The 138673-nt window shown below is 35.5% G+C and overlaps 15 protein-coding genes across 33 annotated transcripts; 10 read left to right on the forward strand and 5 right to left on the reverse strand.

Moving 5' to 3' along the window:
- Positions 1 to 1137: 1137 nt before the first annotated feature.
- Positions 1138 to 5921, forward strand: LOC105157468 (putative late blight resistance protein homolog R1A-3). The gene is made up of 2 exons (XM_020692913.2): positions 1138 to 1692; positions 3569 to 5921. Exons 1-2 carry the CDS (start codon positions 1267 to 1269, stop codon positions 5804 to 5806), a joined length of 2664 nt encoding a protein of 887 aa, XP_020548572.2. The 5' UTR covers positions 1138 to 1266; the 3' UTR covers positions 5807 to 5921.
- A 2253-nt stretch (positions 5922 to 8174) lies between these two features.
- LOC105157295 (putative late blight resistance protein homolog R1A-10) lies at positions 8175 to 11473 on the forward strand. Its single transcript, XM_011073671.3, has 2 exons — positions 8175 to 10966; positions 11232 to 11473. Exon 1 carries the CDS (start codon positions 8316 to 8318, stop codon positions 10932 to 10934), a length of 2619 nt encoding a protein of 872 aa, XP_011071973.2. The 5' UTR covers positions 8175 to 8315; the 3' UTR covers positions 10935 to 10966; positions 11232 to 11473.
- Positions 11474 to 12532: 1059 nt separating this feature from the next.
- On the forward strand, positions 12533 to 46788 carry LOC105157470 (putative late blight resistance protein homolog R1A-10). Of its 8 annotated transcripts, none has more exons than XR_016064514.1 (8): positions 12533 to 13183; positions 28322 to 30561; positions 32326 to 32386; positions 32806 to 34414; positions 35189 to 35529; positions 35755 to 35882; positions 36580 to 36941; positions 46489 to 46788. XR_016064514.1 is itself a non-coding variant. In XM_088878414.1 (3 exons), the coding sequence occupies exons 1-2, from the start codon at positions 12731 to 12733 to the stop codon at positions 30536 to 30538; spliced, it is 2670 nt and encodes an 889-aa protein (XP_088734540.1). In that variant the 5' UTR covers positions 12534 to 12730; the 3' UTR covers positions 30539 to 30561; positions 31510 to 31873. The 8 variants fall into 8 exon arrangements, 1 of the variants encoding a protein (XP_088734540.1); XR_016064513.1 differs by having other exon boundaries at positions 32326 to 32376; XR_016064516.1 differs by lacking the exon at positions 32326 to 32386 and having other exon boundaries at positions 32806 to 34127; positions 34192 to 34414.
- An 823-nt stretch (positions 46789 to 47611) lies between these two features.
- Positions 47612 to 50312, forward strand: LOC148788616 (uncharacterized). Its single transcript, XM_088878058.1, has 2 exons — positions 47612 to 49321; positions 50214 to 50312. Exons 1-2 carry the CDS (start codon positions 47612 to 47614, stop codon positions 50310 to 50312), a joined length of 1809 nt encoding a protein of 602 aa, XP_088734184.1.
- Positions 50313 to 56011: 5699 nt separating this feature from the next.
- LOC148788617 (uncharacterized) lies at positions 56012 to 56452 on the reverse strand. Its single transcript, XM_088878059.1, has one exon. The coding sequence runs from the start codon at positions 56450 to 56452 to the stop codon at positions 56012 to 56014; it is 441 nt and encodes a 146-aa protein (XP_088734185.1).
- A 4643-nt stretch (positions 56453 to 61095) lies between these two features.
- LOC148788618 (uncharacterized) lies at positions 61096 to 63949 on the reverse strand. Its single transcript, XM_088879061.1, has 2 exons — positions 63786 to 63949; positions 61096 to 63665 (listed from the first exon to the last, which is right to left on the reverse strand). Exon 2 carries the CDS (start codon positions 62321 to 62323, stop codon positions 61112 to 61114), a length of 1212 nt encoding a protein of 403 aa, XP_088735187.1. The 5' UTR covers positions 62324 to 63665; positions 63786 to 63949; the 3' UTR covers positions 61096 to 61111.
- Positions 63950 to 85400: 21451 nt separating this feature from the next.
- On the forward strand, positions 85401 to 86273 carry LOC148788619 (putative late blight resistance protein homolog R1A-10). The gene has a single exon (XM_088878060.1). The coding sequence runs from the start codon at positions 85401 to 85403 to the stop codon at positions 86271 to 86273; it is 873 nt and encodes a 290-aa protein (XP_088734186.1).
- A 243-nt stretch (positions 86274 to 86516) lies between these two features.
- Positions 86517 to 87605, forward strand: LOC110011686 (putative late blight resistance protein homolog R1A-3). The gene has a single exon (XM_020692329.2). The coding sequence runs from the start codon at positions 86517 to 86519 to the stop codon at positions 87603 to 87605; it is 1089 nt and encodes a 362-aa protein (XP_020547988.1).
- Positions 87606 to 95573: 7968 nt separating this feature from the next.
- Positions 95574 to 102138, forward strand: LOC105157472 (putative late blight resistance protein homolog R1A-10). 2 transcript variants are annotated; one of them, XM_020692326.2, is made up of 2 exons: positions 95574 to 96149; positions 99755 to 102138. In XM_020692326.2, exons 1-2 carry the CDS (start codon positions 95712 to 95714, stop codon positions 101981 to 101983), a joined length of 2667 nt encoding a protein of 888 aa, XP_020547985.2. In that variant the 5' UTR covers positions 95574 to 95711; the 3' UTR covers positions 101984 to 102138. The 2 variants fall into 2 exon arrangements, with proteins under 2 accessions (XP_020547985.2, XP_020547987.2); XM_020692328.2 differs by having other exon boundaries at positions 95577 to 96149; positions 99767 to 102138.
- A 2086-nt stretch (positions 102139 to 104224) lies between these two features.
- Positions 104225 to 109453, reverse strand: LOC105157296 (manganese-dependent ADP-ribose/CDP-alcohol diphosphatase). 11 transcript variants are annotated; one of them, XM_088878899.1, is made up of 6 exons: positions 109300 to 109453; positions 107023 to 108098; positions 106365 to 106463; positions 106208 to 106269; positions 105213 to 105486; positions 104225 to 104791 (listed from the first exon to the last, which is right to left on the reverse strand). In XM_088878899.1, the coding sequence occupies exons 1-2, from the start codon at positions 109425 to 109427 to the stop codon at positions 107120 to 107122; spliced, it is 1107 nt and encodes a 368-aa protein (XP_088735025.1). In that variant the 5' UTR covers positions 109428 to 109453; the 3' UTR covers positions 104225 to 104791; positions 105213 to 105486; positions 106208 to 106269; positions 106365 to 106463; positions 107023 to 107119. The 11 variants fall into 11 exon arrangements, with proteins under 11 accessions (XP_088735025.1, XP_088735026.1, XP_088735023.1 ...); XM_088878900.1 differs by having other exon boundaries at positions 106208 to 106272; XM_088878897.1 differs by having other exon boundaries at positions 106365 to 106466.
- WR3 (nitrate transmembrane transporter) lies at positions 104628 to 105757 on the forward strand. Its single transcript, XM_020692684.2, has 2 exons — positions 104628 to 104764; positions 105041 to 105757. Exons 1-2 carry the CDS (start codon positions 104638 to 104640, stop codon positions 105523 to 105525), a joined length of 612 nt encoding a protein of 203 aa, XP_020548343.1. The 5' UTR covers positions 104628 to 104637; the 3' UTR covers positions 105526 to 105757.
- Positions 109454 to 110532: 1079 nt separating the features above from the next.
- Positions 110533 to 115219, reverse strand: QS (quinolinate synthase). Its single transcript, XM_011073677.3, has 7 exons — positions 114116 to 115219; positions 112971 to 113255; positions 112485 to 112709; positions 112202 to 112381; positions 111498 to 111995; positions 111024 to 111185; positions 110533 to 110943 (listed from the first exon to the last, which is right to left on the reverse strand). The coding sequence occupies exons 1-7, from the start codon at positions 114905 to 114907 to the stop codon at positions 110884 to 110886; spliced, it is 2202 nt and encodes a 733-aa protein (XP_011071979.1). The 5' UTR covers positions 114908 to 115219; the 3' UTR covers positions 110533 to 110883.
- A 4918-nt stretch (positions 115220 to 120137) lies between these two features.
- Positions 120138 to 120814, reverse strand: LOC105157474 (serine/threonine-protein phosphatase 7 long form homolog). Its single transcript, XM_011073879.1, has 3 exons — positions 120758 to 120814; positions 120470 to 120676; positions 120138 to 120389 (listed from the first exon to the last, which is right to left on the reverse strand). Exons 1-3 carry the CDS (start codon positions 120812 to 120814, stop codon positions 120138 to 120140), a joined length of 516 nt encoding a protein of 171 aa, XP_011072181.1.
- A 5738-nt stretch (positions 120815 to 126552) lies between these two features.
- LOC105157475 (cytochrome P450 71A6) lies at positions 126553 to 129499 on the forward strand. The gene is made up of 2 exons (XM_011073880.3): positions 126553 to 127544; positions 128753 to 129499. The coding sequence occupies exons 1-2, from the start codon at positions 126591 to 126593 to the stop codon at positions 129371 to 129373; spliced, it is 1575 nt and encodes a 524-aa protein (XP_011072182.2). The 5' UTR covers positions 126553 to 126590; the 3' UTR covers positions 129374 to 129499.
- Positions 129500 to 131205: 1706 nt separating this feature from the next.
- On the forward strand, positions 131206 to 133031 carry LOC105157298 (cytochrome P450 71A6). The gene is made up of 2 exons (XM_011073678.3): positions 131206 to 132224; positions 132343 to 133031. The coding sequence occupies exons 1-2, from the start codon at positions 131274 to 131276 to the stop codon at positions 132952 to 132954; spliced, it is 1563 nt and encodes a 520-aa protein (XP_011071980.2). The 5' UTR covers positions 131206 to 131273; the 3' UTR covers positions 132955 to 133031.
- The last annotated feature ends 5642 nt before the right edge of the window (positions 133032 to 138673 follow it).

Consider the following 138673-nt stretch of genomic DNA (forward strand, 5'->3'; position numbering starts at 1 on the left):
AGTACTAGCTAGAGCGGGTAATAATGATATTAAATAGAAAGAATACAATTCTTGCCTCGATTTCTAGTACACAACCTCCTACAAATTCCATATTTCTCCACAACGTATTTTAGATATTTGTTAAATGATATGTCCATTTAAAAGTTTGAATTGTTATAAATATTTTAATTCCTTCTGTTCATTTATTTTCTTAGCTTGAGTTTTTCTACGTTTAGTTTTCGACACAATTTAGTTCTTTTGATAGCAAAAATGTTGTCGAATTTTGACCTTTTAAATGGTGAAATGGTCAATTAAATTGATTTAATTGGGTAACGTCGCCCCAAATCTGAGAGGATTACGTCGCCTGTCGCCTGCCAGATCGGCTAGAGGTAGGGAGGTGCCGGTGGGGTGGCTGGCGCTTGGGAAGGAAGACGACAATTTGTTCTATCTTGTTCTTGTTCTTTATTTTATTTTTATTTTTATTTATTTATTGTATTTTTTATTTTATAAATTTTAATATGATGAGTTAATTTAATTAGGTATCCTTTGTGCCTAAATATATTATATCAAAACAATAAATTTTATTTATTGTGATTTATATAAATAATATAATTACAAAATATATCCAACACAAAACTAAAGTTAAGTAATAATATTTTTAAAAATAAAATCATGTATTTTGATTTTAAAAATTTACAAATAATATTTTATAATCTTAAAATTTTGATATTTTCATATTAAAATATGTGTAGTAATTTAATTTAATGTACTAATATTTTTTATATATGAATATTGATGAATAGTATTTTTTAGGTATTTATCATATTTTTCTCAATAAAATATAAAAGTATAAAGAATTAATCAAAAACAATATTGATTCTATTAAAAAAAAACCAGGGCTGAAAATGGATAAAAAGGTTTATCCTATTCGAATGTTCGATGCGTGTAGAACTCTTCAATTTTTCAGACAAAAAAAGTATTTTTTGCAGGGTTATAATTACACGAATTCTTTTTTAATTATGCAATTAATACATATAAGTATTTAATAATTTTTCTAAAACATAGCGGTAATACGCAATTTTCCCTAAATTATTTTAGAATATGTCTAAGATTAACTACACACATCAATTATTTTCCACTGGGTCAGAGCCTTATGGATCTTCACAGACATGTATATATACATGCGAATGACATGACTGAAAGAGAGAGAGAGAGAGAGAGAGAGAGGGAGGGAGGAAGGAGGAAATCTACAGAGAGAGAGAGAGAGAGAGAGAGAGAGGAGCTTCAATGGCTGACGCAGCCGTGGAATTCCTGCTGGACAACCTCCAGCAGCTACTGCTTTACCACACCCATTTGATCAGCAACGCCAGAAACCAGGTGCAGAAGCTGGAGAGTGATCTCCGCCTCTTCAAAGCCTTCCTCAGTGACACCACCAAGAAGCGGCGGAAGGACGAGAGCCTGCGGGAGCTCGTCCGCCAGATACGCGACGTCGTTTATGAGGCGGAGGACATCATCGACGCCCTCGTCACGCAGGCTGCCGAGAGCAAGTCCAAGAGTTACTTCTCCGAAGCTTTCGACACGCCACTGAAGCTCCACAGCATCGTGAAAGACATGGAGAAAGTTAGCGACCAGGTCAAAGAAATCTACGGCGACAAAACCAGGTTTGACTTTTCCAGCCTCATTGTCGGAGATGGAGGGCCTGACGAATCAGAGGTAACTTTCTCTCCTTCAACGATTGCTTCATGTTCAAATCAGATTTCATACTCGAATTCATAGCAAATGCTATTATGTGATTGATTATTTTTTTAAATTATATATTAATTACATAATAAATATATTATATATATTGTCGAATTTTTTATCTACGGTCCAACTCACTATGGACTCTCATTGGATGGCAGCCCACATTGCTACCGGCCCATGACCCGTTGACCCGACCCACAAACCCGACCCATTATCTATTTAACACAAAACTCCTCTTTTTCTCCCTCTCTCCAATCGATCCGTTTTCTTCCTCTTTCTTCTCCATTTCATTCTTGTTTCTCTCAAATCCTTCTTTGTGAATCCTTTGTGAGATCATCTTCTTTGTGAAAATACTTAGTGTATTGTGTGTATTTCTTAGTGAAGCCTAAGTGATCTTTGTGGGTCTAAGTGTCTTTGTGTCTTGGTGGCTTTGTGGGTTCTTGCAACCGTGAGGGTTGCCGATTGGTAGAGCTTGGGCATTCGATTGCCGGATTTTGGCTCCTGAACCATTTATCTTATTGCTTTCATATTGTATTGTTGATTTGTTTATTGTATAAGGGCTTTACAAACCCATCCTTATTTCTGTAATTGTCGATCCTTTTGGGGCTCATCATTTGGGGATTAATTCCCAACACATATAACTTATTTAATTAATTCAATTTTGATCAAACTCCATTAAATTTTTTGCTGAGGTATGCTAAGGCTGTTGGACTTTTTTATTTTCTTCTTTCTTTTCTTTTTAAATAGATACCTCTATATTGCATTTTTCTTCAACTATTTTTCCATTGAATACGATGAGGTAGAAAAAATTTAGAGCTTAAGAGGAAAATCTAAGTAGATAGATAAATTAACTATCATTTAATTTAAATACAACAATTATATATTGAGAAAATTGAGTACGTAACATTACTAAATAGAAGAAATAAGCATCTATCATCTCATATTAGTATATGAAATTACACGAGTTGGTCATATATTGTGCATTAAATGCATTTATATACTTAGATCATGTTTACTTTGATATATATGTATGTAAAAGAAAATTAATATAAATTAATACAGGTTTACTTTGTTGTATGGGGTTCGGTATAAAATTAAAGTCATATACTAATTATTGTTGTCTATTAATTTTGTAAACAATGGCTCAAATGTAATTTTCCTACCAAAAGCATGTGAATACATCAAAATAAACACTTGATAAAATTTATCTTATTTCGATAATAATATAAGTAAAAACCTGACTAATTATGTAGAGTTTTTTTTTTTATTTTTATTTAGTAAAAGATAATCCAATCTTCATTTAATAGGATTCTCTAAGTAAACAGAAGCTTAATAACATACTTCTTGAGAAAGTTTTTTTCGAGTGTGTCTGTTAAAAAAAATTAAATAAATTGAGTAATAATTCATTTCAATTTTTATGCTTTGGGTCATTGTTTTTCTCTAGTGATTAATCTAATGTGTATTTGGGTTTTTTTTTTTTTTTTTGCTAGTGATTAACTTGATGTGAGAATTAAATTAGGGGGAAAATGCAAACAACCTTTTTGTAATACTGCAAATGAGTAAATTACCCTTTTATAAAAATATAAATAGTGTTGTGCCTCCCTGTAATTTTTAAAATACAACAATTTAACCCTCTGATTTTTAAAATGAAGCAATTTACTTCCTTATACATGAAGGTGAATTGCTTCATTTTAAAAATTATAAAGGATAAATTACTATATTTTTTTTCATAGGGTGGTAATATATTCATTTTCAGTATCAGATGGACATAAATTGTTGTCACCCATTAAATTAGTACTTAATATCTACTAAATCTTTAAAACTTTTCAATTCTACCATTTTACAGTTAATCACACAGCCTCCCTTGCAAAGACGAGGGAAAGTGGTGGGTTTTGAAGATGAAGCAAAAAAATTAGTTGGTTGTCTCTTTGAAGAAACTCAGCAGCTTGATGTCATCTCCATCATCGGTATGCCTGGCCTTGGCAAGACAACATTGGCAGAGAAAATTTTTACTAATTCAGTAATCCAGTATGAATTTCCCAGACGCATATGGGTTTCTGTCTCTCAAGAGTTCACAAGAAAAGATATATTTCTTACAATTCTAAGAGAGTTCACCAGGCTTGATGAGGACATGTATCACAAAAGTGATCAAGAGTTAGCCGAACTAGTTTCGTCTTATCTAGAGAAGGATAAATTCTTTCTTGTCATGGACGATGTGTGGACAGGTAAGGATTGGGAGAAACTCCAAATTGCTTTACCAAAGAGGAATAAGATGGGTAAAGTCTTGATTACTAGTCGGCATGAAGAAGTGGGTTGGTCTGCAAATAGAGATAGACGACCCCACAGGTTGCGTTTCCTGACTGAAGAGGAGAGTTGGTTGTTGCTCCAGATGGAGGTTTTCGGAGAGTTGGAGTGCCCTTCTGAATTGGAAGGTCTAGGAAAACGAACCGCACATCAATGTGCTGGGTTGCCACTTGCAATTGTGGTCGTAGGAGGCATTCTTTCCAAAAAGTTTTGGGTATCAAATGACATGGCTGCAAATAGAAATGCATGGAGAAAGATGTCTGAGAATGTGAGTACGTATCTCAGTGAGGACCCTGGGAGACGCATGGAAAAACTTATAGCATTGAGTTATGATGAATTGCCTTATCACCTAAGAGCATGCTTTCTCTATTTGGGAATATTCCCTGAGGACTTTGAGATCCCAGTTCGGGAATTAATCCGCATGTGGATCGCAGAAGGATTCATACAACAAAAGTCTGGTTTTACCTTGGAAGAAATAGCAGAAAACTACTTGGAGGATCTGGTTAATAGGAATTTAGTAAGGGCTGATAAGAGGACAGTTGATGGTAGAGTTAAAACATGTCGCATTCATGACATGCTACGTGATTTTTGCATAAGAGAAGCTGGAATAGAGAGGGAAAATTTTCTCCAAGAAATGAAAAGCTCTGGTGATGGATTTGAACCTTCGATCGTTGAAGTAAAAAAATTTCGTCGTGTTTGTGCCCACTCCAATTTCCTTAGTTTCATCACGTCCAATCCTTATGGTCCACGAACCCGGTCTTTGTGTTGCTTCTCCAAGGAAGAAATAACCTTGTCGCCTGAAAATGTTTCTTCCATACCTAAAGCTTTCAAGTTGCTCAGGGTTTTAGCTGTCACCCCTGTCGTGTTCACCAGATTTCCTCTTGATTTGACCCAATTGATTCATTTGAAGTATATTGCTCTTTCCAGTACTTTCAAGGTCCTTCCAGAAGTCCTAACCAAGCTCTGGAACTTGCAAACTCTCATCATTCACACCACATCACGTGCTCTCAAAGTCAAAGCAGATATTTGGCAGATGATTCAATTGAGATATCTAAAGACCAATGCGTCCATTACTTTGGCCTTCGAGACAACAGGCAAAGGAGGAGCTGAGAAACTCCAAACATTTTATAATTTATCACCAGAAAGTTGTACGGAAAACTTCTGTAAGAAAGCTCGCTACCTAAAGGAATTGGGCATTAGGGGTAGATTGGCTTTGCTTCTGGATGCCAAGGGAAGTCGATATAGTCCTTTTGACTTTGTGGAGATGATGCAACATCTTGAAAATCTAAAGCTTATCAACGATTTGTCTTTGAGTCCACCTTCAGAATGGCAGCTAAAAATTCCTCCTCCTTTCAAGTTCCCACCTAAGCTAAGATTCCTGACACTATCATTTACTTATTTCGAGTGGAGTAACATGTCTGTTTTGGGGTTGTTGGAGAACCTTGAGGTGCTCAAACTAAAAGATAATGCATTTGTGGGGAAGTCTTGGGAGACAACTGATGGTGGGTTTCGGCGTCTTGAAGTCTTGCAAATAGGATATACAGATCTAGTTTATTGGGTGGCTTCAGCCCATCACTTCCCCAGACTTAGGTGCCTTGAGCTACGCAACTGTGAGGAACTTGAAGAAGTTCCATTTGGGCTGGCCGAGATACCAAGCCTCGAGATAATGCACTTGCACCGTTCCACCAAATCTGCAGTTGATTCTGCTAAGAAAATTCAACAGGCAAAACAACAGAAAAAAGAGGGCTTCTCCCTTTCCATTTTTCCTCCAGATCTTTGATTTCATGAAGCTAAACAGTTGCAGCATGATCATGAATAAGTACTTTTGTACATGCTTGAGATCAGCTATTATTTCACTCGTCATATATATGGTTTCTGCGTCTTGTTTGTCTTAATTCATCACTTGTTTTAGATTATGTCTCATTGTCTGAATAATTTCTTACCCCAATAGAAGAAAATTGTGATATGCATTTATAATAATCACAGCAAAATTACATTTTCTTATGTCCTATAACTTTTGGAGGATGGCTTTTTCAGGACATCCGGATATTGTGCTTGCAAATTAATTAGTCTAACTATTATATTTTCAATTTTTGTGCAATTTTCATCCATTGCCCAACGAAAAAAAAGCTAATTTCTTCAAAACTTGATCATGCAAGGTTCATGTGACCAAAAATTGGAGAATTTTCAATTTTAGAGGGAAGAAATTTCATGTTTTATGACTGATCAATCTACCTCCATGTATTACAGGAATAGGTAAACAACCCTCTTGTGATTTTTTTTTTTTAATTTTCATCCTGTAACTTATTTGGTTCTGATTTTCGTAATTTAATCCTATGATTTTTAAAATTTGACAATTTTAGTTCTTTTTGCCTAAAAAATGCATTTGTCGGGCATTACCTTGACAATTGAGGCTTTCTGTCTAGATGGGATCAAAATTGTCACTCCCATATGTTGAAGCATTCTTCCCTAAATAACTTGTATTCTTTTTTCCTGAAAATTTCATAATCTTTTAATTCTCATAGTTAAAATAAATTAATAACATCAACAATTGGAAATTTGAAGTCTTAAAAATATACTTTTCAAACTTCGAAAATGTTATGCCCCCAACATGGGATTTGGGCAGGATTGTGCTAAATAAGTAGACTATAAAAATATTATTTCTTATTAAACATTCACCTGTTTTTTACTCCATTTAGAGAAATAAATGAATAAAGTTCATATTTTAAAAACATAGATCTATAAAAATATAACTTCAAGCACCACAGCGTGCCCCAGCATAGGGTGTACTCAGAGCAGGCTAAGCAAATAGATCAAAGAAACTTGTATTTTTTTTTTGCTGAAAATTTCATTATTTTTTACTCTTTGTATAAAAAATAAATTAGTAATTTCTTTTAATTAAAAAATTAAAGCCTTAAAAATATATTTTTTAAGCTACTTAAATCAACATGCCCCCAGCAAGGGGTTTGGGGAGAGTAGTGTCCAAAAAGTAAACTATAAAGATATTATTTTTTACTCTCTTTGGGCTCCGTTTATTTTGGATATTCAACTAATGGGTGATAGGATTGACCTTAATTAATTAATTATAAAAAAATTAAGATTAATTATATTAATTATAAAAAAAAATATTTTTTAAGCGGATAAATTTTTTTGTAATTTTTCAAATATTTTCATCCACCTCATCCGATTTTTAATAATTTTTTGATTCTTTAAGAATATTTAAAAATATAGCAAGGAAAAAATTAATAATTCCAAACTTTCATCTAAAAATTATATAATTTTATCAAATACAAAAAAATATTATTGATTTCTCAACAACGAGCAAGTATTTATAATTATGTTAAATATCAAATGAGCTCCGTGAATGTACCGTATATTTGCTTTCATCTCAATCCCTCGGCGCGGTCAATATGTATTTTGTTAGTTCATATTAGAGGGTGGAAGATGCCACTGTTAATATATAAAATTAGCAACTTGCCACTAATTTTTAATTCAATGTCCCATTAAACCAAGTACAAATAAATAACTGCAAGTTGCCTACTACCATATATTTAAACATGGCAGCCCTGTCGTCTGCATTAGCTATCAGATTAAGAAAGCTTAAATGTATTTTTGTCTCATAATTTAAGTTATTTAATTTTTTTTTATTTTTTAGAGTAATATTTTGATCTAAAATCTTTTTAATTTTTGCAATTTCAATCATTTTTTTTGTCGGAATTCACTTTTATCGTAAAAAAAATGTATGTGGAACAATTGTTCCTATTGACTCATTTTTGCTAGCATTCTTGCCCTTTAATTTTTCAAGGTAGTATTTTGGTCTCATAACTTTTAATTTTCATGATTTTAGTTATTTTTTGTCTGAATTTACCTTTCTCAAGGTGAAGTCTAATGAGAAAAAAAAGACTAAAATAATAAAATTTAAAAAAATGTTGAACCAAAACGCTACTCTATAAAATTAAAGAACAAAATTATCAAATAATTTAAATTATGGGACCAAAAATACATTTAATCCAATTCAAAAAACTGCACTGAGTTACCTTTCACACATTTTGACTTGCAATAGTGCTTTTTATCGTGTTTAGTGAACCAAACCCAACCTTTTCTATATATTTTCTGTCTTTTTTTTTTTTTTTGGTCTTTATGAGTCCCATTCTGTTTTAATTACAGCGCTAAAGAGAGGAATGTGCTCATCTAACAAGAGAGGAAACCCTGAGTTTAGACTGTCACTGAGAAAAGAAAACCTTACAAATTAGTGAACCATTTGGTGCAAGTGTGAGGATTGATCAGAGATGGCTTATGCAGCTGTAGTTTCTCTATTGCAGATCCTAGAGCAGGTTCTGATTTCTGATCAGCTTCCAATTCGTTATCCAAAGTCACAAATTGAATTTCTCATACGCAAGATCCATTTCTTTCAAGACATCCTGGAAAGGAACTTTCCTGCCCAAAGCAGCGACCAAAGTGCAGTAAATGATTTGGAAGCGCAAATCAGAGATGTAATACATAAGGCCGAAGACATCATTGAATCCCACATGTCGAAGTTCCTCACATCTGAAAGCGGAAGCTCAAGCTGCGAGATCTTCTCCAGGGACCTGGAGAATTTGTTGCAAGAATTGGATTCTCTTGTGGAGATGGCAGCAAATACGACAGGCCATCTTACTGAAATAAGTGGCTTGACGCCTATTGCTTCATCAAGATCTGCTCCCTCTCTTGGTAGAAAGTTTGTGGGACTCAAGGATGACTTTTTGCAACTGAAGGATCAACTTATTGGAGAATCATCAAGAATCAAGGTTGTCGCGGTGGTGGGGATGGCCGGTATCGGTAAAACTACTCTGGTTAAGCAAGTCTATGACGATCCATCTATTGGACAGATTTTCCATTACCGGGCATGGGCCATAATGGCTCCAAACTACAGTAAACGAGATATCCTTCTTGCCCTTTTAAGGTCTGTGGATCGCGATGATTCAAAGTTTTATGGAGAGGCCACCGATGGCCAATTGACGGAGACGATATATAAGAACTTGAAGGGCAGGAGATATCTCATTGTGTTGGATGACTTATGCGTTTTTAGGGCGTGGGATGATCTAAAAACTTTGTTTCCAGATGATGGCAATGGAAGCCGAGTCATGCTGACAACTAGGCTGCGAAATGTGGCTCTTTACGCAGCTGGAAGCACCAGAAACATTCATTATATCCGCTTCTTGAGCAAAGATGAAAGCTGGGAACTGCTCCGTGATATTGTTTTTGCTGGAAAATCATGCTCTTATGAACTCGAGAAGATTGGAAAGGAAATTGCCGAGAATTGCCAAGGACTTCCCCTGACGATTGTCTTCATTGGTGACATCCTCTCACGTGCTGCCAAGTCGGTGGAGTACTGGAGGAAAGTAGCAGATAGCCAAACTTCATATGCGACTGATGGAGACGATATCGGCCTGTCGTCAGTAATGCAATTTTTGAATGATGAGCACTTGCCTCAACATTTGAAAGCATGCTTTCTATATATGGGAGCATTCCCACTAAGTTATGAGATCCCTGTCTCAAAGCTCATCAAACTATGGGTTTCTGAAGGATTTCTTAAACCGATGAGGTCAAAAACCTTGGAAAAGGTGGCTGAGGAGTGCTTGGAAGAGCTTGTTGACAGAAGTCTCGTGTTGGTTCACGACTCAAGGTCCACAAGTGGAATTAAAACATGTAGTGTCCATTCTGCTGTCTGGCATTTGTGCGTCAGTGCAGCTGAGAAGGACAAGTTTTTCCTTGCTATTAACAGGTATAGAAATGGAAATCCTCCACAAAGCAACGGCCGTCGCCGGCTTTGCATCCGCAAGAACATCCTTTTTGCCATCAAAGATGTATATAATTCTGTGGTCTCTGCTTCAACAGCCCGCTCTCTTCTGTGCATTGGTCCAGACCATTCACATCCATTGCGGGTTTGTATAGGATTCACATTTCTCAGAGTACTCGATGTCCTTACAATTCGTTTCTACAAATTCCCAGATGGAATACTGGAACTGGTTCTATTACGGTATCTTGCTCTCACCTGTAAAGCAGGAGATCTTCCGGCCAAAGTGTCCAAGCTCTGCAACCTCCAGTTCTTGATTGTGCGTCGTCATATGAGTATCAAATCTTCTGGAGATCCATCATATCTACCGTTTGAGATATGGAATATGAAACAATTACGGCATATCCAGTTCATGGGGGGTGACCTGCCAGATCCTTGTGGTGCTTCCCTGCCATATCTTTTAAGTCTTTCAAATGTCAGCGGTCACAGTTGCAGCAAACAAGTTTTTAAAGCAACTCCTAATCTAATGAAGTTAGGAATTCGCATTGAGTTGGCAGAGGACACTGCTACACCCTTATGTCTTCTTGATCATCTTACGCTTCTAAGTCAGCTGGAATCATTCAAATGCGTCATTGTGAATCCTACACGTGAATTTCAGGTTGTTGCTCGGCCTGATTCCGTTTCAATTTTCCCATCTACTCTTAAGAAGATAACCCTGAGCGGGTGTGGATTTCCCTGGGAAGATATGAAAATACTAGCTCAGCTGCCCAATCTTGAAGCGCTAAAATTGGGTTGCTACGCCTTTCAAGGCCCTGAGTGGGAACTGGACGAGGAGGATTTCATCCGCCTCAAATTCCTGCTTCTGGAAGACATGGACATAGCGAACTGGAGAGCCAATGGTCAGATACTACACAGGCTTGAGCGCCTAGTCGTTCGACACTGCTACAATTTGCAGGAGATCCCTTATGGTATTGATTACATCACAACACTGCAATTGGTGGAAGTAGTTGACTGCAGCCCATCAGTTGTAGATTCGGCAATGCGGATAAAAGAGATGCAAGAAGACTTGTCAAATGACGATTTTAAATTCTTGAAGGTATGTTCGTGGGATGAGAAAACCACTAAGAACTGATCGACACCTTGGCTCCAACGACAGACAATCAGGTAATCACTCGGTCCTCATTCATCTTAAACTAGACACGAAGAACTTCAGCATAAGGTGTGTCTTTCGTATGTATGCGATACTTAGCAGGTGACAGACAAATACTTGGAAAACTAAGGTAGCAAGCAAAGTTTAACATAGTACTATAGTGTAATACATATCTACATTAAGAATAAAATTACCTGCACTGGGATTGCAAATTTTATTAGGTTGTTCTATAAATCTGATATTTCGTTCTGGTTTCTGTCCTATTCTTATACGCCGCAGGAACACATAGCTATCCGGAGAGGAGTTCTTCTCAAAAAAATCAAGCTTGTTCCAATAGATCTCTTCAGCATGCGGCACTACCAATCCTGAGTGTTTCACGATGCTTTATTGTCTTTTAACATGTATAGCATTTGCAATGAGTGTCTGTCTTGGGCTAATAGTCTGTCGATAATGGGGTAGAAGATCTAGTGATTGTTGATTTGGTAATAGTTCGTATGATGAATCCGTTATTTATTGATCAATAGTTAATTTATTTATATTATCTTAATATATATTGTATTACTAAAATAAAATAACGTTGAGCGGTGTAGAGTGGTTATGTTGGTGTGCATTATGTGAAGAACAAAAAACAACAAATATTGATGAAAATGAAGTTTTCCGACTAACTTTGCAAATCTTTTAACAGTTTTAGTAAAAAAATCATAAATCATGGATCAAAAATGCAAATTTTCCTCATTTGTGGGACCAAATAAGCAATTTAGCATTGATGGTTAACGTAATTTTACCACTTGCCGTTAAAACTTAGCAGAAAAAGACTTTTAGGATTAACTTTGCAAATATTTTAATAATTTTGGGACTAAAAGAGAAAACTCATAAATTATGGGACCAAAAAAGCAAGCCCTCCTTTTTTATGGACAAAAATAAAATAATTTAGCGATATGTTTTGATTTATTTTAGTAATGTACCACTTAAAATAAAAAATTACTATTGACTTCAATATTAAAGGCTATAACTAAAAATCATATCAAATAACTATCATTAATTATGATTGAATAAAATCGATGCAAAAACTAAATTTTTACATCATAAAAAAATTATTTAGCATGGCTAAAAGCCATGATAAAAATATTTGCTATGACTTCTAACCATAGTAAATATTTTAGACACACTCGCAAAAATTACGACACTGTTTTAAATATACATACAATTGTATATAATATTTATATTCTTATAAAATTAAAATAAAAAATAACAAATATAAAATATATAACACCATGAAGAAAAAATTAAAATTTAACATTGAGATAAAATATAAAATAAGCATATCTTATATTTAAGTTATTAATATATACATACTCGATTTATTTTAGAAAATAAATACCTACCAATCTTCAATTTGAGAGAGTGAGAGAGAGTGGAATGATAAAGAAAACATTTCAATTTGATATGAATCTTGAGAACACATTGTATATTTAACTCATCTTGTGATTGAGACCCAAATACTAATTAATTCTGAGGGTTATTGCCAACCAGTCAGCATCACTATTACTGGAGATGTATGCAAGCTGATGCAGGTTAATATATAAAATTAGCAACTTGCCACTAAGTACAAGCTGAATGATGAGCACACATCGTATACTTAATTCCGTCCCCATCAACTATCTTACAGTTTTCCCCAAAAGCAGCCGTATATATGTATAGTATAAATCACACCCACCAACAATTCACCCCTTTCTTTCTCTCCAGCTTCCAATTATCTGTTCTTCACTCTCACAGACATGGAAGATACTTTTGTGCGCTTGCTGCTGGAAAACCTGAACCGGCTACGTCTCCATCAGGCCGATTTGATCTCCGACGTAAAGGATGAGATCCAAAGGCTTGAGAAGAATCTGCTTTTATTCAAAACATTCCTCAACGAGTCAACAGAAAAGCGCGAGATCCTGAAAGAAGTGATTGAGGAGATCGTAGAAGTGGTTTACAAAGCAGAGGACGCTGTCGATGTATATGTGAGCCAGGCGCTGGAGAAGGAGACTGAAAAGTACTTCAGAAGGTCGCCTCATCCGCCGGCGAAGCTTCTCGACGCCGTCGAAGAGGTTGAGTCAACAGCCCAGAGAGTTCAAGAAAAATACGAGATTGATTTTTCCAGGCTGCTCACTGAAAACGAGTTGCTAATTGGTGGAGATGCATCTGACAGTATGCCTACTCAACCACAAAACCTAGAACGAAATCAGGTAACGAGTCTATCCATCCTCCCAAACGTCGATATTTAAATGGATTATACGTATTTTCTTACTTTAATTTTTTTTAGGTAGTATTTGGATTTTTACATCCTTTTAATTTGGGTTTAATATAATTTACTTTATATTTGATATTACTAATGAGTAAATTATCCTCGTATAAAGAAAAAATTACTTTAGTTAGTTACATTTTCGTGCAATTTCAATTATAAAATATTAGTAATATACAATATATATAATGTATAATATATATTATATTAATTTATCACAAATGAAGTGGGGAAAACACTCTCTATAGTTTAGTAATTAAAATGGATTTCAAATTTTTAATGGAATAAATATAATAATTTGAGAAACTAAAAACATGTGTATACTAATTTAATTTAATTACATATATAGGGAATATATAACTTTTTATTCTTTTCTTTTTATATCAGCTTTATTTCATCGCAAAAAAAAATATATATATATAATTGGTTGGTTGTGGAAGCCGTCAAAATTAATTACTGATTTTAAAATTATAGCATTAGTAGAATCATGTCGAATCCCGAGGGAACTATAAGTTAATTTTTCAGTTCAGTTGCAGTACCAATTGGGGGTTTGAATTGAGATTAACTACTAATTAATAGAAATAAAATAGAAAGTAGAAATAAATTACTAGGAAGAAATTAGTAGAGAAGAATTCCGATCCAAGGGAGTGTATCATCCATTCGTTATGTCAATCATTGATCACAAAAAGATTAATTTCACAACCAAGCGTTCAACTTTGAAATCTATTAGGATAGCCATAAAAATGAAATTCTTGTTTTACTATTGTAATTGACTTGACTCAAACAACTAAATCAAAACTTATTATCTCACCAATTGGGCACGGTAGCATTCTATATCAATTCAACAAGAGCATGTGCATTAGTGAAAGCAGTTGAGCCTAGATCAAACAATTGAAATAATTATAATTATCTAACCTAGTTTTCTTATCCCTTCAAATAGATCATGCGAAGCGCATAATTAATTTGTTTGCTACTCATACCACTCATTCATGATAATTACGAATTATTGAACTCATGGATAGCAGTAGAACAACTAATATTTAATTGAATTGTTAGATTTATCAATAATTTTTATTCCATAAAATATAAATCAAGACAAGAAATATTCGATGAAATCATATTAAAATCAAGATTTTAAAATATAACAATTGAGTTTAACGTTTTTCTTGAATTAGAAAATAAAATTAACTACACATCATGTGTGTAAAAAATCCTAAAAAACATAACCAAAGAGAAGAAGAAATAGAGGAGATGTGGCTTAAACTAAGAGAGTAATAATAAATATGGAATTGAATGCTTGTTCTTCAGCCTTTCACATTTCTTTTATAGCACCAAAAAATATCGCCGCTTACTTTTTAACTTGCAGTCTGTAAAAGGAAACAAATCGCTACAACAAATCTTTCCAAATTATCCACCTTAGTGCAAACTAATTCGAGCACTAAATAGGGCGTGATCACGCCTTATTGAATATTCTTCTATAGGTCACTTTTTTTTAGTTCAATTGCACCATTTTTCCGCTATTTTTATCAAAATTTGTCATAACAACAACGACATTCAAAAGATAGATAATTCACAGATTTATATAATAAAATCCTTTCAAAATACTCAAAATGAACATGCACAAGAGTGTTAAATTGTGTCTTATCAATAATTAATGGAACAAAATTAAAAATATACGTGTTGAGAAAAATTAAAATGTATAAGACAGAAAGGAAAAAACTTATAATCAATGGGACCAAAATTAATTAAAATTAAAGTTATAGGATGGAAACTAGTATATTTTTTTATTTTATATATTTATTATTAAAAGTATGTATGATTTTAAAAGTTTCTTTTATTTTTTTATTTATCTAAATTAATTTTACAATAATATTATTTAGGATAATTATGTAAAATAATTTACTTTTTACTCCATAATAATTACTTTTAATATATATTATTTATTCTTTTTAACTGGTTTTCATATTATTTATATTTACTCATACTATTGTGTAATTTTTAGGTGTAACTATGGCATATATTGTGTAATTTTTTTCATTCATCTATAATATAATAGAATAAAATGTCAGTATACAAGATATAATTTTTTCAAACATATATGATTGAAATCGCTCTTTATAAAAGAAAAAAAAAAGGAAATATCATAAGGTATTTCTAAACAATCACCACATACATCCATTCTTCAAGAAAAAGAACAGAAAAAAAAATGCGGAAAATCATAAATAAACATCGTTTATATTATTATAAAAAGTGTAGTGCAAAAAGATCTTCTACAACTTTGAATTACATATTACATTTATATTAATAGATTAAAAATGTATTATGTATTGTAAAAATAGTTCTTAAGTAGGTATTCAATAAATTTTTAATAAAGATATAAGAATTGTCGATTTGGCACATATTAAAATTTAAATAAATCACAGTTGGCCAATCATTTTCAAAAGCAATAATCCCAATCAAGTAGACTACCACGTAAATTTATACTTTTGAACTTAAGATCATTTTTTAAAAAAATCATTTATAGATAATATATCGGTATTAAATAACTCAAGCAAAAAATATATAATAGATAAATGAAAGTTAAGCAGAAACTTTCTTTTATGATGTATTTTTTCTATGTGAGTTTGAAAAGCTAATGTTTATCAAATATCTAAATTAAATATTAAACGTTTGTTACTTTTGTATGTATATTTACTTTAGAAACTTATATTTTTAAAATAATAAATAAATAATTTTTAAATAAATGTTTGCCATGGTCTGATTTATGGGCAAAATATTTATTATAGTAAGTTATGACTAAAATACTTGCCTTGATTCTTAGCTATGACTAATGTTTTGGTTCGGTTATTGAATCACGGTAAATAGTCATTGTGTAATTGGGTCTAATAATTATTTATCATGATTTTTTAATTTTTGCTATGGTAATTGACCATGACAAAGATTCAAATTTCTTACAGTGGCGTCAAGTAAATCTTTATAGTGATTTATGACATCATATGATGAATTTACTTTCCTTTCTCTTTAGTTTTAGTGAAAAATTATTTATTATATGTTGTATCACCTAGAGTAGCGCAAATTCTAACCATGGTGAATCCAGATTTGGGGGCGACGGGTGGGGGTAGTGGCGAGGGTCCAATGGCTAGGAATTGGGGAGTGGGAGGTTAATTGTGTTTAATTTATTTTTTTTATAATATATTTAAAAGGACTTCAAATAATTTTGGTCCCGTAACTTGAGTGATTTCTCAATTTGGTCCCCTATTTTTTGATTTCTTATTTTAGTCCCGTATCTTTTTAAACTGTCTCATTTTTGTCCTTCAGCCAAATTAGTGACCATTTTGCCCTTGTTAAGAAAAATGAATATAGTCCATACACATGCCCTAGTTTGGCCCATCATGCTTCCAAAATAAAACTAAGCCTCCATAAATTCATACCTTGGTTTGACCGCCTTGCTTTCGGGTATTTCAAGTCCTTGCTTTTACGGACTTCTTCCAACGACACAACCGCAACTGATGGTTCACAGGTACTTGGCTCATTCAGTAACAAAACATCACAACGCTATTTCGTTTCCTACCTTAGGGCGTAAAAGGTATTTCAAAACAGAGACTTAATAATATTTTTGGATAAACAAATGGAACAGAAGCCTTTCTTTTATTGAAAAAATGTAGAAAATATTCAATAGATACTTATTCCTTCGCTGAAGGAGACAACTGTTTAGCCTCTCATAGGATAGAGGACTGGACTCGATGGGGAAACCCCCATGAACTGAAAGAAAAAATACTAGAAAGATTGAAAACACTCAGAATTATAATGTTTTGAAGAGTAGTTTTTCTGATGCCCCCTTCTGCTTCATCGCATCTTTATTTATAGGCGTCCCCAGACTTCAACCTCGGACTCCAACTTGATTTTTTTGATGACATCATTGCTTCCGACATCATCTTGTCTTTTTCGAATGATGTCACTGCGTTGGTCATTATGGTTTGTCGGCCATGTGACTTCCAACTGTCTTTCCTATTTTGCTGACTGTTGGCTTTTGTTGTTTTCTACTGACAGTCTTATTACCTCAATTTTTTACATCGTTTAACTTTTACTTCTCTTGGTAAAAATTTTTCTCTTTTCATTGTCTTTGGTCCAGTTTGGGTTTATTTTTCGTGACCCAAATCTTTGTCCCGAATAGGGGCTTTTCTTGTTTTTCACAGCAAGGGCACAGATGGTTATGCCATTGCCCAACATTCAATATGTTGCACGTCTTCATTCTTGTGGCTTCGGTTGCTGGCAGTTTATTTTCCCAAATTAACATCCTTTTTTTCTCGAATAAACTTTCAGCGAACTCAGTGTTTTTTCCTGTCATTGAATTTAACAGGAACTATCCATTCACTTTGTTTGAGAAGATTTTGAACAGATACTTGACTTTGTCCATCTCCGTGGAACAGACCCATAATCCTCAAGCTCTCCTGGTAGAGATACTGTTTTCACTAATGGCCGATACCAAGGAAGCTTCTCCTGAGGCAACTTTGTTCTTGTTGAAAGCCATTATATCTGACCTCTGCAACTTCATAAAATGGATCGCTGGATGAGACCCATTTCCTGCAGTTTCTAGAGCTACTGAAACGAATTTTATCTCCAGAAAGTTGCCTCTCTTTAAGTGGGGGTTGTTTTGTCATGAATCAAAGACCACCCGACTAATCCACTCCGAAAGTTTTCAGATCTCCGGCAACTCGGTGACATAGTATGAATTGAAACAAGAGCTCCAAAATCATACCATCTTCTGACATCCTTTGGTTTAGACCCCTTTAACATCCAGACTCTGTTATATTTTTCGGACGTTTCGATGATGGTCTTGCCTGGGTTCACTCCTTTGTGGAAAATTAATTTTTCCACATGCGCTGATAATCTTGCCATGTAGAAGAAGATATTAATTCATTAGTATTAGCTTTAGAGATGTCTGTCATTGGCCTAAGACTAATCTCTCCCTCTTTAACCCCATAGGTGCTGGGTTGACTTGAACTTACATGAGTTTGCACTTCCAGTGATTCAATTATTGTCGTTTCACCAGAGTCTGGGGATGGCCTTATGCAATCGGTACTTGAATCTGACACTACAGGTCTAGAGCCCTGTACTCTAAAGGCATATTTTGGGTCATGCTCCCTCAACTCGTGAGTCATTTCCGAAGGTGATGCCTTCTGAATTGGCTCTCGTAAGTCATTCCATAGCGAAGTGGATGCTAATAAGGAACTGCTTATTGCAACCTGGACCATGTCTAGATTAGCTCTTTGAATTTGTCCGGAAACTTGAGCATTAACTGCTAGCTATCCGAACTTTCTGTCAAGTTCCTCGAGGTTTTTCCGGAGGTGCCTGAGTCTCAACATGATGGAGTTTGCTTCAGATGCCTCCATCTCTCGTCAGAAAATCTACAAGAACATTCTCATAAGATTTTATAATGATAATATTATAACAATAATATTGGCATTCTGCTTGCCATATGATAATACGAGCTTTCTCTATTTTTTATTCTAATTTATTTTTTAAGAAAGCCTTGACATTCGTATTATCAACTTTTAAAGTAAATTCTTTAGCAAGTAAAAATAGAGGCCATTTTTTAAAAGCCTTCCAAACAGCAAAGAATTCTTTCTCGTTAATGGGCCAAGCTTTGGTTTGTTGTTCTGAGAACAACCCTCCTATATATCTACAAGGTTCTTCCCCTATAGTTGTCTTCTTCATGAGCACTGTTGCCCATCTGTAATTATTGGCGTCTGTATAGACTACCAATTCATCCTCGTCCTGTTGTATAGCAAGCTTCGGCAGGTTACTGCAAACCTGTTTCAGCTAACAAACCCTTTTTGTATGCATTTCTTCCCATTTTCACTTTGAACTCTCTATTTCTTTCAAGAGTGGTCGAAAATCCTTTCTATATATTGCAAGATCCTTAATAAAGATGCATGCAAAATTAACAACTCCCAAAAAGCTTTGCAAATGCTTCTTGTCCTTGAGTACGTCTGGAAAATTGTGGATTTTTTCCACAATATGATCCTGTAACTCAATCCCTATTTCATCAATAAGAATTCCTAGAAATTCAATTATATTGATAGCCGTAGTGGCTTTCTTTTCAGAAAGTACTAAACCTTCTTTATGGCATGCATCAGAAAATATTTCAAGATGTTTAATATGTTCCTTCATATTTTTTGATGCAATCAATATGTCGTCAATATAGACAAACATTAATTCAAAGTAATTTTTAAAAAGATTATTCATTTTTCTTAGAAATATCTGGGGTGCATTAGCTAAACTCATTGGAAGCACATTCCAGATATATTGTCCCTGTGGTGTGGAGAATGCAGTGAATTTCTTGGATTCACTCTCCATCTTAATCTTATAAAACCCAGATTTGCAATCGAATTTAGAAAATATTTTTGCTCTTTTAATGCAATCAATTAAGTGTTTTCTACTTGGAATGTAATAACCATCCAACTCTATATTTTATTAATGCTCTGATAGTTAATTACCAACCTAGATTTACCTCTATTAATCTCGCCATGGTTTCTTACCAGAAATTCAGGGTTGCTGTAGGTAGAGATTCCAGGCTCGATGAGTCCAAGACTGATATGCTCTTTGATAATCATCTACATATGTTTCTTATCTTCCATGTTCATCTGGATATGTTTGTATCAAACATACTCGTACTTGCATTCTTCCTTGAGCTTTAGAGTAGCTTCTATCTTGTTTTTATCCCACCATGCCTAGGGTTTTCACTGAAGTTCTTCTGGATGAGCCTCTTGACATTCTCAAGAGAAATTCGTTTTCCTCGCTAATATTTAGCGACTTCATTTCCAATAGTGCTTCTTTAAGGTTCATAATTTCCTCTTTGGATTCCTTATAGAAGCTATCGCTGTCTATGAGTTCTTGTTGCCTGAAAGACAAAAGAACTTTACTAAATTTCTTCTTATCCTGCATTTTTGGATGAGGTAATTTGGCATCAAAATCACCACGTTTGCTACGAAAATTTATTGGCATTATCCTGTTAAATGCCTTTTGTCTTCGCAACACATGTATCTCACTACTATAGTTAGTAGTAAAGATTAACAAATTCTTCTGATTATCCTGCATATATCTTGCAAATGTTTGAATGAAATTATTGCCTAGCAAGATATCGGCCCTTGTATCATGAAAGTAAATAGGAGGTGTTTTTACCCTAAACCAGGGCGATCCGAATGATCCTCCGATCATGATCTTGACTTCTCATATTCCCTTATTAAGTATTAGGATTTTTTTCTAAAAATCCTTTCCTGCAATAACGGGTAAGGTTTCCCTTGCTTCTTTAGGAAAAACTCTAGGTTTTACCGTGCAAATTCCTGATCCTGAATCAGTATAAGTTGCGAAATATTCTATCTTATATTGATTATACAACATATCAACAGATATGTATATAGAAAAGGGGCTCGTCATTCAATCCTTATGGTAACACCATCAAGACTGAATTCCATCCCATTATCTTTTCTTCCCCATGGTTTATGATCAAGTCATACTCCCATTTTCTTGTCTTGCAACTAAAATTTCATGGCCTGCTATTTCAAACATGCCTTCATATTTTCCAACAATAGGTTGCTGCAAATGATATAAGTCATCATAATGAAAAAAATTCTCTTTCTTAGTGATGTCAAATATAACTTGTATTTCTTTCCATCATTCAGAGCATCTAAGTTTTATGTTATCTACCCTAATCTCTTGAGGGGTTAAAGTTTTTAATAACTCTTTCTCCTTTCCTTTATAGCCTGTAATCCTATCTTCCGAAAAGGACATTCGATTACTAAACTCATTTCTAGAGCTAAGTGTTCTATCTAAAATTAGGTGATCTTTTATGATGATATCAACACCACTTATTCTAGGTATCCTAATAGGATCTGGTGTTATGACTTTGGCGAATTTCTTGAAATTGTAGGAATCTCAATGTACTCTTTCCTAAGAAATAAATCTGAGTGATGCGTGTGGGAAAGGGCATAAGCTATTGCATAGGTTATAAAATATGGTTTATTACCTTCTTTCATTAGATCTTTTCTTTTGAAATCTTGATGAAGGGTTAAGACTCTACTGAAATCTTGGCCTGCTAGGTTGTATGCAATCCTAGGATGAATGTCAAATATTATTTTTTCTGCAAACAAATTATCTATCATTGTTTCAAGACAACCATCTCTTAAGTTATTGATTCTTCTATCCATTATTGATAAATGTATTTTTGAATTAATTCCTTCCTTAAAAATCGCTTTTATTACTACTTCAATAGTTCCTATGTGGATCTATTTCATATTAACAACTACTTCTTCTCTAAGCTTACTCAATTATTCAAGAATTTCTTCTTTAGGAATTAATTGCATCTCCATCATATTACCAGTAAGTTCCATTAGTATAGCAAACTCACTTGAACTTACTTTGTAAATTATGTGATGCTTTCTTTGGTTCAGTCCTATCTGGTTCAAGATTTTCCCTAATTCCTTCAATCCTAAAACCATCATATGGGCTGAGGTTGGAATCTTGTCGCGTGATTCTTTTCATGGTTTTGTTTGACACCGTCATTCTGGAAAAGAATCCTGATAGGATCTCGAAGGTTTGAAGCCTATCATTCCTCGTTGTAGTTATTCTGATTCGGTTGAAAGATCCTTCCGAATCCGTCTCTATTTCCTCCTCAAAGACGCTTTCGTCTGAAGGAAGATCTTCAAATTGGTAGATGGGTAACAAATCGCCATAGTAAACTGCATCTAGGATGTCATCCGTGGCTTCAAATTTTCTCAATTCACCACATTTCTGCAGGCAGTCGGGAGATATATATCCTTTTGCCCCGCAAGTCCAGCAATTACAGTTTTTGAAACTTTCATTGGTTCGGGTATGGGCCCGTCTGAAAGTTCTTCTTGTAGGGGTTCTTCCTGTGGATCTTGCCTCTGTTTGTCTAGATCCTTGGGATAAAATGCTTGTTGGTCTTGTTCTTTGTCCAGGCTTGTATGTTCTGGCTTTGGACTTGGACCACCATGATTTTCTCTGGGAAAAGGTTCTTTTGGAACTCCTAGGTAGGAATCACTGTTCTGCTTCCTCCTTTTCCTTGGCTCACTTGATTCTCCTATAATAGTTCGAAAATCATTGTTATAACAATAGAGAGGGGTTCGTTTGGTTTTACCTCTCACTATTTTCATATTCTTCTGGATGGATGCTTGATAATACCAATCCTTCAGTTTGTCTTTAAGGAAAGACATTCCTCATGCCACTAAATCTAGCTGTTCTTCAGGTACTTTGTATGACTGGATCAACATTTCCCTCCATGGACTGCATATCTTTGCAAAGAACATTGGAGCTGCTACTTCCGTTGCTACTCCACTCTGGAAGAAATACTTGCGAAACCAATAAATGTATTCATCTACTGCGCAAATACTCCTAAGTTCAAGGCTGAAGAGAGCCTGTGCATTTCTCTAGCCTTTTCTGATCTACTTCCTTCGAAGTATCCATATCCGATAAAGTGTATCTTAATAAACCTTTCTAGCCAGTCTGCTATCACGCCTTTCGAATCTCTAGCAAAGATACTGGCTTTGGTATCTTCTAGGGTATTATCCCATTTGATCTTCACAGATCCCTCGAAGCTCAACTCCACAAGTTTTATGAAATTTTTCTTGTCGAGCTCTAGGGTAGTTGCTGTTATCTTGATTGCTGCAATTCATCCGTCTCTCAATTTCTCGGTATTTCAAAAATCGAGAATATCCAGGTTTCGTATAGCACCATATGGATGTAAGGGCTGGAGCATGGTCCTCGCCCAAGGTGTATTCTCCGGCACTCATTTTGGATTTCTTCCTGGATTTTCATTTAGCCTAGTCCCCACAAACGTTGGAGTAGCATTAGTGTGGAAATCCACATTTTCTTTCATCGGTTGATCATGTGGAGGATCATTAGAACATGTACTTCCTTCCGGCGGTGGTAGTGCTGGAGTGATTTCATTTGTCTGGATATTGACTAAATCCACAATCCTGAGTTAGGAAAAGGATTCTGTCAATTCTTGTAGATATGATAGATCCGCTCTTATTACCTCCATTATTTTATAGATCTGATAGATGCTTATCTTCTCTAGACTTTGGCTTTAGAATCTCCATGGCCTTCCCCTTCTAGTGTAGAAGAGGTACTGTTCCAAGGGCGTCCCTGAAACTCGCTTCTGTCTGGATCTAGATGTCTCAGGGCTCTCCCTTTGGTTTCTCTTCAAATCTGTAATTTCTGCCTTTAGATCTGTAAGACCCTTGTGTAGATCGGAAAGGATCTTAAGGACCTCGTCCAACTTTTGGTTCAAGGATTCTATTTTCATAGGTGTATGGATTAACCTATGTCCATAATCTTGAACCGTCTTTTGGACCTCCCTCAGATTTTGAGAGATCTTTGATGTATCCGGCTTGAGTTCTTTCCAATTACTCATAATTTTTAGAATTGAAATTATGTAGGAATTTATCCGTTCTGCTTCTCCTGGCTGGGATTCTACCATAGACTTCAGTGAAGTGTAGACGTCTCACTGCATTTCCTGGAAGTACTTGTCGAACTTCAAAATTCTTAGCCATTCTTGTTCTTCTTCTTGCGTGAGAAGTTTTGGATCAATCCTCTTGGGACCGTTGTCACACTTGTAAAGAATTTCCATGAGAAATTCTCTCCTTTGTATTTTCAGAATTTGGAAATATTCCCTGTTTTCAGAGTAACTCGAACTTTTGTTCGGTTCCATTTTCACTCAAAATGTCTCCTCAATTAGTGGATAAATAATATTAAAATATAATATAATCATATATTTCTTCAATAAACCTAGGCTCTGATACCATTTTAGGCGAGCATGTGCGAACATATGCAAAGAAATGCAAGAATAGTGAAAATGGACTAAAATTTACACTTGAAAGTAGTTCAGGGCTAAAATGGTCCAGAATTTAGCCCAGATCCGCTTAGATTCTGTCAGAGGACCAAAATTGAGTGGTTTTGAAAAGTTACGGGACTAAAATGAAATCGCAAAACTTAAGGGACAAAAACGAGAAATGGCCAAAGTTAGGGGACTATTTTTGTCTTTAATCCTATTTAAAATTAGTATAATTTGAACCCTTAACTTTTTTTATAAATTTAAGATTCAATTGTTAAAATTGATTAATTAGATATAATAATTCTCGTCTAATCAATACAAATTCAGTGGTTATTCAATAAGAAATATATATAATAAGTGAGAGTATAATAATTATTTATAAAGAAGTTAAATAGATAAAAAAAATTAACGGACTTTTTAAAACACGCCGTGTTTTATGCATTTAATCCCCTTATTTATTCTGTGCAATTTCAATGTGTTGACCTGAGTTTGATCACATGCTGCACATGTGACTAAAAATTTAAGAATTTTGCAATTCTGAAGGAAATTATGAATGCTTCTTGCACACAAGGATTTGAAAGTTCTGCTCATTAAACTTATAGGACTAAAATAGACACAAGGATTTGAAAGTTTTACTAAATATTACTATAAGTATAAAATATTACACAATTTTATTTTTTATATGTATGTTAAATAAGTAAATAATTAATAAGTATTTATTAAAAAACTTAATTATATGTAAACATTAAAAATATGTATTATCAATTTGTAATTATAATCAATTTTGATTTAGAATTGGCCATTTAAGGCCATATGCATATCCCATGGTCTTGTCCCTTTAATGACTACAGTTGCAATGATACCGTATTTATGGACCTTCTTTGAACCATAGCTGCAAGACCAATCCACCAATTAAAATGCAGAGTCGAATATAATTTTCTCTAATACTAATAGAGATAAATGTATATTTATTTTTGAAAGTTAAATTGTGTGGTTTTGGTCCTCTAATTTTTCAAGGTAGCTGTGGACAGTCATTTTTTTGGTCGGAGTTTACTCTTTTCGTTGAAAAAATAAATGTGCATTTCACATGACCTTTTAAAATTAGGGCTACTATTCTTATTTGGATCATTTTTGTTAATATTTTTATCTTTTAACTTTTTAGGATAGCCAGAGTTCACCTTTCTCGATACTGAAAATATTCTACAACGAAAAAAATGATTGAAATTATGTAAAATACAAAGACACAAGACCAAAATGTTATCCTAAAAGTTAAAAAACGAAAACGCCAAATAATCTATTTTACAGGACAAAAAGTTGCATTTAAGCCAATTCCCATATTATCCATAGAGATATTGTTGAGAATATATGATTATTGGAAAGGTCTTGATGCACGATTTCTCTATCCTTAAAGTGAAATTTGTCCCCATTATATGGTTGCTGCCGAATTAAACAAATTTACTTTTATGATACTATAAAACCAACCCAAGCTTGTCGAATAGCAATTTCGGAAGCCTCCTTTCAAGAACAATTCGAAAAGCTAAAATATAAAGTGAAAAAACTTATGAATATGAAGTATATATTCTGGCACTTAATTTTATCTATATATTGATATTTAAATGCGTTTTTAGAAAATATGCATCCATTCAATTCACATTTCTACAATACAAAAGTTGCAACCTTTCAGAAAAAAATACCTTTTTCAATTAGATGCTTTTAAAAAACAACTTTTGGAGTTGCAACTTTAAGTTTTTACATTTTGAGACAAGTCATCTTATTTCAGCAAAGTACTTTTTGTTATTTGCAACTTCTTATAAAAAAATAAAATAATTAAAAAACATAATTTTCAAAAATAAAATAAAATACAATATTATTTTGAAGATAAACGTGCATGTGCCACATGGTCAGTGTTAAGTGAATTTATATATTAAATAATATATATATATAAATTCCCTCATTTCTTAATTATTCTCTTCATTTTTCATTTTAAATTTTTAATTGAAAATAATTTGTCATGTGGAACATGAAATTTATATGTGCAAGCTATCCAACAGATATAATGAACAAATAATTTGTATGTGGATATCAACATCATTAAGCTCATCTATGAAAAGTTTGAACAAAAAAAAGTAAATTATATATATATATATATATATATATATATATTTGGGTTTAATGCGATTTACCTCATGTTATATTGCAAACAAGTAGATTATCCACCTATAAAAAAAATAGCAATTTACCCCCTATCTGGAGTAGGGATGGGCATCGGGTCGGTAATGAAAATTCAGGTACATCAGGCCGGATACCAGAATTTTCGGGTAGCTAAAATAGCTATCCGGTCCCAACACGTTTTTCATCGGGTACTTGATTTCGGGAATCCGAATTTATTAATTTTTTTTAAACAATAATAATTAAAATAAAAGGCTTTGCCTCTAACTGCATTCATTGAGAGGCAATTTACCCCATTTTGTTAAATAAAATGAAGCAATTTAAGTCCCAGTCAAGGGAGGTAAATTGTTTTATTTTAAAAAGGCAAAATATCACTTTTAGTCCCACTAGATAGGACCCTTTTCACTTGCAGTCCCACGCTTTACGTGTTCAACACTTTTAGTCCCAAAATCCTATTCTTTTAACAGAAATGGTCCTATTCCGTTAACACTAACGGAAACGGCACGTGACTTGATATCACTTTTGGTCCCACTAGATAGGGCCCTTCTCACTTGCAATCCCACGCTTTAAGTGTTCAACACCTTTAGTCTCAAAATTCTATTTTGTAATAGAAATGGTCCTATTCCGTTAACAACTAATGAAAAACGGTACGTGACACGTAACGTGCCGTTAGTCAACTAGCAGCTAGCGAAAAAAACAGAAGACCATGCTTGTATTTAGTTTTTGGAGTGAAAAAAAGGCGCCAAAAAAATATTTTTTGCTATTTATATATGTAAATAACCCACAAAAATCACACAATATTTTTATCTTTTTTTCATCACTTAATCTTGAGAGCAATAGGCTAAAAGATATCACAAACATCTCAAAATACTTCCAATATTGTGTTATGTTTTAAAGAATAAAATATTGCAAGGTATTGTAGGACTTTTGAGGGATGTTTTGGCACATTTTGGGTTTCTAAAGTAGTAGTATTTGGCAGATTTTAAGCATGCAAAGTTGCACTTTACAACACATTTCATTAATGATCAAAATCAGTGAATTTCAGTATATTTTTCATTTTTTTGCAATTTAGTGCTTTTGTGCAATTTTAATTTTCGTTTTTATTGCTTTCAAGATTTATGCTTACACATTTAAACACAACATAAACTATAATTACTTGCAAAAAAGGTATATCCCATTAGTCCTTTTACACATAATTCACCATTACTAAAAGGTCATCTAGTAATATATAAGAACATTCTTTTACACATAATTCACCATTACAATAGCATTCAATATTTGAAGTATTTTGAGATGTTTGTGACATCTTTTGGTGTTTGTGGGTTATTTACATATATAAATAACAAAAAATAAAAAAAAAAATTGGCACCTTTTTTTCCCTCCAAAAATTGAACACAAGCCTGGTCTTTGTTTTTTTCGCCAGCTGCCAGTTGACTAACGGCACGTGACAAGTCACATGTCGTTTCCGTTAGTTGTTAATGGAACAGGACTATTTTTGTTAAAAAAATAGGATTTTGGGACTAAAGGTATTGAACATGTAAAGCGTGGGACTACAAGTGAGAAGGACCCGATCTAGTGGGATCAAAAGTGATATTTTGACCCAGTTGACTAGTTACGTGCCGTTTCCGTTAGTTGTTAACGGAATAGGACCATTTTTGTTAAAAAAATAAGGTTATGGAACTAAAAGTGTTGAACACGTAAAGCGTGGGACTGCAAGTGAGAAGGGCCCTATCTAGTGGGACCAAAAGTGATATTTTGCCTTTAAAAAATACAAAGGGGTAAATTTCTGCATTTTAAAAAACATAAAGAGGTAAATTACTAATATTTTTTTTATAAGGAGATAATTTACTCATTTACAACGTCATAGGAGAGTTGTTTGCATTTTTCCCATATATATTTTATGATTACTAGTTGTAACTATATACAGATTAGTAAAATGCTAAGTTCTTTGAAGGGAAAAAGGAAAGGAATCCGTCAGATTTTGGTGTTTTCTCTTAATAACCTCATTGATGTCTATTTGTTCTATTTTTCATAAATCAAATTATGGTTGTTTATCAGGGTTCTTCTGTGAGGAAAGACATTGTGGTGGGTCTTGACGATGTAACTGAACAAATAATAATATATTTAACTGAAGAAACGGAGATATTAGATGCCATCTCGATTGTTGGTCTACCTGGCCTTGGTAAGACAACAGTGGCAAGACAAATTTTCCGTCATCCAAGAATTGAATACGAGTTCCCCATTCGGCTATGGGTCTCCGTTTCTCAAGTGTACAGTGTAAAGGATATATTTCTTGGCATGTTGCGTGACTTGAGTTGGATAACGGAGGACATGTATGATAAGACTGAGGAAGAGATAGCACGAACACTTCATGCACGCCTAGAGAAAGAAAAGTTCTTAATTATCTTAGATGACATGTGGACTACTGAAGCATGGGATGATCTCCGACGTGCCTTTCCAATTAAGAGCAATAAGTCGAATAAAATATTGATAACCAGTCGTTTAAAAGAGGTGGGTCGAGCTATTAACCCTAAAAGGAAATGCCACATGTTGCGTTTCCTAACCCCGAAAGAAAGCTGGTCGCTATTAACATATTTGGTATTTGGATATCGCGATTGCCCTCCAGAATTGGAAGGGATCGGAAGAGCTATTGTTAACATGTGTGATGGCCTGCCGCTTCTAATAATGCTGGTGGGTGGAGTTCTAGCAAAAACAGCTTCAACAGGAGAAACAGAGGTGATGCAAAGTTCATGGAAGAAAGTCCCTAAAAGCTTGAAGACATTCGTCCATAGCGACATAGAAACAAGATTCCGGCAAATTGTTCCATTCAGTTACCATGCACTACCGTCTAACTTGAAGCCCTGCTTTCTGTATCTGGGAATGTTTCCTGAAGACTTTGAAATCCCATTCAAGAGATTGATTCTCCTGTGGATTGCAGAAGGGTATATAGAAAAAAAAACAGAGATAAGCTTGGAGGAAATTGCAAAGCAGTATTTGGAGGATCTCATCAGTAGAAACCTGGTAATGACTGACAAATTGAGCACCACCGGTAACATTAAAACTTGTCGTGTCCATGACCTTATACGTGATTTCTGCCGGGGTGAAGCTAGCAAATACTATTTCCAAGAAATACATGGGTATGGTGGAGAACAAGATGCTTATTCAATTTCTTATCTACAATGGATGCGCCACATTGCCATTGATTTCAATAATGTGATCAATTTAATCTCATCACAACCTTATGGTCCACGTGTTCGCAGTATTTTGTGTTCGTCGAGAGAAGAGATCATTTTGCTACCTACGGACGTTTCAGCCATAGCAGATGCTTTCAAACTTACCAGGGTTCTGGATGTTAGGTCCATCAGATTTACTAGATTCCCATTTTACTTAACTCAACTAGTTCATTTGAGGTACATTGCTTTGACCAGTGATTTCAAGGTCCTTCCTGAAGCCATCTCTAAGTGGTGGAGCATACAAACGATTATAGTTTTTACATCGTCACGTGTCCTAGAAATTAAGGCAGACATATGGAAGATGGTTCATCTAAGGCATTTGGAAACCAATGCATCGATCATCTTATGCAAGGCAGGAGCTGGTGGCAACGGAGAAAAAATCCAAACACTTCTCAACATATCACCTCAAAGTTGCACAGATGACTTATTCGAAAGGGCTATCAACCTGAAGAAATTGGGCATCCGGGGGCAACTAACCATGCTACTCGATGACAAGGGTGGTTCTACTACATTTGATAATTTGGGAAAATTGCAACAACTTGAGAAGTTGAAACTATTGAATGATCTCCATATTTATCCAAAAGAAGCTAAATTGCCTGGTCTTCCTCCACCTCACAGATTCCCACCGAAACTGATTAGCCTGACACTATCATATACATTACTTGGTTGGGAGCAAATGTCTATCCTTGGAATGTTGGAGAATCTCAAAGCACTCAAGTTGAAAAATGATGCATTCACTGGAGAGCGTTGGGAAGCAGCTGATGGAGGTTTTCAACAACTTGAAGTCTTGCAAATTGAGTATGCAAATTTGGTTTTCTGGGAGGCTTCAAGTCATCACTTCCCTAAGCTTCAACACCTTAGTCTTAGGAACTGTGAGGAACTTAAAGCACTTCCATTCGGCCTGGCAAATGTATCAAGCCTCCAAGTAATAGTTTTACACCGTACCACAAAGTTAGCAGCTGTTTCTGCCAAGGAAATTCAGCAGGAGGCCGACAACAAAGGAAGAAGATTGAAGCTCTCTATTTTTCCTTCTTATGAATGATATGTTCTCATTTGCTTTAACAAGTAAGTAAGAACTTTCATTTACTTTGTCTATTTAGTTCCACTTGTATGCTCTATGTGTTAATGTCCATTATACAATTAGGTCCCTATCTTTTTCATTGCCTATTATAAGTAAGTTACAAAGAAGTAGAACCACTAATGTCTAGTATGTTCAAATGCTCTCTTTTCTTCAATTCTTAATTATCCAAACCATTTCATTCATTAATAAAAATGAAACATCAAATTCCAATTCTACTCTTCAAACTATATTTCATCTGAATTTTTAATTGTATCAGAACAAAATTTTACTGAACGGATAATCTAGTGTCTCATATTGTGTAAGAAAGTAGCTTGTCTTAACTGAAGCTGTGAACCATGCATGCAACTGGATATACATACTTCAGTCATAACAATATAATTAATCCTCTCCACAGCACACTAGTTTCTAGTTTAAAAGGAAAATTTTTCCCAAAATATTTGTTCCATTTGTGTGGCAGGCAAAGCTAGCAGAGCATGCCAACAGTTTAGCCTCATCGATGAGCAGTCGTCACATGGAGCTATCTTATCCTAGTTTCTTCACTAGTCAGACTCCAAGTAGATTTCCACCTTATGTATGACTGTGGTTGTCAAAACATCATATTGTTCTTGAGATATTTATTTGTGACATCTTCTATTTTTTGCTTCATGCTTCAATTGTATCCAATGTAATCTTCGTATAGTGCCCAATAAAACCCTCCGTCTTCTGTTTATTCTCGCGTCCCCTTTTTATATCAAAAGCGTTGTGCTGTTGTAAATCTATCCACCCTCAACCACTTGTAACGATCTTTGGTGGAAACAATAGGCGAATCATGAATGGCATAAAGTATCTGTGAACAACAAGTGTGAGCCTCATGCTGCCATCTTTTAATGAAGATTATACCTTTCGTTTTTAGCAAAATTACTCCTAATCACATAGATTTATTGCCTTTTCAGCTCAAGAGATTTGATGAGGAGTAAAGATGGAAAAATTGAGCTAAAAAAGAAAATTGAAGGCATTTAAGAAGGAAAGAATAAATCCTGACAGATTTGCTGATCCGACTAAGCGTGCCCACGCTCAATGCCCTGGTCAATGCCGAAGAACAAAGAAAAGATACGATTTGCGAGGAAGAAAAAGAAATGATTGTCGTATGATTTTGGAAAGAATCTTTTGGATATTTGGCTGATGTAAAAAAGTGATTTATTAACTTTTTAGAATCGATTTTGTACTTAATCACCCCCTATGTCTAGATTCATAGAATGTTTTAAGTATAAATAGGAGAACCTCTCAATTCCATGGCTATTGATGATTTTATCTTCATATTCTCCCATAGTTTTAATACATTACCTAGTTGTTAATGGAATTTCAGTTCTTCTTAGTGTGTTCTTCTATTAAAATGTCAGGTTAAGGTGATTGTTTGATTCCTAAATGTTGTGAGGTCTAATTTATGCTTACTACTCTCGTTAAAATAGGTATTCATATTGTTCTCTGTGCTCTTACAACAAACATCTGATTTATGAATAATGTAGGCAGTTGTTCATTATCAAGAAGGTTGTTTAGCTAATTAAACTTTACAAATCCGTTTAATTGTTCGTTTAGTTCAATACTCAGTAGCAATATAGCATGATTAATTATATCAAAGTAGTTAGTTATCTTATGGGGAATGTATGATCTAATTTAAACGAATTATCCTTGTAGGAATTTGTTAGTTAGAATTAGACCTTTCTAATTCTTAATACTGTTGATGGATTAAATCTTGTGGATGATCTCAGGGTTGTCCATTGATTAGGGATCTACCCGGTCGTAACTTGGCTAATGAAAAGGTAAGCAAAGGTGAGGTCATTAGGTCGTACCAATAATCATAACTAGTTTATTTATTTAAATGAGTGTTATATTTGCATCAATGATCACCAATGGGATCGAGTATGAACCCAACCTTAATCGAAAAAGTCTTCTCCTATATTTACCTCTTCTAATTTTATTAGCTCTTTAGTTTAATTTAATTTTTATTTTTATTCTTCTTCACAATCTAAACCCCCAATTAGTTTTATTTTTGAAGGAATCGATTTAAAGTCCATCCCTGAGGAATCAACCCTACTCCCACTTCTACAAAAGTGTTCGTAGAAATTATTTTTGGTGGTCTCGACACCCATCAAATTTTGGCGCCGTTGTGGGGGATGTGTTTTTAAGTAGATTTGTTTTTCTTTTTACTTGATTCTTATCGTTATTGATGACAAGGTCTTCTCGTGCAGGTAAACAGAATACGACCTTGAGATCAAGAAGACTGCATGAAGACTTTGTTGGGAGACCAAACAACATACTGAAGAGACATCCGTTACCTACAAAGGCAGAAGAGACGTAACATTGGAATTTGCAGAATTCTCTAATGAATCCAAAGAAGAAGTCATGGCTTTAATTCCCGAAAGGACAATCAAGGATATGACTTCACCTGATCAAAACCAACAATCACTATGCATTGAATACCCAAATTTGGAGGTAAATTTTGAATTAAAATCTGAATTAATTCATTTATTTCCTACTTTTCATAGTCTTGCAGGCGAAGATCCACATAAACACTTGAAGAAATTTCATGTGGTCTGCTTTGGAATGAGACCACAAGGGATTACCGAAGAACAAGTTAAACTGAGGGTCTTTCCTTTCTCTCTTACCGATCAAGCTAAGGATTGGCTGTATTTCTTACCTTCAGGATCCATCACGACTTGGAATGATCTCAAGAGATAGTTTTTTAAGAAATATTTCCTTGCTTCATGAGCCACAACAATCAGGAAAGAGACCGGCGAAATTCGCCAATTTGTAGGAGAAAACCTTTGTGAATACTAGGGAAGATTCAATCAATTAGTAGAAAGCTGCCCTCACCATCAGATCCTAGACTACTTGTTGATTCAATATTTCTATGAAGGTTTGTCAAGAATGGACAAGAAATTGATAGACGCAGCCAGTGGAGGCGCACTGTTCAATAAAACCCGAATGAAGCACGTAATCTGATTTCAATCATGACATCCAATACACAACAGTTTGGAGTCAGATAGATGATCTGCCGAGAAGGAGTAACGAGGTAAGTGTGACTACTATTGATGATTGTTTGAATAAACTCACGTCTCTTGTGGAAAAAATTATTGCAGAAAAACATCAACAAGTCAAGGCATGCAGCATATGCACTTTGAAGGAGCATGCCACTGACATGTGCCCAACTATTCAAGAATCACCCACCAAACATGTTGATGCCGTAGGGGGATTCACAGGACAACAATAGAGGAAGTATGACTCTTTCTCCAACACCTATAACCCAGATGGAGGGATAATCCGAATCTGAGTTATGGTACCCAATCTCAACACTTTCAAAGACCCTAATACAAACCATCTATGCCACCTCCTCCACCCAATCCCAAACCAAGTCCGTCTGTTGAAGCTATGATGAAAGCACTTGTTACCAATAGACAGCAATTCCAACAACGAACCTAGCAAATTCGACAACAGACTCAAATGAGCATTCAGAATCTGGAATCTCAAATTAGTCGACTGGCATCATCTGTTAGTAAACTGGAGTCCCAAGGTAAATTACTTTCCTAGTCTGTCATTAATCCTAAACAAAGTGCTAGTGTTATTGTTCTTCGCAGTGGAAAGGAGTTAAAAGAAAAAATGGATGAAAATGGCACTAAACGTGGACACGCTCTGAAGAGAAAGCTAGACAAAGAGATTAAAGTTCCACAAGAGCAAATCGAGTCCAAAGAAGGCCATTCGAAGGTATGGATGACTAGACCTCCCTTCCCGGAAAGATTCACCAAAGCCAAGAAGGAGGAAGAAGAAACAGAGATTTTTGAGACCTTTCGCAATGTGGAAGTAAATATTCCCTTACTTGATGCTATTAAGCAAATACCTCATTACAAAAAATTTCTCAAAGAACTGTACACTAATAATAGAAAACTCAAAGGAAACAAATGGGTAAGTGTGGGGGAAAATATGTCTGCAATCTTCCAACAAAAACTACCGTCAAAGTGTAAGGACCTAGGTACATTTTCCATACCATGTAATATTCGTTTGATTGGCATGAAGAGAGCCATGTGTGATCTTGGAGCTTCAATTAATGTTATGCCCCTCACCATTTTCAAGTCTTTAAATGTTGGCCCATTAAAGGAAACAGAGGTTGTCATTCAACTTGCGGATTGTTCAATAGTTTACCCTAAAGGAGTTTTGGAAAACATTCTAGTGCAGGTAAATGAGTTAGTTTTCCCTACCAATTTTTACATGTTGGATATGAGGGAGGTGAACTCCCCCAATTCCACGTCAATCTTGCTAGGGAGACCATTTCTCATGACAACTGATATTTATGAAATCCATGAGGTACCCAACTGATATACCAACTGCTCTTCTTGTAGATATTTTTGTCCCCCTTTCCATAATTTTGTAGCAACTAACGATGAAGATCATGTGAAATTTGTATTGGAAGAGAGTCTCACGCTAGAAAAAGTAAAAATTCTAGAAGAAAACGTGGTCATAAATCCAAGCATCGGTGAAACCGTATTTGAGCTTGAAGCTCTCCGAATCCTGCCTCGCAGTCTTGCTTTCATTGAATTACCGCACTCTCATGCTGAAATTGTTCGCTCTATATTGCAGGCACCCGCATTGGAATTGAAGGAGTTGCCAAAACACCTAAAATATGTCTTCTAGGAGAGAACAATACATTGATGGTAATCATCTCAAGCAAACTCACCAATCTTGAGGAGGAAAAACTGATTTGAGAGCTTCGCAAATTCCGAGAAGCCATTGGATGGACCATCATGACATTAAGGGATTAAGCCTTCTACTTGCATGCATAGGATACTCCTGGAGGAAGGGACTAAACCTTCAAGAGAAGCTCAACGCCGACTTAACCTTTAATGATGGAAGTGGTAAAAAAGGAGATCTTGAAACTCCTTGATGCATGTATGATCTTTTCAATCTCCAATAGTGAGTGGGTAAGCCTGACTCAAGTGGTACCTAAGAGAACAAGCATAACTGTAGTTGAAAATTCTTTTGAAATTTGGTGCCTACTCGTGTTCAAAATGGTTGGCGAGTCTGTATTGATTATAGAAAACTTAACGCTGCCACGAGAAAAGATCATTTTTCACTTCCCTTCATAGATCAAATGTTAGAAAGGTTCGCTTGTTGTTCTCATTATTGTTGTCTTGATTGATATTCAGGTCTCCATCAAATTCCGTTGGCCCCTGAAGATCAAGAGAAAACCACGCCTGCCTTTTTGGAACTTTTTGCTTACAGAAGAATGTCCTTTGGTTTGTGCAATACGCCCGCTATCTTTCAAAGATGCATGGTTAGTATCTTCTATGACTTTGTTGAACAATTCATTAAAGTTTTCATGGACGATTTCACTGTTTATGGAAATTCATTTAAAGATTATTTGGACAAATTAATCAAAGTCCTTGGAAGATGCATAGAAAAAAAACATCATACTAAACTAGGAAGAATGTCATTTCATGGTAGACCAAGGTTTAATTTTAGAGCACATCGTATCCTCTAGGGGTATAGAAGTAGATAGGTCTAAGATAGACGTCGTAAAATCTTTGCCTTACCCACCAGTGTGCTGGAGATTCGTTCCTTTCTTGGTCATGCAGGATTTTATTATCGATTTATCAAACCCTTCTCAAAGATTGCCCAACCATTGTGTGCATTATTGCAAAAGGAAGCAAATTTTGACTTCAATGATGCTTGTGCAAAAGCCTTCAATAAGTTGAAAGATTCCCTGACTTCAGCACCCTTGATCCGAACCCCTGATTGGAACCATCCATTTGAGATAATGTGTGATACTAGCAATCTACCATTGGGGATGTCCTAGGCCAAAAAGAATGGAAAAGAGCCCCACTTGATATACTATGCTTCACGGATGTTGGATAGGGCTCAAAGCTACTACACGACAACGGAAAAAGAACTTTTGGCTGTCGTTTTTGCTTTAGAAAAATTCCGCCACTATTTACTTGGAACTAAAGTTGTTGTGTATTCTGACCATGCAGCATTGAAATACTTGTTGTCAAAGAAAGATAGAAAGTCCTGACTCATAAGATGGATATTGTTGCTGCAAGAGTTTGACCTAACCATCAGAGACAAAACGGAGCGGAGAACCTCGGAGCTGACCGTCTTAGCCGGTTGGTCACCGACGGAAACCTGCCACTTTTGAATGATGAGTTCCCGTATGCACACCTTAACACCGTTCAAGGAATCACCCCATGGTATGCTGACATAGTCAATTAGTTATCGATATTTTGCCATGGGATTTGTCTAGGGCAAGAAAAGACAAAATCAAAAGTGATGCCAAATACTATGTGCGGGATGAGCTTTACTTGTGGAAGCTTTGCTCGGATTAAATCATATGAAGGTGCGTACCCAAAATTGAGATCCCCTCCATTCTTGAATTTGGTCATTCATATGCATGTGGTGGTCATTTTGGAACAAAAAGGACGGCACGAAAAGTGCTAGAGTGTGACTTGTTTTGGCCAAATATGTTCAAAGGTGCATATTAATTCTGTAAATCATGTGAAAATTGTCAAAAAGTGGGAATTCTTGGTCCTCGCAATCAAATGCCCCTTACCCCAATACTTATGTGTGAGGTGTTTGACGTATGAGGAATATGGGCCCATTCCCACCTTCCTTTGGCAAATCTTATATTATTTTAGGAGTAGATTATGTGTCAAAATGGGTGAAGGCAAAGGCTACTAGAGCTGACGACCCTAAAATTGTTATGGAATTTGTCAAGGCTAATATTTTTGCAACAAGTTGATCGACACATTGTTTAAGAAATACAATATCACCCATCGAATTTCGACTGCCTACCATCCCCAGACGAATAGTCAAGCGGAAGTTTCCAATCGGAAGTTTTCAATCGGGAGATCAAATCCATATTTGGGAAAATAGTGAACCCCAACCTAAAAGATCGGAGTACACGCTTGGATGACGCACTTTAGGCTTATCGTACGATGTACAAGACTCCCATAGGTATGTCTCCATATCGTTTGGTTTATGGTAAATCTTGTCACCTTCCTGTCGAACTTGAGCATAGGGCATATTGGAAAATCAAGCAATTCAACTTGGCAATAGATGAAGCGGGAGGACAAAGAAAGTTGTAACTACAAGAACTTGAGGAGATACAGAATGATGCCTATGAGAATTCAAGTTTATAAGGAAAGGGCCAAAGCATTCCATGAATGTGCCATTTCAAAAGGAATTCATTATTGGGCAAAAAGTTCTACTCTTCCACTCTAAACTCAAGTTGTTCCAAGTAAGTTGCGTTCTCGATGGGTTGGACCTTTTATTGTCACTAATATCTTCCCTCATGGTGCAGTGGAAATCAAAAGTCCAATGACACATAGGGTGTTCAAGGTGAACGGACATCGACTCAAGCCATTCTACGAGGATTTTCAAGCACTAACCATTGTAAAAATTCAACTCATGGAGCCCACCGTCAGCTAAGTACACTCCTCTCAGTCTAGCCAAAGACGTTAAAAGAAAGGCGCTACATGGGAGACAACCCATGAATCTTCTATCCCTTCTCCTCTTTTTCGTTTCATTTCATTTTAGTGTCAGTTTGTTTATTGAGTTTTGCAAAGTGTGCCAACATTTAATGAAACATCCAAATCTATCTGGAATCCCAACCTGAATAGATTTATTGATTTCATTACGCATGCCCACGTCAAAATGATCATCCTAATCTGTCTAGCTCACCCCGCAAGAACAGATTTGTTGTTTCCTTTAAGCGTACTCACGCTTAATGAGACGAAGTAGGCTGTCAAAAACACTTTAACACACCCACTTTTGTTTATTTTTCTTTTTATTTTAATTTATTAATTAATCAAAAAAAAAGGGGAGAAATCAAAAATTCAAAATAAAAAGGGGGAAGTGGGTCAAAATCTTCTCTACCCTAATTTCTTGCTTTGACCAAGACTCCTTGTCCCTTAAAACTGCTCACCCGCCGCGAAGAACCCGCTATTGTCGTCCTATCGTCGTTGCTACTTCCTGTTGCGAAGCCCAATGTCACAGCCATCGTTGCTTCGCCACCTCTAACCACACACGCGACCCGCAACGAGAAACCTCGCTTGCCCACTGTCACTGCCTCCCGTCACGAAGCCAAACCTCGCTGCCTTCGCTGCTCCTCCACCTCTGACAGCACATAAGACCCCTGACGAGAAGCCTCGCCTACCCATCGTCGCTACTCCCCACCTCACATGCCTACCCAACACCGCTATCTCCTCCAGCGGTGCATGACTTCCCTTTTTTCATCTCTATATCTTCTATTTTTTTTATTTCTTTTCTACTATACTTTGTATAGAGGTAATCGGAGATGAGTAGCCACAAAAGAAATCAAGAGGACGGTTCTTCTTCAAGATCAGGACCTGGTTTCCGTAGCACCCATTGCCCGAGCATTCTTCTACCATCCACCTGAGCACTTAGTGGCAACCTTCAATTTACAACACGTGCCGCCAAAAATCGGTATAACCTACTCTGTACCCGAAATATTTCACCTTGCAAAATACTACACATTAACACTTTAAGAAATTTTCATGGTCTCCAGAGTAGTAATTTCATGATTGAAAATATTGGTTGGCGTTGCTTCTTCGATTGTACTGAGCACATTTACATTGAACTCACATGAGATTTTTACAACACTTTCGAATTTATCACTGCACCATCACTCATGTTGGATACTCCGGGAGTAGTTAAATTTTGCTTGTATTTTACAACTGTTGAATTAGTACGCACTCACGAGTACAAAAACTCTTTATGTGATTACCGTGATGACTTTAACCCTGTTAAGGAATGGCATAAACTATCCACAAATGCTCTCACGTACTATCCTAGCAAGTCTAAAAGTCACTATTTGAAAAACCCTATGCTCAAATATGTGCATCGCTTTCTTGCTTTCAATTTTTCAAGTCGAAGAGATACGTCGGGTATTTGCTCCAAGGTTGAATTGTATTTTTTGTGGTGTATGTTGCATGGCATTAAGGTTAACCTTGGATTTTGGCTAGCAACACAGTTTCAATCTTCTATGAACAGAAATCGAGCTTCAATCCTTGGTTCCTACATCACTTTAATTGCAATTAATCTTGGTGTTTTTCATTTTAACAATCATAATCTCCAAATTGCTTGTGAGCTTGAGCCGTTGGACATGGCTAGTTTGTTAGAATGGGCCTGGCACTCGCAACGGTGGGTCTTTTGAGTTTGTTGATGCAGGACACTCGCTTACCAGAGGCACCTCTTCCACCTCACAACCATCTCGCAACAATGAATCTGAAGAGGATGAGGACATCGACGAAGGAGAGGACGATAGCAACGACCAAAGCAATGACGAGGAAGGAGAGAGCGAGGAAGAAGAAAGCAATGAAGAAGAAGAAAGACATGAGGAAGCCAAGATGGAAGGATCTAACTCACCAAACCCACAACAACAAACGACCCTAAACGACATTGCTTGACGCATTGCTCGTATAGAGGCCAAACTTAATAGATTGATTCGAGTAGATCTGGTTGACGCCGAGGCGTCCACCCACGCCATGACCACTTGACGACATGCACTCGGTGACGCTTTCTTAACCCTCTCAATTTTAATTTTCATCCTTGAGTTGCATGTCATTCTCCACATGGAGAGCAATGTGGATTTTGGGTGTGGGGGTATGGTTGTTGTTGGTTGTTGAGCTTATTAAATTCTGATAGATGTGCTTGGTGCATGGTGGAAATTTTTTTGATGTGTTGGATGAATGTGCTTGAAAGTGCTTGTTTTTGTTTTGATGGATGGGCTTGGTGAAAATTTTTCCTTTTCTTTTTCGAGTTTACTTGAGATGATGAGTTTTTTGGAAAATCTCTTAATGATTGATTTTTGTGGAAAATTTTTAGCATGATTGATTCTTTTCAATTTTGGACCACTCTTGGCTTGATGACATTATGTGCAAAAAGAATACATGTTTCATATTTGAGGATAATTCACGGTTGAAAACTTGTTTTTACTACGATAACTTGAATCGAAATCTTTTTATACGAAATTAGTGGACTAAACATACCTTAGTGGACTAAACATACCTTGTGAGATTTTGGGCCTAATATATCATGAAATATTTCATTCTTTTATGAGAGAAAAATACTTCTATGACTTTGTCTTCCTAGAACTTGCCTTGAACCACATCGAGACCACATAAATGTGCAGGTATTTGGATATGATTAAGGCATTAGAATTAAAACCACTTTCGGCCTTTATTGACCACCACATTACATTTTGACTTTAGTGAACCCACTTGAGCCTTTTAGATTTATTTTATTGATATAACCCATCATATATGAACCTATTTCGTCATTTGTTTAACCTCTTGATTTTGACCCTTCCCAAGATTATTAGAGCATCAAGAAAAATGAGTTTATATTCAAAAGAATGGTTCTCAAGGTGAGGGTTTGGCCATTGTGATCTTTGTGCTCAAAAAGATATATCTCGAAATGAGTGTGGTGGTTTTAAAATTGTGGTTTTACACTATGTGGGAGCTAACATCGTTTCCTTGTTCTATGCATATCACAAAGAAAAAAAAAAAAGAGAGAATGAGAGAAGAAAAAAAAGGGTGGGAAGAAAAGACAAAAATGGTGAAGAAAAGAAAACAATGTTCTTGCCACAAAAGAAAAAAGTGTAGAATCTCTCCAAAAGAAATAGCGAGACATAGTTCAAGAAGTCAAAAAATTTGGGGGATTGAATGAATAGATGAGTAACTTTTGAGAGCTTCGATTCATTGTTCACTCAATTTTTTGGTGCTCTAATTGATTTCTTGGAACTTAACCTCATTATCCTTAATATCCTACCCCCAAACAAAAGCCCCATTACAGCCAAAATCAAAGATCTTTTGATCCATGTGTGTGTATATTTCAAAGTGGTGGAGATGTGGTATATAAGCAACCTTATGGTGAAGCATTTATCGTAGTAAATATCGAGAGAAATCCTCAAACCATATACACTTGAGAGAATGGAAAGCGGTGAGAAAGAGACCACTAATTTTGTATGATTGATTTTGATTGGTAATTATGCGAGAACTTGTTTCAAAGCATGTTGAGTTGTCTTTTCCATGAAATAAGTCATTTGCTTTGCACACAGTTACAACTTGCCTTGAGTATGTTTGATTTTGGAGGGATTTTTTAATGCATAACAAAAAAGGAAAGATGCAATTTGTATGGAAGAAAAAGGAATGATTGTCCTACGATTTTGAAAAGAATCTCTTGAATATTTGGTTGATGTAAAAAAAAGTGATTTATTAACTTTTTAGAACCGACTATGTACTTAACCATTCCCTATGTCTAGATTCGTAGGATTTTTTTTGGCATAAATAGGAGGACCTCTCAATTTTATAAGGATTATTGACGATTTTATCTTCATATTCTCCCTTAGTTTTAAAACATCGCCTAGTTGTTAATGGAATTCCACTTCTTCTTAGTGTGTTATTCTATTAACATGTTAGGCTAATTTTCTTATTTTATGATTAAGGTTAGGTGATTGATTGACTCCTAAATGTTGTGAGATCTAATCCATGCTCATCACTCTCATTAAAATAGGTATTCATGTTGTTCTATGCACTTTTATCACAAACATCTTATTTATGAATAATTTGGCCAGTTGTTCATAATCAAGAAGGTTTGCTTAGCTAATTGAACTATAAAAATTCATGTAATTATTTGTTTAGTTCAATACTCAGTAGCAAAATAGCATAATTAATTATGTCAAAGTAGTTAGTTATGTTATGGAGAATGCATGATCTAACTTAAATGAATTATCCTCGTAGAAATTTGTTAGTTAGAATCAGGCCTTTCGAATTCTTAATATTGTTGATGGATTAAATCTTGTGGACGTTCCCAAGGTTGTCCATTGATTAGGGATCTAGCTAACGGTCGTACCTTGGCTAATGGAAATGTAAGAAAATGTGAGGTCGTTAGGTCTTATCAATGACCATAACTGGTTTATTTATTTAAATGAGTGTTATATTTGCATCAATTATCAACAATGGAATCGAGCATGAACCCAACTTTAATTGGAAAAGCCTTCTCCCATATTTACATTTCCTAATTTTATTAACTTTCTAGTTTAATTTAGTTTTTATTTATTCTTATTTACAATCAAAATCTCCCCAATTATTTTTATTTTTGAAGGAATCAACTTAAAACTAATTCTTGAGGAATCGACCCTACTCCCACTTTTACAAAGTGTTTGTAGGAATTATTTTTTGTATTCTCAACACCCATCACTTACTAATACTAAGGCCACTACAACACCTTTATCAGCTGAAATTAAGTTCTCAATAGAAGCAGGAAATCAGATTTCTAACCCAGAAGTGTACGGAAGATTGATAGGAAGATTGCTCTACTTGGGATTCACCAAGCCAGACATTTCACATACCTCTCAACAGCTTAGCCAATTCATTCAGAATCCCTACAAACAACACATGGATGCAACACTGCATTTAGTGAAGTATCTTAAACGGACTCCTTAGGAGCCTTTTCTTCCCAACTGAAGAGGATTTCACTTTGAAGGCTTACAACGATGCGAATTGGGCAGCTTGTATAGATACTAGAAGTTCACTTATAGGATTTGCATATTTCTTGGTTCAGCATTAGTGTCCTGGAAGACTAAGAAACAGTGTACAGTATCTAGATCAACTGCCGGAGCAGAATATAGAAGTATGGGAACAACAACATATGCACTAACTTGGATTCATAACCTTATGCAAAATCTTCATGTGGTTGTTCCTACTCCAATTCCATTCTTTTGTGATAATCAAGCAGCATTTCACATTGTTGCAAATCCAGTATTTCATGAGCGTACAAAGCTTTTAGAAATCGATTGCCACCTTGTTAGAGATAAATACAAGGATGGATTTCTAGCTCCATCTCATCTGTCTTCAAAGGCTCAACTTGCATATGTGTTCACAAATCACTTACAGAACCTGTGTTTCTGGTACATATCTTCAAGTTGGGTTTGATCACCATGTCTCCAAGTCGCACTTGAGGAAGGGGTGAAGAGATTTTAAGCATTCTTGCCTTAGTCCAACTTAGTTGACTTCACAACTACAACAGCTCTCTATTCGTGTCTTATTGAAAAAGGTGACTTAAAGTGCTAAATGCTTCTTACGTTTTTGTTAGTAGTGTTACGTTTTTTTCCTTTGCTTCTTTGGCCCCTTCTCTGTAAACACGTGGTTTACTTAAAATGTTGGCAGCGTTTTATTAGAGTTTTGGCCATGCTTCTTGGACGGTTGACAGGTTGATACTTCAACTTTCTTTGCACAACAATTGTATCCAATTACAGTTAATTAACTGCTTTAAGAGAGATGCTTTATATATATTGGTTTGAGAGTGATTCTTGAATATACAGCAAAACTTTTCTTCAATGGCTTCCCCTTCTTTTCCACCAAAATTGTGTTTCTTTGCAAGCATTACTTCATAATATTTTCTCCTGTAATATAATGTCATCAAGATAATTGTATAGCAACTTTCAAGAAATTCACACGTCTAGAGCTTAAAGAATGAAGAATCTCTCTTTAGTTTGGAAATTCTTGCTTAGATCAAGTTTGACAACCTCAAACCAATGAAATAGCGAGTGTTATTGCACTTTCCATTTGATTGGTATCATTTGATCTTTGTCTATCAGAGCAAACGCAACTTCAATTACTTGATCAACATTGAACGTGTTGTTCTAAAAAGTGGGGAAGACAACATCACAGTGACATGGTCACTCAACAACACCTTCCCAGCCGGAATAGATTTTGACTACAAGACGGTAAAAATCAAGCTTTGCATACATTAGGCTTTATGATATCTGTGTTGTGTAATAGCAAATCATGTGTTTCATTACACGATACTTTATGACAGTTGGATAAGCCAAGCAGCTTCAGACATATAACTTATTAGAAGTAGGTATAGATGGAGGAATAAGAAACACTACTAAACCGCACAAATATATATATATATATATATATATATAGAATTCATAACAACAGATTGTGTTGCATGGATTAAATTGGCAGCAATGAATAACAGTATTCCATTGAAGCGCAATGAAAGTTACAACAAGAACTCTGTTTAAGAAAACTGTTCAAGAAAAGAAAAGAACTTGATGATGAAAGTAAAATACAGCAAACGTATTTATCAAGAAGAGGGATAAATAACTAACTAACTAACTCTAACCAACTAACCGATTATCCAAACGGTTACTTAAAAATGTAAGTCCAGAAACACGACTTAATAAGAGAAAAAAAGCAATTCTGAAGTCAAGCCTTTTCTTCCTCTGGTACACGCCTGAAATGGTCCTGCTTCTGTTCAAGTTTCATCTGCAATATTAGTGTTCTGCAACTTAACACCCCCCCTTGCAAGCTGGACTTGGTGGCAAGGAAACTAAGCCCAACTTGGAACGTAGATGGAGGAATGCAGCACCTTCCAATGGTTTAGTGAAAATATCAGCAATTTGCTGCGTAGACATCACATAATTAGGTTGAATGATTCCTTCTTTGTATTTGTTCCTCACAATGTGGCAGTCGATCTCAAGGTGTTTAGTTCTCTCGTGGAACACAGGATTGGTCATTATGTGTAATGCCGCTTTGTTATCACAAAAGAATGGTACAGGTGCGTTCGCTGAAACTCCAAAGTCATTTAACGGGTACATAATCCAAGTTAATTCACAGACTGATTTGATTTGAAAATTGAATGTGGAAAATTGGTGGACATAACCTACCTAGAGAGGAATTTTGAGCCTATACACTCATGAAAATCTACAATTTTTTCTTTTCTTGAGAGATAATGCTTCATGATTTTGTCTTCCTAGAACTTGCTTTGAACCATATCGAGGCCACATCTTTATGCATACACTTGAAAATGATAAAGGCACTAGGATAAAAACCCCTTTAGCTTAAAAAGACCACCTACATACAAATCCCCTTAGTAAGCCCATTTGAGCCTTATAAGCCTTAATTCCTTGTTATGCAACCCTATGTATAAACAAACTCTACCGTCTTTTTATTATCCTTGTTTGGCCCTTCCAAGGACTAGTAGAGCGTCAAAGAACAAAGATGTATTCTAAGTATATGTTTTGACATTAAGTGGGGGGATATCTCAATTATTGTAAAGGACGTTTATGAGCTAACATGTCACATGACAATCTTGTTCTATGCCTTAATAGACAAAGAAAGAGAGAAAAAAAAAATACTTTCAAAAAAAAAAAAAGGAAAAAAAAAAAGAAAAAAAAAGGAGAAGAAAAAGAAAATTCTCTCTTCGAAAGAAAGGCATAGTTCAAGTCGAGGAAAGTGGGACATGAAAGAGCATGAGATAAATTAATTTTGAAAAGCTTGGATTCCTACATCTATTACTTGGTGCTCTAATTTAGTTCCTTGGATTTTCACCTCATTTTTCCTTATTCTTCCTACCCCCAAACCAAAGCCCCATTATAACCAAAATATAAGACCTCTTGATTCAAGTGTGTGCATATTTATAAGTGGTGGAGATTTTGGTGTATAATCAAGCCTATGGTGAAGCATTTTCATAGCAAGCATTTGAGCGAAACACTCAACCAAAAACGCTTGAGAGATTGGGAGATATGAGAGCATAGTCCACTTGTTTTCCATGCTTAGTTTTCATGAAGATCATCTTGTGAAAACTTGTTTGAAGCTTGTTGAATTGTCTTTATCATATGATGTACTATTCTTTGAACACTTAACTAGATTCTTGCTTGTTACTTTCGTCTGCGATCCATAAAGTTTGGAATGAATTTCTTCAACTATTTTATCTCTATTTCTTTGCATCGAGGACGAGCAAAGGGTTAAGTGGGGGGATATTTGATAGAATCGCATTTTGTACTTATTTCATATAATATTTTAGCCTATTTTGTGATCAAATACTCCTAATTAAATATTATTTTGCAGCATTAGGACAAAAGAATTGGAAAATGAAGAAAAGCACCAAAATGGAAATTCAAACAAGACTCAAACTCAAATTCTGGCAAGAGTTTGGAACTGCTTGGACTACCTCTGATGAAGGAAGAGTTTAACTAGGATTATAATTTTATCTCTATAAGTCTTTTAGTTCAACTAGGAATCTACTTCTAATCCTAGTAGAACTAGGTATCTAGCTATTATAAATAGGTGATGTAATTCACTTTAAGAGACAACTTTTGAACTCTTCTATTTCTCTACGTTTTTATATTATTTTGCTTTTCATGCGTTCTTCCATGAGCATGTCTAGTTAAATCTCTCATTCCGGTCGAAGACTTGGTGAACGCTTAAATCCAACGGGTTGTGAGATCTAATTTATGCTTTCTACTTTTGTTCATATTGGTATTTGTGTTGTTCTCTGTGCTTTTATTACAAATAATCTGATTTATTGTCAAGAATATTTGCCTAGCCAATTGAACTTTCAAATCCGTAATTGTTTGTTTAGTTCGATAACTAGTGGTAACACAACATAATTGATTATGTAGAAGTTTTCGATTATGTTGTGGGGAATGCACAATCTAACTTAAATAAATCCTCGTAGGAATTTATTGGTTAGAATTGGGCCTTTCTAGTTCTTAATGCTGTCGGTAAATTAAATCTTGAGGACGTTCCCAAGGTTGTTTACTGATTAGGGGTTTAGTCAACGGACGTTCCTTGACTATCCACAAGGTAAGGAAAGGTGAGGTCGTTAGGTCGTACCAATTGCCATAACCAATTTATCTATCATGAATAATTGTTATCTTTGCATCTATGATCAACCGTGGAATTAAGTGTGATCCTATCTTTAACTGGAATACTCTTCTCTTATATTTATCTCTTCTAATTTTATTAGCTTTTTAGTTTTATTCTTCTTCACAATCAAAACTCCCCCTAATTATTTTCGTTTTTGAAGGAATTAATTTAAAACCAATCTCTGTGGATTCGACCCTACTCACACATCTACAAAAGTGTTCGTAGGAATTATTTTTGGTGGATTCGACACCCATCAAATTTTGGCGCCGTTGCCGGGGATTGGTGTCTTTAAATTAATTTCTTTTGCTAGTTACTTGGTTTTATGCCACGTTCTTCTCGTACAGCTGAACTTAAATTTGACCCAGAGATCGAGAAAACTACTCGTAGACTCCGAAAAGAAACCAAGCAACACAAGGAAGAGGCTTCTACTTCTTCCAAACCAGCAGCAGACTCTGAGTTAGACGTGTCCACGTCTAACAACTCTAAAGACGAAGTCATGGCCCAAAATCCCGAACGAACGATCAAAGAGATGACTTCGCTTGACTTAAATCAACAACCACTCTGCATTGAATATCCTAATTTAGATGTTGATTTTGAACTTAAATCTGGCCTAATTCATTTACTTCCCATTTTTCGTGGCCTTGCAGGTGAAGACCCACACAAACACCTCAAGGAATTTCATGTGGTGTGTTCCGGCATGAGACCTCAAGGAGTCACCGAAGAACAAGTCAAGTTAAGGGCCTTTCCATTCTCATTGGGAGATAAAGCAAAAGATTGGCTCTACTCCTTACCTTCGGGATCTATTGTTAATTGGAACGAGCTCAAGAAACTATTTCTTGAGAACTACTTCCCCGCTTCAAGGACTACAAACATCCGGAAGGAAATAAGTGGAATACGCCAATTCTCCGGTGAAAGTTTCTATGAGTATTGGGGGAAATTCAAGCAATTGGTGGAGAGTTGCCCTCATCACCAAATTCCTGACCATCTTCTAATTCAATATTTTTATGAAGGGTTGTCCGAGGCAAACAGAAGTTTGGTGGATGCAACTAGTGGAGGTGCTTTGTATGATAAAACTCCTACCGAAGCACGCAGACTAATCACAATCATGGCGGCCAATAATCAACAATTCGGTAGTAGAAACGACAACCCCCCACGAAGGGTGAACGAGGTAAGTACTTCTATTGATGAACGTTTAGATAAACTCACTTCTCTTGTTGAAAAGTTTATAGGGGGAGGCATTCAACAAGTCAAGACTTGTGGGATATGTACATCTTCGGGACATTGCACCGACGCTTGTCCTACACTTCACGAAGATTCAACCGAACATGCTGGCGCCATCGGTGGATTTTTTGAGCAACAACAAAGGAGATATGATCCATTTTTCTATACATATAACCCCGAATGGAGTAAACACCCAAATTTGAGGTATGGCAATCAACCTCAAAACTTTCAAAGGGGTCCACACCAACAACCACCACCACCTCAAACCAATCCCAATAATGGTACGCCCTTGGAGGATATCGTGAAGACACTCGCCTTGAGCACCCAACAATTCCAACAAGAAACTCGCTTGAGCATACAAAATTTGGAATCCCAAATGAGCCAACTGGCCTCCTCCGTTAGCCGTTTGGAGTCTCAAGGTAAGTTTCCCTCCCAAACTATTATTAATCCTAAACAAAATGTTAGTGCTATTACCTTGTGCAGTGAAAAAGAGCTACAACTCGAAAATAGCACTAGGCGTGGGCACGCACAACAGCGCAAAACAGAGGATGCATTGGAAATTCCTCCAAAAGAAATTGAAAAATCCAACCAAGTCAGTGAGGAAAGTCCCAAGGTGTTCATACCCAAACCTCCCTTCCCGGAGAGATTTGCCAAGTCCAAAGAGGAGGAAGAGGAGAAGGATATCCTTGAAACATTACTCAACGTTGAGATAAATATTCCCTTGCTCGATGCAATTAAACAAATACCTCGCTATGCAAAGTTTCTCAAGGAGTTGTGCGCCAACAAATCTAAATTGAGAGATAATGAAAGGGTAAGTATTGGAGAAAATGTATCTGCCATTTTTCAAAAAAAACTACCTCCTAAATGCAATGATCCAGGTACGTTTTCTATCCCTTGTAAAATTGGAAAGATTGGAATAGAAAAAGCAATGTGTGATTTGGGTGCTTCAATCAATATTATGCCTCTTATCATTTATGAATCTTTGAATATTGGCCCATTGAAAAAAACGGGGGTCGTTCTTCAACTCGCGGATCATTCCGTAGTTTACCCCAAAGGAGTTCTTGAGGATGTTCTTGTGCAAGTTAATGAATTGGTTTTTCCTGCTGACTTTTATGTGCTTGATATGAAGGGAGATATTTCTCCCAACTATACATCCATCTTACTAGGAAGACCATTCCTTAAAACCTCAAAAACCAAAATTGATGTTGATGCTGGAATTCTCTCTATGGAATTTGATAATGAGGTTATGAGTTTTAGAATTGGTGGTGCCATGAAATATTCTAATGATGTGGATTCTATTTTTTTCGTTGATTTTATTGATCCTTTGGCGCAAAAAAATGCTGTGTTCGATGGAGGAGGAGCATTTAAGACAACAATTACCAAAAGCCCCACCTCGAGTCCAAGAACTTACAAGAACAAAGTCTTTCATGACAAAATCAGTTCAAGGAAGAAGTCATCCATGGACCGCCAAGTTCTCCTAAATCCACACCATCACCGGGTGCATTACATAGAAGAAGTGGATTTAGAGTGTCCAACTCATTTGAATTGAGGCACAACAACGTCTAGCCAAAGACGCTAAAGAAAGGCACTTCTTGGGAGGCAACCCATGTCCTTTTCTTTTTCTCAATTATTATTATTATTTTTCTTTTCTCTTATCTAACTTCTTGTGAATGTTGTGATACCACTACAATCAATTTTTGTAGGTCAAAAGGTATGAGCATCCACAAGGGACTCTCCCTCTCATTCAAGGTCTCACAATTCTCGAGCTCCCGCAGTTCCACCACCTACTCCCGAATCACTAAGGGACGCTCTCTTTCTCCCTTTCTCTTATTTTATCGTCCTAGATATGCATGCTTACCACATTGGGGACAATGTGGAATTAAGTGGGGGGAAGGTGTTTTGATTGTTTTGATAGAAAATGAGTCTTGGTGGATTAATTATTTTGATTGATGCTTGCTACCCCTTCCATATTTGTTGAAGCAAATATTATTTTATCTTGTTCTCACACTAGCTTTATGATCAAAGACTTAGGCTAATCAAGTAATAATTTGGTAATGTGTGATAAGGATGTGCATCTAATGACTCCTGACAACTTACGGTTAAGAACTTATTTTTGCAAATGGTGATTTGATTTGAAAATTGAATGTGGAAAATTGGTGGACATAACCTACCTAGAGAGGAATTTTGAGCCTATACACTCATGAAAATCTACAATTTTTTCTTTTCTTGAGAGATAATGCTTCATGATTTTGTCTTCCTAGAACTTGCTTTGAACCATATCGAGGCCACATCTTTATGCATACACTTGAAAATGATAAAGGCACTAGGATAAAAACCCCTTTAGCTTAAAAAGACCACCTACATACAAATCCCCTTAGTAAGCCCATTTGAGCCTTATAAGCCTTAATTCCTTGTTATGCAACCCTATGTATAAACAAACTCTACCGTCTTTTTATTATCCTTGTTTGGCCCTTCCAAGGACTAGTAGAGCGTCAAAGAACAAAGATGTATTCTAAGTATATGTTTTGACATTAAGTGGGGGGATATCTCAATTATTGTAAAGGACGTTTATGAGCTAACATGTCACATGACAATCTTGTTCTATGCCTTAATAGACAAAGAAAGAGAGAAAAAAAAAATACTTTCAAAAAAAAAAAAGGAAAAAAAAAAAGAAAAAAAAAGGAGAAGAAAAAGAAAATTCTCTCTTCGAAAGAAAGGCATAGTTCAAGTCGAGGAAAGTGGGACATGAAAGAGCATGAGATAAATTAATTTTGAAAAGCTTGGATTCCTACATCTATTACTTGGTGCTCTAATTTAGTTCCTTGGATTTTCACCTCATTTTTCCTTATTCTTCCTACCCCCAAACCAAAGCCCCATTATAACCAAAATATAAGACCTCTTGATTCAAGTGTGTGCATATTTATAAGTGGTGGAGATTTTGGTGTATAATCAAGCCTATGGTGAAGCATTTTCATAGCAAGCATTTGAGCGAAACACTCAACCAAAAACGCTTGAGAGATTGGGAGATATGAGAGCATAGTCCACTTGTTTTCCATGCTTAGTTTTCATGAAGATCATCTTGTGAAAACTTGTTTGAAGCTTGTTGAATTGTCTTTATCATATGATGTACTATTCTTTGAACACTTAACTAGATTCTTGCTTGTTACTTTCGTCTGCGATCCATAAAGTTTGGAATGAATTTCTTCAACTATTTTATCTCTATTTCTTTGCATCGAGGACGAGCAAAGGGTTAAGTGGGGGGATATTTGATAGAATCGCATTTTGTACTTATTTCATATAATATTTTAGCCTATTTTGTGATCAAATACTCCTAATTAAATATTATTTTGCAGCATTAGGACAAAAGAATTGGAAAATGAAGAAAAGCACCAAAATGGAAATTCAAACAAGACTCAAACTCAAATTCTGGCAAGAGTTTGGAACTGCTTGGACTACCTCTGATGAAGGAAGAGTTTAACTAGGATTATAATTTTATCTCTATAAGTCTTTTAGTTCAACTAGGAATCTACTTCTAATCCTAGTAGAACTAGGTATCTAGCTATTATAAATAGGTGATGTAATTCACTTTAAGAGACAACTTTTGAACTCTTCTATTTCTCTACGTTTTTATATTATTTTGCTTTTCATGCGTTCTTCCATGAGCATGTCTAGTTAAATCTCTCATTCCGGTCGAAGACTTGGTGAACGCTTAAATCCAACGGGTTGTGAGATCTAATTTATGCTTTCTACTTTTGTTCATATTGGTATTTGTGTTGTTCTCTGTGCTTTTATTACAAATAATCTGATTTATTGTCAAGAATATTTGCCTAGCCAATTGAACTTTCAAATCCGTAATTGTTTGTTTAGTTCGATAACTAGTGGTAACACAACATAATTGATTATGTAGAAGTTTTCGATTATGTTGTGGGGAATGCACAATCTAACTTAAATAAATCCTCGTAGGAATTTATTGGTTAGAATTGGGCCTTTCTAGTTCTTAATGCTGTCGGTAAATTAAATCTTGAGGACGTTCCCAAGGTTGTTTACTGATTAGGGGTTTAGTCAACGGACGTTCCTTGACTATCCACAAGGTAAGGAAAGGTGAGGTCGTTAGGTCGTACCAATTGCCATAACCAATTTATCTATCATGAATAATTGTTATCTTTGCATCTATGATCAACCGTGGAATTAAGTGTGATCCTATCTTTAACTGGAATACTCTTCTCTTATATTTATCTCTTCTAATTTTATTAGCTTTTTAGTTTTATTCTTCTTCACAATCAAAACTCCCCCTAATTATTTTCGTTTTTGAAGGAATTAATTTAAAACCAATCTCTGTGGATTCGACCCTACTCACACATCTACAAAAGTGTTCGTAGGAATTATTTTTGGTGGATTCGACACCCATCAGTGCATTGCAGCATCCCAATGTTGCTGGCAAGGATGCTGTACAAATTGGCTAAGTTGTTGTGTGGCATGACAAATTTCAGGTCTTGTGTAGCTTAGATATAGCAACATACCAATTAACCTTCTAAACCTTGAAGGATTATCCAATGCAGCTCCTGCTTCTAATGTAAATTTGCATCCTGCAGGTAATGGTGAAGTAGTGGGCTTTCCCTTCTCCAGTCCCACATCTTTTACAATGTCAAGAGTGTACTTATTCTGATTGACTATAATTCCTTGGTCTGAACGAGCTATTTCAAGCCCCAAAAAATATCTTGCTGCACCTAAATCCTTTATATTAAACAAGTCATTTAAGTATTTTTTAACTTCAGTGATCAGTTTATCATTAGCTGCAGTGACAAGAATGTCATCTACATACACTAACAAGGCTATGAATTTTGAACCTTCACCTTTAGTAAAAAGACAATAGTCGTGGGAAGATTGCTTAAAACCATATTCGGTCATTTTGTGAGAGAATTCCTCATTCCATTGTCTGGAGGCCTGCTTCAGCCCATACAATGATTTGTTCAGTTTACATACCTTTCCTTCTGGGATTTGGTAACCTTCTGGTGCCTCCATATAGATGTCTTCATTTAATCTCCCATGTAAAAAGGCGTTATTCACGTCAAAGTGGTGTAAAGACCAACTCTTACCAGCAGCTATTGCCAGGAATGCTCTTACAGTGACTGCCTTTGCCACAGGGGCAAAGCAATCACTGTAATCTTCCCCCTCTATCTGGCTATAGCCCTTGGCAACGAGCCTTGCTTTACACCTCTCTAATGTTCCATCAGGCTTGAGTTTAGTCTTGTATATCCACCTGCAACCAACTGTGTTCTTTCCATGAGGTAGAGTAGTGAAGGTCCAGGTTCCATTCTTTTCCAGTGCACTGATTTCTTGTTCCATTTCATGTCTCCATTCTGGTTTCTTTTGAGCTTCCAGGTAATTTTTGGGTTCCTGCAAGCAAGACAAACTTTCTACAAAGCATCTATATTCATGATTCATGCAAATGTTAGTGGGAACCTCAGTATTTTCAGAATTATTGCACACATAATCCTTCATCCAGGCAGGTTTAGTGTGAACTCTGCTTGTTCTCCTAGTTTGTGTCTGGGTTTCTGTATTTATATCCTCATTAGCCAGTTCTTCATTAGGTTCATTTTCTTCCTCTTCAACTATATTAGGTAAAGGAAAGGTCAGCTTTGGCTTAGTATCATTAGCAAAGGGAAAAGAATTTTCATGAAAAATGGCATCTCTAGTTACATATACCTTCTCATTCTCTAAGTCCATGACTTTGTAGCCCTTTTGGCCTTGTGTGTATCCTAAGAATACACACTTTGTGGCTCTTGGTTTAAACTTCCCTTTAAAGGGAGTCACATTACTAGCAAAACACATGCATCCAAAAACTTTGATATTGTTGTAATTAGGGACCTTTTTGTATAAAAGCTCATAGGGGGTTTTCCAATTCAAAGTTTGTGTAGGTAACCAGTTAATGATGTAGGTGGCAGCCAATAAAGCTTCCGTCCAAAATTTTAAAGGCATGCTTGCTTGAAACATTAAGGACCTAGCAACTTGAAGCAAATGTTGGTGTTTTCTTTCAACTTTGCCGTTTTGTTGTGGAGTATAACTACAAGTTCTTTGATGTATTATTCCTTTATTATGAAAGAAACTTTGACATTGTTCATTAACAAATTCTGTTCCATTATCCATTCTAATCTGTTTAATCTTCTTATTAAGCTGAGTTAAGACCATGTTGTAGAAAACTTCTAGTTTTTGCTGTGTTTGTGTTTTGTGCATCATCATGTAGTACCAAGTAGCTCTAGTGAAATCATCTACAATGGTAAGCATAAAGGTACAATGAGATATAGAATATTCTCTATGTGGTCCCCAAACATCCACATGAATTAGTTCAAAAGGAGACTTGGTTTTGGAATCACTATGAGGAAAAGGGAGTCTATGTTGTTTGGCCAAGGGACATATTTCACATATCAATTGATTAATCTGTTCATTGTTACAAAGATGTAGACGTTTCATCACATCCATTCCAGCATGTCCTAGCCTGTAGTGCCACAAATTGCTATTTTCTATTTTTTTATCCTTGCATACAAAGCCCTTTTCAGAGTCAAGGTTCTCTCCTGCAGTGTTGGCTAAGTTTGAATCTTTATTCTTGTTCTGAAGTATGTCTCCACTAACTACATATAGTTTCCCTTGTTGTTTACCCCTAGCAATGACTTTGTCAGTCTGATGGTCCTGCACAATGCAACTTTTGTATGTGAAGAACACATTAACACAATTATCTTTACAGAGTTGGTAAACAGATAAGAGATTATACTTGAAGGATGGTACATATAGTACTCCTTTTAAGGTAATGTTTTCAGATATACGAACGTTACCAGCTTGTCTAACCTTTTCCAATGATCCATTTGGAAGTCTTATCAATATGTCATTATCAAGAGGTTTCAAGGAATAAAAAAAAAACAGCTTTAGTGCATATGTGAGCAGAAGCTCCAGATTCAATTATCCAAAGGTAAGTGTATATATCTAATTCAGATGTAGAGGATAAGGCCATACCTGCAAAGTCCTCGATGTCCACAAAGTTGGAGTATTCCAGATCAATATCTGGTTTCTGGAGTGCTTTCCGAATTTCTGTTCTTATTATGCCTGAAGAGTGTTGAGTGAACTGTCATCTCTTTCAACTTCTGCACTCAAGGCCTTCAAGTCAGGGGTTCTGTTACTTCTTTTTTGTTCAGTAAGGTTTTTAAACCATTCTGGGAATCCATTTAGCTCAAAACGGGTGTCCCTTGTATGTCCGTTCTTCTTGCAGTGCTCACAGTGTAAGAATCTTTTATCCATGGTTCCTCCTTTCCTTGGAAGGCCTCTGCCAATCGGATTCCTTTTGATTTCTCTAGTCCGAACATTCATTATTCCTTCTTTGTCAATAGCTGTAATTCCAGAGTGAATTTGTCTCTGTTTTTCAACTCTTTGAACCATTGAATACGCCTTCCCAACAGTGGGAAATGGATCCATCAAAAGAACTTGGTTTCTTACATGGTCGTACACGTCATTAAGACCCATCAAAAATTGCACAGGTGCACGAGGGTAATGGATCTAGGCTGTTCAATTCATCCCATAATTTCTTCAATCTAGTATAATACACAGCAACAGACACATTACCTTGCTGTATGGATGCTATCTCCCTTTGGATTTGGTAGAGCAATGGTTCGTTGCTCTCACCAAATCTTGATTCTAATTCAACCCATAAATCCCTCGCAGACGTAGCATAGAGGAAAGCTTCAGCAATATCTTTCGACATGGAATTGATGATCCAGGAGATCACCATACTGTCGCTTTTCTGCCATTGTTCTATGGCATTAACATCATCAGTAGGCTTCTGGCATGTTCCGTCGACAAATCCAACCTTCTGTTTGGCCCCCAGCGCAAATTTAATAGATCTCACCCATGAAAAATAATTGTCTCCTGTGAGTGATGCTGTGACAAGGCTCATTCCTGGGTGGTCATTGCCTTGTAGTTTAACATTTTCTGAAAGATTTGAATATTTAGTATCGCTCATTCTGTTTGTTGTCAAGAAGAATAATGGGAGTAATTTTCTTGGCAAGATGGTTTGAGTATATAAAGATGGGAACTTGGAAGAGACAGTATTGCAGGATCTACTGCTCTGATGCCATGTAAATTGGCAGCAATGAATAACAGTATTCCATTGAAGCGCAGAAAGTTACAGCAAGAACTCTGTTTAAGAAAACTGTTCAAGAAAAGAACTTGATGATGAAAGTAAAATACAGCAAACGTATTTATCAAGAAGAGGGATAAATAACTAACTAACTAACTCTAACCAACTAACCGACTATCCAAATGGTTATTTAAAAACGTAAGTCCAGAAACACGACTTAATAAGAGAAAAAAAGCAATTCTGAAGTCAAGCCTTTTTTTTCTCTGGTACACGCCTGAAATGGTCCTGCTTCTGTTCAAGTTTCATCTGCAATATTAGTGTTCTGCAACTTAACAATGGAGAAATTTTGCCTTGTTATCCTAGTTTCTTGATCACTTTGTCGGACTCGGAATAGATTTGCACTCTATGAATGACGTCGTGGTTGGCATAAAATCGTACTGTGCTTGAGATTTTTATTGGCGAACAGCTTTTTTTTGCTTCACAATATATCCAACAAATATAAACATTGAAAATTTCTTGTTTATAGCACAAAATTTTTGGCTCAGTGTATTGGTATAATATGATTATCATAATTAATGACATACAATCTTTCATGAGTTTGAATCCATCAAAAATATTTTTTACTAAAATTTGTGAAAATAGTGAGTAAAATCCAATCCACAAAGATTGATTTTAAATTAATTCCTTGAAGAGTAGAACTAGAAATAAAAAAGGGTGGAGTTTATTTAAATCTATGTCTAAAATTAAATAGAATAAAACACTTAAAGTGAGGATAAATATGAGATAACATACCAGTTAAAGACAGGATAATGTTTAATTTTGCAGTTGGTAATAGATGCAAAGATCACAATTATTCATGATAGATAAATTGGTTATGGTTATTGGTACGACCTAACAACCTTATATTTTGTTATCTTATCGATAGACAAGGACCGTACGTTAACTGAATTCCTAATCAGTAAATAACCTTGAAAACGTCCTCAAGATTTAATACCAACAACATTAAGAACTAGAAATGTCCAATTTTAATCAATAAATTCGTACGAGAATTTATTTAAGTTAGATTATGCATTTCCCATAATATAATCGAAAACTACGACATAATCAATTATGATATGTTACCACTAGTTATTGAATTAAAAATATTATGGATTTGCAAATTCTATTGGCTAGGCATTCTCGGCAATGAACAATGGGTACCTATCATTCATAAATCAGACTATTTTTAGTAAAAGCACAAAAAACAACATAAATACCAATATGAATGAGAACAGAAAGCATAAATTAATCTCATAACGCGTAGAAATTAAGTATTCACCAAGTCTTTAATCCGAATTAGAGTAGCTAAACATGCTCATGAATAAGAAGAGAAGAGAAAGTATCACAAAATTGCTGAGAATGTTTAGAGAGAAGAGATCCAAGATCAAAAGTGTCTACATAGTGAATTATATCATATATATATATATATATACTAACTAGATATCTAATTCTATTAGTATTAAAAAAGGTAGTTTCCTAATGAAATGGAAGTCCTAAGAAAATAAAACTATTATCCTAAACAATTTCCTCTTGCAAAAATAGTTTCCAATCATCCAAAAGTATCCCAATTTTTTCCAAATCCTCCTAAAATCGTGACTTGAACCTTCCTTTTGCAGCCATATTACCACAGGTTTAGGCCACATGCTGATTTCGACCCCTTTTAAACTCAAGAGAAAATCATAAAGAAACTTCATTTAATCTTGAAAAGAGGTTAATCTGCAGAAGAAGAAGTTACAGAGCTTACTGCGTATGGATGTGTATGTATACTGCTCCAAATTTGAAATGTAGTTATGATCCTTACCAACTAAAAATCGCATTATCACTGATAGAGGTGTTTTCTATGTACAGAGATAAAACACGCTATTACTAACGCCTACAACTAATAAAAGCGTGAGCACTATTGAATAACTTCCAACTTGCGACTTCTTCCATAAAACAGCACAACTTCGTCTCCTTTAAATAGTGTTCAACATCTTCATCAGCTACCTGCTTTCTTTAGCTGCAGAGCTTTATAGTTTCTTCATCCCCCCTCAAGCTGGACCTAATGTAAGGTCAATCAAGCCAAGCTTGCTCATGATGGAATGAAACAGAGGGCCAGCAATGGCTCGGTGAAAATGTCTGCCAAATGGTCCATAGAAGACACATGAGATGGTACTATAAAACCAGATTTATAATGATCTCTCACCAAATGGTAGTCAATTTCTAAATGTTTTGTACGCTCATGAAAAATCGGATTACTGACCATGTGAAGAGACTCTTTATTATCACATAGGAATGGGATTTGTTGAGGAACAGTGATCTGCAAATCTTGAAGCAATGCATAAATCCAAACTAATTCACAAACTGCTGATCCCATGGCTCGGTATCCCGCTTCTACTGTAGAACGAAATACAGTGCTTTGTTTCTTGGTTTTCTAAGAAATGAAAGAATGATCCAAAAACACACAATATCCAATAAGGGACCTCCTAGAATCTGGACAAGTACCCTAGTTTGAATCACAAAATATTTTGAGCTTGAACTCAGCTGAAGAAGAAAAAAAGAATCCTTTTGTGGGAGTTCCTTTTAGATATTTTACCAAGTGAATGGTTGCATCCCAATGCTGCTTGAAAAGGGCTTCGAGATATTAGCTCAATTGTTATGTAGCGTGTGATATGTCAGGCCTCATAATGTTAAGATATAAAAGCCGGCCAATGAGTCTTCTATAAGCTGCAGGGTGTTGTAATGCATTTTCTGCATTTATCTGAAATTTGATGCATGTTGGAAGAGTGCATTACTCAATCCCACATCTGAAACAATATCTCTTTATGTACTTTTGTTGTGTGAGTGCTAGACCGTGTGAGCTCCTTGCTATCTCAATCTCCAAGAAGTATTTTGCAGGCCCCAAGTTCTTCACTATGAACAGGTTGTCCAATTGCTGCTGTATTTGAGTGATTTGTGCAAGGGATGGTCCTAAAATTAAAATATCATCAACATACAGAAAAAGAGCTAGAAATTCTGTAGAAGATGATCTATTAAAAAGGCACTAATCCTTTTTAGATTGATGGAAACCAAGGGATTCCATTTTAGAGGTGAATTCATGGTTCCATTGTCTAGATGCTTGTTTGAGTCCATAGAGGAACTTTGCAAGCTTGCAAATGTGACCCTCATGCACTGGATATCCTTAATCTGCATCCATGTAAATTTCTTCATCCAATGTTCCATGGAGAAATGCATTATTTACGTCGAGTTGGTGAATATGCCATCCTGCAGAGGCTGCAACAGCAAGTAAAGTTCTAACTGTTACTACCTTTGCTATAGGGGAAAGACTTTCAAAAAAATCTACTCCCTCAATTTGGTTGTATCATTTTGCCACCAATCTCGCCTTGTACCTATCAATGGTACCATCTGGATGCAATTTCAGTTTGTAGATCCACCTGTTTCCAATAGTTCTCTTTCCATCAGGTAATGGTGTAATCTGTATGTTTTGTTTGCTTCTAATGCTGCAATTTCAGATTGCATCGCCTGTATCCAACTTTGGATGTTGTGCTGCTTGTTTGTATGTATAAGGTTCCTACATAGATGAGATAGAAGCAACAAAGACAATAAGTTCTGAACTAACAGCAGTAACAATAGGTCAAACACCTTCAATAGAAACATCACATATAAAATCTTACAGCCGAGAGGGCTTGGTTTTTCTAAGTCCTAGAACAATCTGAGAATGTGTTGTTTCTTGTACTTCATCATTATGATGCTCTAATGCAGAAATAGTACTAGGATCATCATCATCATGTAAAGGTAGAGGGAGAGATACAGTAATGGAGTCTGTTTGGTACATCCTTATAAGGGAATTCATTTTCAAAGAAAACTACATGCCTACTGACTAATGTATGTTGCTTTTCAATGTCAAATAACTGGTATCCTTTCTGTCTTGGTACATATCCTAGGATTACACACTGTGATTCCCTAGGATCAAATTTAGTTTTATGAGGATTTATGTTTGTAGCATAACATAAACACCCAAATACCTTCATGTGCTTATAGGTGACTGGTTTATTGAATAGCATTTCATAAGGCATATTCCAGTTTAAAGTAATGCTAGGTAGTCTATTAATAATATATGTTGCTGTAAGTATAGCTTCAGTTCAAAAGAAAGGTGGAAGATATGATTGGAACATAAGGGCTCTTGCCACTTACAAGAGATGTTTGTGCTTTCTCTCAACTATCCCATTTTGTTGAGGGGTATAAGTGCATGTCTTATGGTTCTAAAAAACTCTTGGCAGTTATTGCTCAAGAACTCACTTCGATTGTCAGTTCTCACCACTCTAAGTCTTTTATGAAACTGTGTTTGGATCATAGTTTGAATGAGCTCAATAGTGACACAGTCTAAAATTTATGCTTCATGAGAAAAGTCCAAGTGCACCCACTGAAATCATCGACAATGGTTAGCATATAAGTGCATTAATATAGAGATTCTTGATTGTAAGGTCTCCATATATCAACGTGGACAAGATCAAACAAATTTTGTGAAACCGTTTCACTAACAGTCAAAGGCATTCTCTGTTGCTTTGCTAATGGACAAACCTTACAATTTTCTATCATATTTTTATTTTCCCTAAGCATTGGAGTGTGATTAAGAACAGTATGAGAAGAGTGGCCTAGCCTTCTATGCCAAGTATCAAGATCAGATAAAGTAGATTTGCAGGCATGATGTATCAGTTGCTCTTCATAATTTCTGAGATTCTCCAATTTGAAGCTATCTTGATCAAGAATATATAACTTGCTTAAAACTTTATCTACAACTTTGACTTCTTTAGTCCTGTGGACCTGCAATACACAACAAGTGTCAGTAAATGTACAAGATATAGAGGATAATTCACAAAGTTTACTGACAGACAAAAGGTTAAATTTCAGTCCAAGCACATAAAACACATTGGTTAGTTTAACCTTATTTGATATTGTAACACTACCTACTTGTTGTACCTGTTGTCTTGAGCCATCTGCTAAGTGAACATATGTTTTACCATTAGTAATCATAAGATTTTCAAGCAGGTTCTGGCTTCTACACATATGTGTAGAAGCTCCACTATCAATGACCCAAGAATTCCAAGCAAGATTGTTCAGAAACTGATATTGAAAAGATTTACCTGAGAAGTTTTCAAACTCAGTATGTCCATTGACTTGTGCTTGTCCCTTTTCTATCAAGAACCGCTGGAATTCGGATCTGATCATCTTTTTGTCCACTGATGTTTCGATCACTGAAGCTGCAGCTTGATTATTTGGTTCTGTAACATTATATACTCTATTTCCTAAGAATTCATCCCTTCTTTTTTTCATCATAGTCTTATACCAGTCTGGATATCCCACTATTTCAAAGCATGAGCTTCTCAAATGGCTAGTTTTTCCACGCTCGTCACATTTCAAATTATGTTTATTTGTCATATATCTCCTTTTCTGTGGAAATCTTGACAGAATTCCTGCATTTTTCTTACTATCTTTTGCCTGCATTGCAAGATTCTGAGTTCCACTCATAATTTCTGAATGAATTTGTCTTTGTTTTTCCACCCTTAAAATCATGGAATAGGCTTTATTTACACTAGGCAACGGTTCCATTAAAAGAACTTGATTTCTAACATGATCAAAAGATTCATGCAATCCCATCAAGAATTGCATGAGTTGATTCGAAATATTAACATTTGAATTTTGTTTTGAAGCTCACATTCACATTGTGGCAAAGGTCTCAAGCATCCAAATTCATCCCAAAGTTTTTTTAGTTTACAATAATATGCAGATACAGAGAGCTCACCTTGAGAGATGGATGTTATTTTCCTTTGAATGTGGTATAATACTGGCCCATTACCCTCCACAAAATGCGCCTCCAGTTCTTCCCATAGTTTTTTGGTTGAATTTGTGTAGAGAAAGCTTTCAACCAAGTCCTTGAATATACAATTTAGAATCCAAGATGTTACCATGCAGTCGTTTCTCATCCATTATCATAATCTTCTGCGTCCTCATCTGGTTTTGGATTCTTCCCATTGATAAATCCTAATCTCATTTTTGCCCCTAGTGCTATCTTTACAGCCCTACTCTATGAGAGGTAATTCTTGCCATTTAGAAGTGAGGACACCAAGCTCATCCCAGGATTCTCTAAAATTTGCAGTCTCAGCATCTCTGTGCCCTCCACCTGTTTCTTGTGTGTGTCTGGTTTTGTTTCCATATTTCAATGTGTTTTGTGTAGTGAGTGTTTATCAAGACAATGCGAAGAACCAGAGGAATCACAAGCTCTGGTACCATGTCAGAACTCAAGAGAAAATCATAAAGAAACTTCATGTAATCTTGAAAAGAGGTTAATCTACTGAAGAAGAAGTTACAGAGCTTGCTGCGTATAGCTGTGTATATATACAGCTCCAAATTTGAAAAGTAGTTATGCTCCTTACCTAACTAAAAATCGCATTATCACTAATAGATGTGCTATTTCTATACACAGAGATAAAACACGCTATTCCTCACATATTCAACAAGCATAGAAGGAATAGTGGGCATCAATATTCTTCAATACAGCAAAAGGAATCCATTCTCTCCAAGACATAAAATTCCAACAAATAATCCAACAATAATCAACATTGTAGCAAAAGCATCAAGACTCCCATCCCCCACTTAAATCCACATTGTCCCTAATGTGACAAGCATGCATCTCTAGGACGATTAGATAAAAGAGAAAGGAAATGAGATGTCCCTGAGTGCATGTAACACGGCGAGCGATCAAAGAGTAGGTGGGTGTCCCGGCGTTAGGCTGATGTGCTGGAAGAGTCCCATGAGGTTGTTCTCGATGCGGGCCACGCGGTAGGCTATGTTGGTCAAAGTGATTGAATCCCTTGGAGTGTGGGGTGGAGCACCCTATCTCCAATATCATCCTCTTCGTCCCTGGAGCCGGATAAGCTTTCCTCGTCATAAGTAGGGTGAGATGAGGAAGTGTTAAGAGTCGGTGGGGGACGTGTCTCTGGTGGCACGATTTCTGAAAGTTAGACTGTCGCTAAGTGAACTGCGGCAGGTGGTAAAATCGAAGCTTGAATGTACAAAATGGTTCAATATACTACACAGTGAAAACATGGATGAAAATTGAATTGAAACATACCGGAATGTTCGCCTTGAGGAGGGGAGTTGATGGGTATACATCTCGGCCGGTGGGTCTTCGGAACGGCGACGATGGAGTCGAAATCAAAGGTGGAGAGAAAATGTTCTTTTTCTGCACGAGAAGTCGTTCTTTTGCAGTGTTCTGTAATTAGTTGCTGAGTTAGAGTGGGCCTGCAAAATAAAGTAAAATAGTCTAAAATTTGGCAGAAAACAGAAAGATAAAGAGAACCAAACATATAAAATTTTTGGCCCATCTCAAAGATGGGCCAAAAACAAAAACAAACATAACCTGAGAGTTCCAGGACCGAGAGGTAGAGGAAGACCCAGTTGTTTTGTTTCTTTTTTGACTGTTCATGAAGACTAAAAGAACCAGCGAAATACAAAAGAAAATATAGAAGTGATGAGCAAAAAGGAAAATAGAGGGAAGAAAGAAAAAACCAAAGAGGTAAGGTGGAGGTAAATGGTGGTTCAGCTGTAACTGCAGTGTCAGAGTGAGTAGGGTCGAATTCATAGGAATTAGTTTTACATTAATTCCTTCAATAGTATAAATACAAAGGATGGAGTTCGTTTAAAATCTATATCTAAAATTAAATAGAAGAAAACACTTGAAGAGATGATAAATATGAGAAAACATTTCAATTAAAGACAGAATAATGTTCAATTCTACGTTGATAATAGATGCAAAGATGACAATCTTTCATGATAGATAAATTCATTATATTTATTGGTACGACTAACAACCTCACATTTCATTACCTTATCATCAAGGAACGTCTGTTGACTAAATCCCTAATCAATAAACAACCTTAGGAACATTCTCAAAATTTAATTTACCTACAGCATTAGGAACTAGAGAGGCCCGATTGTAACCAATAAATTTCTATGATGATTTATTTAAGTTAGATTATGCATTTCTCATAATATAATCGAAAACTACTACATCATCAATTCTGATTTGTTACCACTAGTTATTGGATTAAACAAAGAATTACGGATTTACAAATTCAATTGGCTGGGCAAATATTCTTGATAATGAACAACAATACCTATCATTCATAAATCAGACTATTTGTAATAAAAGCACAGAGAACAACACAAATACCAATATAAACTAGAGTAAAAAGCATAAATTAGATCTGACAACGCATAGGAATTAAGCATCCACCAAGTCTTTAACTGAAATTAGAGAATTTAGCTAAACATGCTCATGAAAAAACACATAAAAAGAGAAGAGAAAGTATCATAAAATTGCAGGGAATATTTAGAGAAAAGAGATCCAAGATCATCCCCCCCACCCCAAATTCAAAAGTGTCTACATATTGAATTATATCAAATATATATACTAACTAGTTACCTAATTGTATCAGTATTAAAAAGATAGTTTCCTAATGAAACGAAAAGTCTTAAGGAAATAATACTATTATCCTAAACATTTTTGTGATAAAAATTTGTAACAATAATCTAAGTTATCATTAATAAAATCTAATTCCAACATTTAGTGACATCCACAAATATTGTCACCACTTATAGCAATGAATTTATTATTATAACTAAAATTTTCGTCATGAAAAATACTTTTTTATTTTTTTTATAAATTACAATGTACCTATCTGTATTATGAAAAATAGATAAAAAAAAAACCTCCTTATAAAAAATAAAATAGCAATTTATACTACTTGTGTATTTTCAAAAATAGCAATTTATCTCTCTATGTTTTTAAAATTGAAGCAATTTATCTCCTTAGGCAGAGAGGTAAATTGCTCCATTTTCTAAATATAAGGAGATAGATTGCTACTTTATTTTTTATAAGAGAATAATTTGCTCATTTTTATTATCACAGAAAAATAAATTGCATTAAATCCCCCTTTTTTTTAGTGGAAGATGCCACTATTCATTCATCTTGTGATTGAGACCCAAATATTAATTACTGTTAGTATTATATGGCCCAAGGACCCAAATTATTTTGGTAGGCCCATTGCTCGATCCACTAAACTCTCGGCCCACCTGGAAGGCCCTCACCCGACCCGGTATTCGACCCATTAACCCGACCCAAGTATTCTTATATTTATACCTACTTGACCTAAACCTAATCAGTCTTACCCTCTCCTTTTCTTTGTGCGCCGCTGTCTGTGTTTCTCTCCCCCTCTCTAAAACTGCCTTCCACGGCAGTACAATGTTTCCTTCTCCACCACCATTAATGATGGTGGCTTTCCTTAGCCAAATCAATGGCTAAAGGAAAGCCACCCCAAACCCTTCATTCCAACGGCTCTTTGTTTTTCATATAAATAAGAGTTGTTTGCTCCTTGTCGAAAAAAATCTTGAAACCGTGAACCATTCTTTGAGATATCTCTACCTATTCCTTGAGAAGTTCTAAGTGAACGGAAGCTAACTGTGTGACGAGTTTCTGGGTTAGATCTTTGTGATCTTGTCTCTCTAAGTGAGGTGCAACCGTGGGCCGAAGTTTCTGTGGGTGCGGTGCCAAGTGACCGTGACCGTGACCCTTCTAACTGAATCTGGCTTGTTCTAAGCCAATCTCAAAACTACGATTTTATTCTTTTCTCTTATTATTTTTGTTATTCTTTCATTACTATAATAACTGATTTGTATTCTTCAAGAGTTTTTACTCCAAATCAAGTGTAATAGTTTGGTTAGGCTTTCTATTGATAAAGGATACCACTTGGGTTTTGTACCCTATAGTGGTATCAGAGCCTCGTTCTGATCCGCTCCGCACCGTGGTGGTGGTAAATCTAAACCCCTCCTCTCTCTTTTAATTTCTGCAATTTTTGTTACTTTTAACCGAGGACTATTTCCCCCTAATTTCCACTTGGGCGGACCCTTGAGGTCGCGGGTATCTAGTTGGAACTTAGGCTGGAAAGGCCTTGGACCGTTGAGTTCATACTGTGATATTTCTTGACTGATATCTCGATCTGTTATGATTTATTCTGAGATCATATTTTTCTGATATTTCTGGGATACTGTGGTTATCTGTGATTACTTATCTTGATCTGTGGTTATTTATCTTGATCTGTGATTATCAAACTTGATTTCTGATTATTAAACTTGATCGGCAATTATCTATCTTGATCTGTGTTTTCCAATCGTAATCTTATAAACTTGATTTTTTGGATATTTACTATGATCTAAGACTATATTGTTCTTTAACTGTGAAATTCGTGATTATCTGATATCCTCTGCTATAATATTAAAACCTATTTTCTGAAATCTGGTTTATTCTTCTTGATATTTTTTCTAAACTTCCAGTTGCACTAAAACCAGTGGTTTTTCTTTTAAACCATTTCCAAAAATCCTTTTTTTTTTCTTATAATGGCCGGATATAGTTTACATCTTTGACGGGAAAAGTGATTATCTGGCAACAGAAGATGAAAGATATTTTGATTCAACAAAAGGTGTTTAAGGCTATTGATGGTAAATACACCGATAACATTTCTGATGAAAAGAAAATGGAAAATGATGAATTTGCCTATCGTCCATTATTTTGAATCTATCCGACAATGTTCTTAGGAAAGTAGGAAAACAACACTCTTCTAAAGATCTTTGAAAAAAAACTGGAGGATTTATACACTGAAACTTCTCTGCCCAGTAAGCTGTTTCTTTTAGAAAAAAATTTTCGTTATAAACTTGATTTATCCAAAAATATTGATGAAAACCTTTATGACTTTACCAAACGAATTCAAGATATCAAACTCACGGGTGATAAGAACATTGATGAATATTCTCCTATCGTGCTTTTGAATGCTATTCCTGAATCTTATTCTGATGTGAAAGCTGCTATTAAATACGGTAGGGATAGTGTGAATTTGGATACTATTGTTAATGGCTTGAAGAGTAAATGATGAGTGTCGAAGTCACCAAAAATAATTCCTACTACACTTGTGAAAGTGGGAGTAGGTCGATCCACAGGGATTGGTTTTAAATTAATTTCTTTTGGAAAAATAGAAAATAATGGGGAAGGTTGTTGATAAAAAAAGAGGTGATCGAAAATTAAATAATTAAAAATACCTGGTAAAAGTATGAGAGAGAGAGATTTTCCGATTAAGGGTAGGATCAAGCTTGATTCTTGTGAGTTGATCATTGATGCAAGAATAACACATGTATGGACAAATAAACCAGTTATGGTCGTTGGTACGACCTAACAACCTCACCTTTCCTTACCCTTTTGTTAGCCAAGGTACGACCATTGACTAGATCTCTAATTAACAGACAACCTTGGGAACGTCCACAAGATTTAATCTATTAACAGCATTAAGAATTAGAAAGGCCTGATTCTAATCAACAAACTCCTACGAGGACAATTCGTTTAAACTAGATCATGCATTCCCCATAACATAATTAAATACTGTGACATAACTAATCATGCTACGTTGCCACTAAGTATTGAACTAAATAAACAATTACATGGATTTATAAAGTTCAATTAGCTAAGCAAACCTTCTTGATAATGAACAACCGGCCGAATCATTCATAAATCAGACGTTTGTAAATAAAGCACAGAGAATAACATGAATATTTGTTTGACAAGTGTAGAACACAGATTAGATCTCACAACATAATGGGAATCAAGCAATCACCATACCTTAACCAGAAAATAAGGAATTTAGCCGGACATATTAATAGAAGAACACACTAGAAAGTGGAATTCCATTAATTCCGGTAGTAAAATAAAATAAAAGAGAAGAGATGAACAGAGAATTCTATAGAGTTCTAAGATAAAAACTGAATGATTTCTAATGAAGAGATCCCCCCTATTTATAATAAAAGTCCCCTACGAATCTAGACGTAGTGGGGGGATAGATACGTGATAAACTCTAAAAAGGTAAATAGATTACAAAAGATAAGCTTTAAAGAATCCTTTCTAAATCTAAACACTTGATTCCTTTATCTCTTTGGGAAATCGCTCGTGCTTATCCTTATCCCGAGTTGACTACTCCATTAAGCGTGGGCGCGCTTTGTCAATTCTGCAGAAATTTTCTTGTAATCTTCCTTTTTGCTGAATATGCAATAAAATCACATAATTAGGAATATTTTGGATTAAAAAGGAAGATTAAATTGCTATAAAATTATTATAATTCCAGAGTTATCAAATACCCCCACACTTAGCCATTTGCTTGTCCTCAAGCAAAATCAAGATGCATTCAAAAATCCCCTCCAAATTTTAAACTACTCAAGGCAATTTGTAATCATGTGCAAGGTAAATGACATACTTTATGAAAGAGATAATTCAACATGTATCAAACAAGTTTTCACGTGATGACCATTATCAAAACCAATCGCATAAAACTAGTGGACTATTTTCTCACCACTTTCCATTCTCTCAAGTGTATATATGGCTCAGGTGTATCTCTCGACACTTACTACGACAATGCTTCACCATAGGCTTGCCTATACACCACATCTCCACCACTTTTGAAATATGCATATATATGGATCAAAAGGTCTTTTATTTTGGTTGTAATGGGGCTTTGGTTTGGGATAGGATAAAAGGATAATAAGGTTAAATTCCAAGAAACTAATTAGAGCACCAAAAGAATTTGAGTGAACAATAATTCGAAGCTCTCAAAGTTTACTCATCTCCCTTCAAGATCTTTTGACAATTCCTTGAACTATGCCTTTCTTATTCCTTTTGGAGAGTTCATACATTTTTTTTTCTTTTTTCTTTCTTTTCTTTTGTTTCTTTTTTTTCTTTTTTTTTTCTTTTTCTTTTTCTCCTCTCCAATTTTTGTGATAGGCATTGACCAAGAAAATTGATGTCGGTTTCCACAAAATGAAGAAGAACATAATTTTGGAACCCCCACACTCATTTTGAGATACATCTTTTAAGCATGTAAATCACAAAGATTTTGAAAGTCTCCTATTTTGAGAACTTGTTCTTTTGAACCTAAACCCATTTCCCTTGATGCTCTAGTAGTTCTTAGAGGGATCAAAATCAAGGTTTTAAACAAGCGACGGGATAGGTTTGTATATGACGGGTTATTCAACAAAATAGGTCAAGAGGCTCAAAGGGGTTCTCTAATGTTAAAAATGTGTTAGGTGGTTAAAGAAGGCTAAAAGTGGTTTCTAATGCCTTTATCATATCCAGATAAATGCACATTTGTGTGGCCTCGATGTGGTTCATGGCAAGTTCTAGGAAGACAAAGCCATAAAAGTGTTATTCTCTCAACAAAGAATGAACATATCAAGCTCAAAATCTCACGAGGTATGTTTTAGTCCACTAATCCTACATCAGAAGGTTTTAACTCAAGTCATTTTGGTGAAAATAAGCTTTCAACTAGTGAATTATCCTCAAACATAAAACATGTATTCTTTTTATACATAACATCATCAAGTCAAGATTAGTCCAAAATTGAAAGGGTTTTATCATGCCAAAATTTTTCAAAATCAAGCAAAAATTTTCCATAAGGCTAAGGAATTTCCACAAAACTCAATTTTCAAAAGTCAAGAAGATCAAGCACAAAAATATCTTTTCGATTTCAACAATCAACATGAGCAGCAACCATTTTCAACATGCAACCAACAACACCTATTTCAATAAACATGCTCAACAATAATACCCCCACACTTAAAATCCACATTGCCCTCAATGTGCACTATGACATGCAGCTCAAGGAAAAATTAAAAGGAGAGAGTTTAAGGAAGCGTCCCTGAGTGCATGTGGCGAAGAGGTCAAGGTGTGGGTGGTTGCCTTGGTGTCAACCCGAAGTGTTCAAATAAATCCATCAAATTGGCATCTATGCGAGCGATTTTGCGAGCTATGTCGTCCAAGGTTGTTTGTTGTGAGGTGATGTGAACAGTGTTGAAAGATCGACTAAGCGTGGGCACGCTTAGTGACGTCTCCAAATCTATTTTTCAGCCATCCAAACAGAATTAAAAAAGAAAAACTAAAATTAAACGAAAGAGGAAAGGAGAGGATAGGGATTTCATGGGTTGCCTCCCATGCAGCGCTTTTCTTTAACGTCTTTGGCTAGACGAAGAGAAGTTCGTTTAGGTGAGCGCGGGATCCACAAGTTGAATTTTTTCGATTGTTGATGTTTGAAATCCCTCGTAGAAAGGCTTGAGCCGATGTCCATTCACCTTGAATACCTTTTGAGTTGTGGGGCTCTTGATTTCGACTGCACCATGAGAAAAAATATTAGTAATAATAAAAGGTCCAATCCAACGAGAACGCAACTTACCCGGAAATAACTTGAGCTTAGAATGGAAGAGGAGAACTTTTTGTCCGACAATGAACTCTTTCCGAGATATGGTGCGATCATGGAATGCTTTTGCTCTTTCCTTGTAGATTTTTGAATTCTCATAAGCATCATTCCGTAATTCTTCGAGTTCTTGTATTTGCAACTTCCTTTGCCCTCCCGCTTCATCCATTGACGAGTTGAATTGCTTGATCGCCCAATACGCCCTATGCTCCAGTTCGACAGGGAGGTGACAAGATTTACCATAAATCAAACGATATGGGGACATACCTATGGGTGTTTTGTATGCCGTACGATAAGCCCAAAGTGCATCATCCAAGCGTGTACTCCAATTCTTCCGGTTAGGATTCACCGTTTTCTCGAGTATGGACTTGATCTCTCGATTGGAGACTTCCGCTTGGCCATTCGTTTGGGGATGGTAGGCGGTCAAGATTTGATGCGTGATGTTGTATTTCTTAAACAATGCATCGACTACCTTGTTGCAGAAGTGTGTCCCTCGGTCGCTTATAATTGCTCTTGGCATGCCTAACCTAGAGAAAATGTTAGCCTTGATAAATTCCACGACAGTTTTAGCATCATCGAAACGAGTGGCCTTTGCCTCTACCCATTTAGACACATAATCTATTCCTAAAATGATGTAAGTCTTGCCAAAAGAAGATAGGAAGGGGCCCATATAGTCGATCCCCCACACATCAAATACTTCGCACACAAGTACTTGGGAAAGGGGCATTTGATACGATGGCCAAGATTACCTACTTTTTGGCAATTTTCACAAGATTTACAAAATAGATATGCATCTTTAAACATATTTGGCCAAAACAAGCCGCATTCTAGTACTTTTCGTGCTGTTCTTTTTGGTCCAAAGTGGCCTCCACATGCATATGAATGGCAAAACTCAAGAATAGAGGGGATTTCAGTTTCAGGGACGCACCTTCGAATGATTTGATCCGAACAAAATTTCTATAAGTAAGGCTCATCCCACACATAATGTTTGGCATCACTTTTGATTTTATCTTTTCGTGCTCTAGTTAAATCTCGTGGTAAGACACCAGTGACTAAGAAATTAACAATATCAGCGTATCATGGGGTGACTCCTTGAATGGTGTGGAGATGTTCGTCCGGGAACTCGTCGTTTAGAGGTGATGGATTCCCGTCGGTGACCAATCGGCTAAGATGGTCAGCTACGAGGTTCTCTGCCCCTTTCTTGTCCTTGATCGTTAGATTGAATTCTTGTAGCAGTAGTATCCATCTTATCAATCGTGGTTTCGCCTCTTTCTTTGACAACAGGTATCTCAACGCTGCATGGTCAGAATACACAACAACTTTAGTTCCAAGTAAATAGTGGCGAAATTTTTCTAAAGCAAAAACAATAGCCAAAAGTTCTTTTTCCGTTGTTGTGTAATTGCTTTGAGCGTTATCTAACATCCGTGATGCGTAGTATATCACATGGGGATCTTTTCCAATCTTTTGGCCTAGGACAGCCCCGATGGCGTGATTACTAGCGTCACACATTATTTCAAAAGGATGATTCCAGTCAGGTGGACGAATCACCGGTGCAGATGTTAGGGAATCCTTTAACTTGTCAAAGGCCTTCATGCACTCTTCATCAAATGTAAAAGTGACGTCTTTCTGCAGCAGCGCACACAGTGGTTGGGCAATTTTCGAGAAGTCCTTTATAAACCGTCGATAGAATCCTGCATGTCCAAGAAAAGAACGAATCTCCCGCACACTAGCGGGGTAAGGTAAAGATTTTATGACGTCTACTTTAGACCTATCTACTTCTATCCCCCTAGAAGACACGATATGTCCTAGAATTAAACCTTGATCGACCATAAAATGGCATTTTTCATAATTTAGAACAAGGTTTTTTTCTATACACCTTTCAAGTACTTTAGTCAATTTTTCCAAACAATCTTCAAATGAGTTTCCGTAGACGGTAAAATCGTCCATAAAAACTTCAATAAAGTGTTCAACAAAGTCGGAAAAAATACTAACCATACATCTTTGGAAGGTAGCGGGTGCGTTGCAAAGACCAAAGGGCATTCTTCTATAGGCGAAGGTTCCGAATGAGCATGTGAATGTTGTTTTCTCTTGATCCTCCGGTGCTACTGGAATTTGATGGAAACCTGAATATCCATCAAGACAACAATAATGAGATTGACCGGCTAATCTTTCTAACATTTGATCTATAAATGGAAGTGGAAAATGATCTTTCCTCGTGGCGGCATTAAGCTTTCTATAGTCAATACAAACTCGCCATCCGTTTTGAACACGTGTGGGTACTAAATTTCCAACAGAATTTTCGATTACAGTAATACCTGTTTTCTTAGGTACTACTTGAGTTGGACTTACCCATTCGCTATCAGAAATTGGAAAGATCATACCTGCATCGAGAAGTTTCAAAATCTCTTTCTTTACTACCTCCATCATCAAAGGGTTCAACCGGCGTTGTTCTTCCCTTGAAGGTTTTGCGCCTTCCTCTAGGAGTATTCTATGCATGCAAGTCGAAGGGCTTAAACCTTTAATGTCGGCAATAGTCCATCCAATGGCTTCTCGAAATTCACGAAGCACTCGGATAAGTTTTTCCTCCTCAAGATCGGTGAGCTTGCTTGAGATGATCACCAGTAGTGTTTTGTTCTCCCCCAAGAATGCGTACTTAAGGTGTTTTGGTAACTCCTTTAATTCCAATGCGGGTGCCTGCAATATAGAGGGAACCATTTTAGTGTGAGAATACGGTAATTCGATGAAAGCAGTTTTAGTAGGTAAAATTCGAAGGGAGTCGAGTTCAGAAACAGTGTCACCGATGTTTGGATCTATGATCATTTTTTCCTCCAAAATTTTTGCTTTCTCCAATGTGAGGCTTTCGTCTAATGCATATTTCACATGGTCCTCGCTGCCTATTGCTATGGAATCCTGCACGAAAGGGTCAAAGATATCCACAAGAAGAGCGGTAGGTAAGTCAGTTGGATACCTCATGGATTCATAGATGTTGAATCTTATGATTTCACCATCGAATTCCATAGTGAGACTTCCACTGTGCACATCGATTTTTGTTCTAGCCGTCTTGAGGAATGGTCTTCCTAGCAGGATTGATGTGGAATTGGGGGAGTTGTCTTCCCTCATATCCAATACGTAGAAATCGGCAGGGAATACTAATTCATTTACCTGTACGAGAACATCCTCCAAGACTCCTTCCGGGTAGACTACAGAACGGTCTGCGAGTTGGATGACTACCTCTGTTTCCTTCAAAGGGCCAACTTTCAAGGACTCAAAAATGGTTAGAGGCATAACATTTATAGATGCTCCAAGATCGCACATGGCCTTCTTTATGCCAATCATGCCAATTTTACAAGGTATGGAGAACGTACCTGGGTCCTTACATTTTGGGGGTAATTTTCGTTGGAGGATTGCAGAGACGTTCTCCCCCATACTTACCCGTTCGTTTCCCTTGAGTTTTCCCTTGCTAGTGCACAATTCTTTGAGAAATTTCGTGTATCGGGGTATTTGCTTGATGGCATCGAGTAAAGGGATGTTTACCTCTACTTTGCGGAATGTCTCAAAAATCTCTTTTTCTTCCACTTCCGTCTTCGCTTTGGTGAATCTCTCTGGGAAGGGTGGTCTAGTTACCAAAGGTTTCGGATGATCCACTTCGTGTTCGGTTTGTTTTTGTTGGACCTCAATTTCTTTTTCCAGCTTTCTTTTCGCACCGTGCCCATGTTTTGTGTCTTCTTCGTTCACATGTTCCTGCAGTTCTTTTCCACTACGAAGCGTAATAGCACTAGCGTTTTGTCTAGGGTTAATAACAGATTGAGAAGGTAGCTTACCTTGGGATTCGAGCTTACCAACAGATGACGCCATTTGACTGATTTGAGATTATAGATTTTGAATGATCGTCTGGGTCTGTTGTTGGAACTGCTGGGTCTGTTGTTGGAATTGTTGTGTCTGTTGTTGGAATTGTTGGAAGTTCGCCTGGGTCTGTTGCTGGAATTGTTGTGTGTTGGTCACTAGCGCTTTCATCATGTCTTCGAGGGATGTGTTGGGTGTGGGGTTAGGTTGTGGAGGTGGTCGGTATTGAGGTTTTGGAAAGTGTTGGTTACCGTAACTCAGATTCGGGTGGTCCCTCCATCCGGGGTTGTATGTTTTGGAGAAAGGATCATATCTTCTCTGTTGTTGTCCGGCGAATCCTCCTACGGCGTCGGCATGTTCGGTAGTTGATTCTTGAAGAGTTGGGCACATGTCGGTTGCGTGCCCCGTTAAGGTGCAAATACCACACGCTTTGACTTGTTGGTAAGTATCTGCAACAACTTTTTCAACAACAGTTGTTAGTTGATTTAAACGTTCTTCAAGATTACTTACCTCGTTGCTCTTCCTAGGTGGATCATCGTGTCTAACCCCAAATTGTTGCGTGTTGGACGCCATAGTCGAGATTAGTTTACGCGCCTCGGTGGGGGTTTTGTCGAACAATGCTCCACCACTTGCTGCATCTATCAGTTTTCAATCCATATTTGATAGACCTTCATAGAAATACTGGATCAACAGGTGGTTTGGGATTTGATGATGGGAAACTCTCCACTAATCGATTGAATCTTTCCCAATATTCGAAAAGACTTTCTCCCGAGAATTGTCGAATTCCGCTGATCTCCTTCCGGATTGTTGTGGCTCTTGAGGCAGGGAAGTATTTCTCAAGAAACTGCTTTTTGAGATCGTTCCATCTTGTAATGGATCCTAAAGGTAGGAGATACAACCAATCTTTCGCTTGATCGGCGAGAGAGAAGGGGAATGCTCTCAATTTGACTTGTTCCTCGCTTATGCCTCGTGGTCGCATTCCGGAACACACCACATGGAATTCCTTCAGATGCTTATGTGGATCTTCACCTGCGAGACCACGGAAGGTAGGAAGTAAATGAATTAATCCAGATTTCAGTTCAAAATCTACCTCTAAATCGGGGTATTCAATGCACAGTGGTTGCTGGTTTAGATCGGGCGACGTCATGTCATTGATCGATCTTTCAGGGATCAAAGCCATTGTCTCTTCTTCGGATTCGCTTAGGGGTTCCTCAAACTCCAAAGTTATGTCTTCTTCGTCTTCATATGGAGCGGGTGCTCCTTCCGATTGTTGCTTAGTTTCCCGACGAAGTCTTCGTGCGGTCTTTTCGATTTCAGGGTCGTATACCAATTTACCTGTACGAGAAGACCTTGGCATCAATGGTGATAAAAAATCAAGTAACTGAAAATAAAGAAATATACTTAAAAACGCCAATCCCCGGCAACGGCGCCAAAATTTGATGAGTGTCGAAGTCACTAAAAATAATTCCTACTACACTTGTGAAAGTGGGAGTAGGGTCGATCCACAGGGATTGGTTTTAAGTTAATTTCTTTTGGAAAAATAGAAAATAATGGGGAAGGTTGTTGATAAAAAAAGAGGTGATCGAAAATTAAATAATTAAAAATACCTGGTAAAAGTATGAGAGAGAGATTTTCCGGTTAAGGCTAGGATCAAGCTTGATTCTTGTGAGTTGATCATTGATGCAAGAATAACACATGTATGGACAAATAAACCAGTTATGGTCGTTGGTACGACCTAACAACCTCACCTTTCCTTACCTTTTCGTTAGCCAAGGTACGACCGTTGACTAGATCTCTAATTAACAGACAACCTTGGGAACGTCCACAAGATTTAATCTATTAACAGCATTAAGAATTAGAAAGGCCTGATTCTAATCAACAAACTCCTACGAGGACAATTCGTTTAACCTAGATCATGCATTCCCCATAACATAATTAAATACTGTGACATAACTAATCATGCTACGTTGCCACTAAGTATTGAACTAAATAAACAATTACACGGATTTATAAAGTTCAATTAGCTAAGCAAACCTTCTTGATAATGAACAACCGGCCGAATCATTCATAAATCAGACATTTGTAAATAAAGCACAGAGAATAACATGAATATTTGTTTGACAAGTGTAGAACGCAGATTAGATTTCACAACATAATGGGAATCAAGCAATCACCATACCTTAACCAGAAAATAAGGAATTTAGCCGGACATATTAATAGAAGAACACACTAGAAAGTGGAATTCCATTAATTCCGGTAGTAAAATAAAATAAAAGAGAAGAGATGAACAGAGAATTCTATAGAGTTCTAAGATAAAAACTGAATGATTTCTAATGAAGAGATCCCCCCTATTTATAATAAAAGTCCCCTACGAATCTAGACGTAGTGGGGGGATAGATACGTGATAAACTCTAAAAAGGTAAATAGATTACAAAAGATAAGCTTTAAAGAATCCTTTCTAAATCTAAACACTTGATTCCTTTATCTCTTGGGGAAATCGCTCGTGCTTATCCTTATCCCGAGTTGACTACTCCATTAAGCGTGGGCGCGCTTTGTCAATTCTGCAGAAATTTCCTTGTAATCTTCCTTTTTGCTGAATATGCAATAAAATCACATAATTAGGAATATTTTGGATTAAAAAGGAAGATTAAATTGCTATAAAATCATTATAATTGCAAAGTTATCAGTAAAGAAATGGACCTTAAAGTTTCTAAACCTAGTCAAAACAATCATAAGGTTAATCTTGCTAGAGGAAGGTCTAAATTTAGAAACAATGGTTTTAGGAACAACATTAGAAGTCATAGCAGAGGTAAAAGTAGAAATGGCCGTAGTAAATCTAGAACAAGAGACAACTTTTATAAAGATGATAAAACCAAAGAAAGACGTTGCTACAACTGTGGTATTAAGGGACATTACATCAAAGATTGTAGAAAATCAAAACGTGATAACAGAGATAGAAATTTTGATGAAAAAGAAAAGGTGAATAACGTCTCTGATGAAAATAGTGAGGTCTTTATGGTTTATGTAGCAAACTTTGTGCACTCTGTGAACAAATTTGAATGGCTTATTGACTCTGGTTGTACTTTCCATATGGGCCTTGTTAAAGAAAGTTTCTCAAACTCTCGTTATGAAAAAATTGGTTTTGTTTTTATGGCAAAAGAAAACAAATGTAAGATTATGGGTCTTGGTGACGTTTCCTTAAATTTCAAAAAGGGTTATAGGTTAACCCTAAAAAATGTGAGATATGTTCCTGATTTGAGTCACAACTTGATTTCATGTGCTGCATTAGAAAAAGATGGTCTTGAAAGTAGATGGGGCAAAGGCTCATGAAAATCATGAAAGGTTCACTTGTTATTTTTAAAGCTGAAAAGAAACGGAACCTCTATTTATGCTCAATTACCTATGATTCAATGACTGCTTCTGTGAATGAATGTGATATGACTGCATTATGGCATAAAAGGCTTGGGCATATGAGTTTGAAAGGTCTTGAATTTTTTAAAAAGGATGAGATTTTGAATGACAAAATCGATAAATTGGACTTCTGTGATGATTGCGTAATGGGTAAACACCATAAAGTGCATTTTCCTGCTTCATCTCCATAACATCCTTCCATGTCTTCATGCATTTTGGACTATGTACATGCTGATGTTTAGGGTCCCTCTAGTGTTCCTACGCATGGTGGTAATCGTTACTTCTTATCTATCATTGATAACTTTTCTAGAAAGGTATTTGTTTTTCTTATGAAACACAAGTCTGAAAGTTTTTGAGAAATTTGAGAAATGGAAAGTTTTTTTGTGGAAAATCAAACTGGAAAGAAACTGAATTCCCTTAGGACTGATAATGGGCTTGAATTTTGCAATAAAGATTTTTCGAGTCTATGAAAAATTTGGTATAAAAAGGCATAGAACAAACCCCTACACCCCCCAACAAAACGGTGTGGCTGAACGTATGAATCGCACCTTGCTTGATAAAGTTAGATGCATGCTTATAAGTTTTAGATTGCCTAAGTCTTTCTGGGGTGAAGCTATTCTTACTGCTGTTTTTTTAATTAATTGGTCTCCATTTGTGCCTCTATCTGGTAAAACTCCTGATTTTATGTGGACTGGTAGAAAATCTGACATTTCATATTTGCATGTTTTTGGATGTTCTGCATTTGTTCACCAAAACCTAGATAAGTTAGAACCTAGAACGGTTAAGTGTGTTTTTATTGGTTATCCTGAGGGAACAAAAGGGTATAGACTTTGGGTTCGTAGTCAACCGGGTTTTAAAGTGCTTATAAGTAGGGATGTGACCTTTAATGAAAATGAGTTACCTTGCTTAGATATAACTCAACATAGGGAAAAAGAACATACTTTCAATAAGGTGGAGGAACACCTAGAGGATAACCAAGAAGGAGAGAATCATGAAAACTTAGTCGAACAAATAGCAGAAAATGATGCAATAATCACTGAAAATCCTTTAGATGACTACCAACTTACTAAAGATAGAGTAAGAAGAGAGACTAGGATCCCTCCTAAACTTAGAGATTATCACACTGCTTTAATCACAAAACTGTATGAACCCACTAATGTTGAGGAAGCAATGAAATCTAATAAGTGGTTTAGTGCTATGAAAGAAGAGATGAGTTCATTAAAACAGAATGAAACGTGGACCTTAGTTCCTAGACCCAAGAACTCCTCAATAGTTGATTGCAAATGGATTTTTAAGATTAAACAAGAAAACCCCATTAAGTATAAAGTTAGATTGGTAAAAAAAGGGTTTACCCAAAAAGAAGGCATAGATTACAATGAGATATTTTCCCCTGTTGTGAAATACACCACCGTTCGTATTATTCTTGCTCTCACTGCACACTACAACTGGGAATTAAAACGAATGGATGTTAAGACTGCTTTCTTACATGGTGATCTAGATGAGCATATTTACATGAGTCAACCTGTTGGTTTTGTTGACAAACTCAAACCTGATTATGATTGCCTTCTCAAAAAATCTTTGTATGGTTTAAAACAGTCCTCGAGACAATAGAACAAGAAGTTTGATTCCTTCATGCATCCGTTAGATTTTAAAAGAAGTCATTATGACCATTGTTTATACTTTAAGCATGTTGATAGCACTCCAATTTTTCTTGTTCTATATGTGGATGATATGCTCATTGCTAGCCCTAGCCTGCATCTTATAAATCTTTTACAAATTGATTTACACAAAACTTTTGAAATGAAAGATCTAGGTGCGCAAAATGGATTCTTGGCATGAACACTGTTAGACATAAAGATAAGTCTTCTATTTTGCTAAATCAAAAGTCTTACATCTTGTTTATTTTAAAAAAGTTTTCAATGGAAAACTCTAAGCCAACCTCTATGCCTCTTGCTGCCCATTTTCAACTTAGTAAAAATCAGAGCCCTAATACTAATGCTGAAAAAGCAAAAATGGAAAGAGTTCCTTATTCAAATGTGATTGGATCCATTATGTTTCTCATGGTTTGCACGAGACCTGACATTGCATAATCTATTAGTTGCTTGAGTAGATACATGTCAAATCCTGACCCTCCTCATTGGGAGGCCCTAAAATGGCTTTTGAAATATTTGCATGGCTCTGAAAATGTTGGTATTCTTCTTACAAAAATAGGTGAGAACACTCAACTTGTTGGCTATGTTGATTTTAATTAAAAGCTAATGACCGGGATAGCAGAAAATCCATAACTTCATGCATTTTTACATTTTGTGGTTCTTGCATAAGTTGAAAATCGCAACTACAACATATAGTTGCTCTTTCTACAACTGAGGCAGAATATATTGCCATAACGGAAGCTTTCAAGGAGGCTATTTGGTTAGATGGCCTCATTAAGGAAATTGGTTTCTCCAATGAAAAACTCATGGTATTCTCTGATAGCCAATCTTCAATACAGCTGTGTAAGAATCTTGTGTTTCATGATCGAACGAAATATATAGATGCAAGACATCACTTCATTCAAGATATCGTCAGTAAAGAGGTAATAAAATTGGAGAAAATTAAAACTGAGGATAATCCTGCAGATATGGGTACCAAATGTCTGCCTCTTGAAAATTTTCATACCTGTTTAAAAATTCTGAATTTATTTTCAGACTAACATGTGCTTCCAAGTTGTTTGGTTTTCTGCAGGTACACCCACGGAGAACTTCTTATGGCAATGATGAAACAACAGATTCAGTTATAAACTCTAGGACCTTTTCCCTTAAGTGGATCTTGGTCCAAGGTGGAGTTTGTTAGTATTATATGGCCCAAGGACCCAAATTATTTTGGTAGGCCCATTGCTCGATCCACTAAACTCTCGGCCCACCTGGAAGGCCCTCACCCGACCCGGTATTCGACCCATTAACCCGACCCAGGTATTCTTATATTTATACCTACTTGACCTAAACCTAATCAGTCTTACCCTCTACTTTTCTTTGTGCGCTGCTGTCTGTGTTTCTCTCCCCCTCTCTAAAACTGCCTTCCACGGCAGTACAATGTTTATTTCTCCACCACCGTTAATGGTGGTGGCTTTCCTTAGCCAAATCAATGGCTAAAGGAAAGCCACCCCAAACCCTTCATTCCGAAGACTCTTTTTCTTCATATAAATAGGAGTTGTTTGCTCCTTGTCAAAAAACCTTGAAACCGTGAAACCATTCTTTGAGATATCTCTACCTATTCCTTGAGAAGTTCTAAGTGAACGGAAGCTAACTGTGTGACGAGTTTCTGGGTTAGATCTTTGTGATCTTGTCTCTCTAAGTGAGGTGCAACCGTGGGCCGAAGTTTCTGTGGGTGCGGTGCCAAGTGACCGTGACCCTTCTAACTGAATCTAGCATGTTCCTGAGGCAATCTCAAAACTACAGTTTTATTCTTTTCTCTTATTATTTTTGTTATTCTTTCATTACTGTAATAACTGGTTTGTATTCTTAAGGAGTTTTGTACTCCAAATCAAGTGTAATAGTTTGGTTAGGCTATCTGTTGATAAAGGATACCACTTGGGTTTTGTACCCTACAATTACTTCTGCGGGTCATTGCGCAACCAGTGAGCATCACTATTACTCGAGATGTATGTATACATGTTAAATAATTAGCAACTTGCCACTAAGTACAAGCTGAATGTAGAGCACACATTGTATGTTTAGTATATATCACACCCACCAACAACTCACCCCTTTCTTTCTCTCCAGCTTGCAATTATCTGTTCTTAACACTCACAGACATGGAAGATACCTGTGTGCGCTTCCAACTGGAAAACCTGAACCGGCTACGTCTCCATCAGGCCGATTTGATCTCGGACGTAAAGGATCAGATCGAAAGGCTTGAGAAGAATCTGCTTTTGTTCAAAACATTCCTCAACGAGTCAACAGAAAAGCGCGGGATCCTGAAAGAAATGATCAGAGAAGTGGTTTACAAAGCAGAGGACGCTGTCGATGTATATGTGAGCCAGGCGCTGGAGAAGGAGACTGAAAAGCACTTCAGAAGGGCTTCTGATCCGCCGGGAAATCTTCTCGGCGTCATTGAAGAGGTTGAGTCAACAGGCGCAAGGGTTAAACAACTATACGAAAATCAGAGGTAGATTGATTTTTCCAGTGCGGAAACTGAAAGCGAGTTGCTAGTTGGAGAGCTTGAGTCAACAGCCGAGAGGGTTAAAGAAAATTGCAAGATTCATTTTTCCAGGTTGTTCACTGAAAGCGAGCTGCTAATTGTAGATGCATCTGACAGTACGCCTACTCAACTACAAAACCTAGAACAAAATCAGGTAACACGTCTATCCATCCTCCCAAACCTCCATATTTAAATGGATTATACGTATTTTTTGCTCCATAATTTAAGTTATTTGAAATTTTCGTACTTTAAGTTTTTTAGGATAGTATTTGGGTTTCGCATCCTTTTAATTTTTTTAATGTAATTTACTTTATATATAATATTACCAATGAGTAAATTATCCTCATATGAGGAAAAAATAGCTTTATTTTTTAAAAAAATAGGAAGGTAAATTATTATATTTTAAAAAACACTGAAAAGTAAATTCTATTTTTTTTTCGTAACGGAGTAAGTTGCTCATTTGCACTTAAATTATTTCATTGTTTTGACGAAAACAGATTAAAATCATAATTATTCCCACGAAAATACCTAATTACTTAAATGGCATAACAAAACATGCTTCTGAACCTATTTAAATTGAGAGTGTACGTGCTGCTGGTTGGCCAATTTAAATTATTTTTGGTCCAACTCAATATTTGTTATTTTTAAAAAGCCTAGCCTAAATGCACCCGACAGTCATCAAAATCATATTTTATAGTCTAATTCGTTGGAACAATTTTTACCATTTTTAGTAAAGAGTCAAATACTTATACAACTAAATAAATTTTAAAATTTAACTATTCTATATACACAAAAAAAAAATTAACTTAAAAATACATAGTCTAAGTCACTGATAAGAGTTTACATACCAAATAAGTTAATAATCGTCATTCTATCAAATTTCAAGAAACATTTTACAATGTAAACTATATGAGTCCAATTATTGACTATTTTACAATGAATTATAACTTTACAAATTCTAAACCTACAACATAAAAGTATTATAAAGAATTATACACAACTAATTATAAAAAAATATAAGAATGTAATTACATTTTCGTGCAATTTCAATCATAAATATTAGTAATATACAATACATATATATATATGTATAATATATATTATATTAATTTATCACAAATGAAGTGGGGAAAACACTCTCTATAGTTTAGTAATTAAAATGGATTTCAAATTTTTAATGGAACAAATAAGATAATTTTAGAAACTAAACAATGATTAGCTCTATAAATTAGAAATATAATGATGGTTTACATATTTTTATAAAATTTAAAGTGCTAAAAAACGTGTATACTAGTTTAATTTAATTATATATATAGGGAATATATAACCCTTTATTCTTTTTTTTTTATATCGAATTTATTTCATCTAAAAAAAACATAATTGATTGATTGTGGAAACTGTCAAAATTAATTATTCTAAAAGTTAAAAAATAAAAACGTCAAATAATCTATTTTACAGGACAAAAAGTTGCATTTAAGCCAATTCCCATATAGAGATATTGTTGAGAATATATGATTATTGGAGAGGTCCTCAAAGTGAAATTTGTCCCCATTATATGGTTGTTGCCGAGTTAAACAAATTTACTTCTATGATACGATAAAACCAACCCAAGCTTGTCGAATAGCAATTTCGAAAGCCTCCTTTCAAGAACAATTCGAAGAACTAAGATATGAAGTGAAAGAACTTATGATATGAAGTGTATATTCTGACATTTAATTTTATCTATATATTGATATTTAAATGCCTTTTTAGAAAATATGCATCTATTCAATTTGCATCTCTTCAATACAAAAACTGCAACCTTTCAGAAAAAATACATTTTTCAATTAGATGCTTTGAGAAACAACTTTTAGAGTTGCAACTTTAAGTTTTTACATTTTGAGAAATACTTTTTGTTATTTGCAACTTTTTATAAGAAAAAAAAATAATTATAAAACATAATTTTCAAAATTAAAATAAAATAAAATATTATTTTGAAAATAAACGTGCATGTGCCACATGGCCAGTGCAAAGTGAATTAATATATTAAATAATATATATATATATATAAATTCCCTCATTTCTTAATTATTCTCTTCATTTTTCATTTTAAATTTTTAATTGAATAATTCTTTATTAAGTATTTTTAAACTTAATTAATTTGTCATGTGGAATATGAAATTTATATGTGCAAGCTATCCAACAGATATAATGAACAAATAATTTGTGTGTGGATATCAACATCATTAACCTCATCTATGAAAAGTTTGAAAAAAAAACGTAAATTAATATATATATATATATATATGTATATGGGTTTAATACGATTTACCTCATATGATATTGCAAATAAGTAAATTATCCCCTTATAAAAAAAGTAGGAATTTACCCTCCTATCTGGGGTAGGGGTGGGCATTGGGTCGGTAATGCAAATTCGGGTAATTCGGGCCGGGTACCCAAATTTTCGGGTATCTAAAATAACTACCCGATCCCAACCCATTTTTTGTCGGGTACCCGATTTTGGGAATTCAAATTTATTCTTTTTTTTAAAAAAAAATAATAATTAAAATAAAAAATTAGAGGCCAAATTTGCCTCTAACTGCCTTAATTGAGAGGCAATATACCCCGTTGTGTTAATTAAAATGAAGCAATTTAAGTCCATTCTAGGAAGGTAAATTGCTTCATCTTAAAATATACAAAAAGGTAAATTCCTGCATTTTAAAAAACATAAAGAGGTTAATTGCTAACGTTTTTTTTTAAAAGAAAATAATTCACTCATTTACAACATCATAGGAGAGTTGTTTGCATTTTTGCCGTATATATTTTATGATTACCAGTTGTAATTATATACAGATAAGTAAAATGCTAACTTTTTTGAAAGGAAAAAATAAAGGAAACCGTTAGATTGGTGTGCTTTCTCTTAATAACCTCATTGATGTCTATTTGTTCTATTTTTCATAAATCAAATTAAGGTTGTTTATCAGGGTTCTTCTATGAGGAAAGACATTGTGGTGGGTCTTGAAAATGAAACCGAAGAAATAATCAGATATTTAACTGAAGAAACGGAGAAATTAGATGTCATCTTGATTGCTGGTATGCCTGGCCTTGGTAAGACAACAATAGCAAGGAAAATTTTCTGTTATCCAAGAATCGAATATGAGTTCCCCATTCGGCTATGGGTCAACGTTTCTCAAGTGTACAGGGTAAAGGATACATTTCTTGGGATGTTGCGTGACTTAAGTTGGATAACGGAGGACATGTATGATAAGACTGATGAGGACATAGCACGAACACTTCATGCACGTCTAGAGAAAGAAAAGTTCTTAATTATCTTGGATGCTATGTGGACTACTGAAACCTGGGATGATTTCCGACGTGCCTTTCCAATTAGGAGCAATAAGTCGAATAAAATATTGATAACCAGTCGTTTAATAGAGGTGAGTCAAGCTATTAACCCTAATAGGGAATCCCTCGTTTTGCGTTTCCTATATCCGCAAGAAAGTTGGTTTCTATTAAGATATTTGGTATTTGGACATCGCGATTGTCCTCAGGAATTGAAATGGATCAGAAGAGGTATTGTTGACATGTGTGATGGCCTGCCGCTTCAAATAATGCTGGTGGGTGGAGTTCTAGCAAAAATAGCTTCAATAGGAGAAGTAGAGGTGGTGCGAAGTTCGTGGAAGAAAGTCGTCGAAAGCTTGAAGACATTCGTCTATGGCCACAACGAAACAAGATTCAACCAAATTGTTGCATTCAGTTATAATGCATTACCGTCTAACTTGAAGCCCTGCTTTCTATATCTGGCTATATTTCCTGAAGACTTTGAAATCCCATTCAAGAGATTGATTCTCCTAATGGATTGCTGAAGGGTTTATAGAACAAAAAACAGAGAAAAGCATGGAGGAAATTGCAGAGCAGTATTTGGAGAATCTCATTAGTAGAAACCTAGTAATGACTGGCAAATTGAGCACCACCCATAAAATTAAAACGTGTCGTGTCCACGATCTTATACGTGATATCTGCCTTAGTGAAGCTAACAAACACTATTTCGAGAAATACATGGGTATGGTGGAGAACTAGATGCTTATTCAATTTCTCATCTACAATGGATGCGCCATATTCCTATCAATTTCAATAATGTGATCGATTTCATCTCATCACAACCTTATGGTCCACGTGTCCGCAGTATTTTGTGTTCGTCGAGAGAAGAGATCATTTTGTTACCTAAGGATGTTTCAGCCATAGCAGATGCTTTCAAACTAACCAGGGTTCTGGATGTCAGGTCCATCAGATTTACTAGATTCCCATTTTACTTAACTCAACTAGTTCATTTGAGATACATTGTTCTGACCAGTGATTTCAAGGTCCTTCCTGAAGCCATCTCTAAGTGGTGGAGCATACAAACGATTATAGGTTTTACATCGTCACATGTCCTGGAAATCAAGGAAGACATATGGAAGATGGTTCATCTAAGGCATTTGGAAACCAATGCATCGGTAATCTTATGCAAGGCAGGAGCTGGTGGCAACAACGAAAAAATCCAAGCACTTCTCAACATATCACCTCAAAGTTGCACAGACAACTTATTCGAAAGGGCTATCAACCTGAAGAAATTGGGCATTTGGGGGCAACAAACCATGCTACTCGATGACAAGGGTTGCTCTACTACATTTGATAATTTAGGGAAATTGCAACAACTTGAGAAGTTGAAACTATTGAATGATCTCCATATTTATCCAAAAGAAGCTAAATTGCCTAGTCTTCCTCCACCTCACAGATTCCCGCCGAAAATGATTAACCTGACACTATCATATACATTACTTGGTTGGGAGCAAATGTCTGTCCTTGGAATGTTGGAGAACCTCAAAGCACTCAAGTTGAAAAATGATGCATTCACTGGAGAGTGGGAAGCAGCTGATGGAGGTTTTCAACAACTTGAAGTGTTGCAAATTGAGTATGCGGATTTAGTTTTCTGGGAGGCTTCAAGTCATCAGTTCCCTAAGCTTCAACACCTTAGTCTTAGGAATTGTGAGGAACTTAAAGCACTTCCATTCGGCCTGGAAAATATATCAAGCCTCCAGGTAATAGATTTACACCGTACCACAAAGTTAGCAGCTGTTTCTGCCAGGGAAATTCAGTTGGAGACCAACACCAGAGGAAGAAGATTGAATCTCTCTATTTTTCCTTCCTATGAATGATTCTCACGTGCTTTAACAAATAAGTACAAACTTTCATTTACTTTGTCTATTTAATTCCACTTGTATGCTCTATGTGTTGATGTCCATTGCACAGTTAGGTCCCTGTCTTTTCCATTGCCTATTAAAAGTAAGTTACAGAGAAGTAAAACTGTTGATGTCTGATATGTTCAAATGCTCTCTTTTCTACAATTCTTAATTATTCAAACCATTTCATTCATTAATAAAAATGAAACATCAAATTCCAATTCTACTCTTCAGATTATATTTCATCTGAATTTGTTATTGTATCATATCAAATTCTTACTGAAGGGGTATTCTGGTGTCTCATATTGTGTAAGAAAGCAGCTTGTCTTAACTGAAGCTGTGAACCATGCATGCAACTGGATATATATACTTTGGTCATAACAACATAATTAATCCTCTCCACAGCACACTAGTTTCTAGTTTATGATGTATACTTTTACCAAAATATGAGTTCCATCTATGTGGCAGGCAAAGCAAGCATAGCATGCCAGCAGTTTAGCCTCATCTATCGTCGCATGGAGTTATCTTATCCTAGTTTCTTTACTAGTTGGACTCCAGATAGATTTCCACCTTATGTATGATTGTCGTTGTCATAACATCGTATTGTTCTTGAGATATTTATTTGCATACATCTTTTTTTTGCTTCATGCTTCAATTGTATCTGTTGGGTGTTAACCATCAGTAGTGAACTCTAAATGAATCCTATCAAATTATTATAAAGATGATGATCATGGGTTTAAAAACTCTTATCCAAATATAATTATAAATTAACAAATAAATAAAGAATAAAGAATGAATAAATAGATATGAATATACACAATGTTAAGTCGGTATCAGACGAATCCTAACGAACTATTACAAAAGGATTGGAGCACAAAACTCCTTAATATATATTACAAGCCAATAATTACAGAAATTATTGAAACAACAATGTAAAGACAGAAACAAAACAAAAATTACTTCTGTAGCAAAGTTAGGCTCAGATCTTAAGCCAGATCCAAGAATCGAGAAGGGTGAGATCACAACAGTTCCGTACCCACAACACCAATACACGGTTGCACCACTCTCACAAAGAAGAATCACGGTTTAGCTTTAGATCACAGAGATCGCACAAGGTCACATAGACTCTCAACGATGTTGCTCACAGAGAACTTTAGAACATGAAAGAGGTAGTGTATTCTTATCAGTGTATGTTAGCCGAGAGGAGAATGCCCTTATAAAGGGATGAGAATAAACTGATTAAGGAAATCCATGGAGACTTTCCTTAAGCCATCAAATTGGCTAAGGAAAAACTCCATGAAATCTAGTGAAGAAAATGGAGGAGATGTGCAGAGATTTGAGTGAGAAAGAAAGAGATGATTTCTGCGTATAAAGAAAGGGGAAGAAAAATCTGAACACAAGAATTAGGATTACCATATAAATTTAGTGGATAGTTGGATCGGGTCGGGTAGACACGGGTTTGGATAGTGGGTCGTCCAAAGTGTGTTGGGTTTAATAAGTAGCTTGGGCCAAATAATATGACAAACTCCACCTTGGACCAAGTACCTTATTAAAGTACAAGGCCCAGAGTATTGGATCTGGTTTTTCTCATCACTGCCTTAAAGGGAACCTACCCCTGTGTACCTGCAAGAAAGAGTAGTAAAGTTAGTCAGGGACTAAATTTAAAATTTTTAAACAATTAACAAATTTCTCAGCAGGAAGACTTTTTGTACCCATATCAGCTGGGTTTTCTTCAGTTCTTACCTTTTCCAATTTGATGATCTCCTTACTCATAATATCACGAATAAAATGGAATCTAACGTTAATGTGTTTGGTCCTATCATGAAAAACTGGGTTTTTGCAAAGTTGAATAGATGATTGACTGTCAGAAAAAATAGTAAGCCAATTTTTTAGAAAACCAATTTCTTTAATGAGGCCCTCGAGCCAAATTGCTTCTTTGAAAGCTTCGGTAGTAGCAATGTATTCGGCTTCAGTTGTAGATAGCGCAACAATATGTTGTAGTTGGGATTTCCAACTAATGCATGATCCACATAAAGTGAAAATGTATGAGGTTGTGGATTTTCTACTATCCTTCTCATTAGCATAATTCGAATCCACATAACCGACAAGATCAATAGAATCAGAAAATTTAGAGAAATTTATACCTAAATTATCTGTACCACGTAGGTACCTTAGAAGCCATTTTAGTGCCTCCCAATGGGGAGGTCCCGGATTGGACATGTACCTGCTCAAACAACTTATAGCATATGCAATATCGGGTCTAGTACATACCATAAGAAATATTATAGACCCAATAACATTAGAATAAGGAACCTTACTCATCCTCTCTTTTTCAGAAGCAGTTTTGGGACATTGGTCTCTACATAACTGAAAATAAGCAGCTAAAGGCACAGAAGTGGGTTTTGAATTTTTCATAGAAAACTTTTTCAAAATAAAGTGAATATAAGACTTTTGATTTAAAAGTATGGAAAACCTTTTCCTATTTCTACAAATATCCATGCCAAGAATTTTTTTTGCGTCACCAAGATTTTTCATTTCAAAGTTTTTGGAAAGATCATTTTGCAGAGTTTCAACTAATTTTATGCTAGGACTAGCAATAAGCATGTCGTCAACATACAAAACGAGAAAGACAGGAACATCATTCAAAAATTTGAAATATAGACAATGGTCGTAATCACTCCTTTTAAAATTCAACGAAAGCATGAACATATCAAACTTCTTGTTCCATTGTCTTGGTGACTGTTTCAAACCATATAAAGACTTCTTTAACAAGCAAACATGATTGGGTTTGTTTTTCTCAATAAAGCCAACAGGTTGTCGCATGTATATGCATTCATCAAGATCACCGTGCAAGAAAGCAATTTAACATCCATTTGTTTCAATTCCCAATCAAAATGAGCAGTAGGGGCAAGGATAATACGTACAGTAGTATATTTCACAACAGGCAAAAAAATCTCATTATAATCTATCCCTTCCTTTTGAGTGAACCCCTTGGCTACTAATCTAGCTTTATATTTTAAAGGATTTTCTTGCTTGATTTTAAAGATCCACTTGCAATCCACTAAGGAGCAGTCTTTAGGTTTAGGCACTAGTTCTCAAGTATGGTTGTCTTTAAGAGACTTCATTTCCTCATTCATGGCACTAAGCCATTCTCTAGATTTAAGGACTTCATCTACGTTCGAAGGTTCTAGATTTTCAATGTTCAAAGCTACATGGAAATCATTTAGCCTAGAGGGAATGCTTTGTTCTCTTCTATTCCTATCTCGTGCTAGTTGGTAATCTTTTAAAGGGATTGAGATTTTCTATGGGCTCTTCTATGTTTTGTTCATTATTCGTTTCTATATACTCTCCCTCTTCTTGGTTATCCTCTACCTTATTAAAGGTTAAGTCTTTTTCTATTGTTTCGGGTTTTGATAGACAGGGCATTTCTTCCTCGTTAAAGGTTACATTTCTATTAATAATCACTTTATACCCAGGTTGGCTACGATCCCACAGCCTATACCCTTTAACCTCAACAGGATAACTAATAAAAACACATTTCATAGAGCGAGGTTCAAGTTTATCAGAACTTTGATGAACAAACGCAGAGCAACCAAAAGTACGTAAGAAAGAAATATCAGGTTTCTTACCACTACAAACAGTTTCAGGAGATTTACCCAACAGAGGCACAGAAGGAGACAAGTTTATCAAGTAAGCAGCAGTTAAAACAGCTTCACCCCAAAAAAAATTTTGTAATCCTGAACTGATCAGCAAACATCTCACCTTTTCAAGTAAGGTACGGTTCATGCGTTCAGCGACGCCATTTTGTTGTGGGGTGTAGGGATTGGTCTTGTGTCTCTCAACACCAAATTTATTACAAAGATCATCAAAGTTTTTGTTACAAAATTCAAGACCGTTGTCAGTACGCAAAGATTTAAGCCGCTTACCCCTTTGGTTTTCAACAAAAATTTTCCACGTTTCAAATTTTTTAAAAACCTCAGATTTGTGCTTTAGCAAGATAACAAATACCTTTCGAGAAAAATTATCAACAATGGAAAGAAAATAACGGTTTTCACCATGGGTGGGTTCCTTAGAAAGGTCCCCATACATCAGCATGAACGTAGTCTAATATGCAAGATGACATAGAGGGATTTGGGGAAGGTGTAGCAGGAAAATGCACACGATGTTGTTTTCCCATAACACAATCATCACAGAATTGCAATTTTCCAACCTTATCATACAGAATGCCTTCTTTATTCAGAAATTCAAGTCCTTTTTGGTTGATATGTCCAAAACATTTAGGCCACAAAAAAGTTTTGTCATGCACACTCATAGATGCAGCCATAGAATCATAAGTAACTTAACATAAATACAAATTGCATTTCTTCTCCGCTTTGAAAACAACAAGAGAACCTTTCATGATTTTCATGATGCCCTTTCCCCACCTACCTTCTAAACCCTCATCTTTCAATGCAGCACATGAAATGAGATTATGACTAAGTTCAGGAACATATCTAACATTCTTAAAAGTCATTTTGTAACCATCATTGAAAATCAAAGAAATATCACCAATGCCTTTAATCTCACAACGTTTTTCATATGCCATAGGCACGAAGCCAAAATCACCAAGTTTGAGATTTGGGAAAATGTTTTTAAAAGGACTAATATGGAATGTACAACCAGAATCAACAAGCCATTCATACATGCTCATGGGATGCACAGAATTCACATCAGAAACAACAAACACTTCACCAGATTCATCAGCAACACTGTTTACTCGTTTTTTTCTAAAGTCCTTGATATAGTGAGCTTTTATGCCGCAGTTATAACATATTCTCTCTCTGATTTTATCATCTTTATGTGAATACTCTCTATTCCTAGATTTACTCCTATTGTTGTTTTTATTCCGACTTTTACTCCTGCTATTGTGTCTATTACTAGGATTCCTAAATTTAGACCTTCCTCTCACAGAGTTCACTTCATGTTGGTTATTGCTAGGTCTATTTGTTTTAAGATCAATCTCTTTGCTTTTTAAGCCATTAACAACAATGTCAAGACTCACACTATCTCTACCATATTTAATCGCAGCTTTCACATCAGAATATGTATCAGGTATAGCATTCAAAAGCACAATAGGAGAGTACTCATCAATATTCTTATCACCAGTCAATTTGATATCTTGAACTAATTTAGTGAAATCATCCAAGTTTTCATCAATGGTTTTTCATAAATCAAGTTTGTATTTAAAGAATTTTTCAAGCAAAAACAATTTACTAGGCAGCGAAACATCAGTGTAAAGTTCCTCAAGTTTTTCCCATAAATCTCTTGCAGAGTTTTGTTTACCAACCTTTCTTAAAACATTGTCAGACAGATTAAGAATTATAGAAGAATACGCATATTCGTTGTTTTCCAAAACTTTTTCATCAGAAATAGAATCAGAGTATCTACCATCAATGGCCTTAAAAACCTTTTGTTGAATTAAAATACCCTTCATTTTTTGCTGCCATATTGAAAAATCACCCTTGCCATTGAAAGGTTGCAAATTGTATCCGGACATTTTAAAAAATTTCTTTTAGAAAGTATTCGAAAAAATAATTTTAAGAAAGATTTTGCAGCGGATTAAAGAAAATCACGGATCACAGAAAAATTCTCAACAGATCACAGCAATAGTCACAGTAGAAAATGTATATCACATATTTCACCAGTTATGAGTTCACAGAGAGATATATATCAGAAAAATGATATCACAGATTAAGAGTTCACTAAGAACTAAGATTCACGCACAAAGCAGGGATAACAAATATGCCCAAGATCTCACAAATAGCGTAAATATGAAGACAGTTTATCAGTTCACCAGGAACAGGCATAAAGCAGTAGTAGCAGTTTAAGTAAAATCGAGATAACCACAATTAATAATAAATCAATAGCCACGAGACCGATGCCTCTCCAGCCTAACACTCAATCCAGATACCCGACGACCTCACGGGTCCGGCCAGGAAGGTAATTAGGGGGATAAGCACCTCAGAAAAATAAAGCGAGATATATCGACAGAAAATAAGTCGCGAAAAGTAAAGAGAGAGTTCAAGAGTTACCGTTCACTACAAGCTTTCGGATCAGAGGAGGCTATGATACCACTGTTAAGTGGGTATCAGACGAATCCTAACGAACTATTACAAAAGGATTGGAGCACAAAACTCCTTAATATATATTACAAGCCAATAATTACAGAAATTATTGAAACAACAATGTAAAGACAGAAACAAAACAAAAATTATTTCTGTAGCAAAGTTAGGCTCAGATCTTAAGCCAGATCCAAGAACCGAGAAGGGTAATCGGTCACAACAGTTCCGTACCCACAACACCAACACACGGTTGCACCACTCTCACAAAGAAGAATCATGGTTTAGCTTTAGATCACAGAGATCGCACAAGGTCACAGAGACTCTCAACGATGTTGCTCACAGAGAACTTTAGAACACGAAAGAGGTAGTGTATTCTTATCAGTGTATGTTAGCCGAGAGGAGAATGCCTTTATAAAGGGATGAGAATAAACTGATTAAGGAAAGCCATGGAGACTTTCATTAAGCCATCGAATTGGCTAAGGAAAAACTCCATGAAATCTGGTGAAGAAAATGGAGGAGATGTGCAGAGATTTGAGTGAGAAAGAAAGAGATGATTTCGACGTATAAAGAAAGGGGAAGAAAAATCTGAGCACAAGAATTAGGGTTACCATATAAATATAGTGGATTGTTAGGTCGGGTAGACACGGGTTTGGATAGTGGGCCGTCCAAAGTGTGTTGGGTTATCGGCTGTTAATAAGCAGCTTGGGCCAAATAATATGACACACAATATACAAGCAGTAGATCTCAGAAGATAATTGGCTCAGGAGCCAGATCTGGCAAGAAGAAAGCCCAAACACCACCAACAGTGGGCAACCCCTCACGGTTGCTAAAACCAAAGCCACCAAGACAAGGTTACAAAGACCCACTAAAACCACTGAAATCTTTCCACTCAGAGAATTTCACAAAGAACTTAGTTCAAAAAGAAAGAGGGAGACAATTTTTTGTTCTGTCTATTTTTTTTTTTTTTCGCCAGATGATGGGTGTTGAGACCACCAAAAATAATTCCTACAACACTTTGCATGGGATCAGAAATGTAAATTTTCCTCATTTATGGGACCAAATAAGCAATTTAGGAATTGAGGATTAACAATTTTTTACCGCTTACCACTAAAACCCAATGGAAAAAGACTTTTAGGACTAACTTCCCAAACGTTTCAATAATTTTGGGACTTAAATAGAAAACTAATAAATCGAGGGACCAGAAAAGCAAGTCCTCTTATTTTATGGGACAGAAAATGCAATTTAGCAATCTGTTTTGATTTTATTTAGTAATGTACCACCTGAACAAAAAATTACAATTGACTTCAATATTAAAGGTTATAACTAAAACTCATATTAAATAATTATTATTAATTACGACTAAATAAAATCGATGCAAAAAATAAATTTTTCCACCATAAAAAATTATTTGGCACAGCTAAAAGACATGGTAAAATTATTTGTTGTGACTTCTACCCATAGTAAATATTTTAGATACGCTCGCAAACATTACGCCACTGTTTTAAATATACATATAATTATATATAATATTTATATATATATTCTTATAAAATTAAAATGAACAAAATGACAAATATAAAATATATAACACCATGAAGAAAAGATAAAACTTTAACGTTAACATAAAATATAAAATAAGCATGCTTTATATCTAAGTTCTTAATAAAAATACTAGTCTTTATATATATAAATAATCAATTTATTTAGATAAAGAAGATAAAGCAATAAGTCAATAGCTTTAAAAAATAAATACCTACTAATCTTCAACTTTAGAGACAGAGAGAGTGGAATGATAAAGAAAACATTTCAATTTGATATGAATCTTGAGAACACATTGTATATTTGATTCCGTCCCCATCAACTATCATATAGTTTTTGCAAAAAGCAGCTGTATATATATGTATAGTATATCACACCCACCAACAATTCAACCCTTTCTTTCTCTCCAGCTTGCAATTATCTCTTCTTCACACTCACAGACATGGAAGATACTTGTGTGCGCTCCCTACTGGAAAACCTGAACCGGCTACGTCTCCATCAGGCCGATTTGATCTCCGACGTAAAGGATCAGATCCAAAGGCTTGAGAAGAATCTGCTTTTGTTCAAAACATTCCTCAACGAGTCAACAGAAAAGCGCGAGATCCCGAAAAAAGTGATTGAGGATATCAGAGAAGTGGTTTACAAAGCAGAGGACGCTGTCGATGTATATGTGAGCCAGGCGCTGGAGAAGGAGACTGAAAAGTACTTCAGAAGGGCTTCTGATCCGCCGGCGAAGCTTCTCGACGTCGTCGAAGAGGTTGAGTCAACAGCCCAGAGGGTTCAAGAAAATTTTTCCAGGTTGCTCTCTGAAAGCGAGTTGCTAATTGGAGATGCATCTGACCGTACGCCTACTCAACTACAAAACCTGGAACGAAATCAGGTAACACGTCTATCCATCCTCTCAAACGTCAAATGTTTTTCTAGCCATATTTAAATGGACTGCACCTATTTTTTGTCCTATAACCAAATTGTCCACTTTTGTGCAAACTGACTCAAGTACTAAATAGCGCGATCGCCATATTGATGTACTTGTATTGGTCACTTTTTTAGTTCAATTGCACTATTTTTTCTCTATTTTTATCGAAATTTATCATAACTACAACATTCAAAAGATAGATAATTACAGATTTATACAATAAAATCCTTTCAAAATATTCAAAATGAACATGCATAAGAGCGTTAAATTGTGTCTTATCAATAATTAATGGAACAAAATTAAAATATACATGTTGAGAAAAATTAAAATATATAAGATGGAAATGAAAAAACATATAATCAATGGGACCAAAATTGAATAAAATTTCAGTTATAAGATGAAAAATAATATTTTTTCTTTTCTTTTCTATATTTATTATTAAAAGTATGAATGATTTTAAAAGTTTCTTTTATTTTTTGATTTATCTAAATTAATCTTATACAATAATATTATTTCTAAGGATAATTATCTAAAATAATTTACTTCTCACTCCATAATAATTACTTTTAATATATATTATTTATTCTCATTAACTAGTTTTCATGTTATTTGTATTTACTCATACTAATGAGTTTTTACATTGTACTTATTTATGTATATTATTCTTTTTCTATATTGTATTCATAATATGATACGCCTACACAAAAAAATATCCTTATGATATAACATAAAATAAGTAGAAAAATTCATGAAAGTTAATGATTAATTCATTGAGAAAAGATATAAATGAGAATTAGATAGATTACATTGTATCGCTCAGAGTAGCATAGATTCGGACGATGGTAAGTCCAAATTCGGGGGCGAGGGGTGGGGGGTAGCGGCGAGGGTCCAATGGCTACGGATTGGGGAGTGGGAGGTTCATTTTGTTTAATTTATTTTTTTATTAATATATTTAAAATTAGTATTGTTTTATGTATTTTTAACCCCTTATTTATTCTGTGCAATTTCAATGTGTTGTTCACTGGATATTGGCTTAAAGACAATTTTCATCCTCTAATTTCAGGTTATTCTCATTTTAGTCCCTTAAGTTATTAGAATTTTATTTTGGTCCCGTAAAACTGAAAAAATCTCAATTTTGGTACAAATTTGGTCGAAAAATTGAGTCACTCGCCGGAAAAGTCACATGCCAGGCATGTGACTTTTTAAATTTGAACTTGCATTATGATTGGCTGAAAAAGATGAAGTGATGAAGACATGGCCTGAAGTTAGGGGACTAAAACGAGAATGACCTGAAGTTAGGGGATGAAAATTGCCTTTAAGCCTTTTAGGATGACCAATCACAATGCAAGCTCCAATTTTTTCCGGCGAGAGACTCAACTTTCCGACCAAATTTGTATCAAAATTGAGATTTTTTTAATTTTACGGGACCAAAATGAAACCCTAATAACTTAGGGGATTAAAACGAGAATGGCCTGAAATAAGAGGACAAAAATTGCCATTAATCCCATTGTCAATTTGGCCTGAGTTTGATCAAATGCTGCACATGCGACTAAAAATTTAAGAATTTTTGCAATTATGAATGCGTGTGCAAGTACTGCTCATCAAACCTATAGGACTAAAATGGGCACCACCTGATATTATAAGACTTAATGTTATTTTTTTGAATTTTAGTCCTATAAATTAAAAGATGATTTCAATATCGATCCTATAAGTCTGATTGTTGTCGAGGCTTATTCCCTTAACCATACTGAATACGTACAAGTATGGGTCCGACATTCCTCCATCTTATTAATAATTTTAGCTATCGCAATAAATTAAGAATAGATTATTTGATTTATATATATTGTTAATCCACCTTTTAATAAAATTATACTTAATAAGATTTGCATGCATAAAACTATATTTTATTTTAGATACATCAAATATAATGAATATCAAAATATAAAAGTATATTATATAACTAATTTATTTTTTTAAATATACTATAAAGTTGGTTACATCTTTATATACATTTTACTAAATATTACTATAAGTATAAAATATTACACGGTTTCAGTTGTATTGATTATTTTTTATATATATCCTAAATAAGTAAATAATTAATAAGTATTTATTGAAAAACTTAATTATATTGAAACATTAAAAATGTGTATTATCAAATGTAATTAATTTAATATTTTAAAATAATATTTCTTATGTAATGTAACTTTGTTAATTATTATTTTTTTTTTTGAAAAAATCAGTAAGTTTCGGTGTACCAAACATAAAAATGATATATTAAAATCATTTCATTCCTATTTTTAATCTATTCATAATTAAGTTTATTGTATTCCACCAGAATTCGTTCCTTCATAATTTGGAATCAAATTCATTCATAAAGAGCAAAAACTGCCCAAATCTCATGAAATCGCATTTCCTATTTTTGCTTTATTATTATTATTATTATTATAGACATACACTTATATAATATTATTACTATAGACATACAGTTATACTCGTAAGAAACGAACTTACAGTATATTGATTTAGAATTGGCCATTTAAGGCCATATGCATCCTAATCCCATGGTCTTGTCCCTTTAACGACTACAGTTGCAATAATACCATATTTATGGAACTTCTTTGAACCATGGTGACATAGCTGCAAGACCAATCCACCAACTAAAATGTAGAGTCAAATTTTCTCTAATAAATGTATATTTAATCTCGTAATTTAAGTTATTTGAATTTTAGTCCTCTAATTTCTTAAGGTAGTACTGTGGTCAGTCATTTTTTTGTCGGAATTTATCATTTTCGTTGAAAAAATGGATGTGCATTTCACTTGACCTTTTAAAATTAGGACTATTGTTCTTATTTTTGGATTATGTTTGTGAATATTTTTGTCTTTTAACTTTTTAGGGTAGCTAGAGTTCACATTTCTCGGTACTGAAAGTGACTACAACGAAAAAATGATTAAAATTATGTAAATTGAAAATACACAAGATCAAAATGTTATCATTAAAGTTAAAGGATGAAAACGTCAAAAAAAACAATGTATGTAACCCTAGACTCAAACATAAAAAGACACATAATTTTTCTTTTTTAAATAAAAATTTGGATAACCGATCGGGTGGTTCAGGTAGGGGAAGCCTACCCGAACACTGACCCAATCTTTTGAGTTCGGATATCGGGTAACCCGATACCCGAAATTTATTTAAAAATACCCGAGCCCCGATCGGATCGGGTTTCGGGACCCGAACTACCCGACCCAAACGTCCACCCCTAATATGGAGAAGTAAATTGGTTCATTTTCAAAAACATAGACGGGTAAATTGCTATATTTTAAAAGTCGAAGAGAAGTAAATTGGTAATTTCTTTTTCATGGGGAGATAATTCACTTAGTTGTAATATGACAAGGTATTGCTTGCATTTTTTCATACATATTTTATGATTACCAGTTGTAAATATATATAGATAAGTAAAATGCTAAGTCCTTCAATTGAAGGGAAAAAAAACAACCAGTTAGATTGGTGTGTTTTCTCTTAATAAGATTATTGATGTCTACTTGTATTTTTCATAAATCAAATTAAGGTTGTTTATCAGGGTTCTTCCATGAGGCAAGACACTGTGGTGGGTATTGAAGATGAAACCAACAAAATCATCGGATATCTAATTGAAGAAACGGAGAAATTAGATGTCATCTCTATTGTTGGTATGCCTGGCCTTGGTAAGACAACATTAGCAAGAAAAGTTTTCCGTCATCCAAGAATTGAATACGAGTTCCCCATTCGGCTATGGGTCTCCGTTTCTCAAGTATACAGGGTAAAGGATATATTTCTTGGCATGTTGCGTGACTTGAGTTGGATTACGGAGGACATGTATGATAAAACTGTTCAGGAGATAGCACGAACACTTCATGCACGTCTAGAGAAAGAAAAGTTCTTAATTATCTTGGATGATATGTGGACTACTGAAGCCTGGGATGATCTCCGACATGCCTTTCCAATTAGGAGCAATAAGTCGAATAAAATATTGATAACCAGTCGTTCAAGAGTGGTGGGTCAAGCTATTAACCCTAACAGGGAATCCCACTGTTTGCGTTTCCTAACCTACGAAGAAAGCTGGATGCTATTAAGATACTTGGTATTTGGACATCGCAATTGCCCTCAAGAACTGGAAGTGATCGAAAGAGTTATTGTTGACATGTGTTGTGGCCTGCCGCTTCTAATAATGCTGGTGGGTGGAGTTCTGGCAAAAACAGCTTCAACAGGAGAAATGAAGGTGATGCAAAGTTCATGGAAGAAAGTCGCTGAAAGCTCCAAGACATTTGACTACAGCGACATGGAAAAAAGATTCCAGCAAATTGTTTTATTCAGTTACAATGCATTACCGTCTAACTTGAAGCCCTGCTTTCTGTATCTGAGAATGTTTCCTGAAGACTTTGAAATCTCATCCAAGAGATTGATTCTCCTGTGGATTGCAGAAGGGTATATAGAACAAAAAACAGAGATAAGTTTGGAGGAAATCGCAAAGCAATATTTGGAGGATCTCATTAGTAGAAACCTGGTAATGACTGACAAATTGAGCACCACTGGTGAAATTAAAATTTGTCGTGTCCACGACCTTATACGTGATTTCTGCGTTACTGTAGCTTACGAACACTATTTCCAAGAAATACATGGGCATGGTGGCGAAGTACATGCTTACTCAATTTCTAATCTACAAAGGATGCGCCACATTGCTATCGACTTCAATAATGTGATCAATTTCATATCATCACAACCTTATGGTCCACGTGTTCGCAGTATTTTGTGTTCGTTGAGAGAAGAGATCATTTTGCTACCTACGAACGTTTCAGCCATAGCAGATGCTTTCAAACTAACCAGGGTTCTGGATGTCAGGTCCATCAGATTTACTAGATTCCCATTTTACTTAACTCAACTAGTTCATTTGAGGTACATTGCTTTGACCAGTGATTTCAAGGTCCTTCCTGAAGCCATCTCTAAGTGGTGGAGCATACAAACGATTATAGTTTTTACATCATCACGTGTCCTGGAAATCAAGGCAGACATATGGAAGATGGTTCATCTAAGGCATTTGAAAACCAATGCATCGGTCATCTTACAAAATGCAGGAGCTGGTGGCAACGGCGAAAAAATCCAAACACTTGTCAACATATCACCTCAAAGTTGCACAGACAACTTATTCGAAAGGGCTATCAACCTGAAGAAATTGGGCATCCGGGGGCAACTAACCATGCTACTCGATGACAAGGGTGGCTCTACTACATTTGATAATTTGGGAAAATTGCAACAACTTGAGAAGTTGAAACTATTGAATGATCTACATATTCATCCAAAAGAAGCTAAATTGCCCGGTCTTCCTCCACCTCACATATTCCCAAAGAAACTGATTAGCCTGACACTATCATATACTTTACTTGGTTGGGAGCAAATGTCTGTCCTTGGAATGTTGGAGAACCTCAAAGTACTCAAGTTGAAAAATGATGCATTCACTGGAGAGCGTTGGGAAGCAGCGGATGGAGGTTTTCAACAACTTGAAGTGTTGCAAATTGAGTATGCGGATTTGGTTTTCTGGGAGGCTTCAAGTCATCACTTCCCTAAGCTTCAACACCTTAGTCTTAGGAACTGTGAGGAACTTAAAGCACTTCCATTTGGCCTGGCAGATATATTAAGCCTCCAGGTAATAGATTTACACCGTACCACAAAGTTAGCAGCTGTTTCTGCCAAGGAAATTCAGCAGGAGGCCGACAACAAAGGAAGAAGATTGAAGCTCTCTATTTTTCCTTCCTATGAATGATATATTCTCATTTGCTTTAACAAGTATGAATTTTCATTTACTTTGTCTATTTAATTCCACTTGTATGCTCTATGTGTTGATATCCATTACACAGTTAGGTCCCTGTCTTTTTCATTGCCTATTAAAAGTAAGTTACAAAGAAGTAGAATTGTTGATGTCTGATATGTTCAAATGCTCTCTTTCTTCGATTCTTAATTATCCAGACCATTTCATTCATTAATAAAAATGAAATGTCAAATTTCAATTCTACTCTTTAGACTATATTTCATGTGAATTTGTTATTGTATCAGAACAAAATCTTACTGAAGGAGGTACTCTGGTCTCTCATATTGTGTAAGAAAGCAACTTGTCTTAATTGAAGCTGTGACCATGCATGCAACTGGATATATATACTTCGATCATAACAACATAATTAATCCTCTCCACAGCACACTAGTTTCTAGTTTAAGATGTCTACTTTTACCGAAATATTAGTTTCATATGTGTGGCAGACAAAGCAAGCAGAGCATGCCAATAGTTTAGCCTCATCGATGAGCAGTCGTCACATGGAGCCATCTTACCCTAGTTTCTTCACTAGTCGGACTCCAAATAGATTTCCACCTTATGTATGACTGTGGTTGTCATAACATCGTATTGTTCTTGAGATATTTATTTGCGAACATCTTCTTCTTTTTGCTTCATGCTTCAATTGTATCCAATATGGTCTTCGTGCAGTGCCCGATAAAACCCTCTGTCTTATGCTTTTTCTCATGTCCCCATTTTGTTTCAAATGCGTTGTGCTATTATAAATCTATCCACTCTCAACCAATTCTAACGATTTTTGGTAGAAAAAATAGGTGAATGATGAATGGCGTAAAGTATTACTAATCTTCTGTGAACAGCAAGTGCCTCATGCAAGTGATTTTTGGTAGTTGTCTGAGTTCGATCAACCTTTGCCAAACATAATCATCAAAACTTGATCCTGAACGAATCAGTGCAGATTTACAGCGTTCTTGTTCAAAACAAACTATACTTTGGCATTCCTCGACTGTAATAAATCGAGCTGCGACTTTTCAGTTGTCTGTGGCTTTACCGTCATAGGCAGAGCTGATCCATGTCATTTTTCCCGAAAAATTTTAAGGACCCCCATGATACTAAAAAAAAAATGTTCAAACACCCCCTAAAAAATTTAAAATATTAATTACACCTTCTGAAATATAAAAAAAAAAATCAAACCCCCTGAGGCCAAAAAGGTATACGCGCGATGACCGCAAATGTAGGTCTAAAATTATACTTTATTTATAATTTTTCCCTTATCACTCCAAAATATAATATTATATAATATATAATATAATAAATTTTAAAATAAAATATAAATATAATAAAATTTACTTTATATGCAAATGAATTGGGATTTCACTAGACCATTTCAGTGCAAGCAGATCATTTATAATGAAGAGGATGAGCTCTAAGAGAATGATTCAGAGTTCTTTAACTATTCAATTTCTTCACCAAGATTAACTCATTTTTTAATTATGATTGTTTGAGGGGACAAGTTTTCCGTACTGAACTTGACACAAAATACTTGAACATATAAGCAAATACTGAGGAATGGTTGCCCCATCCTCTAGACATGCTTCTGGGACACTTCCCCTTTAAATAACATATGAGCAGTGTTTACCAGCCAAACCAATAATCAATACCGTAAATTACATCGACCTTTCATATAGTGTAACATAATTTACGAATATTCCTTATGATTTGAAATTTATATATAATCCCTGATATTTAATTAAATTACATAATCCTTAAATAGAGTTTTAGAATTATAACTTTGCAGTTGATGTAACTTTTTCTTTGTAAAAATGAAAATTGTAAAAAAAATCAAACGAAATGAATGAAAATTTTAAAAACTTGTAAAAAAACTATATAAGTAAAATTATAATTCATAGTCCACATAAATATTTTAATCATTTTATTATCCAAAAAAAATGAAATAAAACCAACGAATTGAATTAATTGTTAGATTATTGCTAAAATTAGGAAATTATTGTTAATTTTTCAAATAACGAAAGATATTTACAATTATATCAAAATTCAATATAACTTGTTAATATGTAAGGTAAATTAAGTGCCAGTGCAACTCTTGGCAGCAGGAATGAGTTATGTACTATCATTTTGTCAACTTCTTCTAGTGTTTGCGGGCACCAAAATAGAGTTGGGCCAAATAATTAGAACAATGTCAAAATAAACATACAGAAAGAAAAAAATAATTCTTGGAACACATATAACCAGTTCATCAAACTATCCAAGAATGTCATAAGCCAAGTCATTTAAAAATTAAGGACTAAAAAATTCTTGTCCCATCCTTTGGACATGTTTTTGGGACATTTCCTACTTAAAATAACACATAGCAATGTCACCAGCCTGATTTATCTATAATAAATCACCAACAGTAATGAGAAAATCTGCCAGTTGCTGCGTTTACTTTTTTCGACTTACGTTATAAAATAGACCCTGGTGTTTTCCTAGTTTGAAATAAAGGTGAGAAAGCCTTATCTGTCCACTATATAAGCAACCGAAGGCTGTCTCTTGGCCTCATCAACCTCAGGTAGCTTTTCTCAATATTTCAGCCTTATCACTCAGAAATCGTTTAATCCGAAGGCAAACATTCAATGGCAATTCAAGGTTCCATTGTTGCTTCAATCTTGCTCTCGTATTTGGTGGCAGCTTGTTATGGTGCAACCTTCTCTTCTCTGCAGAATACTCTCGTTGTCACTGCTTCACCTCAAGCGGGACAAGGTACCATTACTTCATAAATATTTTTTCCTGCAATATAAAGTCATAAAGATAAGTGTACAGCAACTTTCAAGAAATTCACACATCTAGAGCTTAAAATTGAAGAATCTCTCTTTGGTCTGGAAAATTCTTGCTTGGATCAGGTTTGACAAACTCAAACCAACCAAATGGCGAGTGTTATTGCACTTTCCATTTGATTGGTATCATTTGGTCTTTGTCTAGCAGAGCAAACGCAACTTTGTTTACTTGTATAAAATTATATCAACATTGAACGTGCAGTTCTGAAAGGTGGGGAAGACAACATCACAGTGACATGGTCACTCAACAACACTTTCCCAGCTGGAACAGATTCTGACTACAAGACGGTAAAAATCAAGCTTTGCTATGCACCAATTAGCCAACAGGACCGTGCATGGAGAAAAACAGAGGAAGAGTTAAAAAGGGACAAAACCTGCCAGCACAAGATTGTTGCGAAGCCATACAGCCCTTCTACCAACACCTTCACCTGGACAGTGCAGAGAGATGTGCCGACTGCTACATATTTTATTAGGGCCTACGTGCACAACTCTGCTGATAAGGAGGTAGCCTTTGGCCAGACCACGGATTCTCACAAGGCCACCAACTTGTTCGAGGTCCAGGCGATCTCCGGCCGTCATGTCTCTCTCGACATTGCATCAGTTTGCTTCTCGGCTTTCTCCGTGGTGGCTTTGTTCGGATTCTTCTTCCTGGAAAAGAGAAAGGCCAAGGCATCCCAGAAGAGCTGATTTGATTTTGGGATAATTATTGCCATCTATTGCATGCATTAGGCTTTATGATATCTGTGTTGTGTAATAGCAAATTCTGTGTTTCATTACATGTGAACCGTCAGTGTCAAAAAGCATCCTATCAGGCTTGTCCATTAGGTGCTTGCGAATGATTTGAAACCATTGTATGATGTATAAGGTTGGATGAGAGGTTTGGGCTAAGAAGTTAAATGAACTGCAGTTCATTTACCTACCATAGTTTCCTTATCCTTGTCTCGTACTTTATTCTATATTATTTGATACAATTTCAGAGCTTTCAGGCATCAGAATGCATAGATAAAATGTGACTCCATAGCAATAGTTGCAATAGTTATGTCGGAAGGAAAGTTAGAAAACCATTAGTCAGAAAATGCAACCTTGTCATATAACAAAAAATTGTAATAAAAAACTGCAATCATCACATTTATGTCCTCAAACCAGAAGTCTCTGAGAATATTCCAAGAATCTGATCCCTAATCAGAGTAGATATCTCATCTAGCAATGTCTAGATGTTTAGCATAAATTGATATGTGAGAAGGTGCAAGGCACTTTCCTAAAGTCAATGATAATCAAGAATGTGAATGTAAATGTACCAACTATTGACCAAGAAATAAATAACAATAAATTTGAACATCTGTGTTTCATTATTTAAATCTCAACACACCTTCCGATGCTTTCACCAATTTGCAGATCCAAGCACATTCCCGTAATTATGCAGTCATCCTCCTGCTTAATTATTGTTAATAGAAAAAAGAAAAGTCAAATGCAAGGAAAATATATACATCAAAATTGATTATGTAAGGATGTAGAACAACTTGTACCTCTTGTACGGCAAAATACATTATCCAGGAATAAAATAACAGCAAAAGTCTCCAGATAAGCTGTACTTCCGAGTTCAATAGCAATATGATACTTTATGACTGCTGGATAAGCCAAGCAGCATCAGACATATAACTTATTAGAAGTAGGTATAGATGGAGGAATAAGAAATACTAGTAAACCGCACAAAAAGAATACAAGTCATAACAACTGCTGTGTTGCATGGAGAAATTTTGCTCATCTATCGTAGGTGAAAATTAAACAACAGGCAATATCTACAAATAATTCTCTTTTTTAAACTTGGAGCTGATAAAGCTGAGATATGCTAGTTGACTACAGCAGAATTTAATTGAGCAGCATCATTTACATGATTTACTAGAATCAGGTCTGATGTTCTATATAGATGAAAAGCAAGATTTTCTACGACTTGTCAATATAAGGCAGCATGGATGATGTTTCCCCATTATGTTTACACATAGAAGAAATACGTTCAGAAGAATAATGGAGAGTACAAACCAGACAACTCTAAATTGCTCAGAAAGATATCGATGTAAAATTAAAGACTAATAATGAAGTTACAAGTAAATTTTGAATGGCTTACTTTCTCAATCGACGATGACTGAGAAACATTTACAGACATCAGGAAAGTAGAATACTTACAAAAATGCAGTTTTTTTGTACTTTTCGGCATCTTGCTGAATATAATTATCCTGCACTAAAGCTAATAAGCTTTCAGAACTGACAATGTTTTCTCCTTCTAACAACTGAAAACCATTTCTTGACTCTCCAGTCTATCTGTGCCAGTGAGTAATAAACTATCAGGATAAAGATCTATATATCCAAAAGCATTGGTTCCCGGAGGGCACTCCAAGGCTGCTTCAAGAACCCGATGATGCACACCATATGAATCCACTGCATATCCATCTTTATGCGTATGCCCGGCTAGACAGACCTTTACACAATTGTACTGGTGTATCACATCCATCACTTCATCATAATTCCACAATAAGGATTCCTCTGAAGACACATGAGGGTCTAGTGGCAGATGGCAGCATATCACCACTTTCTGGTTTAGTTTTGTTGCATCCCGAAGCACATGGTCCAACCATTCCATCTGCTCTTTCCCGACAGCTCCATTGAACATAAGGAACCTTCTCTCGAGCCCTATGAGCCCATTTGGACTATTCTTATTCGTATTTGGATTTTTATCCCTGAGAACATTTAGGGCCTTCAGTGTATTTGCATGATCCTCGGGCCAGCCTATAGCACTGATATCATAGCCATCAAGGACTACAAATCGGAACTCTGGAATCGGAGAAAAATCATAATAGGCACGACCATCAGTACTCGGAATGTTCAGCAGCGGAAGTAATTTTTCACGAGGCAGATTGTAAAGACAATGGTTGCCAATCATGTGATATACAGGGCCATTAAAAGTGCTAAAGTCATTCACAATTTTCTTGATCGCAGTTAGAGATTGGTCCTTTGGGCAGAAGCCATCAACAGTGTCCCCAAAATTAATGACGAACTTGAGCTTTTGTTCGTTCCATTTCTGCACTGCTCTTTGCAACACAAGCTGGCTGTGCCGGTAATAGCGAGGAACACCAAGGAATGAGCGGCCATCCGGAATATCAGCATATTGGACATCTGATATCACTCCAAAAGAAACAAGAGGCTGCTTCCCGTGTGCATGGACAATCCCATTTGGAAAACCCATAGGGCCAAAATTTAAGTTCCTAGAAATTTAAAAGATGTATATTATAATTAATGTTTAAGTCTGCATTTATATTGACGTATTTGCAACAGAGTATGCGCTGTTATGCAACATAATAGCAGTAAGAGTCAGCAAATCCACAACCATAAGAAAGATTAGTAAAACATATTAAAAAAATTTATACTCTCTTACTCCTGTAACTTTCACCTTAAGCTATGAAGAAATGCAAAAAAGAATAAATTGAAACTAGTCTAATTATTCACTCATTAATAATTACTCAGACCGACTGAAGTAGGAAAAAGTTTACACAAAATTATCCATATACTCGCCTTTTCACTTCTCCAATACATAAATGTGAAGGATAATTGAAACAATTTGAAGTTAGCACAAAATTTCTCTTAAAATTATTAAGTTCTCTTTTTCATCAGCATTTCTCTTCATGTGGACCGGAAACTCATTGATGAAATTGTCGAGGTAATTTATGAAAGGATAGAGAGCCGGTCACAGAGGATGGATGAAGTGTCCGAGTGAATACCAGTAATGCTATTTTGACGGGTCGGCTGTGCGATGTAGTTGATTCTGTCAGAGAAATTTGAAAAGATATTGGTAGTGTAAAAGTTTTCCACGATGATAGAAATTTGGATAACCAAAACTTCAATCCAGGATCCCTCCTTGATATCAGAGAAATTCTCTCAAACCAACATCTGCTGACCTCCCTAATCTGACAGCCAAACTAGTTGCATCCTTTACCAGAAATAAGGCTATGTTTGGTTCACCAAAAACCATCTACCTTTTTGCCTCCACACTCACAGAAAAGATCAGTTTTTTACACTAAAATAAGCTGTGGGCAACCAGGGAAACAAGAATAATCAGCACTTCTTTGCATTGACTTCCTAACTTTCCCCCACATTTCGCCGAAATCAAAAGGTGATTACCCAATTTCTTGAATCAAATTACACAGTTTCAGCTGAGCACCTTCAAACTAACATTCTTCAGCTGCAACTACCCTCCATTGTTTACTGAAACCCCATAAAACCCACCCAATTAAAACGAAAGTCAAAAGAAATTCAGAATTAGAAGCAGAGATTACGAAGGAGAAAACTCCACCTACCAACCAAAAAAAAAACAATCATGACGGATTTTCAAAAGACAAAAACTTAGATATACGACTGAATACACACAAATAATCAAGAAAATCCAGAAAAATAAAGGAAGTTACATACCTTTCTGGAGAAATCTTAATGCTCCAATGATGTCCTTGATAAGAAAATGTGGAGTAGAAAGCAAAAGAGGAGTCTATATCAACCTTCGAGTAGAAAAGAAGACCGGAAAATTGGGAATTCCTGTGCATATTATTAAATTGTAATATTTGATTTAATTGCTTCCCAAGGATAATTAGACTAATAGGGATCTATTTACTGAAAAGAAACAAACTAAATATAATTTTCAAATAATAGAAAAACCAAACTTCAGGAGTTGGGGGTGTAATTTTTCCATCATTGCATTTATGAAAAGAATAATACATGCTTTTTGCTACGAGTATTTGAAATCAAACTTCAGGAGATGGGGGTGTAATTTTTCCGTCATTGCATTTATGAAAAGAATAATACATGCTTTTTGCTACGAGTATTTGAAATCTGAGTTAGAGGTTCGGTGTTTGGGTGAGCTTATAAACTCTTTAAAACATCTTATAAAATATTTGAGAGAGTTTAAAATAAAATGCTACAAAATGTAAAATAATTTTTGTATGAAAAGAGCTTATGAGCTCTAAAAATAAAAATGTTATGAGCTTATAATTTTTCTAAAAAAAATAAGAATAAGGAGTTTCTAATTTATTTTTAAGATCTTAAAAAATTTCTTCAAATGTCTTACAAAATTTGTTTTTACTAATATCTTACAAACTCTATATTTTTATTTTAGGGTAAAATGTAGACCCTCCCCCCAAGATTGGGTTGGAAAGTGTTAAATAAAGAAGGTTGGGGGGCAAAGTGTAAATAACCCCATACGTTGGGGTGTCTGCATTTTACCCTTTATTTTATCCAAACACTTAACGAACTTAATCTTCTTATAAACTCTGAAGTTTTACTTTATCAAAATACTTAACAAATTTTGTTTTAAAATAAGATCTAACATTCTTCTCTAAGTGAGTGATTTAAGGGTTATATAACGTCATACTTTTTAAAATGAGTTAATTGTAATTTATTTTTTTAAAAATATATATATTTCCTATTATCTTGAAGCCCTTATTTTACGGTTCATATTTCCTCATTTTTTTTGAAAAAAAAAAAGGAATCAAGACTATGTGCTCGTTTTTTGAAGTAAGGGCGATGAATTATTGCCGTATTGATATCCGAGCTAGTGAACAAGGCCTAAAGGGTTCGAATATGCTCCAAATATCTCCAGAGAAATACTACACCATTTCTGGCTCTGCAAATAAACTCAAAAGGCAAGAGCAGTTATCATAATTCCCAAAGCAAAATTCTGGGCGATTCATTTCCACTGAAACTGTTCTTTTTTACAGTGTTGCAGGCCAACACATCTCTTACATCCTAATAAATCTCTCAAATGAAAGGTTATTTAAATAGGGGAAGGGGAAAAAAATTAAGAAAGACACTCCCCTTACATCTAACGATCTATTGAAACCAATTAAAAACAGCAAAAATGAAAATTATTCGACTGAAATCGACCTTGAGTAACATATGGATTCTTGTCTACTAGACGGGATCTGCAGATGGAGGTCCATCGAGATCTTCCCCGTTTTTGACTTGGTTTAATACATGCTCTTGTTGGCTGCATAATTTGATCTTCTATTCCGAGTTAATGCCAAGGATCTGCTGGATCAGCTTCTCTGGCAATTGCTTGGTAGCCTGTAGAAAGCACAAATTGCATTGTTAATTACCTGAAAATTATCAAATCTCAAGATGGATGTGGAATTTGCAACATGAACCTGAAAATGTCTCATATGTAGAATTGGCTCACAACCAACATCGGCAATTAGTTTGCCGTTGGGAGTCTGCAGACTGAACCGCCCTGCTTCATATGCAGAAATATTCTCTTTGTCATGGGGCAAGCTACGGCACACTTTGAGGAGCGATTCGAGAGAGTTCATCTGACCAAGTATACAAGGAAATGAAGTGAGAAACTTACGTTTAAGTACTCCAAGTACAGAGATCTAAAATACATGTAGCAAAAGTACACTAGACATTCATCGTTCTGGACTGTGGATTAATAAGTGAATTGCTGGGCACAACCAGCAAGATATACAGTGTAGTGTTTTAATCTACTAAGATATTGTTAGGATTTACATCAACATGCAACAGAAGGTAACTGAAACAGAGAGTTCCAATATCAATTTTCAGATATTGAAAACCGAAAGCGTGATTCAAGTATAAACAGCAAAGCATGAGTTGGATTCAGCTACCTTCATGTAAGGACAAGATGCACAACCACCATGAAGAGAGCAGCCCTCTCCACTTGCAACTCCAGGAATAACAGGGAATTTCAAGAAGTCCCCTGCTTCGCCAGGGGATGAGCTTGGTGTTGTAGTTATTGACTCTGACGAGACAGGAAAGACTATCTCTACACTCACTTTAGCTCTGTCATGAGACTTGACGGAGCCCAATAGTTTGCGGACCGCAGCGACAATTGAAGTTACCATTCCTGACTCCGTTCCTAAAACAAACTGAAGATGGTCGTCAACATTTCTATCTAAAGCCTCCTGTAATCTCTCTTTGATAAAGTCCAATATATTTTGTGTGGAACCCACTACTCCCATTCCTCTTCGTTTTGCTTCCATTGCTAGGGAGAACATTTCGCCAGGAACTTCAAAGTGGGCAGTTAGAAATGCATCGCAATACATTTCATTTATTTTACCAACAACTTCATGACCAAAGAGGTGATGAACAATGCATGTTCCGTCCTGGCAAAGAAATTTAAGCCATTACAAGAGGAATGTAATTAGGCCATCATGATCTTGTGTTAGAAGAGAACATTCACCGCCTAAAATATTTATATTTTTCTCCTATTTTTGGGTTCGTGGAGGTTTCAGCCAAGTAGGGTTGAGACAAAACAAACAACTAAAGGCTCTTATACAAGAATACTTTCTTGATCCAATGGTAAATTTACCTGAAAATAGTGAAGTCGAGGTATCAAAGATTTTATAGAGTTTCTATTGTGCTTTGGATGTATTTCGGCTATTTCTTCATCACTCATTGCAGTCATCTGCCGGAACAACTCCATGATATTTGCTCCCATGTAGGTGTCAGGACCGTACCAGACATTTAAATCAGGAACTTCTGAAAATGCCTGGAAGTACAAGATGCAGTTTAAACCAACTAAAAAGAAGTTGAAGTAAAGCTAGGCCAAAAACCAAGAAATATTAATAACAAAAAGCAAGAGCATAACTGACCTGAAGGATGGTTTGCACAACGTTAGAAGAAGTACATGTTATTGTTGGAACAACTTCATGAGTATAAGCTTTGGTCTCGAGCGAGGTGTTAATGTACACGACATGTAAAGAGGGAGAAGAAACAGAAGCTGCAGCTGCAGCAAGGTAATCCATATATGCAGGACTGGCTGCAGCATCTGCCAATGAGCAACCAATGCGTTCATCTGACATCCTGTACACACCAACCTGAACAACATTCATAGTTAACATATGTGTACTAACTAATATGATATGAAGAAGGAAAAGATAAAGGCAATTTCTTAAATATGTGCAAACATGTTCGAACTGCATGTACATAAATGTGTGATCAGCGGAAACATTTATAAATTTTATTAGGTGTTTGTTAGTTACTTGGTAAATAAGTCTATGCAGTTGCTTAAGCATCAGATCAATTAAAAAAATATATATAACGAACCGAACAAAAACAACTTCAGTAAGATGTAGTACCTCCGGGAATCCAGCCTGATCAAGGATGGCACGTACATTTTCAGACATAAAATCTACACCAAGTACAGTGATGAATTTGCATCCCGCTTTAGCCATCTTGACAGCGGAATCTGCCATAACTAGTGAATCAGATATATGTATATGAGGCCAGAGCTTCTGTGCAGCAGTTAAAACGCCTTGGACCTCAGGGTCCATGTAAAAGTGTGCAACTACACCAATCTTCTTCTCCTCTAGAAAATTCACTAGCTCTTGAATTTTTACCTCATCTGGAAGCAGAAAACGAGCCTGCAATAAACTATATTGGAACTTAGGTTCTTCAATAGTCAGGATATCAACATGAGAAGATGACATACAGTAGTGAACAATATTCCCTTACTAACAATTATTTAACCCAGTCCACATTAAATGATTCTTGAAAGAATTTGAGATGACCCAGATGATATTCTCAAAGTTCAGCACTTAATTATCATCAAGACTGACACCAGACGCAGTCATGATAAACATCTATGCAAACTTTCACTGTCAATGACTTCTTCATATACTCAACAAAGCAACTCTCCTATGCTTCAATCTCATTCAACTTAATTTATTAGAATTTTGATCAAAAGCAGAGGAAAAGATAGAAAAAAATCACGTCTCCCAAGTGTTAGTTATTATATTCTTGAAAACCTAAAACCTCCACCAAACTGAACCAAGAGATGAAAGATAATATGATATATATATATATATATATATATGCAAGCTGGAGCAGAGCCCGAAAGGTTTGTAAATTGAAGCAATTCTCATTAAAATTTTCTAACAAATAATGGCTTCGATTACAACTCAACAGCATCTGAAATAGCGGTCTTCGCTCGTAATGTTCCAAATCCTACATCTGAAGTCCTAGAAAAATCAATCTACTAATTCTCTGAGACAGTAGAAAGACAGTTATTGACTAATTTGGGCACTTTCCAGACAAGTTAGTGTTTTTTATTTCACCTATTTACTTTAACAATCTTCCGTGAAAACGTTAATATAAGCTGGACAAAAAGGAATCCTTAATCATACCCCACATCACTAAATCCAAAAAAAGCAGACAAGAAAAACACAATAACTAAATTTAAGATCAAACTATACCACACAACATCAAAAGATAGAAGTTCCACCTGAGCTTCTGCATAGCTCCCTTTAGCCTGTATGCCCTCAGCACTAACAATCAATGATGGGAACGGCTCTCCACGAGGCCGCCCTTCGCGCTCTGCCACCAAAGCCTTAGTCCTCTTCTGCATACTCATCAACACATTATGCCAAGTATTCGCCCGGCTACTAGAATAACCACTCGCTTTTCTGTTCAATCCCACCACACTCAGAGCTGCCAAATCCTCTGTTTTCACAGCCAAAACCTCCTCCGGGGTGGCACCATCAAGCACCCAAACTAAGCAGGCACAAAACCCTTTGGTTATCTCCGAGTCACTGTCAGCCAAGAACCTTAATTTGTTATTATCATCCAGCTCTACATGCAGCCACACCTGAGCAGTGCACCCTGGCACGCGGCTGTCGTTGCTTTTCAATGAATCTCCCAAAGGACGGAGAAGCTCCGCATAGTGCAAAAGCCTTTTTACGCGGTCCAGCGGTACTGTCAACGACTGAAATTCTTGAATGAGGAGCTGCAGCTTTGCTCTGGTGGTGGCGGCGGCGGCGGCGGTGGAGGCCGTGAGATTACCACTTCCGGAGGTGTTGGTGTGGTGGGACGTAACAGCAGTGCAAGAAAAAGCCGTTCCTGAAATGGGTTTGAGAGGATACCAAGAATTCAGATGCGGGTTCTCCGACTGGCTGCATCTGACAATCGGCGGTGAGGCAGGCTTAGGGTTAGAAGATACACAGCTGAATTTAGGGTTCCGGGAATTGCAAAAGAAAGATGAAGAGACAGCTCCGAAGGAAAGCGCAGCAGAGTCCATCTCCTACCTTTACAACAAAGAACAAACACGGTATCTATGTTTTCTTGACGTATGCCTATAGTCCCAAGTACTTCTGATGCCGTTCGAGTTTGAATTAGGAGGGAACGGGCGCAGAAAGGAGGAAGAAGAGTTCTATCAGTGCGTGTTGTGTGTGTAAATTGGATAGGGAGAAAGGCATGAGATGCGGAGACCTGCGGAAATGCAAGGATATATGCAGGAGAAGGAGGAGGGCCTTGAGATAATGCGCGGTAGGAAAGAGCCGCCTAATCACGCGCCAAAAGAGAAAAAGTGTGTTGGGGCCAGGCCATGAAAAGAGTGGTGTTGAACAATACTTGTTTAGATTTTTTCTCAACTAATTGTATCAGACATTCCCTCTAATTACAAAATTATACTTTTTTTACCAAAAAATAAAATATAAAATTACACTTATATCCTTTTTAAAAATTCGTTCTTTATACTTGATCTTTCTTCGTTAGGGTCTAAATAAAAAATTTTGACATTTGAAAAAAAATATTACATAAATTTCTAATTCTGCCCCTTATTTAATATTCATATAATAAATTTATACTTGTAAGGAAAAATGGCATTTTTGGTGCCATAAGTTAAGCATATTTCACATTTGGTCTCATTCATTATGAAAATAGCATTTTTAGTCCCATAATTTAAAAAAATAGTACTTTTGGTACTTTGCCACTTTTTCGTCCATAATTTAACAGTATAGATCATATGCCTATTACGTGACGTTAAGTATTTTTGGTTGAAGGAAAAATTAGTCCTTCCTATAGTTGCTTATGAAAGCTCCATCTGGGCACTAATTGATTTGCTTGTGGAAGATATAATTCTTTGTACTGTTTTCATTTGACTTCCGTTTATAGAAATATGGGAAGGTTATACTTCAAATTTGTGAAAGAAGAGAGAAATCTCCCTCTTTTGCCCTAATTTATTTTCAAGATTTATTTTTTTCACTCAAATATAGTTATATTTCCCCCAAAAATAGTCCTAAGTAGGAAAATACATCAATTTTTTCTTCAGCCCAAAATACTTAACGGCCACATGCTGGATGCATGGCATACTTTGTTAAATTATAAACAATAAAAGTGGATGAGAACCAAAAGTGATAAATTTTGTAAATTACGCAATTAAAAGTGCTAATCCATAATGAATGAGACCATAAGTAAAACAGGTTTAACTTATGGGACTTAAATTTCTGGAAATATAATGATGTTAATTTCACTCCATATATTTGTCCGTTTATAAGTACAAAAAAATTATTTTAAAATATTAAATGAAGGGCAAAATAAAAAAATTATAATTCTTTTTGCTAAAGTTAGAATTTTTTGTTCAACCCATAATGGAAGAAGGTCAGGTGTAATCGAAGAATTTTCGAAGTGGATGTCAGTGTAATTTCAAAGCTACTTTAGTAGAAATGTAGTTTCACATTTTCATAGGGGGTTTAAGTATATTAATGCTTGTATTTTTAGTCTTATAATTATAGTTATTTCGCACTTCGGCCTCTAAATATTTATTAGGGTGTAAAATAGTTGATTACCTTTTTATGGAGTATTTTCAAGAGTTTCGAAAAAGTGCTTTTCAGTTTTTGGATTAAAAATATATATTTCGAAAGTGTTTGGGATGTCAATTTTTATTTCTAAAATTATTAAGAAAAATAGTTTTAAGCCAAAAGCTGGAAGTACGTGGTATGTTTTTAATTGCTTTGACTTTTTTGTAAATAAAATGAGTCGTGACAATTCAAATTACATAAGTATGATTACGTCTACCTAATGTTTGGTTTGAGTTCTAACAATTTCACATTTATGTTGTGGTTATGTTGAGTTGCATAATTAGATTGCATTTCAAGAATTTCATGTGTAGAATGAATTTTCAGATGGTTAGGACAATTGACGACTAAATGACTAGAAAATCCCAACATACTTTTCACTTTTCAATAAATTTAATAATATAATTTATATTATTTTCAATTTAACTTGCCGAATCTTAATTTTTCGACTCATTTTGTTTTTATCATATAGAAACCTTCGTAATTATTTTGTACAATATTAAAAATTACGATAAATTATAATGAATTCTCTTGTAATTTGCTTAATTAATTATGAATAAAAAATCTCAAGTGATCCCGTTATGATTTATCTTCAGAATTATATATATTTCGTATCAATCATAAAGAATAGACAAAAGTATTTATTACGTGTCTCGACTAAATCTTTTGTCATTGGCCTACTACACCTCTTCCCGACTCATCGGACGTTTAAAAGTCATGTGTAGCATTCTAAGGTTAGAAAAGAGGACAACGACCTAACTTGTTTTTTTATCACTTTATTTTTTAACGTGTTATAATTCAAATTATTGTAAAATTGACAGCTCAAATTTGATTTGGACCACGTGTATATTTGTTTTTCAATTTTTTTAATTAAAATAGCTTTAGTATAACAATTACATTATAGTTGCCAAGTGATTATTTCTCTGTATTAATGGCGAAAATAAAATTTAAAAAAAAAAAAAACCAAAAGGACCCTTGCAATTGTTGATTGCCATTCTTTTGGCCTTCTAAAGATATACCATAGTCCAAATGGAAAGTGATACAATAGTGCGAATTTATAGTACTTAATTATGACTTGGAATAACTAAAACTATGTGTAAATTTAAATATAGGGATAATTATATTTACACTCCTAACTTATACTTTATTTATATAAATTATTCATATATTTTTACGTAATTACAAAAATCATCCCTAACAGTAAAAAAATAAAGATGATTTGTATATGACGTTGACGTTTTTGGGGATGTAAATGTAATTTTTTTAAAAATAGGTGTGATTTGTATAAATAACGTCAGTATTTTTGGTGGGTATATTTCAGAAGACAAGAATAGTTTGTGAAAATAAACTATATGCAAAGAGGTGTACTACGAAAACAAAACCCTACATCAAGTGGTTACGGGTTCGTGTTTTATCAATATGTACGTATTAGTCTATTTTGATAGTAGTTGCTAGTTTTTTATAATAATAATAATAATATGATTAGTTATACATATCTGATATCGATAATGGGCGTATAATGATTATTGATAATTGAAATACATGATGTAATTATAATTAATTTATTTAAAAGTGATAATTTAAAGAATATGTGGGGCCAAATTGTAAATTCTAAAAGTAGCATTGGCCTACAAGGCGGTGGGGAATCACTATTAACTGTACTGGGTGTCAGTCTCACCAACCAACTGCTTTTCTCTGCTCACTCATTCTATCTATAACTGTAATAATGCTTTTATTAGCTAAATCTTCCCCTTTTTGGAGTCAACAGATTTAGTGTCTTTATCTCTGTCAGACTGTTGAAAATTACAGTCATTTTAGAATTTTTTTTGCTTGTTTATTTTTTTTAATAAATAGTGATAATTACATTTTATTATTAAAATTTAGTATAATTACATGTAGTTTCTTTATAATTTGAAAAAATATATCTAATATTCATTAAATTTACTTTCATTTAACAAATAAATCCGTCAATTAGTGAAAGTTTTACTAAATTTCTTGATATTAAAAAAGGGATAAAAATTTATATTTACCTCGACTGACTTATTACTTTTGTTTGTGTCAAACAAAATTTTTATGATCAAATTACTCTTGTATATATTCACATGTTAATGTCTAATTTAATGATAAAAAATTTGTTTGGTATGAAATAATACAATAATAAACCAATCAACGATAAATATTATTTCATACAAAAAATTTTGTTTTGGAATATCAACAAAAGTGAATTTTTGAAATCTCAAAAATATTAGATATAATTTTTTAAATTATTAAAAATATACGTATAATTATACAAAATTTGGAAAAAAAAATTATAATTATTCTTAAAAAATATGATTTCGGCCGAGCCCAGAGCATAATTATTTATTGTATAGACTACAACCCGGAGTTAATTAATTTTTTATTATTAAAATTTTTTTTATGTTATTATAATTTTTTTAAATATATAATAAAAATATTGAAATCGCGACTCGTCAATAAAATATAGGGAAAAAATTGCAAAAGTGGGAAAGTCGGGATATAAAATCCCGACTCCAAGTCAGGATTTAAAATCCCAACTCCAAGTTGGGATTTAAAATCCCGATTTGGGTATTTTCCTTTTTTTTTGTTTAAATAAATTTATATAATTTAATTTATATATAATAATTTTAACAACATACTAAAATTCAAAAATTAATAAAATTAATATTGCATTAACTTAAAAAATTAAAAAAAAGGGTACAAATGTAATAGTTATTTATTTTGTACAATTGTAAAAAATTACAATGAATTATACAATTACAAATATAAAAAATGTCCACCCGTTCCACAATTCCGTCTGTGGCGTTGACGCCGAGGTCTTCTTATTTCCTCGCCCACATTTTGAATTGGCTCATTTTGTGCCTCATTTTCATCACCATCGAACCGACTTGATGTTGTTGCGGAACTTGACTCCACATTGTCACGATATGCACCAAATGATGGAAATGGAATTGGTGAAATATTATATCCTTGTGTATATGGTTGATTAATACCAAGACCAAGGTCAAGAGAATAATCTTGTGTTTGGTTTGACATATATGGAGTCGATTGAAACCAATCACTTTGAGATGGTTGAGGCATGTAATAATTTTGAGGCGGTTGAGGCGTAATAATCTTGAGGTGGATATACTATAGCAGGACCAGCTATATCCACCCCAATATCATGATGTTCAACTGAATCAGTTGACATTCGGCTAGAACTTCTTCTTTGCCTGTGAGATTCTGTGGGAGCATCATCGGATAGAGAAGCAGTTTGTTGTGGCTGTTGGGTTATAGCTTCCTTGATAATATGTAACCCATGTTCAAATCTATCCACCAATTGACTATATCCTTCAATATTTGATGGTCTAGATCGACATAAAGTTTCAAGGGCATTCACCTCATTTGCCTGAAAAGTGTAGAAAAATAATGAGTTTTCTGTTGTTAAAAAAAATATAAAATAAAATATGTAATATTATATAATAACGTACCACAACTTGCAACATAGGTGCTTCTCCAGGTTGGTACCCGCTTTCCACACGTCTATCAGTAGATGACGACACGAAATTTCTTGTTATGTTGTAGTACCATTCCCAATAACCTCGTTCTGTTCCCCTTCTATTGGAAATGAGTGGCCTATATACAACCGTGTCATATCGTCTTTGTCATCTAGTACTATATTGCATGTGTTGCAGGTACGCCCGCGTGATTTTTACGGAAAATCTGATAGAGGCTCATATCCCGTGTATCCATCGAGTCTGGTACATTTTGCCTCATCCCGAATTGGCGAACAACCCGTTGGGGACGATGCATTTCAATTATTGCGTAGAATATCAATGGAACGGATGACCTCCACAACTGGGGGTTCAATTCATCGGCGTAAACCATAATGACATCCGAGTCCATGTCATACGGCTGCCACATGAACTGTAATAAATACAAAGATGTAAATTAATATGAATTTAATTCACGGTATAAATATACGAATAGTATTAAAAATAAGTTACCTGATCCGCCTGCATCTCATCCAATATTTCTCGTATGACTCGGATAGTTCCCCGTACTGTAGTGGTGAAAGTGTGCTGACAATTCCAAGTAGCACCATATGGTGTTGCTGGGAGCCAGCAATTGTTGTTCATTTGGACTTGGCTCATAAATAGACTTTGGACACCAAGTCCAGGACAAAGTGGCGTAATCCGTGACCATGCCCAAATCTGCACGAACAATACAAATATGTGTTATTAATCAATATTAATAGCAAAAAAAATGTGTAAGAGTTTTTAAGTCAATTTTACCTGTAGCAATTGCAGCGCCCTACCAATTATCGCTTTGCCTTTGTGCTGGCATTGCATAATTCACGATATAAAAATATCAGCACAACACTCCCTTTAATTAAGGGCTGGCAGCTATATATATATACATATATATTATATATATAATATATATAATATGTATATATATTATATTTATAATATATGTATATTTATTATATATTTGTAATATATATGTATATATATAATATATATATTAATGGTTGGCAGCGTGCCAGCCGTTTAGGCTGGTACGCGATCAGCCTTATTAAAGGCTGGTAGGTCGCGTACCAGCCTTTGACCAACCTTATTAAATACATTTCGACATGTATAAATATGCGTACAAACTTGTTCAAGCGACGTGTTTCAAGCAGCAGAATCTCACGCCATTCTCATATCAAATACATTCCTCATTTTTACGTACAAACTTGCACAAAAATGTCTATTTCATCTTCTCGCATTGAGATTTTTGTGTATTTTGGTGGTGAATTATCGAGCGATGGATGGTCTGTTACATATGATCAGACGCCCATTGCAGCAATGAGAATCCCTCGTTCATCCACTTACGATCAATTTCTATAAAAAATCTACAAAAAAATTGGTGTTGATAGCTCCCAATTTTCGTTAAATGTATCTGTAAAACATTCATGCCAATATCTCGGGCGAATAAAGGAAACACTCATACCAATAAAGGATGATGATACGTTGTCATGTTTTACTGATCCTACAGCTGAATTCCCACTCATGAAAATTTTCATCGAAACTGTGCAAATCCACCACGACGATGCACCACAAATTGGCCGAGATTGGGGAGCTTTCGATGACAACTCACAGATGAGTCAATAGTGGAGGGAATACATGGCGATGTTATCAAGCCAAGAGTTTTCGTCATCTTCCAACTACGAAAATTTCACGGGTACGTATAACACTAATTTTGATGCAGGTACTTCTAACATCGATTTTAGTACAGGCACATTGAATTATGAGACAGTGTTATACTCCCAACGTGGTGTCTGTTACGCAAGGGTTCGATAATATTGAACTCAATTACACAGAGCCCACCCACTCACATACTCCATCCACCTCCCATTTTATACCAAATTTTGCACAAGACATTGCCGAGCTAGAAGACCTTATTGCGGACACTTTGGCTAATGAATCAGATGCAGCTTTCAAACCGGATGAAGTGGATTATCCAATTCCACCAGAGGATGGAATACAAGATGTTGACATAAATGTTGTGGCCGAAAATTTTGCACAAGGTACGTCAACATCCTCTCAATCGGTTACGCCACATCGAACTACTCAGCAAATATTTTACCGCTCTATACCATTCGAACAAACATTTTCGGAGGTACCAGTGGATTCCATTGATGTACCGAACTTAAGATATGCAAAATTTTATGACAAAAACGAAGGCAGACTTGATGTGGAAATGCTTTTAAAAAATAAGGAAGCTTTAATTGAGGTGGTGAAAGATCACTCAATACGATATGTCCGACGCGAGTATTGGGTAGCTGAGCGTTCAAAGGCCAAGTGGAAAGTATTGTGTAAACATAGCACAGAAGGTATATATATATATATGTTTTTGTCGTATATGTATAAGCATACAAAATTATTCGACTGATTCGTGTTTATTTTTTTCAACTATGTGGTGTAGATGGGAGCTGCGAGACATTTTCAAACAAAAAATGGGAAGGTGGACAATAACAAAATACAGAGGGGACCATACATGTATATTGAATCAAATGTCCCTCGAACACAGTAATTTAGATAGAGTTTATGTTGCGTCTTTACTATTAGGACACGTAAAATGCAACCCATCATACGGAATAAAGCATGTCATCCAGATTGTGAAAGACCATACCGGATACAATATATCATATCAAAAGGCATGGTACAGTTTGAAGATGGCACGTGAGATGGTTTATGGCACATGGGAGAGCTCCGTTCAAAAGCTACCCAAATACTTGGGAGTTCTCCAAAAATATAATTCAGGAACGATTGTTGAATGGCAACACAAAGCTCGCGACACATCAACCGGAGCATATGTGATAGGGTACGTATTCTGGGCGTTCAAACCGTGTATAGAAGGGTTCCAACACTGTTGCATCCTTATCAGTGTAGATGGGACCCATCTATACACAAAGTACAAGCACAAGATGTTGATTGCAGCTGTCATGGATGGAAATCAACAGGTACTCCCTCTTGCTTTTGCAATTGTCGATGAAGAATCACATTTATCTTGGAAGTGGTTTCTTAGACAATTGAGCAGACACATTATACGGGGGCGATGGGGTATCTGCCTTATTTCTGACCGCCATGTTGGTATCACAAGAGCTGTACGTGCCACCTAACGGCGTGCACCGATATTGCTTGCGGCATGTGTGTTCCAATTTCAATAGTAAACACAAAAATGTTGTGTTGAAGGATCTTTGTTGGAAAGTTGGCTCTGAATATCAGATCAGAAAATTCAATCGCATTATGGAGGAGATAAAGAGCCAGTCACTAGAGGCGTTTTAGTGGTTAGAGAGGATCGACAAGGAAAAATGGACAGCATCACATGATGGTGGATGGCGATGCGGAATTCTGACGATAAATATGTCGGAATGCATAAATGGAGTATTGAAAGGGGCTCGTCGCCTATCGTTGACAGTAATTGCTGATATGACGTTTCAGCGAAGTGTCCATTATTTCCGTGAGAGGTTAGCGAGAAGTACTGTAATGTTGGCCAACAACCAACTGTGGACGGATTTTGCACATAAGATGTTCACACGTTAGCATCAAAATTCTGTTGAACATACCGTCACCAAATACCATCAGTTCCAACAGTCCGCCTCGGTTGTTACAAGACGTTACAGTGGACATGGAGTCAACACCTATGTTGTCAAAATTGCGAACCGAGAATGTTCTTTTGGCAAATGGATTCAATTTGGTATTCCTTGCAGTCATGCTCAAAAGGTATGCGCTGTATACATGATTAATGCTGCATCAATGGTGAAGGATTATTACGATATAATGGCTTATAAGAATACATATTCTAAGTCATTTGAACCTGTGTATTCTGAAGATTATTGGGATGTACCGGATTTGAGTTGGTCCACGATCCTACTATTCACATCTCTTCGCGCTTTGGTTGAAATCAAACAACACGTATTCACAACGAGATGGATTGAGCGCAAACGCGTGCACGACAACAAGCCCAGCAAAGAAATTATTCAACACAATCAGATGTGCCAGTACCGGATAGCCAGGATTAATCATATACTTTTTGTATTTTTTACAATTGTACAAAAATGTACACTTTTATATTTATACATTTAATGTAATTTTTTATAATTGTAAGAAAATAAATAACTATTACATTTGTACCCTTGATTGTAATTTTTTAAGTTAATGCAATGTTAAATTTTATTAATTTTTGGATTTTACTATGTTGTTAAAATTAATTATATAAATTTATTTAAACAAAAAAAAGAAAAATACCCAAGTCGGGATTTTAAATCCCAACTTTCCCACTTTTGCAATTTTTTTCTATATTTTATTAACGAATTGCGACTCGTTATATTTTTATTATATATTTAAAAAAATTATAATAATATAATTTTTTTTAATAATAAAAAATTAATTAACTCCTACAACCCGAACCAATGAAATAAAAAGTAATTACCTACTTTGACCCTATAAATATGAAGCTTACTTTTGTGTTTGTTTGCGTATAGATGATTGCAGAGGCCACGTGACAATTAGTATTCTGTCAATTGTAGTGATATGCGTGGTTGTTTGATTTGTGCGAATGAGATGCGGACACGTAAGGGGTTTACTGTATGGGGCTGGGTGTGGGGGCCGTGTAAAGTTTGGCACGTAAGTGATCTCCTCTCCTTCCGACCCGCTCCATCATTTTCATCTTTTCTTTTTTTTTTTTTAAATTTATTTTGTATCTATTATTTATATATATTAATTTATTATTCTAATTTAAATTCTTTATTTATTAATTTTTTATTAAAAATTAATTTAATAATGATTTTATGTACATAATATTAAAAATAATAAAATTTTTCAAAATATGAAGGACACTTTTGTCCAATCAAAGAGGTAATATTAGATTTATTAATCTTGAGGAGTAAATATTATATTAAAAATAATTCAGGGTGCAAAGTATATTTTATCTATTAAAATATGAAAAAATCTATTCGGACGCGGTTTATTGAAATTAGCTCCAAGGGAAATTCAATATCATTTATGTGAATTTGTACTTAAATAAGTTGTGAATCAACTAATAACTTATATTTTTAATTAGCTCGACCAGCTGGTAGCTGAACATAATTAGACAAAAAAAAAAACATAAATACATTAAAAAATTCTGGCATTATTTGTTGAATTTTAAGGTTAGAAGAGTACATAGTTTATGATTTTATTTCATTCTCTTGACTTAATAAAAATTCAGCGAGGATCTTCTATCTTATTATGATCGTGAGTGTGTAAATGTCAAGTGTTTCTTTGAAAATTAAAAAATAGGGATATTTATACTGCCATCTTTTGAGATTTTGTGTAATTACACGTAAATTTCATGTGGTTTGAAAAATTATATCTAACACCCTAAAAATTTGCTTTTCTCTAATAAATAAGTCTTTTCGTTAGTCCAAATTCACCAAATTTACAAATATTAACAAAAAAACTGAATAAAAATTGATATTTACCCTCGATTGACTTATTACTTACTTAGTATAAGTCAGATAATTTTTTTCGGCTAAACTACCCTTATAACGATGAAGATATACCCCCTCTCATGCATTAATGCGTGAAGTCGTATGAGAGTAGTTGGTCATAAAAATATTTATTTAATTTACAATAAATTAGAAATAAGTCAATGGAAAGTAAATATAGATTTTTTTCTAATTTTTTTGTCAATATCAACAAATTTTGTGAGATTTTGGCTAACGACTGGACTTATTTATCAGATGAAAGCAAACTTCAGGGGTGTTAAATATAATTTTCCAAACCACAGGGGATCTACGTGTAATTTCATCAAATCTCAATAGAGGAGAATGTAATTATCCCTATAATTAAGTTAATCTATAATTTAAAATTAGGGTATATAGCATATAATACATGTGTGTGAGACTATAAGAAAATATAATATTAGTAATAAAATATCAAATGATTATTTGAAGGTTGTCACTAAAAATATATTTTAAGTAACAAAAATTTTAATTTAGTATCAGTGATAAAAACTTTATATAAAGTTGTCATTATAGATAAACAGCGACACATTTTTAGTGTCAATTTAGATACCGATGACAACAAATATATAATTATTACTAATGTAATTTTGATTATGACAATTTTTAAAAATAATCATGACTTAAATAAATATAAGATTTAATATTGTCAGTTATCACTAAAAATATATAATTAATAGTAATATTCAAATTGTGACTTGAATTTTTTTGATGGTTTTTCTTTTCTTTTTGTCTCTTGAAATTTAGCTGATTGGTCTGTTTTTGGTTAACGTGGCATCCTACCAAAAGCAGTCAAGGGAAATTCTAATCCGTACTTGCTCAGTTAAATTTGAACCAATTATATAGGAAGTTCAATATACTTATCGTGCGATTAGTGTACAATTCAAAAAAAAAATATAATTGTCTGTAATTGATTTGATTCAATTCGAATAAAAATTTTTAAATAGGCAACAAGCGGAGAAGTCCCAATTTTCAGTGAACCTGTCACTTTCTCGCCGATTTTATGTATTTTGGGCCAAATCTGTCCTTAATGAGTATAAGCATTAAGCAGTAGTTATCATGTTTTTCTCTATGCAATGCCAATACAGAGAGCTATGAAAATGGTTGCTTATCAAACTTTGATAGTTCCTCTTGTTTCCATCCTCTTGTTCATCATCTTCCTTCACAAACGACGCTACACCGCTGCGCCGCCGCCAAGAAAAAGGCTGCCGCCCTCTCCAAGAAAGCTTCCCATAATCGGAAATCTCCACCAGCTCGGTGTCTATCCTCACCGCTCTTTCCAGGCCTTATCCAGGCGTTACGGCCAGCTCATGTTACTTCACTTAGGCCAACTTCCGGTTCTCGTTGCCTCCTCGGCTGATGCAGCCTGCGAGATCATGAGAAACCAGGACCTCATCTTCTCAAACAGGCCAAAATTAAGCATCCCTGACAGGCTAACGTATGGCTCCAGGGACGTGGCGTTCGTGCCTTATGGCGAGTATTGGAGGAAGGCGAGAAGCATATGTGTGCTCCAGCTTTTGAGCAACAAAAGGGTCCAGTCTTTTCGTCGTGTCAGAGAAGAAGAGACGTCGAATATGATTGACAAGATCAGGCAATTGGGGTCATCATCGTTGGTTGTGGACTTGAGCGACGTATTGGTGACAACCACGAACAATGTGTTTTGCAGGGTGGCATTGGGTAGGAAGTATGGCGATGAGGACGGAGAAGGGAGAAAGATCAAGAAGGTTTTAGAAGAGTTTGTGGAGTTATTAGGCACATCGAGCATAGGGGACTACATCCCGTGGCTGGGTTGGACGAGTCGAGTCAATGGTTTAGATGCCAAAGTGAAAAAAGTTGCTAAACTATTGGATGAGTTTTTGGAGGGTGTGATTCAAGAACATAGAGATAGGGATAAAGGGGAAAAGGTTTGCGATGATGGATTCTATGGAGATGGAGGGTTGGATTTTGTAGACATATTGCTTGAATTTCAGACAGAAAATAAAGGTAGCTGTCCTCCTGTTGAAGTTGATACAATTAAAGCTATCATCTTGGTAAGGACATCTTGGTATGATTATTAAGTTTTATTTTCCAAGATTTTCACATGAGGGAATATTGGTAATATGAATAACAATTGATATTTTTAAATACATGGATAATAAATTCAACTAATATCTCTACTAAGTATGGTGAAATTATTGATTTACTATTGTTAAAATTATATAAAAGTAGTTCATATAATCACATTCTCAAGATAATCAATTTAATCTTTTCGTAGTTTAGGGGAAAGAATTGTAAAGTAGAAACATAATAGTGATCTATTATTTACTAAATATACTAATTTTGAAAGAAATCTTAATTGGAAAATAAACTAAAGTATTAATTTTATTACATATACATACATTTATATGCAAATATATGTTATAGGCATGTAATATTGTAGAAACAACACAAACACAAATAGAGAATAAAAAGTAATTTTTTTTCTAAAATCTATTTTATCGTATCGTATGATAGAATATTTTTAGCGAAGAAAATTTGATATGCTAGAAACATTAATAATTAGAAAAGTAATTATTATTAATTAGAAGATAAAATAAAATTTTGATATAAAAAAAAGTGCATATACATGCACGTGACTAGTATAATTGTCTGTTTTTCTAGCTATTTAGTAAATCCCGACAGTTTTTATTCTTATTTAATGTGCGAAATTTTTTAAATTACAGAATAAAGTTGACAAAATGAATTCGTACAGGACTGACAATTCCATCTTATACTTACAGGACTAAAATTGTAATTTTTGTTTTATCTTATTAATTAGTACGGCTTAAAAAACAAAACATGCATGAAAAGAAAATACAATAATCTAATAATTCACTTCTCTTATTTTTTCCTAAATATCATTACCATGTTTGTTTTTATTTTAAAATTATTTTTGAGACAAGTCAAAACATACCCAATGTTTGCCACAATTTAAAAATACCTAATTTTATGTGTTTTAACTGTTTTAGCATAAATACATATACACACATATACATAAATATATATAAAAAAGACATGAGATGACAATGAATAGTAGTTTTTGTCTCTCCAAACACAATATTAAACATATAATACTTATTTTAAATTATCTCCGAAAATAAATCCAAACATACATACTATCTGTAACACACACTTATTTATCTTTATTTTTCTCTCACTATCTCCATAAAACACAACAAAACACTCAAAAAACGAACCTAAACACTATGCATGATTCCAGGACATGTTTGCTGCTGGAACCGATACCTTGGCTTCTAGTTTAGAGTGGGCGATAGCAGAGCTTATAAGAAACCCGAGAAGCATGAAAAGTTTGCAGAATGAGGTGAGAGAAGCAGCCGGAATGAAGGAAGAGATATCGGAGGACTTAGAGAAAATGCACTATCTGAAAGCAGTGATCAAAGAGAGTCTAAGACTACATGCACCGGTTCCGTTACTAATAGCCCGAGAATCAACTCAGGACACAAAACTAATGGGCTATCACATCTCAGCCGGCACACAAGTGATCGTCAACGCATGGGCGATCGGTAGGGACCCATCGTTGTGGGAAAATCCTCAAGAGTTTCATCCAGAGAGGTTCTTGGACACAAGCATAGACTTCAGAGGCCTTCATTTTGAGTTGATTCCGTTCGGTGCTGGTCGGAGGGGCTGTCCCGGTGTTGCGTTTGCTGTGGCTGTCAATGAGCTCGCATTGGCCAAGTTGGTGCATAAGTTCGAGTTTGCATTGCCCGATGGAGGAAGAGGGGAGGATTTAGACATGACTGAATCCTATGGAATTACAGTCCGTCGAAAAAGTCCTCTGCTTGTAGTCACCACTCCACACACTTGTCACGCTAAATTATAATGAGGCTCTCATAGGTTTGTTTTAATTATAAATTATAATGAGCCGCAGTGCTAACGTTAGAGTTGTGGTTGTTTGATGGGGCGAGTGAGATGGGGACACCCGCCCAATCGTTTTCATCTCTTTTTCCTTTTTTTTTTTTCAAGGATAAATTATAGTGATATTTTCTAGAATTATGTCTTATAATTAAATAAAAATTTTAAGTATTTTTTATAAAATTACGAGTACAGTACTTAAGATTGTAATTGTAATTATATGTACACATCTGACAAAAATTTATACAAATACTCTTGAATACATTGCGCTGATACCCTTCAAAGTTGTACCTGTAATTTTCTAAAGGGGTGAATAGCAATTTATCCCCATGTGATATTGAAAATGAGCACATTACCCCTCTATGAAAAAAATATAACAATTTACCCCCCTACACTTTTTAAAATAGAGCAATTTACCTCCTTATACAGGGAGGTAAATTGCTCCATTTTAAAAATCATAGGGGGTAAATTGTTGCATTTTAAAAAATACAGGAAGGTAAATCGCTATTTATTTTTTCATAAGGAGGTAATTTACTCATTTAGAATATCACAAGGGGGTTGCTTGCATTTTTCCCTTTTCTAAAAGGACAATAATATTTGTATAATTAAATATAGCCTTATAATAAGGTATCTATATAATTCACCCTTTTTATGGATGATAATGATAGGTGAAAATACTTCATTTACGAAGGTACTTTTTTTCTTCCTGGATTTGAATTTCAAAGTTTTGAACACGTTCTAATACACAAATTCAGTGTTTTTCTTTTAATAATTTATGATGAAATATTTACGAGTTTATTTTAGATCACAATAGATATTGTGTAGTAATTATAATCGAAGAGCTTGTTTACTAAATTAATATTTTACTAAATACTAGATGAGATTATTATATTATTTTTACTTGTATTATTAAAGATATTAAGATATTGTTTATGATATCAAGAATAATACAGAATAAATTACAATAACTCTCCAGTCTTAATTCAATCAATATAATAATATGACTGCAAATAAACTACAATAACTCACATAAAATAAGATAAATGCCCATAAATTCGATAGAACTCGAACCCATAATTTCGACCATAGCTTCAATCATTAGACTAAAACATCATTCATTAACAATAACTATGTTTTATGAGGACGTTTGTGCACATTTGGCAGCGTTCTTTCTTCTTGCCTTTGTTCAAAATGAAAACTACGTTATATCTTCATAAAGTTTTTAATTAAAAGTGTTAAAAGCATTTTACCCTCTGTGTTATTTTTAATAGGAAAAAGTATTATTTTAGTCCGCTAAGTAGACCTAATTTTAATTTTAGTTCGATAACTATGTCCATTTTTATTTAGGTCCAGTAACTTATGAAATTGCTTCCTTTTAGTCCTCTGACAGATTTTCGTACAATTTTACCCCTATGAGTGCATATGGACTAAAATTGTCTTTCAAAAGTTGCATATGGGTAAAATTGTGACTATAAATAATTAGCGACACATCTACACTGACAACTTAGATATTAGTAAAATAGATATACAATTATTAATGATGATAATTTTTATTAATGATATTTTTCACAAAATAATTATAACATATAAAACTATATTATGACAAAATAAAATTATCACTAAAACTGTATAATTACTAATCATATTAAAATTGTCACTTAATATTATTTATGCTCTCTCTTTTCTGGTCACTTGAAATTTAGCTTATTGACTTTCGAGTCGATTCGATTAACGTGGCTTTTTATCAAAAGCGTCGGCCGATAAGGTGAGAAGCCCAATTTTGTTTTATGTGTCACTTTGCAGCCGATACGGTTGAATCTATCCTTAGTAACAGTATTTGTTTTGTGGTATATTTTTTTCTCTATGCAATGCCAATACAGAGAGCTATGAAAATGGTTGCTTATCAAACTTTGATAGTTCCCCTTGTTTCCTTGCTTTTGTTCATCATATTCCTTCACAGACGGCGCTCCACCGCTGCGCCGCAGCCAAGAAAAAGGCTGCCGCCGTCTCCAAGAAAGCTTCCCATAATCGGAAATCTCCACCAGCTCGGTGTCTATCCTCACCGCTCTTTCCAGGCCTTATCCAGGCGTTACGGCCAGCTCATGTTACTTCACTTAGGCCAAGTTCCGGTTCTTGTTGTCTCCTCAGCTGATGCGGCCTGCGAGATCATGAAAAATCAGGACTTGATCTTCTCAAACAGACCAAAACTAAGCATCCCTGACAGGCTAACATATGGCTCCAGGGATGTGGCGTTTGTGCCTTATGGTGAATATTGGAGGCAGGCGAGAAGAATATGCGTGCTTCAGCTTCTGAGCAACAAAAGGGTCCAGTCTTTTCGTCGTGTCAGAGAAGAAGAGACGTCGGCTATGATTGACAGGATCAGGCAATTGGGATCTTCATCATCGGTTGTTAACTTGAGCGACGTATTGGTGACAACCACCAACGATGTGTTTTGCAGGGTGGCGTTGGGGAGGAAGTACAGCAATGATGATGGACAAGGGAGAAAGTTCAAGAAGTTTTTAGGCGAGTTTGTGGAGTTATTAGGCACGTCGAGCATAGGGGAGTATATCCCGTGGTTGGCTTGGATTAGTCAGGTCGATGGTTTGGATGTCAAAGTGGAAAAAGTTGCTAAACTGTTCGATGAGTTTTTGGAGGGTGTGCTTCAAGAACATAGAGATAGGAAGAAAGGCGAAAACATTTGTGATGAGGGCTTCAGTGGAGATGGAGGGTTGGATTTTGTAGACATACTGCTTGAATTTCAGAAAGAAAATAAAGGTAGCTCTCCCGTTGAAGTTGATACAATCAAAGCAATTATCTTGGTAAGGACTTGTCTAATGTTCTGAACATGTTTTCCATTGTTGAGTAACCTTGTCAGAATAGAAAATCTGCATAACATAGACATTTTCCACATATTTATCTGATCAATCTTTGTGACAGGACATGTTTGCTGCTGGAACCGATACCACGGTTTCTACTTTAGAGTGGTCAATAGCAGAGCTTATAAGAAACCCGAGAACCATAAAAACTTTGCAGAATGAGGTGAGAGAAGTAGCCGGAATGAAGGAAGAGATATCCGAGGATGACTTAGAGAAAATGCACTATCTCAAAGCAGTAATCAAAGAGAGTCTAAGACTACATTCACCGGTTCCATTACTAGTACCGCGTGAATCAACTCAGGACACAAAAGTAATGGGCTATGACATCTCAGCTGGCACACGAGTGATCGTCAATGCATGGGCAATTGCTAGAGATCCATCGTTGTGGGAAAATCCTGAAGAATTTCATCCAGAGAGGTTCTTGGAAACAAGCATAGACTTCAGAGGGCTTCATTTTCAGTTGATTCCGTTTGGTGCTGGTCGGAGGGGCTGTCCGGGTGTTGAGTTTGCTGTGGCTGTCAATGAGCTTGCATTAGCCAAGTTGGTGCATAAGTTCGAGTTTGCATTGCCTGATGGAGGAGAAGAGGAGGATTTAGACATGACTGAATCCTATGGAATAACAGTCCATAGAAAGTTTCCTCTGCTTGTACTCACCACTCCATACACTTATTAACAAACTTTACATATCATTTTCAACTGTTTAGGATCGACTTATTTTTGTGAATACTATTTGCAAAATTGAAGAGCTAATTGCTTCTTGTTACAACTGATTGACATACATTAATTTGAGAATAGGAATCAACTCTCCATCGTCCAATACAGTTTTTCCGATGCAACAAAACTTTCGCGTCTATGATCTTGCTTGGTGTATGAGTGGTCTTGGCAGACTGCCCTCCTCTTAATTATTCTCCTGTTGCAGCTCTGAATTAGCTAATTCATCCTTGCATGTCAACAACATGAAATCCCATAAATGAAAGAACGAACCAGTGATTTCTCCTGTTATATATATTCAGATGAAACAAAGATTTGACAGAAGGAAAAATTGGTAATTTAACAGCTGAAACAATCGTTTTCATAAACTTTTATCATCTGAAAGCAGAATGCTATCATGAGAAGTTGGTTCCCACTTGATAGATGTGAACATGAAGGCTATCATTTCCCAAGATCCGTTGTTCCTCTAGGATTTCCTCTGCTGAAGTCACAGCAGACGGGCTAGACTTATCCTACTCGATACTTTGAAGCTTTGGTATTTCTCCAATACCAGAAGGCACTGCTTCCAGTCTAAGGCAGTTCTCGATAGTGAGGTGCCTAAGAATTGGTAAGTGGATACTATCAGCTCTCCACCAAATCTGACCCGTCGATGTATAAGAAGTTTAATCGCATAAATTCCCCTTCTGTTGGCTCCCACTGAAACTAGATTTCGTTCGGCAAGTTCCAAGATGCACTCGTCAGCTACCTCCTCTAAGGTCTTCTATTTTCTTTTAGAAATCCCTCAGCAACCCATAACTTGATGACTTGGGATACATAAATTTTAGTATCTTGTGGGAATACTCCCATATAGAGGAAACATGCTTTTAGATGTTGTGGCAAATGATTATAACTTAAAAGCAATATGTCAAAGCAAGCATCTTCATCTTCATTTGCAGCGCAGCACAATTTATGCAACACATTTTCCCATTCACATGGTGTTCTTTTGACCTTGGATAGAAGCCCGCCAACGACAACAATGGCTAGTGGAAGTCCTTTGCATCCAAACGCAATTTCCATCAATTGACCAGGACAACGTTCCTCTCCAAAAGTCTTTGCACAAAGCAGCTCCCAGCTTTTCTGATCACACAAAAGATTCATGTAATGGAGACGACTTGAAGAGCCGGCATAACAAATAGCCACCCTCTCTAGCCTTGTCGTCAGGATGATCAGACTCCCATTCTTGTTGTCTGGAAAATATCTTCTGAAATCATCCCAAGCCTTAATACTCCACACATCATCCATCACAATCAAATACCTTCTCCCACACAAAGTTTTCTGGACATGCTCTGAAAGCTCATCCTCACTCTGGTAAAGGATTTTATCACTGAGCTTCCTCAAAAAATTCAGAACTTGTAGCAGGATGTCTGGAACACTATAAACTTGAGATAGTGTGATCCAAGCACGAGCATCAAAGTGATACTCAATAAGCAGATCACTATAGACATTTGCAACCAAAGTAGTCTTGCCAATGCCGCAAATTCCCACAATTGGGATGACTTCAAGCTCTGATTCTGATCCTTTGAGTCTATCCTTTATTATCAGCAAATCATCATAAAGCCCCACAGGTATACTTTTCTCACTAAGATAACACCTTGTCGGCGGCTCAACATGAACATGATCTTCTTCGTCGCTGTACTACTCCATAATGTCCTTTGCTTCTCTTGCAATGGAATCGATTCTTTTAATTAGTTTATCCAGGCCTGAATATGGAAACTTGAACATCTTATCCCTAAGTTCCATGCCACGTTCAAATACTGAACGAAGGCATCATAATCTGGAGAGCATATACTAATTTTGTATACCAATTCATCACCAAGCCTGGGAAAGAAAAAGGTCTTACACATTTTAGAAGATATACATTGACATCAATGGCAGTCCACTTCATATGCCGCTTCTCTTATCCTTCTTGTCAGTTTTTCAAATACTAAGCCCGCCCCACGAGCCTTTCCGAGGAAATCTTGCAAGAAGCTCAATCTTTCACGGAGAAATTTGAAGATGTCATCCAGGCTTTGCCGGAGTGAAGCTACGGCACCATAGGCGGCCATCTTTTAAGGTCTCTTCTTCACTAGTAAACAAGAAGCATGCAGTAGATAATTAAGTGATGAAGATCACAAGGGCGTGGGACAAAGTGATGAGACCACAGACCTCATCGGCAATGGCATTGGGGACTTGACCCACATGCATGCATCTCAGGATATTTCATTGAAATATGCATGTTTGTTGCTATCTTAATAGATCAAGATTCAAGAATATTGTAGAATGGTAACCTTGTATTTCAGATAACCCTATTCGACTATTACAGCGGCGTGGAGTATGAAACTCCTTATATACTAACTGATATTACAAGAATAATAATGAATAATAAATAACAAAGAAAGAACAAATCTTAAACATTTTACAGATCTGCAGATGTAGGCTCAGGAATATCCAGATTCCTTTCAAGAACACACAAAGCACCGTTCACACAGAACCGATCAACCCACGGTTGCTCCACCTCCAACCGAAACCACAAGGTTCTCAAATCTCACGATAAACCTCTAGAAATCACTTAGATTTCTCAGTCACAAAGACCCACAAAGAATGTATATGTTCACTAAGAACGATTTCGAGAGAGAGAGGGAAGAGGAGTGTTTCAATCGATTTTTCTTGTCTCTCAGCCGAAAGGGGTCAAGGCCTTTTATAGAGGAAAGGACAGCATAAGAAAATGCCTTGGTCACCATGTTTACTAGCAATCAGAGATTTACGGGACATTGGATTTAGAGAGAAAAGTCGGTGAGAGTCCTTCGGCGCATGAATGTGAAGAGGATGAAGTGAAATTTGGAGTTACAGCAAAAACCAAAAGGGGAGAGAAAGAACCTCAACGGATTTTAGAGATGGGCCTCCAAGTGGGCTTCTCTTGATTCTTGCTTTTGGGCCATACTTAATTACATGCTTCAAAAATGTTTTCCGTATATCTACCACTTTTCTTGTGCAGATCACCAAAATTATCCTTACCCTTAGTTGCATTATGATCTGCTGTCCTCCCATTCCCATATTCCCTGTTCCCCACATTCGTTAGCTTAGTCGAAAACCCTGGTGGTGGAGCAACTGCCCTGTAATTCCCACTTTGCCCTAGCTTTCGCCTGGCATCACTATTAGAATTCCTTTCTTGCTCGTAGGCGCTAGACATACAAGAGTTTCCACGTCCGTTCCCATTGATTGCATTCGAATTCATCTGAAAACCATTCAATCTTCTATGCTTCCCAAAATCATCCCCCATAAATGCATTCCAACTTTTACTCCTTTGACCCACGCTCTCATGCAACGCATTCCCAACATCATTAGGAGACCTAAATATGAGTTTTAACTCCGACTGATGAGCTACACCTGGACCGGAATTTTCCGTAAAAAATCCTGATTTCCTTGTACCATCACCTACTGAGATGACACTAGACTGAAGAGTAAACTGATGCGAAGCGCAATTGATTTTGGCTAAGGAGAAATCCCATAGAAATCGGTGATTTTGAAGGAGGAAATGTTGTAGAGAAGATAAGAGAGAGAGACAGAGTAGTTTGGCTGAAGGGGAAGAGAAGAATGAGGGAATAACTTAGATTACCCGATTAAGAGCAACTCGGATCGGGTCGAAAACGGGTCGTGGGTCGGTAGTGGGCCATCCAAGTGAACCGGGTAAGTGGGCCTCTAAACACTTGGGCCATAAAAATACAACACATTCACGGTTGCACTACTACCCGAAAAACACCACAAAGGTTCTTGTCTCTCGATCACACAGATCTCTCTCTTTCTTGGTCACAGAGACCTTAATCACTCAGATTCACAAAGAACTTTGGAGAGTAGAAGAAAGAAGTTTGTATTCAGGATTTTCTTGTATATCATTGATAATTTTTCAATGAAAGTGTTTGTTTTCTTATTAAAACACAAATCCGAAGTTTTTGAAAGATTTGAAAAATGAAAAGTTTTGGTGGAAAACCAAACTGGTAAAAAGCTCAAATCTCTTAGGACTGATAATGGTCTTGAATTTTGTAACCAAAATTTTTCTGATTTGTGTGAAAATTTTGGCATAAAGAGACATAAAACCAACCCCTACACCCCACAGCAAAATGGCGTGGCCGAACGAATGAATCATACTCTTCTAGAAAAGGTTAGGTGTCTTTTAGTAAGTTCTGGTTTACAAAAATCTTTTGGGGGTGGAGCCCTCTTGACTGTTGCTCATTTGATTAATCTATCTCCATCTGTGCCTTTGCTTGGTAAGTCTCCTGATACTGTGTGGTATGGTAAACAACCTGATGTTTCTGCTTTACGTGTTTTCGGATGTTCTTCTTTTGTGCACCTCTGGTGTGAAATGTGTGTTTATTGGTTATCCCGAGGGTGTCAAAGGATATAGGTTGTGGGTACGAAGCCAGTCGTGTTTTAAGGTGTTAATTAGTAGAGATGTCATATTCAATGAAGATGAGATGCCTTGCCTTAAAACTTTAGACATTGCACAAAACGACACCACTTTCAATAAGGTGGAGGATAACATAGAGGATAACCAACAAGAGGGGGAGATAGAAGCACAAAATCCTGAACACCTAGAAGAACAAGAACAAAACACGAACATAGAAACTACCAACTAGCTAGAGATAGGAGTAGGAGACAAACTAGGATGTCTTCAAAACATAGAGATTATCAAGTTGCTCTAAACACCAAAATTCCTGAACCTACGAGCATAGAAGAAGCCATAAAATCGAAAAATTGGCTTAGTGCCATGGAGGAAGAAATGAAATCCCTTAGGGATAATAAAACATGGATTCTGGTACCAAAACCCTCTGAATGTTCTCTAGTATATTGTAAGTGGATCTTCAAAGTTAAACAAGACAATCCCAAAAAATACAAGGTTAGGTTAGTAGCTAAAGGATTCACACAAAAAGAGGGTATCGACTACAATGAAATTTTTTCTCCCGTTATGAAATACACTACTGTTCGCATTATACTTGCTTTTACTGCTCACTTTAATTGGGAGTTAAAACAAATGGATGTAAAAACTGCATTTCTTCATGGGGACTTAGATGAAAAACTTTATATGCGTCAACCTCTTGGCTTCATTGATAAGACAAAATCGGACTATGTGTGCCTATTGAAAAAATCTCTCTATAGTCTGAAATAGTCCCCCCGACAATGGAACAAAAAGTTTGATCTTTTTATACTTTCTTTTAACTTCAAAAGAAGTGAATATAATCATTGTCTTTACTTTAAGTATACTGATGACTGTCCTATTTTCTTGGTGCTATATGTGGATGACATGCTTATCTCTAGTCCTAATCTTAAACTGATTGATGATTTACAAAAGGATTTGGGTAAGACTTTTGAAATGAAAAATCTTGGTGATGCTAAAAGGATTCTTAGAATGGATATTACTAGAGATAGGAACGAGTCGAAAATTCTCCTAAATCAAAAGACTTATATTTTGTCTATCTTGAAAAAATTTTCTATGGAAAATAGCAAACCTGTTCTGTCCCACTTGCTGCTCATTTCCAACTATGCAGGGATCAAAGTCCTAAAAATAATTTTGAAAAAGAGAAAATTAGCAAAGTTCCCTATTCGAATTTATTGGATCCATAATGTTTCTTATGGTTTGTTCACGGCCTGATATTGCTTATGCCATC

This window comes from Sesamum indicum, linkage group LG3 (genome assembly GCF_026168435.1).
Source record: "Sesamum indicum cultivar Baizhima isolate 11 linkage group LG3, ASM2616843v1, whole genome shotgun sequence".
Classification (NCBI taxonomy): domain Eukaryota; kingdom Viridiplantae; phylum Streptophyta; class Magnoliopsida; order Lamiales; family Pedaliaceae; genus Sesamum; species Sesamum indicum.

What these genes read in the sequence shown, in the direction of transcription:
- LOC105157472 (XM_020692326.2), top strand. Translation starts at nt 95,712, where the DNA reads ATGGAAGATACTTGTGTGCGCTCCCTACTGGAAAACCTGAACCGGCTA. An exon ending in AAAACCTGGAACGAAATCAG is followed by an intron (nt 96,150 to 99,754) that starts GTAACACGTCTA and finishes AATCAAATTAAG; the next exon opens with GTTGTTTATCAGGGTTCTTC.
- QS (XM_011073677.3), bottom strand. Translation starts at nt 114,907, where the DNA reads ATGGACTCTGCTGCGCTTTCCTTCGGAGCTGTCTCTTCATCTTTCTTT. An exon ending in CATCTTGTCCTTACATGAAG is followed by an intron (nt 111,186 to 111,497) that starts GTAGCTGAATCC and finishes ATACTTGGTCAG; the next exon opens with ATGAACTCTCTCGAATCGCT. An exon ending in TACATATGAGACATTTTCAG is followed by an intron (nt 110,944 to 111,023) that starts GTTCATGTTGCA and finishes TGCTTTCTACAG; the next exon opens with GCTACCAAGCAATTGCCAGA.
- LOC105157298 (XM_011073678.3), top strand. Translation starts at nt 131,274, where the DNA reads ATGCCAATACAGAGAGCTATGAAAATGGTTGCTTATCAAACTTTGATA. An exon ending in CAATCAAAGCAATTATCTTG is followed by an intron (nt 132,225 to 132,342) that starts GTAAGGACTTGT and finishes TCTTTGTGACAG; the next exon opens with GACATGTTTGCTGCTGGAAC.
- LOC110011686 (XM_020692329.2), top strand. Translation starts at nt 86,517, where the DNA reads ATGCGCCATATTCCTATCAATTTCAATAATGTGATCGATTTCATCTCA.
- LOC148788618 (XM_088879061.1), bottom strand. Translation starts at nt 62,323, where the DNA reads ATGCAATTCTTGATGGGATTGCATGAATCTTTTGATCATGTTAGAAAT.
- LOC148788619 (XM_088878060.1), top strand. Translation starts at nt 85,401, where the DNA reads ATGAGGAAAGACATTGTGGTGGGTCTTGAAAATGAAACCGAAGAAATA.
- LOC105157474 (XM_011073879.1), bottom strand. Translation starts at nt 120,814, where the DNA reads ATGCAATGCCAGCACAAAGGCAAAGCGATAATTGGTAGGGCGCTGCAA. An exon ending in GGGCGCTGCAATTGCTACAG is followed by an intron (nt 120,677 to 120,757) that starts GTAAAATTGACT and finishes TTGTTCGTGCAG; the next exon opens with ATTTGGGCATGGTCACGGAT. An exon ending in ATGAGATGCAGGCGGATCAG is followed by an intron (nt 120,390 to 120,469) that starts GTAACTTATTTT and finishes TATTTATTACAG; the next exon opens with TTCATGTGGCAGCCGTATGA.
- LOC105157296 (XM_088878901.1), bottom strand. Translation starts at nt 109,427, where the DNA reads ATGCACAGGAATTCCCAATTTTCCGGTCTTCTTTTCTACTCGAAGGTT. An exon ending in ATTAAGATTTCTCCAGAAAG is followed by an intron (nt 108,099 to 109,299) that starts GTATGTAACTTC and finishes TTAAATTTCTAG; the next exon opens with GAACTTAAATTTTGGCCCTA.
- LOC105157295 (XM_011073671.3), top strand. Translation starts at nt 8,316, where the DNA reads ATGGCTTATGCAGCTGTAGTTTCTCTATTGCAGATCCTAGAGCAGGTT.
- LOC148788617 (XM_088878059.1), bottom strand. Translation starts at nt 56,452, where the DNA reads ATGAGCCTTGTCACAGCATCACTCACAGGAGACAATTATTTTTCATGG.
- LOC105157475 (XM_011073880.3), top strand. Translation starts at nt 126,591, where the DNA reads ATGCCAATACAGAGAGCTATGAAAATGGTTGCTTATCAAACTTTGATA. An exon ending in CAATTAAAGCTATCATCTTG is followed by an intron (nt 127,545 to 128,752) that starts GTAAGGACATCT and finishes GCATGATTCCAG; the next exon opens with GACATGTTTGCTGCTGGAAC.
- LOC105157468 (XM_020692913.2), top strand. Translation starts at nt 1,267, where the DNA reads ATGGCTGACGCAGCCGTGGAATTCCTGCTGGACAACCTCCAGCAGCTA. An exon ending in GAGGGCCTGACGAATCAGAG is followed by an intron (nt 1,693 to 3,568) that starts GTAACTTTCTCT and finishes ACCATTTTACAG; the next exon opens with TTAATCACACAGCCTCCCTT.
- LOC105157470 (XM_088878414.1), top strand. Translation starts at nt 12,731, where the DNA reads ATGGAAGATACTTTTGTGCGCTTGCTGCTGGAAAACCTGAACCGGCTA. An exon ending in AAAACCTAGAACGAAATCAG is followed by an intron (nt 13,184 to 28,321) that starts GTAACGAGTCTA and finishes GTTGTTTATCAG; the next exon opens with GGTTCTTCTGTGAGGAAAGA.
- LOC148788616 (XM_088878058.1), top strand. Translation starts at nt 47,612, where the DNA reads ATGCCACGTTCTTCTCGTACAGCTGAACTTAAATTTGACCCAGAGATC. An exon ending in AATTGAGAGATAATGAAAGG is followed by an intron (nt 49,322 to 50,213) that starts GTAAGTATTGGA and finishes CAATTTTTGTAG; the next exon opens with GTCAAAAGGTATGAGCATCC.
- WR3 (XM_020692684.2), top strand. Translation starts at nt 104,638, where the DNA reads ATGGCAATTCAAGGTTCCATTGTTGCTTCAATCTTGCTCTCGTATTTG. An exon ending in TTCACCTCAAGCGGGACAAG is followed by an intron (nt 104,765 to 105,040) that starts GTACCATTACTT and finishes TTGAACGTGCAG; the next exon opens with TTCTGAAAGGTGGGGAAGAC.